The following is a 137,585-nucleotide window of genomic DNA, read 5'->3' as shown; positions in this document are numbered from 1 at the left end:
CCAGCAGGGCTTAATGCTGGAAGGGGAAGGGTGGAAAACTGCAGAACTGTAATCAAAAAAAACGTTCAGAGTTTCTTCATCATGTCATTGTCAATGCACACCGCTGCTTCCAGTGGAAAAACGTCCGTGCATATTGATGCTGCCGTTGAAAAACGCCAGTTACCTCAACCGTGTTGGCGTGATGGTGGAAGTTCCTTTTTTTTATTGTTCTAAAATCTGAGGGAATTTCTGGGAAAGATACGGAAGAGGAATTCCAATAGAAAAGTTTGGGGGTTGCATCATTTGGAGAAACCCTAGATGAATTTTGAAGCCCGATGGTAAATTCACATGATTTCATACAAAATAGGCAAAATAACTGGATGTGGAGGGGTTGCACTGGACCAGGCTGCAGTGGAAACTGCTCTGCTCAGCATCAGTGAATCGTGTGGTACCAAAAGGGGGATAGTTGGTGTTTTGTGGCCGTACTTGGGGCAGCATTTCCCCCTGCCCCAGGATTTGCAGATTGCCCAGAGCCTGTGCAGGGTACCTGGTAGCTGGCTAACTGGCTTTCAGAGTTTAAGATGTGCTGCAAGTAAGTAAAATTATTATGAGCAGCTGAGATGTGATAAATAAAAACCTTGCGGGGACATACCAAAATCCAAGGTAAAACATTGGTTTGGTAAAAGGAAAGAAAAAAAAATTAAATAAAAAATAAATAACATACCACCTTTGCTTCTGTAACCTGTAGCAGGTGCCCCTGAGTTTCATTCTGCCACGTGTATGTTGGCAGGCGGGTCAGAGGACGCCAACACTGTTGAATTTTCCCTTCCCTGCCAAATTCAAGCTAGAAAATCCTCTCCGTGTGGCTCAGTCCTCACCCCGAGCGTCTCCGCCGGGCGATCCCGAGCTGCCGATGGGGAATCCCGGTGGCAGGACGCCAGGAGGCAGCGGGTGCCCTGCCACCTGCTAACCTCCCTCCCTGCACACGGGCAGCACGCCAGGGGCAGGGGGGGCACGCAGCCAGCCTGGGGAGGCCGAGCAGCAATTTGGGTGCCTCTTCATCGGCGTTGAACCCCACGTTGGGTTAGAGGTGGTTCCACCTTCCTCCATCTCTCGCCGTGTTCCAGCAGGAGATGAGCTGTGTGGGGTACCACGGGGTGCTCTCGGGTGGCTGAGGATCTGTCCTCCATGCAGCTGGCAAAGGGCCTGTTTACGTGCTGATATTTAAACAAGAAATCAAATCGGGTCTTTAGGTTGGTTACGTTTTGGTGACCGTCTTAGAGCAGAAGTTATCGTGTCTTTGAGCCTTCAGAGCTGCTTCGTTGGCACAAGGTACTAAATAAGATGCTTTGTTCAAGCATTTTTGGCCTGATCACATTGCAGGTGGTACCTGAAATGAATTTTTTTTGCAACATTTAACTCCTTCCAGAAGTAACTTTGGGAGAAGCTTGTAAAAGTTGAGCATGGAAAGCATCCTGGGCAGCTCTGCATGAACGATGGGCTCCTTGCAAGGCTTGGGCAGTGTCCTGAGCCTTGTCAAAGCCGTTCTGCCCTCAGCCAACAGGAACATCGTGACCATGGATGGTTGGCTTCTCTGGAACCTTGAGGCACAAACCGGGTGGAATAGAAACCTAAGGAGATCCGTTTCTGCTCAAGGATCCCCAGCTCTGCGTGAGAGCAGATCCAGAACACAGCGTACGCACAGGAGGAGCCCAATTTTTGGCACGCTGGCTGCAACAGCAGCAAAGGTCGTGCTCGGTCTTTACCGTGGAGTGATGCAAGGTTTTGCGCACACTATGCACAATTCTGAGACCAAAAAAAAACCAACCCCAAAGACAGAAACCCAAGTGTCTTGAAGAAACGTTTGTACAACCGGGAGAAAACAAAGCTCTGCTTTCAGAAGTCCTTCGGATTTGGCTTCCACTTGGCACAGCAGGCGTCCCTGCTTCCCACAGCTCTGCCCTCCTCCAGATGAAGTTTCCATTGGGTTGGGAGGAACGAAGGACTTCCCTCCGTGTTCCCTGTCTCATTTGGTTGGAAGCAGTGCAAGATGGAGTTAACGCCCTCTTCTTCACCTGTTTTTGGGTTAAAATGCCGCATAGTGGGATATCCCTATCCTTGAGGTACCATATACAGCATGCGCTTCAAAAGCATCCGACCCACTGTGCTGGAAACGAGGTGTTTCAGCCTTTGCTGTTCCTGCTTGAAAAGCCAGCAGAACGGCACTTGGAAATTCACCTTTTATCTTTGCAAAGTTGTTGTTCACAGCCGTGTCCTTCCATCACGCTGCGAAGCCTCCAGCCGCGGACCTGGCTTCGGGACCCGAGTCCCCCTTCCCTGGATCTCCCAGCCCGTGGGCTTCAGGCTTTCTGCAGCAGAGACTCGTCTGGTTTACGTGCTGCTGTGGGAATGTGTAGACTAAAGGTTAAGGCGATGACTTGTGCTGCGTGGTGGCTGTCTGTGTGTAACTGAATTCTGCTGCTCGTGTGTGTTGGGATCTCAGCGGAGCGAGGAGGAGGGAGGCAGGGCAAGGAGGGTCTGCCCCATATTGTTCCCCGTACCTACACGTGCAGCGAGCTGTGATCTCCTTGCTGAGGCTCCCATGAAATCCAGCGGCTGTTTCCACGTGGCTGCCTGTGCTTGCCCCAGGAATTGGCTGCAGCCTCGCAGTACGCAGCGGGGCTGTGGTAAGGGTACCCGGTGTGTGGTTGGTACCCGTGCTGGGACACAGCCCCTGGCTATCAAGCAGGCAGCAAGATGGTGTGGTGGGAAGTCCTGGAGAGGTACAGGGATGCTGCAGCCCGCAGTTGGCAGCACGACACGTTACCAGCAGCCTGATACCACGATCTGAAGGCGTCTGAGACCACCAGAAACAGCACCCGGGATGACCGCGGGACAAGCAGCCCGAAGCTCGCCATCTGAAGGCTTTGCTGAAGAAACTGCAATCCCTTCATGTATATTCATGTGGCTGCTGAGTGCTAAGGCCTGATACCAGCAAACCACAAAGCAAAACTCCAGCAGAAAGGCGCAGACGTCCAGGAAGCACCTGCGAGGGCGGCGAGGCCGAGGCAGCGCTGCCGGCTGGACGATGCAGGGTGTCCCCGCCCGGGGCAGTGACAGAGCCTCTTTTGCCACCAGTGCTGCTGAAAACACGGCTGTTACGGCAGGACCCAGCTGCACCTGCGTTAGGTTTCCTGCTTGACACCCACGGGTGCCCTGGTGGCTGCTGAGGTGAGTGTGGCAGTGTCGTTTGCAGTGGCTGGCTACCTGTGGCGTGGTGCTCTTCTGCTCTTTCCTGCTATCTAGCAGTTTTGGAGAGGACAGAGGAAAGATGAACACAGGCTGTATGGTCTCTCTTGATCCTAAATTAGTGCCCACTCCCCTTAGAGCTTCAAGTAGCTTACGTGTTGTGGCATAGATAGTGGTGGGGCTGGCCACGTGCGTTGGATCGGGACCCCAGCTCCTGCCTCTCCCCATGAGGTTGGCACCCAAACCCCACAATGCACGGGCTGCAGCAGTACACAGCCACGTTGAGGACCTCTCATCTTGCTCCAGTTTGTAAGAAGACTCAGAAAAAGCGCTGGCTTGCGTCAGGCAGAGGCATATTCTGGGGTTTGGTGGCAGAATACGAGGGAAGACACGTCCAGAAGTCACAGCCGTACTGCGCCTCAGCGGGGTGTTCATGCAAAGTTCAGTGGATGTTCAGAGAGTGATTCAAGGGCTGGGATTTTCCTTAAAATTATGCAGATTTCCGAATACAAGGAGGAATAGTCTCGCAGTCCCTGTGTCACAATTCCGTGGTGGCGAGCTGTTTCGGATGGAATGTGGCCCCACGAAGGTCACTTTCGGCTTCTCCTCCCTCCACTCCCAGTCACATCCATGCTTGTTTCTCTGTCAAGGCTGTCCTGGGGCATACCTAGATAAGGCCCAGCATCCTCAGAAGGGGGCAAAATTTTGGGGGGCAGACCTGCCTGGCAGCCAGCAAGCTGGAAAAGTGTCCCACTGATAACCCGCGGGGCCTCCAAGAGCCGTGCCTGCTCACCGATGGGACATCACTGCCTGACGGGCTCCCGTTAATCACCAAATACTCATCAGTCACCAAATAACGAGTCCTAAGGAGACATGGGCAAGTTGCTGAAGGTGTCTAATACTTAGAAAAAACATCTGAGCTGGTGGCAGTTGTCAGTGCAGGGAGAACTGGCTGCAATGGCACGGGGAGCGCACGTCGCAGTGGAGCCAGGAGAAACTGCGGAGAGGAGTGTCGTTTCTAAGAGGAGAAACCTAAAAGCAGAAGGCAGTTGGCTTTTCTTCCACCGTGCTCTCACAAATTCCCTTCCACGGGTCCGTGGAGGTGGAGGGAGCCGCTCCCCGAGCCCCCCCGGGAGGTGGGCGCTGGCCCCGCGCTGCCCCCGCAGATAACGGGGCGAGGACAGGGGCAGATAGGCACAGATGTGCTGCTGGGAGGCTTGGCTTCGGGGTGGGGCTTCTTTTATTTCATTTTTTTAATTTTTTTTTTCCTTTTTTTGTTTGGCGGGAGCTCGGGGTGTGTGTGAAGCAGATGTTTGAGACAGCTGAGCGTGGCTGCCCCCGAGCTGATCTCGCTGGAGGACCCTGATACTTAAATGCTGTTAGAGCAGGGAGATAGGCATGTTCGCCTTCAAAGCACCTTTCCTGCCATCCAAATTCCAATTTTCCTTCGGTTTGCTTTGCCTTTCAGTGCAATAGATGTATGTGGGACCTGGAGCATCTGACTCGTTCCTTGGTTTCTTCTAACCAGCCTCTCAAACTCTTCTGGGAGACTTTTGTGTAGCCATTCCCTATCATAATTCTTCTAGGAAAATTGTAGAGTCTTGGAAAACGTATTTCCTGTCTATCTCCGATCCTCCTACTCTCAATGAATCACTTGTGCTCTCGTGTTGCTTTGGGCTGACTTCCCTATTGACTTCAGCGCTTGGGATTTAATTAGAAACCTCGGGATGTTATTGGGAGCTGTGACACCACACAGGATTCTTCTCCGTGCAGCAGCATTACAGTAACAACAACAAAAAAATATTAAGAAAATTAAATATTTGCATATTAACTGTCCTTGGTGCAAACTGAGGAGTTGCTTCATGTTTTTACGTACGCCCTTTTTGCAAACTTCCTTTTATCCCATCCTCTGTGCAAGCAGCAGCATCCTCTTCCTCTTCCAGGCCTCTGAGCAAAGCCCGGTGCTTGGGGCTGCTCCGGCTGCCTGTGGCTCTGGGTATTTATTTGTGTGCCGGGCCGAAAGTAACCCCCAGAGATAATTAATTGGTCGAAAAACATCTGGATATCCTCCCGGGGGTGAGGCCTTCCTGTGGAGTCACAGTGCTCGGGGCAGAGCTTCCAGAGAGCCCCCCCAAAAAAATCATTCAGCCTTTGCTGCTCGTGGCCTCGAGCCCTGCGGGGCTGCCCCAGCCCCGGGGTGAAACCCGCGGTTCTGCTCGGGGTGGGGCTCCCTCAGCTTCTTTTTGTTGCTCTGTGGCCGTTAAAGATAGCACCTGCAAAAAAGGGCAGTGATGGTTTTTTTTCTTTTTTTAAAAAAAGAAAAAACCCTGCCTGTAACGGGCAGGTCTTGTGCAGCTCAGGCCCACAGGACATTATCTCACCCCTCCCGTTGAACCTCCTGGCTGCAATGGGGCAGGGGAGATAAGAAAAGGGGGGCAATGCTCCTCCAGCAGCAGCTACACTGGCTAAACTTCCCCTGCCAGCATCGTGTGGATCACACCTTGTCATTTCCCATCGAAGCAGTCTCCTCCTTGGAGCTCATCTTCCCCTAAAGTGCAGCGGGGCAGCCCTAACAAGAGGGGCTGGGGCAGACTCTGGGGGTCTGGGTTAGGTTTGCCCGTGCCCACCTTTGGGTTTCAGGGCTGCCTGAGCAGCCACTGGTCTCAGCACACCTGAAAAGCCTGATGAGTCCTTGCATAGAGCAGGAGCAGTAGGTTAGTTTAAAAACCCTGTTTTCCTATTTTTTTTAAGAGTGCGTTTTGCCCGCATTTACCAAAGACAGACCTACTCCTTACAACCAAATAACTCAAGCCAGGATTAATATTTCTGACTTGGTTCCACCATTTATAGAACAATACAGAGGTGAGTGGTTGAAGCAAAGCCCGACAACCACGCTCTTGAAACGCTGCTCACCTGGCATGCTGGCAAAGTGAGGGCTCGGACCCGGGAGATAACCTCTTGCATACTTGCCAGCTTGATGGAATACCTTTCATTTCTGCCTGAGCTGTGTCGTCCTTTGCTTGGGAGTGAAATCTTTATTCCCTTTATTCACCTCTTTTTGCGTTTCTCTTTTTTTCCAGGTTAAAGAACTCGTTCTTGACAACTGCAGGTCATACGAAGGCAAAATCGAAGGCCTTACAGATGAGTTCGAAGAGCTGGAATTCTTAAGTACAATCAACGTAGGCTTAACCTCAGTTGCAAACTTACCAAAGTTAAACAAACTTAAGAAGGTAAATAAAGTGCCCTGTCTCTCCCTCTTTGCGATATGCTGCATGTAAATTAGTCGTTTGCCTGACTTAATTAATGACTGACCAACCTGCTTTGTGATGCATGCTTGCACTAAAAACTCAAGATGTTTACGTGCCTTTCAGCTCGAGCTAAGTGACAACAGAATCTCAGGAGGACTGGAAGTGTTGGCAGAAAAGTGTCCAAACCTCACGCATCTAAATCTAAGTGGCAACAAAATAAAAGATCTCGGTACAATAGAACCTCTGGTAAGTCGGTGCGGCGCGGGGCGAAATAAAAACGTAATTTTTTGATGAGAAGGGGCGATGTGATGGCTTGGTGGGGATGATATTTTGGGTTTTGAAACGCCAAATGAGCTTGCAACTGAATGCCTTCAGCCCTGGTGCTTATCTTATGGGCTGACACCCGTCCCATGGGGCTGACACCCGTCCGAGGGTGCGGTGTCCCGGTGGGGACCACGAGCTGCTGCTTCCCTCTAGCGGCCAGCCCTCTGCCAGGAGCAGCCCCGGGGACCTGTCCTGGCCCCAGGCAAAGTGGGGACAGCCCCCAGGCTGCTCACACCCAGCAGTGCCTTTTGGAAGCGCAGCAGCTTTGCACCACGATAACTCAAGGGGAGGGAATGGCCAAGAGTCGGCTCTTGGCGGCTGGCTCGTGTTGTGGGTCTGTCTCCCATAGCCAGGGTCCCTGCTTGGACTGGATGTACAATCCCTGAGATATTCAGCCTAAAATAAGCAGCACCACTTCTGCTCGGGGTGTGTGGGTGTTGGTAGGACCAGCTGCAGCACCGTGCTCAGCCTGCTGGTCCCAGCAGGGCAGCGGTCGCTGAGCCTCCAGCTCCTTCTGCAGCTTCCCACCACCTCTCCTGCTCTCTGCCATCACACTCCATTGTTTTACAATGCCATTATTCTCCTTATTTCAAGTGCACAGGTCAGGTTTATCAGGCTGGCATTCCAAAAACCTTCAACTGTCAGTTCTAGGAGTGCTTCTTAGCACTACTTCCTAATTTTTGGTTTGCGTGTCCTTGATTTTCTAGGACCAAAGAGTTTCAGCTCATGCCTACTTCCCAAATACTTGCTCCTAAGTGTCTCAAGGAGCAGTTTTCAATGAGCTCGTCTTGGCTCGCCTTTCCTCTGGCAGAAGGGGAAAAGTAGGGCTGTTAAACTGAGCGAGAGGATTGTAACTGCTCCCACTTTCAGACTTGTTTTCTTGACATCACCGTTGCTCTGCGTGCTAAACTCCAGAAGGGAGAGAGTTCATAAGACCCGAGTCAAATCCTTAACCCCTCTGCTCGTGCTTTTATTGGAAGTGCAGCTGGCAATGCAGCCCACTTCCTCCAGAAAATAAATGAATTAATTAAATATTTTTAAAATATTTATATCTAATATATTAGAATTTGTTTATTAAAAATTAATAAATTAAATATTTGCCCCTATTCTAAGCCTCTTTCTCATCTAGAATGAGAGGTACCATCATCAAAAAATTTTAGAATCTCTTCTAGTAAAAAATCTTATGTCTAAAGTATGAGCTGTTTCTTTTTCCACTGAAAATAGCACTCTGTATGTATCTGACCCCAATATTTTGCCTTGCCCTTTGGGGTAACTCACTGGACTGCTGTTCATTAGCTTGGTCCCTCACAGTACATATGATTTTGTGCCATTGCCTCTTTCCAAACCTCAGTCTCCCACATGCAAGATGCTGAATTTTAGAACATTTCCCACTCAGACAGCACAGAAGCAGTGGCCAGGCACTGCAGATTTCTGTCCCACCCCAATTTAGGAGGCAGAGAGCGAAACGACCCCTTTTGTCCTGGAAGCTCTCGAACACCTTAACTCCGTTGAATTGTCTGTTTTTTGGAGGTTTATCACGACGCTGGGCCTCAGAGGCTTTTCTTTCCTTGCAGAAAAAGTTAGAAAACCTGAAGAGTTTAGACCTTTTCAATTGCGAGGTAACCAACTTGAACGATTATAGAGAAAACGTATTCAAGCTCCTCCCGCAACTCACATACCTCGATGGCTACGACCGGGACGACAAAGAAGCGCCGGACTCTGACGCAGAGGGCTACGTGGAGGGCCTAGACGACGAGGAGGAGGATGAAGATGGTATGTGGCTTGTGCTGCTTGGTGTGCGTAAGTTAAAAGAGCGATATGCTGCCTGGTGCATTTTGCTTCCAGCTCTGACTTGTTGGCAAGAGAAGGGTGTTCTCAGCAGCTCCTGATGGTGTAAAGGAGACGTACCTCAGTGTCCTCTGAAGGAACGAGGGGAAAGGAGAGGGGCAGGGCCTGAAAGAACTACTTTCTCAGTCTTATCTCTAGTGAAAGATCGGGACGACAAAGAAGCGCCGGACTCTGACGCAGAGGGCTACGTGGAGGGCCTAGACGACGAGGAGGAGGATGAAGACGGTATGTGGCTTGTGCTGCTTGGTGTGAGGAAGTGGAAGGACTGACAGGCTGCGTTTTGTGTCCAGCTCTGGCTTGGTGTTGCCTTCAGCAGCTCCTTCCTGACCGCTGTAAAGGAGAAATAGCTCCGTGTCCTCCGGGGGAACGAGGGGAAAGGAGATGGGCACAGCTTGAGGGAGCTTCTCAGTCTTACTTCTAGTGAATGATGGGGAGAGAGAGGCTGGTAGGAGAAAGGGGCCAGGAGAAGGAGTAAGACGAGCAGTGAGATGCTGGAAATGTTCAGGGAACAGTAAATATCAGGGGACGGGTACGAAAGGGAGAAATGGGTAAGAGAAGGTGAGATGATGCTGCAGTTTTCCAGGAGCCACACGATCAAGGAAGCCACGTGTGGTTGTGTAGACCCTGATGGAGAAGGGCAGAGTGGGCATAGGACAAAGTGATTGAGTCAAGGAATGGAGCAGAGGAGCCGAGGCAATACCAGGAGGGTATAGCTTATCCGTGAAAAGAAAGGGAACTGGTTGGGATCGGGTGGAGGAGAGGACAGGGTAAGTGCTGAAGTTTTCCTGGGGCAGGCTCTGTGAAAGGCAGCAATGAACTTTTTGATGCTAGGAAAGTGAACTCTGCATCCCACTGCATGTAGGTGCCGTTCTGCCTCCCTGGCAGGCTGCACTCAGAGGCAGCCGTGTACTGGCTGGATGGGTGTCAGACTGAGTTTGGGGAATTTGCTGGACTCTTCAAACCCAGCTGCGCAGCAAAAGCAGAATAGCTGGACTTGCACTTTTCCCTCGAGCGCTGAATGCGAGCCCTGGTGAAAGGGGCGAGTGCCGCAGCGGTGCCAGGCAGAGGGGTGCTGTCATCCAGCAGCACAGAAATTCAGCAGGGACAGGTTCTCTTCCTCAGAGCACAAGTCTGAGCCTGTGTTGAAATGCATGAAAAAGCTCCAAAACGCCACTCCCGCAGCATGGAAAACGTTCCTGGTTTGTTGCTTGGGCTAGTTGCATTTAAGCACTTTTCCTCTTGATTGCAAACTCGTGTTGGATTGTGTGTGACCCCTCTGTATTGCTCTGGTAGCATAAAGGCAAGGAGCATCCCCCGGGGAGGGCTCCCAGTGCATGGCTGGCTTGTGAAGTTGTGCCCAGCCTCTGCTGGGAGCAGGTGGACGCTTGCAGACGAAGAGCTGCAAGTGTCCCACGGGCTCTAAAATGCACATCAGCAGGGGGAACTGGAGCAGCTGAGGCAGTTCTGAAGCTGCTGTGATTTTTGTCAGGGCCCTGGAGCAGCTCTGACCATGGGCACAGCTGCCACATCGCCCTGTCACTTGACTGAAGAGGCAGAGGACTTTGTCCAGCCCTGCCTGGCAGCTGGAGAGCTGCTTTTAATTCTGCGCCGCCTCGAAGCAATGCTCTCAGTTCACTCCTGGTGTTGGTTGGAGCTTCTGTGTCAGACGGCAATGTTGGGGAAAAAAATAACCTTTAAATGTCTGAGTGGTTAATCTTGTTTGTGTAGAAGAGGAGTATGATGATGACGCTCAGGTAGTAGAAGACGAAGAAGATGAGGAAGAGGAGGAGGAAGGAGAAGAGGAGGACGTAAGCGGAGAAGAAGAGGTAAGGATTTCATGCAGCTCATAACGGGCGTGGAACAAACACAAACAGGGAATAATTGGGCAAGAAATGGATCAAACACCAGAGGGTTTTGGTACGGGATGCACGTGCTTGCTTTTTTAACCTGAGAAGCATCACTGGGGGTGGCTTTGAGGAGCGCCTGTCTATGAGCCAGCTGCCATCTAGTGACCGCTGACATGAAATCATTCTGCTGCCTGGGCTGCTGTCAGTACTGACAGGAATGCCTGCAGGCCTAGCGTGGGGGCCTCTGGAGGGCTGGATTTACACACAGAGAGTGGTGCCTGAATTACTGACCCCATGCTGCGAGACCGAGCTTCCTCCTGTACCCGTATCTCGTGGTTCTGTGGGATGCTTGAATTCGTGGCGTGGTTCAGCTGCCGTGTGTGAGCTGGTCACCTTCTGCTTCAGCCTTAGCAGAACCACTGGGAACGGGGCTAAAATATCTGCTGAAGGCCAGCTGCTCAGAACCTGGAGCTTCTTGCACCTCTCCTCACCCCAGAACATGTGCCTGCTCCCACTGAGCTCACCCGTTGCAATCACCGCATTTCGCTAAGCTCAGGGCGTCGTAACAAAATTTGCAGGTTCATGGCAGCTGAAGTACGAAGCCATTTACTTGCTGAGGAGCTGAAGCTAGAAGTGGCTGCTACAGCTTTCTGCAGTGAAACATGGGCCAGAGTCCAGTTATGCTGCTGCAAAAAACTCCAGCAACTACACTTATATAAGTGTGTGGGAAGTGTCTGCCTTCTTGTTTGCTTTTTGTTTAAGATGCTTCAAGGACTTTTTCTCTCTGTTGTAAAATGCTGTTGGATATTGCCAAATTGTGAAAGGCTCTGAGCTGAAACCAACTTCTTAAATATCTTTTTTTTTTTTTTTTTAAATCCAGGAGGATGAAGAAGGCTATAACGATGGTGAGGTAGATGACGACGAAGATGAAGAAGAGCCCGGTATGGCAGTAATCTATTTTTTCCTAGAGATTAAATATATATATATATGTATATATGTATATATAAAAAGCAGGCTCATGTTTTTCTTCCTGCTCCTTTGATAGCAAGCCAGTTGCCAAAGTAGAAGCTTGTTGAACTTGTTCAGCTTCTCAGCAACATGTGGGAGCACCCGTATAACTCAAGTTGTGTTTTATTTTTCAGATGAAGAGCGGGGACAGAAGAGAAAACGAGAACCTGAAGACGAAGGGGATGAAGATGACTAAACTGAATAACCTATTTTGAAAATTTCCTATTGTGATTTGACTGTTTTTACCCTGTATTTCCCCTCCCCACACCCCCAACCTTTTTTTTCTTTTTTTTTTTTTTTTTTTTTTTTTCTGATTGTAATGTTGCTGTGGGAACGAGAGGGAGAAGCAGACTGGGTGGGCAAGGGAATAAAATACTATTTTTACTGCCACTCCTCCTCCTATTCATTTTAAATTTTTTCTTTTTGTCCCTCTCTTAGTCCCTGTAACTGCAATAGTAAGTATAAACCAAGTGGTAATTTGTTTCTTATTATTGGAGTGGATAGTTTGACATCTTTCAAAAAGAGAAAAAAAAAGTTAAGATCAGTGGATGATACCCCAAATACACATATTCTGTTCTGAGACAGCCGAATATCCTTGGTTGTTGGGATTTTCCACCGCTGCCAGTCACTAAATACGTTGTAAGCATTTTTGGGGGATGCTTCAAATCTAGGCAAAGCGTCCCTCCACAGCAACAGGTGTGAGAATGGCATATTGATAAAGTGATTTCTTTGTTGCCTGTCCGTGAATGACTGCCATTTTCAGCCAATGCTTTCCCTGCTTTTGTAGGTACCTTTTCTTTTGCTGTTTGTAAATAGTGACCAAATGTTTTTTTTTGTTGTTGTTTTTCTTTTTCTTTTTTTTTTGTTTTGTTTTCTTTTTGTTTTGTTTTGGGGTGTTCCTTTGGATCTGGTTTGTGGGGTGAATTTGCAATCCCCTCCTTCCCCGTGTGTTGTGTTTTTTCCTTTCTGTTTGTTTTGTTGCCTTTTTTTTTTTTCTTTTTTTTTGGCTAGGGTATAGCCAATACACTGAAAATGGCAGGCATTTAAATATATATATAAATATATATAAAAAGTGTTCCTAATTCCTGAGTTACTAGTGAAATGAATTTGACAATTGTAATAAAAAAATGTTTCAACCCTTTTAAATAAGGTGTGTACTATTTTGGTCTGTAATATATAACACCTAGTCAATTTTAAGTGATGAGAAACTACTTCCACTTGTGCTATATACTTTGAAAATTTTTACAAACCTAAATACAGGAGGCAGTTCAGCATGTAGGGTAGGAGGTTTCTTTTCATACACTCAAGCACGAGATACTAATACAAAATTGTATTTTCTTACCTAGTGGAAGTCAGTAAAATGACTGAAAATACCTAGTGAATGTACAGTTTTACTTTCATATCCCTCTTTAAAATAGCTTTAGAAGTGACTTGTATTTCCTAGTCAATATTTCATCTGTATAAATACATTTGCAACAGTTTTTTTTTTTTTTTTTCCCAGAAGAGCCAAACTTTGAGTTTTATGTCTGTTTGTCATTGATGAATTTCAATAAATCTTTTTATACAATTTTTTCTGTGGCTTATTTGAGTAAAATGGGCCACGGGGAATGAACTGCTTAGCTTTTTAAGGAGGCATTCAGTAAGTTATCCTGGTAAATTCCCCGATATTTTTAGTAGCTTGATCATATGTTTTGCTCTGCACGACTACCCTTAGCCACGGTTGGGTGAAACCAAGGGAGAGGTTACGGCTTTAATGTAAATAACTGCGTGCCATTTTTCTTCCAGAAGGAGCGTTTTTTTCCTGCGTTGCCACCATGAATATTACACTTGGCGTGTTCCCTTCTGCTGCCTGTTTAATCCTGTCCCTGTTTACCCAGACCCAGAAGAAAACCCTTGATTTCGGGCGAGATCCCACAGTTCCTGCGAGCCCCGGGGCGCTGTGGCTGGGACCTGGGCTTCATCACCCGCCACCATCCCGGGCAGTTGCTGCCAGGTCTAAGCTAAGTCTGAACGTTTTCCTCTTGCTGATGAGCAGCATTTTAGGGGTGAGGGGTGTAGTGGGCATTCAAGCCCTGCCACCGTGCCATGCCAGAGAGCGAGACGCTGCGGAAGGTCACGTACTGCTCCTCCATCCTTGCATCCCTTCACAAAGATTTGTCTCTTTGTAGGTGTGCTGCTGGTTTGTGGGTTGTTTTTTGTTTTTTGTTTTTTTTAATTATTATTTTTATTTATTTATTTATTTATTTATTTTGAGAACCAGGCAAACTGGTGCTCCCTCCCCAGCCGGGGTCCGCTGCTGCGAAACCGAGCCCTGAACCGGGCAGGGCAAGGTTGGGCTCCTACAGCACAAATAGCAGCGCAGAGCCAAGCCCAGGAGCCATAACCCCAAAAAAAAAAAAAAGTCCTTGGGTCAGGCTAAACCAGCTTAGACTCAAAGGCTTCGGTTCAGCTTTATTCTGGGAAACTCGACTTCTGAGTGTTTTTCCGAAGATGTACGTTTTTGCTGGAGCTGTTCAAAGGCTCCAGCAGCAGCTGGCCCTGACCTTCCCTTGCAGCATGAATGAGCTGGAGACCTGGAACTGAGCGCCCCAGGTCCGTGCCCCGGTCTGTATGCCAAAGGTGCAGCTTCACAGGGTGATGCTGAAGGGACTTTTGGTTTAGCCTGAGTCACCCGGGGCTCCAGCAAGCCACCGCTGGCTTATCTTGGAAGCATTCAGAAACCCTTAAGCTCTTCATTTTTGTAGGCACAAATGGCCCAGGTGTCACTGAAGTGACACTTCTTTGTGCTGCTAATTGTTTCGAAGCTTGCTTTGGAATTAATTAGGTTTCAAAGAAAACTGCAGCAGTAAGCCCCTTGCTGCCCAGGGGTGGAATTTGCTGCGATCCCACCGCAGCAGGGTCCCGTTCCCTGTTCAGCCCTCCCAAAAACCCACACCAATCTGGGGAGCTCAGGGGGGAGACCAGGAGCTGGAGGCCAGCAGGGCTGGGTACAGGGAGGGGGCAGCCCTCAGACTTCATGGAAAACAAAAAGGAGGTTTGCCCAACATGGATAACTTCACGTTTTTTTCTCCAAGTGCCCAGTTGTCACGCTTCAACCCCAGGGCTTGCTTCCCCAGTGCTGTGCCTGTGTGTGAATGCTGGATAAAGATATTTACCAGCTTGCAGCCTCCTCTTGGAAAACAACCAAAAACCCACAGCCATGCATACGTGTAATGTGAATCTTGCTTTACCTGGAGCACGTTAGGGGCTGCGGGAAGCCTGAAGGCAACGTGGAGCCCTCCCTTGGTTCCTATTTCAGACATCTCAAGAGTTTGCTTCTGGGGTGTTTTACTTTGCCTTGCTGTCCTCAACCTGCTCTAAAACTCAAACTGCCTAAAACGTGCTGCTGGGGCTGTGGGAATGACCCTGCTTTTCAGACTCAGCTTTCCAAAATCTGCATTTTTGCATCTGTTGGTGAAGCCAGCGGGCAGCGTGTGAAGCCACGGCTCTGAGGATTGATGCTCTGCTCAGTACGAGGCATTTCTGCCCCGTTCCCTGGGGCTGTGCAGTGCCTGCGAGGATGCGTGCCAGGCAGGGAGGAGATGCTCAGGAGGAGATGCTCTTGCTCACGCTTGCAATGCGCCCAGCTGACCGATGGGGACTGCGATCCCTGTGCTGCCTTAATAACCTAATGGCCTGGTGGTTTGCATTTCTGGCACTCGAGGACAGCTTCTCCTTGCTTGATCTGATCGTGCTGCTTGTACCTCAGCTACTTGCGGAGCTCCAAGGCAGAGCACAGGCTTCAGGTGAAGGTCGGGAAGGGTCCCCAAGGCCACAGAGCCACCAGCTGGGCAGGAGGAGGGTGGCTGCAGGTGCTGACTCTGCTTCAGTCCCCATCCCCAGGAGTTTAAATATTTTTTCTTTCAGCCTTAAGACCTTGTGGCAGCGAGGGAAGGGTTCGTCCCATTGCCCACAGCAGGGCTGCTTGTCCACATTTAGCATTCCAGGTCGCTTTGAATGGAAATTTGGATAAACACAGAGGGACATGCCCTGTTCTGGAGCCAGATGTGACATGACAATCCTTGCCCAAAGTGGATTCCTAAAGCAGCGAGTCCATAGTCCTACCCTGTGCTGTGATGTAGGGTAGGAAGCATTAAACCCCCCCCCGCTCTCTGTAGGACAGTGCCTGCTCTGACCAAGCATCTCTTAGGGTTTCCTTTAAAGATGCCTTACGTCTCAGAATGAATCATCCCGCGCTGAAATTTAGAAGTCTCATGACTGCAGGCTTCACGGTGGGAAGAAATTCAGCCCTGGGAAGGAGACGCTGTGGGTTTCCAGTCCGCAACATGAAGGGAAGAAATGTCCTAAAGATAACTTAAAATCTGAGACTTCAACCTGAACATCCTCCCTTGTGAGAAAACCACCTGCCTTTACTTCAAACACCTTCCTGGAGCCCCTTTGCTAGAACTGCTGATTCACTCTGATATTTTCCAGCTGTTCAGAAGCTCGGTGCTGCAGGGCAGTAGCACAGGGGATGGATGGGGTGTTGCCGTGCTGAGCCCTTGGGGTGTTTGAAAGCCTCCTTCCAGGAAAGGATGGGAAAATCACATTCTGGAGCTTTCCTTTTGGGGCAAAATTTTAAAACCACAATCTTTTTGCAGTGAGAAAATCGAGTTCCCAAGGTGGGGGGGGTCCCCAAGGACACAGCGGAGCTGCTGAACCCAGCAGGGCCAGGCTCTGCCAGCACGGAGCGTCCTCAGCAAGGTGATGGGAAACTCCATTTAATTAAAAAAAAACAAAACACAATCAACAACAGCAAACAAACAAACAAGCACAGTGGCTTCTTCTCTATATTTGCTTAATTTTAGCTTTCAAAAAGCAGATCTTATGTTGTCAATAAATTAACAGGGGGGTTAATCACCAGACATCCCTTCTGGTAGGCGCTCGGAAGATGCTGGGAACTGGTAACGCTGGGGATGGGCAGCACCAGGAGGCCAAGCTAAAAGTGTTCGCCTGGAGCAGAGCCAGCCCTCCAGGAAGCAGAAAGTAGGTCAGGGCGATAAGGCTGAGCACGGAGGGATGGCATTCATGGGGAGGGGGAAAGCAGAGCAGGAGGGAACCTGTCCCACGGCTGCATGGGGAAGGGGCTGTCTGCTGCGGACAGCCGAGGTCTTGAATCCTTCCTCCTTAAAACCTGCTGCCCCTAACGATGTCGGATCAAGAGGTAACTGTGGTGAGCAGCGTATGGGAAGGGGAAGACCTCAGCCTGGATCTGGGAGGGGACAGGATGGAGAATCCTAGGGGTATGTAGGATATTTGGGCATTGCTTTGGTTCTCCGGGGGGTCCTGGAGGTGCTCTGCAGCCCGGAGAGCAAGGCAGCATCCCTGTGAGCACTGCAGGGTGGGTGAGCATCTGCTGGCCTTTAGCGCCCTGTAATGCTTGTTTGTCTTCAAGAGGGATGGAAAAGAAAAGCCGGGAGGTTACAGGCTCGTGGGTCTAATTAAAACCCTGATAAAATGCTGCAAATGACCCAAAAGCATCAGAGCCCCCCGCAGCAGCGCAGGCTCACCCCGAGCAGTGGTCGGTCCCGTGGCCCCCAGCACACCCCAAGCAGCCCCAAATCACCCCAAAAGGGTGATTTGATTTGTCAGGTCTTTATGGCGAGGCTGCAGCAGCACAGGGAATTCAGGGCTAAAATTGGCCGCGTGGAGTGCCCCAAAACGGGCCTGCCGGCTTTAAATAGCACCCAGATGGCGCAGGGGGAAGCAGCAGGAAAAATCCCGAGCTGTTCCCAAGAGAGCTGGGAAAAAAAGGTGCAGGAGCCCGCCCTAAAACCCGCAGCACCGTGGCTTCTTCGGGAGGTTTTGGCAAAGCCCGAGCACAGTGGGGACATTTTGGGAGCCCCTTCTAAAATGTCCCCGCTGCGGCCACCTCCTGCAGGCACCCAGGGGTGCGCAGCCACCGGGGCTGCTGGCAGGGGTTTGGTGGAGCCGAGAGGACGAGCTGGGGAGCAGGGGATGGGGACGGGCACCCGCGTCCCCCTCACCTGCAGCACAAGCCCAGGGCTCTGGATTTGTGCTGATGCTTGCAGGTATGCTAATGGCCTCATTAATCATCACCACCCGCGGCTGTAATTGGGCTCGCTTGGTGTGGATTCCGGGAGCTTCGGAGGCAGGCTCGCTCTTCCCTCATGAAGGATAATTTGGTGAAATCAGGCCCAGCACACCACCTCTGAATAAGGCCGCGGCCATAAATAACCCCAAGCGGGACCAGGACATCGTGGCTCCGAATGTGTGGCTGAGCTCCGGGAGCAGGAGGGGCTTTGGGCAGTAACGAAGCAGCCGAGACATTAATAATCCTCAAATGGAGTTAATTTCCTAGGGACGCACCTCCTTCTAAATATGAGGAGTGATAAAAGCAGGAAACTCCATCCCTGTCACCAAATTATAACACATTTCTCAACACCAGGAAAAAATAAATAAAAATAAAATGAAATTAAATTTAAAAAAAATGAAAATAAAATAAAATAAAATAAAATAAAATAAAATAAAATAAAATAAAATAAATAAATAAAGCTTAAAACTCTCTTTTCAATCAAACGTTTTTACCACTGAGACTTCTGGAGTTGGTACAAGGCCAGGGGAAGGGGTACATGGGGAAACACGGCCCCGGTGGTGCAGCATCCCTGCACTGCCCTCTTGCTCGCACGTGCAAGGAGCCCAGGGGAGCCAGGCAGTCTGGGGCCACTGTCTGGGGCATGCTACCTGCAAATCTGGGGCTGGTCCCAAAAACACTGCCCCAGCCGGGGGAGAGCTGCGGTGCCGGTAAAGAGCAGCCTCACGCAGACCCAAAAATGCCCTTTGGGGCCCTCCAGGGCGCCCAAAGCTTTTGGTGGCTTTAAATTTGAAGAAAGAAAAGACAAGCAAGGGGTTGGTATCTTGAAAACCTTTTATTTTGTCACTATTCCGTAGTAGCATAAATAATAGGCAATGACAGCACATGTAACGGAGAGACAGGGAAGCGTCGGGTACGGGGCACAAGGGAACGAACAGGGAGGAGAAACCGTCGCACTGGCAGTGCTGGGCAGCTCAGCCACTGGACTCCGTGAAAAGAGAGAGAAAAACGAGCAGTATTTGGTTCTTTCCCTGTGCTAGAGGCCTAGTTCACAACCACGGTGACTGTACACATGTGCTGCGCCCGTCGAGCCCCTCCCCGGGGCACTGGCACGAGTCCCGGGGGGAAAGGAGGAGGTGAAGTCCCACTTTGCAGAGGGTTAAGGAGCAAAAAATCCCTCTCTGTCTAGGAAACCCAGCCTCTGTTTTCTTTTTTTTTATTATTATTATTTTCTCTCTTTTTTTTTTTTTATATTTTTTTTCCTTTTATCTTTTTTTTCTTTTATATTTTTTTTCCTTTTATCTTTTTTTTTCTTTTATATTTTTTTTTCTTTTATCTTTTTTTTTTTTATCTTTTTTTTTCTTTTATCTTTTTTTTTCTTTTCTCCTTTTTTTTCTTTTCTCCTTTTTTTTTTTTTTTTCCTTTTTCCTTTTTTAAAATTTTTATAGGCTTCAGAGAGGCGAGGTCTGCGTGTAGCCGGGCGGGTGCGCAGCCGAGGGCTGGGGACGCAGCCCTGCCCGCCCCACGCCACCCCCACAGACCCCATCCCAGCCCCTGCAGCGACGGGCATCGCTGTCACACCTTGCATAGGAGAAAATCAACGGCGAGGCACCCGGGGTGCTTTCCTAGGGACCCTCGTGCTCAGCCCGGCCCCGACGAAGACGACGCTGCTCGCCTACCGACTCCGAGAAGCGAGGGGGTGCGAGCACTGCCCGGCTTCCCTTCATGCAGTGGCTGTCGCTCAGAGCGTGGAGGCTGTTTTTTTAGTGCTAGACGAGGCTACGAGGACGTTTTTTCCAGTTAGCATCTGGGCTCTTGGCAGGTCACTCGGCTTCTGGCTCATATTCTGTGTAAGTGGATACAATAAAATTAAAGAGCGAGTATAAACAAAGAAAGTTTATTTATAAAACGTCCCTGGAAGTTAATTATTCTTCGGGCTGTTGCGTAAGTTTTTCAGTTCCAGCTGTAGCTGTCGGATCCGGATGTCTTTCTGCGAGAGCTCGTCCTTCAGCCGCCGGATCTCGTCCTGCTGCCGGAAGAACATCCGAAGGAGCTGGAAGGAGAAAGGGGCAGGAGCTGGAGGGACGGATCCGGCTCCGTGCCCCCGCGGCGTATCCGAGGTGCTGCAGAGGAATTTTCCCCTCCCAGCTCGGTGACAGCCTCACACAGGAGGTTTGCAGGCACGAGAAGAGCGGAGCCCTCCAGGGATGCGCCCAGCCACGCTCCCCCAGCTCCTCCCCGTGATTTTTCCAGGGGAGGATTTCGGGAAAAGCTTTCAGGAGCGTAACGCCGCTCCGCCGGGGCGCCCTGTGGGTAAAGCGGGCTGCCCCGAGCTGCAGGCACCGTGCTGCAATGGGGGTAAAATGCTCAAAATGGGGGTAAAAATGGGGGAAACCCCAAACACAACCATCCCTGTGGCTGGGTGAAGAGCAATGGGGCTGCTCCTGGGCTGGATGGGGCCGCGCGGTGCTGCCCTACCTCGTTCTCGGTGCGGGGCGGCACGTTCTCCAGCAGGTCGATGCCGTTCACCACAACGCCCTTCTTCTCTCTCACTGGCGCCTTAAAGACGATTTTGGACGTCCTCTTGTAGCCCTCCTTCAGCGACATCAGGATGGGATCTGGGGGGCAGAGCGGGGGTGAGCGGGGGCTGCTTTTGGGGCTCCCTCCCCGGATGATTGCTCACAACCCCGGCGCATCCCCACGCAGACAGACCCACGGACACCCCCGGCACCTTTAGGGTTTTACCTCTGTTCACCCCGCTCAGCCACTCGTCCGGTGTCAGGGCCGGCTCCGTGCCCGGGGTCATGGGGTAGATGTCCTCTTGGTACGTCTCCGACTACAGACACGGGGAAATAAAAGCAGCAGCTTCCATAAACCTGCTCCCAAACCCATCCAAAGTGCTGCGAGCAGCAGCTCCCTCCCTCAGCACGCAGGCACGCAGCTGCACAGGCTGGTTACAAATCCCGAGCTGGTGTTTACCCCATTAAGTCAAATCAGAAATAAAGCCTCTGAGTGATGCCCATTTAGCTCACGCTTTGCAAGAAAATGATACGAGGGCTGCACGGGGCCATACGGGACTTTCAAGGCCTTTTTCCCTGTTCCCTCTGGCTGGGAACTGAAGCTGCAAGGCAGGGAGAGGCAGCGGGGGTCCATACAGGCAGCCACAGGGAGAAGCTGCACCAATTTTGGGCACCCAGGAGTGCTGCTCAGCCCCAGCCGTGTCCTCACACCCTCCCCGCACGCTCCCCGGGGACTCACCCTCCTTGGCACGATCATGGAGATGGGCTCGATGAGCCCCTTGAGGGTGACGAGCTTGTAGAAGCGGAAGACCTCGCAGGCCGACACGTCCAGCCCGTGCTTTGGCATCACCCCTGTGGACGAGGCGTGGAAGATGACCCCCCCCTGGGCAAAATCCCCCAAGTGCTGGAAACACTAGGACCCGGCCAGCTCCATGGCATGCAGGACCCCAAAAGTCACGGTTCTTCATCAAAATACCCAAAACCCTCACCAAAGGCACCCTGGGGACCCGGGGTGCAGGCAGGGCCACACCGGGGGAATTTGGAGGGGAAAATGGGAAAGGGACGAGCACCAAAAGTGAGGAAAAATCCCAGGAATCAGCAGCTGAGGTCACAATTACCTACACAGTTTAATTAGGCACTTTCTGCCAGCCACCTTTGGCACGTTCGGGTTCGGCAGCGGAGGGCGAGCGGCGCGGCAATCCTTACCCAGTCCTTTCTGCGGGGCCGGGGAGCGAAACTCCATGAGATAGCTCAGGTAGGGCTTCTCCGAGCCGATCTCGTAGTACCGAATGTTGCCGTCACCCTGGAGGGAGCGCAGGAGGAGGGCAGGGTTAGGGTTTGGTTGGGGACGGGGCTGGACAAAGACCCCAATACCAGCCCCAAGCCCCCGGCCTCGCCGGGCGCACCTTGCCAGCCAGGTACAGCATGTGGGTGTCCGCGTCGTAGAAGGGGAAGAGAAGCCCCGAGAGCCCGTCGATCTCCTCCTCGATGAGGGGCATGGACAGATCCTCCTGAGCAAGGGGAAAATCCCAATTAACAGCCTGGCAATGAAGGTGTCCGGGGACAAACCCAGCGCCTTGCCCCACGGCACCATGGCAGGAGATGTCCCAGTCCCCAGCCTGGGGGTCTCCAGTGAGGCTTTGTCATGGATGGGGCCCTCCCAGCCCCTCAGTATGGGATTTTTGGGGTTTAAACACCCCAAAGGGCTGGAGGATGCGGGGCTGGGATGGGGCCTGGCACCAACCTGGTCCCACAGGGCGATCTGCCGCGTGTTCCAGCGCGAGACCCCGGTGGTGAGCAGCCGCTTCGTGCTGCCCAGGAACACCACGCGGTTGACGCGGTGGTTCTTGCAGCTCGCTTCCTGCAGGACAGGGCAGGACAGGGGTCGGACATCCCCAAGAAACCACCGCTTTCCCCTAAACAACCCACATTTCTCCCCCTTTGATTTCCATCGCATCCCACCACGAGCACCCCGCGGCCGTCGCCGTGTCTCGGTGGGGATTCCTCCCCGTGCCCCCATCCCCAAACCCTTCCCCGGGGACCCCGCACCTGCAGCACCCTCCCGGAGCGCGGCTCCACCACCCGCAGCTTCTTGTCCTTGCAGGTGGTGGCCAGCAGGCTGCCGTCCGTGTTGAAGGACATGCAGAGGATGACGTCCGTATGGCAGTCGATCATCTTGACGGGCTCCCCGATGTCCAGGTTCCAGATGAGGACCTGCGTGGGGGGGGCGAGGCTGCATTTTGGCCATCCCAAGATCTATTTTGGAGCTCAAACAGCTTGCTCGGCCCCTCCAAAGCTCCTCACCCGCCCTTTTGGGGCTGCTGCTTGTGCCAAACCCACCCACCCCCAGCCAGCGGGCACCAAGCACCGCGCACACGGGCACTTGGCCACCACCAAGGGGGGATTTTGGACACCGGGGTCCAGCTCCAGCTGCTCACAGGTGCTCCCCACTGGTGCCACGGCATCCTACGTGGTCTGGGGCTCACCTTATAGTCGTAGCCCGCGCTGAAGAGGATGTTGTTGGTGGTGGGGTGCCACTCCACCAGGCCGACGCGCCGGCTGTGCCCGTACAGCTCCAGGACAGCCTCTGTCATGTTCCTCTTCAGGCCGCCCTCGGGGATCTCCCATATCCGCACCTGCGGGATGGGGTGAGTGTATGGGGGGATTTGGAGACCCCCCCGAGACCCCCGTCCCCCACCCGGAGGGACATCAGAGGTTTTCAAACAGGGAAACACGAGGAGAAGCCCACCCCGGTGGCTGGCTGCTGGAGGGGCTGCTTGTGACAGCGGCCAGTTACAAACCGGGTGTCAGGGAATGGATAAAACTGGGTGCATTTTGCCCCAAAATGCCCCTTTCTGCAGGGAGACGTGTGCTGCAAAAATGGCACCGCGCTGCAGCCCCCAGCATTTCAGCAGTACCGCAGAGGGAACCAGGGGCTGGAGGCTCCGCCGTGCTGCTAATTGTCCCCTGGTAATTAATTAACGAGCCTTGTCCCCATGGGGGAGCCGTTACCGAGCAGGGACCTCGAGGTATTTGTGGACGGGGGGTTGACAGCGTGCCCGTCACAGCACCCCAAGCGTGGGGTGGCATCAGGAGCAGGGAGCCCGTGGGGACCGTCCCCTCCAGCACATCCCCAGCAGGGGACAGCCCCAGGGACAATTAATTTGATTTCCCAGGTTAATGACACAGCGGTGAAGGCTCAGGAGGCCTTCCCAGCACCTCCTCTTCCCCCACAGCTCTGTGTAGATGTAATCAAAGGTGGGAGAAAGCTCTCCGTGATTCACGGCCGCGCTCTGATTTTTTTTCCCCCACTCAAAATCTTCCTCGACAGGCTTTGGGCTAAGAAAAAACGCTGATACACTGAGCTGAAGGGGACACCCGAGAGGTTTTTGCCTGTTTTTTGCACGATTTGCCCATTTCTCTGTGCCCAGGATGCGCGGAGCCAGCCCCGGGTGTCCCCGCTCACCGAGGTGTCCTCGGAGCAGGACGCGATGATGTTCTCGATGAAGGGGTTCCACTTGATGTCCAGCACATTGCCCTGGTGACCGCACACTTTGGGGTAGTTTGGCTCGATCCGGCCTGTCTGTAAATCAAAATAAAATGTAAGGAATTTAGCGATGAAGGTTTTTGCAAACACGACTGCTCCACGTGAGCCCCCATGCATCTGCGGGGGGAGACAGCACTGAGTGGGGATTTCAGGAAGAAATCTCTGTATGACCACCCAAAAAGACAGGAAAAAAGGGCTGGAAGAGACTCGAGAGGCACCGAACCCATCCCTGGGAGGATCAGCCATTAGGTCAATTAGGAATTATTGGGTACTTTCCTCCTGAACGTCACAAGCAATGTTGAATAAGGCTGCACTTAACAAATCCCCCGTGACTTTGGAACCACAAAAATCCTTGCTTAACGATGCCAATAACACACCAGCTACACCAGGCCGTTTGAGGTGATCCTTTCACATGGATGGAAACCCTGGCAAGGCTTTTAGGATGGTCCAGCCTCACCGGCTGGGCAAGGGCAGCAGCAGCAGACAAGGGCACCCGGCACAGCCCAACGCTCAGCATCCTGCTGTACCAGCACAAAAGCTCCTCCTGACGCAGCCGGGACCCCACAACCCCCCCCCCGTTTCCTTCCCCTGGTCCTTTCTGCATCCCTGGGTACCCACCAGGAGGGGGTGGCAAGCTTCGGAGCGTGCAGACAAAGTAGGTCAGCGCGACACAGCCGCTGAATATTTCATAGCCCTTCCAGCTCTGACCTTTCGGAGTATCGAGCTCCTGGCTTCATTTAACACCAGCAAAGCAGTGCAGGGAGGACACCGAGCTGCACTTTATGTGTCCGCAGCCAAGGGCAATGGCCAGGAGTGCTCTGCGCAGCCGGATCGGGCCCAGCAGCTCGCCCTTGCACCATCGCTGCTGGGAGGATTTATCCGAATTAATTTGCTCCCAGGGAGACGCAGCTTGCTAATTGCACGATGAAGCGGGGACGGTCGCAGATCCCGGAGCCTGCTTTCCATCAAGCAGTGATGCCGCTTTTGGACGGCTCGCTTGTAGCATGACAGTGCAGAAAACCATCACGCGAGGCACTGGGAAGCACAAGGAGAAATGGCCCGCGGCCAGCAGGCGCTTCCCCAAATGCCCCCAGAGCAAAACCCAGCCCCGCAGCTTCCCTTGGCACGCCCAGAAATGAGCATTTCAGCTGGAAGTGCAAAGCGAACCGGAGAAGAAAAGCAGCGGGCTTTGCCCAGAGAAATCCCTGCGCTCTGCAGTTTTTGTGTAGGATCCACCCTGCGAAACGCCGGCAGCTCCAGGCGGCCGCACGCTCAGGGATGCGCACCAGGCTGCTGCTGCTGCTGTGCCCGGGGAAATCTCCCCCCCCCGGGGGCTGCTTGCCTCGTAAATTGGGGTTATTTGTACAGCGAGGAGCCAGTTCTTGCTCAGATTGATGGAGCGGCTCTAAGTCATCCCTCGGACACGGCTCAGGTGTGAGATGAGAACCAGCCCAGCCTTACGGCACCGGGGATGTGGTTATGTGGGCAGCTCAGTTCTTGGGGAAAAGGGAAAAATCAGGTGCCTGCTGCTGTTCCCTTCAATTCTAACACATCCACACATTTTCCATGCCCATGGCAGGGTCATCGCACCACTGCCTCTGCCCCTTTGGTGAGGTCCCTTCCCAATATCCATCAATGCCAGGCTGGGTTAGGGTGGCCCCGTGACGAGCACCTAAGGATGCGCCGCATCCTCCTCTAGATGCTGAAAGCATCATTTGGGCGTGCTCCAAGCACCTAAATGTTCATAATTCTGTCCGTCTGCCACAACACGGCAGCGAGCACTGCTCCTCGCCTGGGGAGAGCTGCAGAGCCCCGGGGTCAGCCGCTCCCGTCATCATGGTCTTCGTGTTTTAATAATAATAATAATAATAATAATAATAATAATAATAATAATAATAATAATAATAATAATAATAATAATAATAATAACAACAACAACAACACATTATAGTAAATATAATAAATAATAATAAGAAGAATAGAATAGAACTCTGCACAGCCAGGGAGGAGCTGTGGAGAGCTCAGTCCTGCGCCCCCAGCCCTGGAGGTGGTGCGCTCAGGGCCTCATCCTGCACATGAGCATCGCCTGCAGCAAGGCCCAGCATGTGCAAGCTGCAGGGATGGAGCTCAGAGGCCAGTAGGCCAAGTTGGGAAGGGAAACACCGGTGTGAACCCCAAAGGTGGAGAGGAACGCAGCAGCCACCGTGCTGCATTAGTGCCGAGCTCGGCCGCCTGGTCGCAGCCAGCATCCCCCTCCCTCCTGCCACCTCCCGGGAATTAATGGGATGCCAGCACGGCTTTACAGGCTATTATATTAAGTATGACAGCAGCCATCACCTCCCCGAACAGCGCAGATTATCTGGCTTTCACCCCCCCCTTTTCCCATTTGCATTAGCACATCGCTACACCCTGTCTGGAGCAGGGATGCGCGCAGCAGCTGCCGAATTCCGGGAGGACAGACCTTTTAACTGCACGAGTTAATGGGCAATCACTTTAATTCTGGGCAACCAGCTGAGTAATTTTCTTTGCGAAGTAGATTTGATGTTTTTTGTCAAAATTCATTAGGCTTTCCGGAGGACAAAGCGGGGTTTGGTTACGAGTCGTAGTTTCTATCCAAGAAGCCAGGAGTTCCGATTAAATCGAGGCAAACACAGCCCGGGGCAGCAGTGGGCTTGGTTCCCATGCCCAGGTTCACCTCCGAGAGGAGAAGGAGCCTCAGGCTGAGTGAAAGCAGTGAGAATAGTGGCCAAAAGGAAAGAATTTTTTTTTTTTTTTTTAAAAAAGGAAAAAAAGCAGGGGTTCAGGTCACAGTTTCCCAGGCTGCCATTCCCGGAGGCACCTTGGCAGCAGCACGGCGAGCTGCAGTGAATCCCAATCCTAAACCAAAACTGGGTCCCTGCCTCAGGCTGCCCGGAGCTCTGTGACCCAAATAGCAGCTCCTGAGGGGGACAGACGGGCTTTGCCCCCGGGCTCTGGCATTTTCAGGGCAGGGGCTGGCAGGAGCGATGCTTCCTGCAACCACAGCCGCCCAGAGCCTGCCCTCGCCCGGCCGCTGCAGCATTTTGGGCAGGAGGGCTGTGGATTGAGAAGGGGTTTGTGCTGTGCCTGCGGGGAGAAGGGGAAATAAAGGGCAGGGAATTGTGCAGGTGGCTTCATTCAGTCACCTTGCTGCATTACGGGGGTGGCTCAGAGACACCAGCAGCATGCCGAGCCCCAGGATGGGCAGACACATGGCCCCAGGGCAGGGACCACCACCCCTGGGATGGGAAAAGCCTTTCTCCTCCTTCAGGCTTTCCTTGCAAGCCCTGTGAATTGTCCAGGCCCTGCTGCGAGTAATTCTGATGCCCGAGTCCATCCCCAGGTGTAGCCCCAGGGTCCCTTCCAGGTCCTTCTCCTCCTCGCTTCCCCCTGCAGCTCCCCGACCCCTTGCTGGTTGTGCAGGGATCAGGGGAGGTCTGCCCAAGCTGCCCGGGATTTGCAGGGTTTCCTTGGAAATCCTTGAGTACACACAGGTCTCTAGCGGCCGAGATTAAGAGTAAATACATTTGTGGCTGTCTCCTTTAAACGAGGTCTCTCTTCCTCAAGAACCAAAAGAGAAGAAAATCACTTGGATTTGGCTGGCCTGGGGGAGGCCCCCGCTGATTTGGGCGCACACAGAGGTCACCGCAGGTGACTCGGTTTTCATTAGGAGCTAATTTCAACTGAACCAGCACAGGCAGGAGGGAAATTGGAGAAATCCTTGGAAGGGACCCAAAAAAGCCATGGCAAGCCATGCAATGCCAGCACCAGACCCGGGGGTTCGGAGAGCTGCAGGCACAGCGGAGCACCACGTCTGCACGGGGAGTTGTTTGAGCAAGGAGGGGGCAAGATCCTGGGCAGCTCAGCCAGGGGAGGCGGTGCACTGAGAGACGGCAAAAAATATATATTTTGGGGGGAAAACCCCAAAGGAAATTCCCAATTGCAGATGGAAGGAGATTGTTCCTGCCCAACAGCTGAATGAAGAGATGCCCCAAGCCTCTCCCCACCTCCTTTCCGCCAGGATGCATGTGGCCAGAGCCAGCAGAGGAGGAAGAGGAGGAGGAGGAGGAGAAAGAGGAGGAGGTTGCATGGAGAATATGCACGCTGCTACCTCCCACTGCGCTCAGCAGGCACATGGCTGGAGAGCAGCAGCCATGCCATCGCAGAGAGCTGTGAGAGAGCCTCCTCCAGCATCCTGCAGCCTTCTCCAGCCTCCTCCATCCTCCTCCAGCATCCTCCAGCATCCTCCAGCCTCCACCAGCCTCCTCCATCCTCCTCCAGCCCCCTCCATCCTCCTCCAGCCTCCTCCAGCCCCCTCCAGCCTCCGCAGCCCCCAGACTCCAGCGGACACTCCCCAGCACTGCACGAGGACCCCATCTCCTTTAGGCACAAGGCAACCATGCGAGGCAGAGCAGGGAAAGCAACCCACATCGCTGCTTTGCCTGGACGGAGGCTGAAACAGCAGCCGCTCCCCTCGTGTGATATAAATACTCCGGTGGGCTAAAAACGTCCGTCTCCTGCCCAGCCACACTGCGGCACACTCGTTATCCAAATTTTGGGTACCAGAAACTCCTCCAGCCACGCCAGAGCCGAACACCGGACAGCAGAGCCAGGCACTTTGCTCCAACGAGGAGCCGCAGCCTGGCTGCAGAGGTATTTATCCGCACCATAAAAGCAGCAGCTGGGATCAAGCTTGTTAATTAAAAAGACAAAAGCCCGCGTAATGCTGCCGTTAAATGGGATTATGGACACTAAAAATACCCCCCCCTGCCTGCTGGGAATGGCGAGCCCGGGACTTTTCTCTCCGCTTTAGCCGGCAGAGGGTGCAGGCAGAGCCCGCAGGGCTGCACCGAGCGCCTCCAGCGGGGCCCCCCCTCGCTGCCCCCGGTCCATGGGGGGCATCTCAGGGCCAGATGGGGCTGCAGGGGGGCAGCACCCGGCCTGACCCCCCCACTGCTCCCCAGCACCCCCCTGGGACCTGCTGGGACGTCTGCGCCCCAGGGCAGAGCACGGCGAAGAGGTGACTTTATTCTGTAAACCTCGGGGGTTTTTTTATTTATTATTATTATTTTTCCCTGCTCATCTCTTGGTTAAAAGGAGATGTCTCCCTCCATCCAAAATCAGGCACAGAAAAACCCGCAGAAGCATCCCGGGGCGCTACGGGGCCAGGCACACCGCGCAGATTTGGGGACCCCCAGGTTTTGGGGCTTGGTCCCTGACACCAAACAAAGTCTTTTTGTGCCAGCCCTGGTTAACGAAGGGACGAGCACTAATTGTGGGCAGCTCCTTGTTGCAGGGTTCAGGCTTTACTCTCCCCCAAGGACTTTGGGGACATGGCGGGGGTGTCCCCATGCCCACCCCGCGGGCACAGCGGCTCAGCCCCATATGAGCCCAGCTCCACGAGCAGCCCGGGACGGGCACCAGCCCTGGCCTGCAGCTCCCTGCGGGTAAACAATGCCTCCTCCTCCTGCCTCTCCCCTTCCTCCCGGCACAGCCAGACAACATTGTCCAGCCTCGGACAATAAGCTGCTTTTTTTTTACCCCTGCAGAAGCAGAAATCTGCGGCGCCAGGAGCCAGGATTCTGCAGAGGCTGCCCCATGTTCCCCCCCCCCGCAGCATCCCACAGCTCGCTGCGTGCCCGGGGGCTGCCCCCAGCCCTGCCCCATTAATTTGGGGCTGCCCAAAGCCCCAGCACCCCGACACCTCCAGGGCCTGGGCAGCTGTGGTCCAGAAACCCGAAGATGCAAAGGCTCCGCTCTGTGACTTGCACAGCACAATTAAGCCCATTCTGTGCCAATTAATCAACCAATTAATAAAGTATTTACAACGTGGACACAGCGCTTCTGTTTTTTCCAGGATTTTTGTGAGGATATTTAAAAAAATGGGCCAAAACCTGGCTTTCCCATAACCCCACGGCTCCTCCTTGCTCAGCGCCTTTGCCCTCACATTCTCACTCCTAGGGTGCTGCAAAAGGGGGTTTCTTCCCCCAAAACAGAGCCGGGTATCCCCAGGTTCCTGCTCGGGGACGTCCCGGGCCTCCTGCATGAGGTTTTTCTTCCCAAGGAGCCAGGTTTGGCTCCTGCTGAGCACCCGAAGGCAGGCTCGCGGCTGAGGGCCCAGCGCCTCTGATGTGCCGAGGAACATATGGCCCGCCGTATGCAAATGCATTGTCACTCCCCGCACAAAGCAGAGGGGTTTTCTGGGGAAGATTTCTGGCGAGAACAGAGGGCAGAGATGCAGAAAGGGGAAAAAAAAAAAAAAAGAAAAAAAAAAAAAAAAAAAAAAGGAAAGATGGCAGCAAATCAAACCCTGAGCAGATCCACGGTATCTAGGTTACCTTAATTACGTTCGGCTAAATATGGATGCCAATTAATTAGATGGCTGCCGATTTCCAAAGAAAATTAGTTTACTCTTAATGAGCTAATCAGTTCCTATTTTAAAAAAAATAAATAATGAAATGATTAGGTTGTACCAAGGAGCGTGCAGCCACTTGACACGGAGAGCCAAGGTCTGCTCCGACGGTCCCGTGCGAACAGGTTGCGAGCGGCACCGCGCTCCCTCTGCTCCCATCCTGCTGGGATTGCTCTCCGTTTGCCAGGAAAAAAATGGTGATTTTCTGGCAATCCCGGGTTAACAGCTCGGGATTTGGGGCCTCGAACAAGCAGAGCGTGCATGGGCGCATTCAGCGCCTGGGGCTCGGTGCCTGCAACGCCGCAGCACGGGGCAGGAGGCAGAGATGCAGGCGGCAGCGCCCCGACGGCTGAGGGAAAGCTCCTTGTTTGCAGAATATTAATAAGAGTCAAGCTGTGCGCTGCAATTAAAACGCTGATTATAATTTCTTCCATCTGTAGCCGGTGCTACTCGAGAAATTAAATAAAAATGCAGAAGAGGCACGGACTTTACGTGGGGAGAAGCGGCCGCGCCCGACAGGGCGGCTTCTGCAGAGCCGGCTGAATTATTTCGGGGGGGTTAAAGCTGATCAAGGAGAGATGCACAGATCCATGCGGACACTTCTGCAAAGAGCTGAGGGAAGCTTTAGTGGGGAAGTGAAAGCCCCATGCTGCAGGGGGAAGGAGTAAGTGCTGCAAAGAGCACTAATGGCACCAAAATGTGCTGGGTGCCTGTGTGCAGTGCTCCGGGCAGCTTCAGCTGCAAACCGACCCCCAGCACGGCACGGGACGTGGCTCCCAAGCATCAGCTGCTCGTGAGGGACTGCAGCTTGGTGATGAAGTTCTAAAAATAAATCCTGCTGGGGGTGGCACTGCTGCAGCGCACGGAGCAAACGCCCTGCTAGAAAGGCTTCGGGGACAGCGACGTCCCCGGGGCCAGGCGTTCCCTCGCCGCAGGACAGAGAGCTGATGGAAATGAAAGAGATGGGTCGGGTGTGGTTTTGTTTCTCCTTATCTTCCTCTCCTTGGCTCTCTCCATATCACTGGAACGTCACAAGTGGCATTTCTGGAGCTGCTGCGGATGAGTCAGAGCTGGGACCTGGGCAGCCGCAGGCTGTGCCGAGCTGAGCTGAGCTGAGCTGTGCCGAGCTGAGCTGTGCCAGATGAGGATGTGGAGCTCATCTGGACCACGGTGGGCACAGCCCGGCTTTAAAGGGGCTGGAATGGTGATTTTGCAATGGAAAATTTGGTTGCAGAGCTGTGCAGCACCACGTCTGATGGCTGAGCCATACAGGACAGGGACCTGCGAGCTGCTGGGCAGGATGGGGGTTCCTGGGGACCCCCGGCTTTTTGGAAGCCGTGCTGCTGAAACACAGGGATGGAAAACCTGCGGGGCCTCTGCTGCCGTCAGCCTGCAGGCATGTGCTCGTGGAGAGGCCAAAAAGAGGAGAAGCCTTTCAGAACCAGAAAGGATGGGATAGGATGGGATATGGATAGGATAGGGTAGGGTAGGAAATGGAAATAGATAATGGATAGGGTGGGATGGGATGGGATGGGATGGGATGGGATGGGATGGGATGGGGATGGGATGGGGATGGGATGGGATGGGATGGGATGGGATGGGATGGGATGGGATGGGATGGGATGGGGTGGGATAGAACAGAACATTTCCATTTGGAAAATTTGTTGCCCTACAAAGATCTTGGAGTCCAAACCTTGCATTTTCTTCGTAAAGGATAAACCCAACTCCCCCAAGTCATGGTCCCAGCACGAGGACACCACAATAAGGGAGAGCAGAGGGGGCCACACTGCCCTGCAGTGGGGTTCCTGGGGCGCTCCGAGCGGGGTCCGTGCCACTCACCTGCTCGAGCGGGATGACGAGGAAGGAGCCGCCGCCGGCGCTCTCGGTGACGATGGCGAGGAAGCGGGCGTTGACGGCGCAGAAGTGGTTGTCGTGCACGTTCTTGGTGATGGGGATGCCGTCAAAGCAGTGCTCCCGGCTCGCCACCTTCCCGTAGACGTTGCGGAACTTGGAGCTGCGGTACTGCGGGCGCCATGACATCTGCGGGGCAAACAGCGCGCTCAGCATCCCCCTCGCCCACCACCAGCACGTCCCTCCCCGGGGGTTTTCCAACCCAAATCTGTTCAGGACGGCCCCGGCTCTAGCATGTCTCCTGCCCGAGGAAGCATGGCAGGGCAGATCTGCAAGCACACCACCCCCAAAAAGGCACCAGAGGTGTCCCCGGTGCAAGATGCAACCCACAGAAGGCATTAAGAGCCTCGGTGCTGTTGCAAAATTGAAGCTGATGGCCTTTTCAGCAGGCACCGCTCATCTAGAACACCCAGCACCGCTACTTCATGCGCGTATGACAAAGGAATTAAGGCTTTTAATGCGATGACTTGGAAATGGATTAGTCTGAGCCGCATGAAAGCATGCACCGGCGCAGAATAAGAGCACTCCGACAGCGAGCAGGCATCAGCTCGTGGTTGCTCTGCGCCCAGCTGGCCCGGCTCCTTTTGCACAGGTCTCCCCTTGTGGCTGGGCACTGCTCACGGGGGCTGCACCAGCCCCTCCTGCTTCCCCACAGCAAGCTGAGGCCCCCCGTGCATGCACAGAGATGAGGGCACTGTTGCTTGTACTGCCTACTTTGCTTTCTCTTAGTAAAAGGAAGGCTTTTAGGTCCTTTTTTTTTTTTTTTTTTTTTTTTGAACAGTCCTTAGGGTAGCGTTCGTGTTCCGGATAAACCCTATAAAGATTTAATGCACGTTGAGTGTGCGGAAGAGCAGAAACGTCCCAGCCACCTCAGAGCAACACAAGCACTCAGCTCCGTCCAAACCCTGCTAATTGCCTGCTGGAGGGCTCGGCGCAGCTCCTGTCCTCACAGCCGCTGACAGAAGCACGGCAGCGTGCACCCGAGCGCTGGGCCAGCTGCTGAGAGCAGCTCTCAGCAAGTTGCACCACCAGGGGAGCATCCCCGCGGGCTGCTCTGATGGCAAGGAACCCAGCGACTCCTCCAAACCCCAGGGCACAGGCACAAGGTCTGAGCACCTCCCTGAGAGGAAAGAGGACTGCAAACGGTGCCGTTTCCATCCCCAACTCCTACGAGCAGCTCATCAGCAGGCTCAGCTCTGGGTTCAAGGCGCCAGCCTTCTCCTCGTGCGAAGGCACCAAGGGGAGGTGGGCGCACGGCCCCTGCTCTGCCCGGGGCGCTGGGTTTGCACCCCCTGGATCAGAGGCTGTCCCCTGGCCACAAGAAAAGAGGAGGCGGATCCTTGAGGATTTAACCCGAAAGGAGAGCAGACAGACGTTTTTTGCATGGAAACAATTCTGCTCTGAAAAATGCAGACTCACATCCAACAAAGCGCTGCGAGCCTTTGCCAAACCTACCCGAGCGGTCAGAGCGAGGGAGGGCAAGAAAAAGCCCCGACCACATCCCAGGCTGCTTCTTTCAAGAGTTTCACTGCTTTTTGCATTTTCCCTTTGCTGAACAGATCACTTTTTATTACGAAATTAACTTATTTATGAAGTTAAAAAAGCACAAAAATATCTTTTCGTATTTTTTAAGCTCTCTCTTTGCTCCCCTGCCCCCGGGTGAAGCTTTGCTGCCATTCCTGCTGCCCGTGCCGCTCTGCTCCACACCTATCGTAAGAAAACGCCCCACATTTACCAGGAGGGCCGTTCTCTCCATATTTCCACACTAAATTCAGGTGACTCGCAGTGTGTCCCCACGCAGGGGGGTGCCCCATGCGGAAAAAGGGGCTCCCGATATTTCGTGCGTTCAGAAACGGAGCCTGATCAGCCTCTGCCCAACGAAGCATCTGCCCAACGAAGCATCAAAGCAAACGAGCCCCGAGGAGCCTGCAGAAACCCTTCACCCCTAGCACAGGGCCCTGCAGGCGAGCTGTGGATGCGCCCTCCAGGCCGCCCGCCCTCCCCGTGCTGCTCTGGGGATTGCAGCAGCTCTCCATTTCTCTCCTCCCTTTGTTCTTTCACCAAAAGCTGGGCAAGCCTCCATCCCACCCCCGCCGCAGCCAGCGGAAGGAAGCAATAGGCTCGAGTGTGGGTTTGGCTGGAGAGCTCCCCCAGTTTCTTTCCTTTGCCCTCCGGGAGTGTTTCCTGCAAACAGGGGCCGGCAGCCCCGGGGCCGCAGGCAGCACGGAAACGCCAGCAGAATCTCGGGAAACGTCTGGGGGCTGCCCACAGCCCCCCAGTTTCCTGCAGATTTATTGTTCTGGCAGCCGGCAAGGCTTTCCCGGGGTAGGAATAGCTCCTGGTGCCACGGGGGAGATCCCGAGGTCCCCCCGCTGCTGATTTGGGGACGTGGATGGATGGCAGGGAGCACCCAGGGGAAGCTGCCTCTGGCCTTGGTGCGTGGAGGTGCTCCTGGCACTGGTGGGATCTGACTTTTGGGGGTCCCTGAACCCCTTCCCCAGGGAGCACGCGGCCATGCAAGAGGATTTTCATGCAGAAATAAATGGGCAAGGTCTCCCGGCTGAGCAAAAAGAGCTGGTTTCCCATCGCGCCGTCCCATTTGGGTGTTTTTGTGAGCGATGCGTCAGTTCTGGAGGGATGAAAACGCCGAGCCTTCACACAGCCACCCGCTTTATTCTCCCGTTTCATTCCATTATTTATTCCTCCGTTTGTTCCTCCCCAGGACACGCGTTCAGACCTTCTCTGTGAGGCCCCTGTCTGCAGGTCGGTGCATTTTTGGGGTGTAGAGGCAAAGCCCACCGAGGCCTTTTGGTCTCACACCTCCTGCTGTGGGCACGGCTGCTGAGAGTTTGCAAGCAGGGAAGTCAAAATGTGTGATTTCACCAGAAACACCCTTTTACTACGGAAAACGGCTGCAAACACGTCCAGGTTTCTAGCCAGGGCTGTGCAATCCAGCCGGGGAGGAAAGCAGCCCTTGCCCCGAAGGAATTCAGCTCGGTGGAGACAAAAGGGAGAGGAAATGCTGGGAAAACCTCGCAGGCATGCTGCTGTCCCACGCCGCAGCCCCCAGCCCCTCTGTCCTCTGCTTCCTCCCAGGGGCTTTGCTCAGGATTGTGCCTGGGGGGAGCGAAGCACCTCGTGTCCCCTGGGGCGTGTGGACAACACGGACATGCTGGCATCAGTGTAGTGAGCCCTCCTTGTGCCAGGGGATGGGGAAATTCCCCCCAAAACTGAGATTGAGACACGGCGTTTGCTGCCTTCCCCCTGAATTTAAGCCCTTGCTTGATCTCATTTCAGGCAGCCGACGGGAGCGCTGCTGCCGGCTGCTCTCCAGGCGACGGAGGATGCCGGGAACCAGAAAAGCCCTGCTAAATTTAGCTCCCACGTGCAGCAAGCCCCGGCCATCCACCTGCACGCTCACTGTAAGCCGCAGGCAGCCCCAGAGCCCCCGGTCGGCTCCTGCTCAGCCCTGGCCACAAGCGAGCAGCTCCCGTCACCGCGCAGCACCAAGCAAGGGGCAACACCAGCCACCCTACGAGGCACATTTTTTATGAAGCTTGCCCTCTGAGCACTTCTCTACGTTCTGCTGATGCTAATGGCAGTTTGTTTTTCCATCACCTCCTGGCTCGGAGACGTTAAAATACAAGACTATTGATTTATTGGAGCCGTTTCCATCCATCCCCCAGACTCAGACTGATGCGCTGCCGCTTCCAGTGCTCGCTGCAGCCCCGCGTTATTCTTGGACCCGGATTCTTCCTGTAATTGCAAAACTCCTCCCTTGTTTTAGGTCGAGCAGTGCTTACAAGAAAAACGAGAATGCCATAAAGCACTTTGAGGCACGGCAATAAAATAAACCACGTCCCCAACCACGGCGTTCAGCATCAACACTGCACCCCACGGAACGCGCGGCGGCACAGAAACTCGCCTCTCTGCCCCAGCGTTTTTGGGATGGTTGCAACGTTTTTCTTCTTTAAGTGCTTGAGGGGAAGAGCGTGTCCCCAAATCCCTCACTGGAAGGGGAAAACCTATTTCCCAGCAAGAGATATAGCAGAAAATAGGCGTGCTGGGGAGCTCCCGGCAGCGACACGGAGCTGTTTCAGACTCAGGGCACGGCATCCGCAGCACGGGGCGTTTGCGCCAGCCCAGCTCAGTTTTTTCCCTGCAGCCACGGAGCTGCAATGAGGGCAGCCTCCATCCCAGAGCTGCCTCCCGGGGGAAGCTGCCCAGGCCAGGCTGGAGCAGATTTGGGGAGGTTTTTGCTCACGGTGCCCAGCAAAGAGGCGGCTCCTCGCTGCGCCAAGGGAAACTGTTCCGCACATCCTTCCTCCAGCAAAAAGGATGTCACTGGAGATGCCTTTAGAAGAAAACCAGAGGAGAGCTGGCTTGTTTCAGGGCGTGTGTCAGTGCATCACTTTTGTGCTGTTCTTCAAAAGCAGAGAAAAAGCAGAGGGTCAGGAAAGACACCCAGGGCAATCCTGCGGGCAGGGAGCCCCATGTTCGCAGCCTCGGGGGAAGCCTACAACATTCCCTGGCACCTCTGCAGGCTCCCCTGAATTCCTCACCCTGACACTGCCCCACAGCAACAGCAGCTACGTGCAGCAGATGAATGGGAGCATGAAATGTAGGTCGGTTAGCGAGAGATTTTCCATACGGGGCGGTGCTGGATGAAGGCACAGGACACCGGGGAGCTGTCGGTGGCTGCAGCCCCTGCCAGCACACGGCTCTGGTGAAGGACAGGCAGTTTTTCCTCTCAGACTGCATCGTCTGCTCCTCATATTTTAAGTTTAAGGAGCGGCCCTGCCTCTCCCCACATCTATCCCAGGAGTGGTATCACATACAGCAGGGCTGGCAGGGGAGCAAGGGACGGCTGCAGCCACCCGGGTGGTGAGGGGCGCAGGGGGCTCCCTGGGGCACAGAGCCTAAAGAAATCCTGTGGCTGCAGGGGGGCGAATGCCAGGGTTGGAAACGGGCATTTATTCGGGTGCTGGTCCCAGGCCCTCCTCCAGTTTGATGGAAGAGAGCGGCTTCAGAAGCAGTTGCATTGAAAAGAAAAAAAAAAAGAAAAAGAAAAACCAACACACAAAGAGCTATTTTTCCCCCCCCCCTGTTTTCCAGGCTTTTCTCTAGGATGAAAAGCCATTCTGGAGGTGATGTGCCAGGGGTGCCCCCTCCAGCCCCACGTCAGCTGGCAGAGCCGATCCAAGCCGTGGGCGCCGCACAAAACCCCTCGGTCACCCTGGGAACGGCGACTGCGGCTGGCGGGGGGAAAAGGAACCAAGCAGCAAAGCCCAGCCCCTGCTTGGCCGCCTCTCTGATCTCCTGGCAGCTCCAGCCTTTGCCTACCAGCAGCGGCAGGACACAGCCCTTGTCTCAATGTGTTTATTTTTAAATGCATCTTTTCAAGCATCGGGAGTCTTGGCAACAGCAGGCGGGGAGGAGAGCTTGCGCAAAGAGCCCCTGACGCGGCACTAGGCAGCCACCCAGCAAAGGGTGCTGTAATCCCTTAAAAATCTCCGCGTCCTTTATATAGGGCTGCCTAATCGGCCTCCGTGGTTGGAGCTTTCAGGGAAATGAAGCTCTGCTTTCACCTGCAGGGAGCGGGGGCTGCCCCCTCTCCCCGAGCCCCTGCCCTCTGGCTGCTGCGGGTGGGAAGGGGCCGGGGGGCTCGGAGCAGCCACGAGGGTTGGTGCAATGGCACGCAGCGTGCCCGTGAGCTCAAAGAGGTTTCTGAAGGGAGAGGGCTGCTTTCAGCTCCCGAGAAAAAGCCTTTTCAGTCCCCAAGAAAACCGTCGCATGAAGGAATTGTGCTGGGAAAAGGAAAGCCTGGCAACCGCCCTGTGCCGAGAGTATCCGGGGCTTTCACCAGGGGCTTTGTGGTGCTCCAGGAGACTTTGCCTTTCCAAAAGCTCATTAATCCCACTTTCCGTGCCTCCTTCCAGTGCTCCTGTGTCCCCGCTGTGTTCCCCAGGGGACGGAGAGCAACCTGGGGCTTGCCTTAAACCCAGCTACCGGGGAGAGCTCCGGCAGGAGAGGGCTCCCCGGGGGCTGCTTTTCTCCCCTGCTCTCCCAGGCAGCTTGGACCCGCTGCCTGCACATCCCTGTAGCCACAGGGCAGGGTTGTTTTCCATCGGGAAGGTCGGCGGAGCTGGGGTTTGACATTTGGAGCATCGATCGGCCGCTGCAGCAATGAAGTGTTACCAGGCAAGAAAAGAGCTGCTTGCTGGCAGCTCGCAGCCGAGGAGATGGCTTCATTTCCAGGCAGCACGCAGCCACCGTGTCCCCGTCCCCTGCCCAGGGAGATGGGGAGCAGGGGGGAAAATAGCAAAACTGCTCATCGGGGCTTAATTCGGAGGGGAAAGACCCCGTGTCAGCGCCCAGGCACATCAGCACATGCCGTTGGGACACAGCCATCATCCCCCTACACCCTGTGGGTTGGGCACGACCCTGCCCAGGTCCTAAGAACAATAAAACAGTGGTGGCAAATGGAAAAATAAAAAATAAAAAATGGTACTTTTACCATTTGGGAAGGGAGAAATGCACAAGCAGGAGGAGCCTGGGCACAGTGAGGATCAGGGCAGGGCAGGCACGGGCCCAGGCTCCTCTGGACCCAGAGGATGGGACCTGCTGGGCGCACGAGCAGCGTGATGGCAAAGCATACAGGTGGGATCTGCGGTGCTGGAATCCACTCCCTAAGGAAAAGCTGGAAATTAAGCAGCACTATTTCGATAAGATCCCCGGCACTGCCAAAATTAGTCATCAAACGCTGCTTGTTCCATGCACATGAGATTAGAGCCAAACAAACGCCGGGTTTAATCTCCTCGGTGCTGCCGACGCTGCTCAGTTCAACCTTGAGAGCAGCTTTTGTTCACGTTAATGGCTTTCATGCTAACGAGGCTCAGCCAGATTTAAGGTTGAGGCACATCCCGCTCCTCGCTGCGGTAACGCCTCCGCCACCGAGGGCACCACGGGTCCAGGGGGGCTGCCCCATCACGGCCCAAAATCCGGGCTCGGGATCACCACGCTTGGACCTTTAGGCACATCTGCAGCCCCAGCCTGGTGTAAAATGAGCCGTGCTGAGCGCTGCCGAGCCTCGGGTGTGAATGAAATGATTTCTCTTTTGTACCAAGGGCCCAGGGCTCGGTTTGGCCTCGCTGCGTCCGTCACAGCCTTATCCAAATGCCCCGCGGGGACACTCACCAGGCTGCCGTGCTTGCTTCCCAGCACGCTAGACTTGTGGAGGTCTCTCATTGACTCGACAAGAGCTCTGTGCAGAGAGGGAAAGCAAAAACATTCAATTCACCGTCCCAGGGGGGCGCAGACAAGCAAACACACAAACCCTGCCCGCCCCTGGGGGCAGAGCCGGGGGGGGTATTTGGGTGTCCCAGACGCCCCCCAGCTGCTCACCCATGGGCAAAGCCACCCTGCACAGGGGCCCAGCACGTGGCAGGATCCGGCCCCTTTGCCCCAGGGGGATGCTCTCGGGCAATTTGTGCCCAGCACCGGTGCTGTGCTGACCCCCCCCCGGGGCCGGCAGCCCCCCACAACCTTTGAGGAGAAGCGCACGGTGCCGCCTACGCTCCCCTGGAGCACAAAGAGATGCCAGCACAAGGAGCTGCCACATGCACGTAGGTAGGTGCGCTCCCTGACTCACAGCCCGTCAAGGTGCTCATTAACCTGCCCAAAAACCCCGCTACACAGCCAGCTGCTCGTTCCCCTGGAGCACTGCCAGCCCCAAACCCTGCACTACGACATGTCCATTAACGGGGAAAAAATGCAAAAGGGGGAGTGTTTGGGGGTGCATGCAAAAATCCGGTGCAGCAGGCACCAGAAAAGGCAGGTCTCACCAAGGGAAAAGCTGGTTAGCGTGCTGCCACGAAGCAAATTCCTAAAACTGCACAATTTTAAAGGTCCTGGTCTCAGGATTTGGGCTGGGAATACTCAGTACAAGAAGCACTGGCCTTTGGCTGAAGGCGGGTTGCAGGAAGGCCAGCACGGGGTGGTGGCCACAGCCACCGAGCCCCCACCAGGCCGTTATTTGTGTCCCTAATTAGTAATAAATATTCAAGGAAGGAGCCTCCTCCTTGGGAAAAAGCTGTCCCAGTTGTGCACGCTTGTCCCACTGAGGCCAGGTCCCATTTTCCCTGTCCCCCCACACACACAGTCCACGGAGCAGGGGACGGCCCGACAACCCATTTGTGACACTTTGGAGACCCCAAATCCTGCAGGAGCCAGCACGGCTCCTTGTTTCCTCCTCATGGACACATCTGGCTGCCAGCACGAGCACCTGGAGCAGCTGGGGGGGATTTTGCTCCACGTCCAGCCTCAGGAAACACCTGGGGGCTCCGAGAAACACCGGGATCAATGCACCGAGCAGCACCTCGAGGAAGAGCAGTCTCCTCTACAACAGGCTCGCGGCAGCAGCTGCATCCACAGAGCACGGCTTGGCTTAAGGTCGCATTAAAATAAATAAATAAAAACGGGGTTTGATGCTGAATTTGCAGAGTTTTGCATTTGCTGTAGCCAAAGATGAGGTTATGGATGGAATTGGCTTGTGAAGCACAAGTGCCAGAGTGGATGTGGCCTGGCTGCCCCATTCCCAAGCGGGCTGGCACCACGGGTACCAAGTTCCCGTGCACATCAGCATCCCCCTGCACAGCCCCACACCCATCAGCAGCCCCACATCCCATTTCTAGGTGCTGCCGCGATACCCCTACAGGCAGAGGGGAGGCTGGGGAGGCCCATCTGAGAAATATTCAGGATTTGTCCCATGAACAAATGTCCCCATCCCTCCTCGGGGCTGGATGATGTTTGGTGCTGTGCACTCAATCCCAGACCAAGCCCTGCTGGTCCCCCTTGGCACCCCATCTCCCCCGAGGTCCCCACATCACAAGCACGAGCCCAAGGATGCCACAGGGGGGGCAACAAGACAAAGGGACATTCCACGGGACGGGATCAGCCCCAAAGCATCCTGGTGGCAACAGGGCTGCAAAGCTCGGGTCCCCCCCACGTCCCAAACCACAAAAAGCTCAGTGCCGAGGCTCATGGCAGCAGCTGCAGCTGCTTCCCTATCAGCAGGGGCCCCGTTTGGGGCTGTTTTTCCCCCAGGAAGCTTTCTGGGGGAGGCAAAACAAACCTCCCGGGCCCACGTGCTGAGAAGAAATGCAAGGCTCACGCTGGCCGATAAATCACGTAAACAAGCCCGCTTTTCCTCCCACTCTGTTTCCCAACTCCTTCCCACCCTGCGAAGCCAGCGGAAATATTTTGATGGAGAACAAAGGGCCGGGGGGGGGGGGGCTGAGCTCCCAGGCCAGCACCTCTGGGCCCCCGGAGCTGCCCCGGGTCAGCCGCGCCGAGCATGGGATTTTGCCCTCCTTCTGCAGAGCTTGCAGCTTCTCGGAGCAGCGTTTCCTTCGGGCAAGGATACTGCACGCTCGTTCTCAGCTTGAGAGGCTTTTAAGAAACTTGGAGGGTCTGAAATCTCCTTTTCAGGTGTTTCGATGAGCGGGTAACGAAGCAGATTTCACAGCGGCGTCAGCAAACCGTGCCACACGTCCCCAGGAGGACCGAGGCAGGGACTCGGTCACAACAGGCTTCCCAGATGGATTTAGGAAGAGTTAAGTGGGGTTACCGATGTGCCAAGAGAAAGCCTCCGATGGGAGGATGCCATAAATCCAACCTCCCTAAACTCACCAGATTTTTGTTATAAAGAGCTGAAGAACCACACGCATGGGTATGAAACACCGGGAAGGTGGGAGAAGGGCGGCTGCTGCGCCCTGCGGGGTCTGGGAAGATGCTGAGGGACTGGGGTGGAAAAAGGACCACAGGAAGCGCTGACATTTCTATTTAGGTGGCATCCTGACAAAATCCTCGCTAAGTCCCAGCTTTGTATGGGAAACGAACCACAGAAACTCATTCATGAAGGGAAACGATGGTTTTCTAAGGCAGGAAGATGCTGCGGCGGCGAGCAGGTCGGGCACGTCGCTGCCCCGTGGTGTTTCCTGCCTGAGGACACCAAAGGGTTCCCCACACAGCCCCCCGGATCCCCTCGTGTGCCCAGGTATTTGAGCCGTGGTCCTGGGCAGCTTGTAAGGCTGGAAGAGTTTATTGGAAGTTTATCCCAGAGAGGGGCCAAAAGTTTTCCAGAAAAGGATTAAAAAAGAAGAAGAAAAGAAAAAAAAAAAAAAAAAAAGAAGGAAAAAAAAAAAGAAAAAAGAAAAAAAGAAAGGAAAACAAACGCTATCTTCTAAATATTTCAGGCCTCAGAAATTTCCTGGCCAGCTGGGAAGTGCCGGGGCAGGGACGTGGGAGGCACCAAGGCCGAGTCCCGCGGCCCCCCCGCTGCCAGCCCGTGCCGAGGGCGAGTGCGCTGCTCACAGACCCGGCCTTGTGCACGGCCGGGGGGGGGAACCAGCCATGGGAGCCACACGGAGCCTCCTTGTTCGGGCAGGAGCAAGCCCTCAGCAGGGTTTTTTTAACAAAATCGAGCTGTTTCCATCCTCAGCGCCCCCCCAACCGGGGCCTGGCTCGGCGTGGGCACAGCGAGGGCTCCTGACCTGAGCTCTGCTCCGTGGGCTCACCGGGCACCTTCTGACACCCAGCTTCTGGCTCGGGGCTCAGGGAGAGGCTCCTGGGCCCTAAAGGAAAGGGACAGCCCCATTAGAGCAGCGCCCACCACCCCCAGCCCCCTCAGAGCTTCCCACCAGCAGCTCAGTTGCTGCCAACACGGGGCTGGAGCCTGCAGCACTTCCCCATCTGATGGCAGAAGCTGGTTTAAATATTGCCTTCTGCCCCTGCTACAGAGCTAAAACCACCCGGATTGCCTGGCGTGGGCAACCCCACAAACACCGTGGGTACCACCAGATGTGTAAACCCAAATCAGCAAATCCAAACCGCATCCACGCCGCAGTGCCCAGCGTTGCCGTCCCCGTCCCCAGCAGGGACAAGAGCCACAGCAGAGCGGGTTGAAGGGGTTTCCATAGGGTCCAACAGCTCTGCTGAGGGACCAGGACAGTGGGATGTCAGGGAAAAACCACTATATGCAAAGGGAGAAAGCCACATCCTCATGGGATGAGGCTGGGAGCACACTACAGGGCAGCCTGGGGGCTCATGTCCTGGGGATGAGCCTGTCCCCATCCTCCAGCATTGTCCCTGCCCTGCTCATCACTTGTGCTCCACAGTAATACCCAAATCCAGGCTCAGACCCGCAGGTTTTTGCCCTATTTCCCCATTTTTAGCAATACGAGTGGTGTCGGAGCCACTCCACCCTCTGCCCGAGGTTTTGCTGCTCGAGGCCCTGCAGAGCGAGCCCGAGTGGCTTTGCTCACAGCTTGGTGAGGAACAAAGGAGAGAAAGATTTCTGGGAGCCGAGCTCCGCGCTGGTTCCCTTCCAGACGGTGAAGGATTCGATTCACAGATTTGTGGGGGACTCTAGCAGCTGGCCCCGTCACGTAGGTTTTGCCTGCTGCCAGCTTTCGGTAATTACACACTGACTTGGGAGATAGGAATCCGGGATCCGACTCCTTCGAGCTCTCCGCTAGCTGGCTAATGAATTGAACTATTCATCATTTGATAAAATTTCCATGAAAAGGAGAAGGGGGGCGGGGGTGACCCCGCGTCGCATTCTGCATGGTATGGGTTACAGCGAGCGAGCCTGCTGGCCGCAGCCGGGCAGTCGTAAAGCTCCCGATTAATGCTGCATTGAAGCACAATTAAAACTCATTAAAAAGCCCCGGGGCCAGATAAGTTGCCTTTGATGAGCGTAATGCTTCTGGAAATGGGGAGCTTCCATTTTTAGACTCAAAGCGGGCCGTTATGCTCGCTCCCCACCCCCAGAAATCCCGGCAAAGCCGAAGATTAGCGAACATTGTTTGAGGGCTCCTTATTATTTGTGCTTTATTAGCAGTCCCGGACCCACAGCCCTCTTCTGCTCCCGCCCCAGCTGTTCCCTTCTTCCAGCCGTGGCCCCAGGCACCGTTATGGGATCTCCGCCACCCACATGTTACAGAACAGCTCCTCCACGGCTCCCAGCACCGTGCCTGCCCCTATTTCCGAGCAAAACCTGGGCAGCACAAAGACACGAGGGTTTTCCAGCCGTCACATCGCTGAATCTCAACTAAAAATATTCTCCAGCCTTGATTCCGGGACAGCAAGAGGCAGAGAGCTCTGCCCTGAAAGCCATTAGCGAAACCCCATGCAATGACAAATCCCATTAATCTGCTTGCTGTGTATGTTGGTTAGCCTGCACCCACTCCCTTTAACATGAGGCTTATTAAATATGATCTGGCACCGATCCCCAAGCACCATCACCCACAGCACACCCAGCACTGCCCTAAATTTGGGTTTCGTGGCCATCCAGAGAAGATGTCCCCAGCCAGTTCTCCAGAAACCAAGTCGAGCTGTGCTTCCCAAAGCCCATTTTCCACAAAGCCATTTTGCTCAATAACACGACCCTGTGTCTTCAATCGAGCTTCGTATCGATCGAACCAGCAATCAGCTTTTCCACGGGCTCAGCACTTGCCCCAGACACTAAACCTGCCCTCGGTGGCACAGCAGAGGACGGGGCCACCAGGGCCAGCACCTCCGTGGTGCTGTAGCCACAGCCTCCCTCGGGCCCTGGGGTAATAATCACGGCTTGACCACGTCGCTTCTTTACCATCTTTGACCACCACAGGCCATGGATGCAATTTCCTCCCTGCGTTTTTGGCTTCATCGACTCAGTGAACTAAGAGGATGAGCTGTTATCCAAGCAGCGTAGCTTGATGACTAATACCAATTAATAGATAATAAACCAGGGGAGCCCATCGGATAATTCCGCCTAACGCATGCCACAGGACCTCCCGAACTGCCTCCTGGCTAAACCCTGCCCTTTAGAAAAGCCTCCAGTCATTTCAAAACTATATTTCCCGAATTAAGACTCCCTTGGGCCCCCGTTAATTTGTGTTCATGGTTAATTATTCTTTGGGAACAGCCCCTGGCAATGGGCAGAGCTGGAAGCACAGCACCACACCAGCCCCAGTCATGCAGGGCGCAAAATTGTTCACCCAGCCCCAGCAAAGCCCAGCAAAGCCAGCAAAGCTCCACTTGCTGCAGAACCCATGCCCAGCAGACAGCATTTTGCTGCTCCCACAGCTAACTTCTCGCTTCTTTTTACACAAACTTTGCCCCTTAATGAACATGGGGCTCAGTGCTAGCAGCTTTATCAAGCGAGCACGCAGCTGCGGGCAAAATACCAGGCAAGTCTGGCAAAATCTGCTCCCCAAGTACCCCTCCCCTTCATTTTTCTGCCAGGGGGGTCCCAGCAGCCTGGTGAGTGCCTTTGTCCCTCGCACCCGGTGGAGCACAGCCGTGTCCCGAGGGCACAGCAGGTCCCCGAAGTGGAGACAGATGTCGGGCTGGGGGAGAGGCGCTCTCCGTGTGTTTGCTGCTGGCAGATTTGTTTGGCTTTGTGGCGTGGGCCCTGCTCTCCGTACAGAATGGGTTTGGCCTGCTTGCACGCAACGGATCCCAAACCTGTGCCCCAGGCGCCCCTAAGCCAGCTGAGCTGCAGCAGGGATGAATTTGCCCCAGCTCCTAGAGCGAGTCTCAGCTGAAGGCCATCGCTTTGCTGGATCTGATTGCAGGGTGTGGAGAAAGCAGAGCTGGTGCCGGGGAGCACGGCACGGCACGGAGCACAATGCAATAACTCAGTGATGCACAGGAGGCCTCGCAGCATTCGGGCAGATCCCCGAGGAGGAGTGGGCTCCTTTCGCCTTGCAATCTGCCCTTCTCCATCCTATTTATAACCTGCCTCAACTCTCCTGGGTAGGAAACTCCCACGGCAGAGCGAGGTCTGGGGATGCGCCGCGCTCGCTCGCATTCCTCGCCGTGGGAGGGGAGGGGGCGGCTCAGGATGCGAAGGAAACCAGCTCGCTTCGCATCCTGACAGCGCTTCTCAGCCCCCTCCTCGCCTTTCCCCAGCCCCCCCATGCTCCAAGAAAAGCTTTTTGTGTCCCCACACCTCGGGCGTGCGCTCAGCTGGCTCTACCTGGCGCTGGGCACCTGGGTCTGCCTATCCTATCGGTTTTCCTCGCGATGCGAATTGCTCAGGAATGTTTGCCAAGGTTATAAAACCTTTCCCACCGCCACTGTTTGCTGCAGCTGCTGGGAAGTGGCCCCAGCGTGGGAGTTGTTGTAGGAACACGGCGTGGGACTGTCCTCGCCGTGCTGGGGCTCAGGCACCTGCCCCTGGGCGGCTGTGGGGAGCCCTGAGGCTCTCCTCCCATGGGGACAGGCACAATTCCCAGTTCCCAAACGCTCCAGAGCCATCCTCCAGAGCACCTTGGCTGCCAGCTGCCTGCAAGCAGCCAAAACCACACCGAAAAGGCATCTCCTGTCCCACAGGTGCCCCTCACCTGTCAAAATCACACCCAGTCCACGTCTGCGCTCCAGCCTCGTGCCTGGGGTGTGCCATGGGCTCAGGACACTTTCTGTCACCGCAGAGCTGGGGCCTGGGTCCCAACCTGCCCCTTCAGGACCCTGCTCATAGCCTGCAAAGACAGTCCACATTGCAGGGAATAAAACCCACGGGGTGTGTTAGGGCTTTAAAGGGATTTGGTAGAAGTGTACTCAGCGCACCCAGTACAGATCACCCCAGCACACCTCTGGTCCCTGAAAATCACGGCAGCTTCCTTCCCCGTACTCCTGAACACGCTCTCCTCACAGCCTGGCCTTTTCTCAATGTAGCTCTGAATAAATCTGTTTACACTCAGGAGAAAAAAAATAAAAAAATAAAAAAATAAAAAAATCACAACCATTAACAAGCGCTCCGAATGAACCAGCCTGGCTGGGAGCCGTGACACTTTCACATCAGCAGGCTCGCGGTTCTTTTAACCCGAGCCACCTTTTGGGCCAGCCCATCGATCCCCCTTCTCAGCACCCAGAAGGGCTGGGAGTGTTTTTTATCCACAAGAGCTGCTGGGTTTGTCCGGCCGGCGGGGACCTCGGGGCAGCACTGCAAAGAGCCAACAACAGACGCAACCACCACCGGTGACCGCCCTGCAAGAGCACAGCAGGCAAAAATGCAAGTTGTCTGCTAAGGAACGAGAAGCAGGGGAGAAATAATTCCTCTTTTTTTTTTTTCACCTGCACCGCACATCGCCAGCATCCATCGCAGCGGGCAGAGGCTTTGTCTGGGCCCTGAGCAGAGCGTGGTGCAGAGAGCAGCTCCAGCCTCGGTGCTCAGCGAGGGTTGCCCGGGGCTGGTGGCGTTGTTTTGGCCCAAAATTACCCCGTGCCCAGCCCCTTGGGCCACTCCAGAGCCCCAAACAGTGCTGTGGACCCAGGGGGCTCCTTGCTTGGGCATCCCCTTGAACCTGGGAGCCCCCCAGCCTCGTTACACGGCCACCTCCTGCCAGGGGGGCTTGGGCCACGAGGGTCCAGCTTGGACCACTCCGCTCCCCGCTGGGCCAGCCGCTGCCCCCACAGCCCCAGCAATGCCAGGAGATGCTCTGTGCCCCCCCAGCAACACCAGGGGATGCTCTGTGCCCCCCCAGTAATGCCTCTGGATGCTCTGTGCCCAACCAGCAACACCAGGGGATGCTCTGTGCCCCCCCAGTAATGCCTCTGGATGCCCTGTGTCCCCCCCAGCAATGCCCAATATGCCCTGTGCCCCCCAGCACCACCACCCCCCAGCACTCTGAGCCTGCACCGGGCCGGGGGAGGAGGGGGACACCGGGGGACACTTGCTGCTCCCCAGCACCGTGAGCAGGGCCAGAACCGGGGGGGCAGCCCCCAGACACCCCAACCCTTCCCCTCAGCAGGGCTTGGGGGGGGGGGGGGGGCAGCCCCCAGGCTGCTGCAGGGGCAATTTGAGGACCTGGACCCCCCCACCTCACCCCCAGGGCTGGGATGCTCCGATGGGGGGGCTCTCCCCCACCTCCCCCATCCCCTTCCAACACGAATCCCCCCCCCCCCATCCCCATCCCCATCCCCATCCCCTCCCTGCCCCCAAATCCGCTCCCACAGCCACCTGTAGGGCTCCGAGCGTTATGGGGTGCCCACAACCCCCCCCATTATCCCCCCCCCCCCATCCTACGGGCGTTGCTCCAAGGGTTAAAAATGCAGCAGAGCCGCCCGGGGCCGAGCTCCGGGAGCCCCCCCCCCGTACCCCCGGTGCCCGGTCCGCGATCCCCGGTGCCGGCACCTGGCGGCCGGAGGGGCGTGGGAACGGGCTCAGCATCCCCCCGGGGTGTGTGGGGGGGTGTGTAAAGAGGGGGGGGGGACACACACACACGCACACATACACACACCCAGCTCCTTACCTCGGTGACAGTCATGCAGGGCGAGCGGGCTGTCGATGGTGGGGGGGGGGGGGGGGGGGGAGGGGACCAAAAGAAAAAAAAAAAAAAAAAAGGAAAAAAAGAGAAAAAAAAAAAACAAACAAACAGGAAGGTGGAGGATTTCTTTTTTTTTTTTTTTTTCTCCTTTTTTTTTTTTTTTTTCCCTTTTTTTTCCCCCGCCCCGAGCCGCCGCTGCTGTCTCCCCGCGGAGCTCGGCTGCAGGCAGCGGCCGGGGCCAGCCCCCGCCCCCGGGCTGACGGCGCTGGCAGCGGGGGGGGGGCCACGGGGAGGGATGTGGGGAAGGGGGGGGGGGGAGAGAGAGAAAGAGCAAACGAGGAGGGGAAGGCCCCCGGGGGTTAACTCCTTGACAGCCAAACTTCCCCTTGATATTTTTTTTTGGGGGGGGGTGAGCACCTGCTACGCCCCCCCCCACTCCCATCCCTGCACCCCCCCCCCCACCAGCGCAGAGCATCCCCCCGAGGGATCCCCGAGGGATGGGGGAGGCAGGTTGTGCCCCCCTACTCCCCCCCCAGGTGCTGTCTTTGGGGTTTGCACCTTGCTGCTTGGTGTGTGTGCCCCCCCCCAAAAAAAAAAAAAAATCAAAAATGAGCATTTGCGGCTCCTGCAGGGGAAATTGCTCCTGTTCCGTGTGCCAGGGTGAAGCAGCCCCCCCAACCTTTGGGTTTCTCCCCAAAGAAGGGCACCGTGGGGCACCCCGTGCACTGAGTCTGTTTTGGAGGCTCAGGGAATTTAGGGGGGGGGGTCTTACAGCATCCCTGACCTCGGGTGCAAAACCTGCCCGGTCGTCGAGCTGCATTGCTGAGGTTTGGTGAGACCCCAAAACCCAGGGGGGTGCCTGCACGTGCCTCAAACCAAAGAAATCCTGACCACGAGTCACTGCCAGACCCTAGGGCTCTTCCCCAGAGCTCCCCATCCTATTTCCTAGCTGAAGGGCACTCGGATGCGCAGGGCGATTCGGGAGGGGGGTGTCCCCTAAATCCCATGGGGCTGAGTGCCCGGGACCCCCACGGGCTGGGGACAAACGGCTGCTAAGAGGCCACAGATGCAGGAAGAAATTTGGGTAGTTTGACCCCATTTCTTCTTCCCAGCACGGAGCAAAGCGACCTGGCCGTGCTGCCCAAAAGCCAGGCCCTGCACCCTTGCACCCCCTTGCTAACACGGGGTTTGCCCCAGCAGCATTTGGTCACATTTCGAAGGTTCCCCACCGCTGGAGAGGAGAAAAAAGGAGCCTTTTAGCCATTTTAGCTCATCGTCTCCCGGCGAGGTGGGAATGAAAGCAGCAGGCAGGGAATTACCCAGGCAGCAGGTTGGACATTGCACCCACTTATTTTGTTGTTGCTGAATCCAAAATCCTCGAGCCCCAAACCGAACGCGTTTCCAGTTCCCCTCACGGAGAAGTACTCCGCCAATAAACAAAGGATTTCCTTTTCGTAAGGAGATTAGACAGCCAAGAGTCTGATGGAAGATTATGGAGTCTCGTTCTTGTGCCGAGCTCCCCCAGAAGATACCAGCGGATCCGATAACGGGCGAGTACCAAAAAACAACTGCCCGTCCCCTCTGGTCTTCTTCTGAAAAGCAGCTCTGTGTGCAGAGATAAACCATGTGCTGGGAACTGTGGGGAAGGTTAATGCAGTTAATGTGGAGCTCAGGACGTTGGCCAGCAGAACGAGCCACCTCTAATTCCCCAGCCACCTAGCAGTGACCTCTCCCAACAAAATCCCTATTTTTTTCCCCAAATGGGGACCGAAGCGGGAGGCTCGGTGCAGATGGAGGAGGCTTAAAACCGAGCAGCACCTGGGAATTGACACCAAGGCCTGCGTAAAGCCAAACGGGGAGGGGACGGGAAAAAGGATCCTGCAAAGCCCTGGGGATGCTGTGGGGAAACTCGCTGCTGTCCCAAAGACTTCCAAAATCCACCGCTTTGAGAGTGGCCTCGTGCCTGCTGTGGAAGCAGCAGCGCCTCTCGAGCTCAGCTGGAGCTGCTGGGATTAATTAGCACCAATTAGCTGATGGAAGCAACCCATGAACCGGGACAGCTGATAAAGGTAGGGCAAGAGGGAAGGGTGCGTGGCTGGGGGGCTGTGAGCTGGGGTCACATCCTGCAGCCCCATAGGCACCCGTTTTGGGGTCTCTGCGTGATTCCCAGCAGGAATGGCATCGATGGGTGCGTGGGGCACTGCTGACAGCAAACGGGCCCTGGGCTTTGCCCCCCAGCCTGGAAAATAGCAGCTCCAAGCCCAAATCATCAGGCTTTTGGCAGGCTGGAAAGGATTTTATTATATTTTGGACTAAAATCTAGGTGGTAATAGGCTGCATGGGCTTTGCTGCTGCTTTTTTGTTGATTTTTTTTTTTTTTTTTCCATGGTGCTTGCTCCCCTCCCACACCATGCGTGGGTGCTGCAGGCAATCCTGGCACAGCCCCCGGGGCCAGGAGGTGCTGAGCGCCTGCAGAATTAACACCTCCTGCTGGTGTGGAGTGGGTCCCCTCCTGGCCTCCTCTGGGGAGCCCCCAGAAAAAAAAAATTGAGGTCCTGTGCTGCGTGCAAGGCTCGTGGAAATGTGTCTAGGAGGGTCTGGGATGGTCACCAGGGGGGCTGCGTGGGGCTGGGCTGGACCACACAGCCCAAACCCTGCCTGTGCTGCCCAGCAGAGCCCTTGCTGGGAGGGAACCCACGTACAGCATGGATGATGCTCAGAGAGGAGCTGGCGCAGAAACCTGCGGTGCCACGAAGTCCCTTGAGCCCCTCTAAGCCAGCCCTGGCGTTATCTGCAGGTGAAATTTGGGGCAGGATGAGGGTTGGGGTCCCACAGCCCCCCAGATGGGGCCATCCTGCCCCAGGGGAAGGATGCTGGGCAATGGCCTTGCAGGTCTGTGAGCACACAGCTGCCTCAACGGGTGGCACAGGGGTGGAAAAGGGTGGGAAGGGGGGGTCCTTGTGCACCAGGGGTCCCTGGGGACATTGTGGGAAGGGGACAAATCCCTTAGGGCGAGCCAAGTCCCCAGGCATTGCTCTAGCAAAGCAAGCCCACCTTGCGCAGACGGGTGCTCAGGGCTCTGAGCTGGGCTAATTAAACAAAAGATTTTTGAAAATCGGGCTGGGAGGGTGTGTGTGTGTGTTTGAGCCCCCCCCTTCCCGTCTCGCTGCATCTGGCCCCCAAGCGCGGAGCTCTGCTGCGTTTCCGCCCTTCCTGCCGCGCCGCTCATCCCACCCCTTTATTTACCCGTGCCTTCAAGTCCCTGCCGCTGCTGAGCGGCGGAAAGGAGATGCTGCCTGGCTGGATGCGAGCAATTAAAGCGAGAACGGGGAAGGCTGGAGCCTGCCTGGCTGGCTGGCCGCACGGCGTGGGCATGGTGGTGGTGCGAGGAGTACGGCCCCGGTGCCCGCGGCCAAGCCGCTCACATCCATGCCCAGCGCAATGCATCACCTTGCTCAAGGGAAGCTCCGGGGAGAAATATTGCTGAGCCCATCCCGAATCGTAAGTCTGCAGACTCCACCAGCCCGTTACTCAATATTTGGCAAGCCTGAGCTGGGCTCAGCTCCGGGGCGAGCTCCAAGGCTGACCCGGTTACCCCAGGGACGAGTTTGGCTCTTGGTTTGATGAAGCCCGTGGAAAGACACAACTCCTTTGCACGGGTCTGTGCTCGCGGATGTCTGAGGCTAACGGGGAGGCAGCACCAAATTCCTGTGCCCCCAGAGAGCCCCGATCATGAGACGATTCATGAATGGCACGGGGTGAGTTGCTCGCTGCCAGCCCATGATGGCTTTGCTGCGGTGCCACCAGCCAGGTCCCCGTCCCTGTGCCAGGCGTGCTGAGCTGCAGGGAAGCAAGTCCTCGACTTCCCAGGTCCGTGCTGGGTCTCAGCAGCACCAATCCCCTTTAAACAAGGAAAGTCTGCTCCTCCATCAGTGATTCTTCAGGAAAAATCCTAATTGTTGGTTCCTTGCCCTGCTGGAAACGAAGCGCAGCGCCCAGTGATGCTCCCACCTGGTGGGGTGGCCAAAAACCAGCGCATTGTTCGTGCTGGCCAAAATCGCACTGAAATAAATACAGCGTCGATACCACATGCAGCCTGTGCGTGGCAAATTATCCCGGATTATCCCCAGAGTTAGCGCAGCTGTGAGTGATATGGAGGTTAATGTTTGGGTTTCATACCAGATAATTTATGGCGAAGTCCGGGGACGGGCTTTTATCTGCTTTGATGAGAGTTCATCTGGAATAACAGCACTGGGTAGAACCTAGTGCTTGGATCGCACTGCAAGCCCAGGCCCTTGTGCCTGAAAGCAAGATGTTTGTTCTTGCTAACAGTGTTTTTAAATGGAAACATCTCCCCACTGCTGCCTCTCGCTGCTCTTCTCCGCTGCAGGCATCTGGTTCGGATTAGGACTGGATAAGGTCCCGCTCTGCTCAAGGAACGAGGAGGGGAGCTTGGAGCTCGTTCTGCTCGTCGCAAATACGAACTGAACGCGGCGCCCAAACGCAGACAAAACGAGGGGAATCCAAGAGATGTCGCAGCTCCTCCCGCTGGAAGACCCCTTCCAGCAGCACCCGAGGTGGGTGGTGGGAGCTCGTCCACCTCGGAGCAGCCCCAGATCGCAGAAAACCACCAGGACTGGCAGCAGCGACCCTTGGCAAGGGGATGCTGCAGGCGAGGTGCAGGTTTGGGGGTTCCCTGCTCTCCCCTGGGAGGCTCCCAACCCGCACCCCTGGCTCCCATCACCTCCTCACCCCACAAAGCTCACGGCAAGGTGCTGCCCCTCAAAGGGCAGGGTCCAGGAGCAGCCCCACAGCCCCCTCCTCACCCACCTCTGCGGCTGCTTGGGGACAGAGCCTCGGGGAAATGCTGCTCCCAAGAGAAGCCAAGGGGAGAGGGAGCCTCGAACAGCTCCGGCAGCTTCTTGTGGCTTGTTGTTTACATAGCGCCTGCTCCCAGCCGGCTCTTGCCATAGCTGCTAATTTGATAGCATGTGATGAATGGGAAAGGCTGTGCAGAAACAGGGAAAACTGCCACCGCCTCGCGGGCTGGAGTGCAACGAGAGGGCACAAAGAAATGCGTGGATTTGGGGGAGATGCAGCACTTGCTGCAAATGAAGACCTGAAGTCCTCGAGCCCCGCAGGAGCAATTCACTCACGCCAGCGCTCCTGAACGCGGCAGAAATAGGGACCTGCTTGGGGTCTGCGTGTCCTGCCTCAGGTCGCTGCCTGGATGTGGGTCTGAAGAGGCCCCAGCTCCCTGCAGAGCAGCCACGGGGTGTGCGTTAGCTGCAGGGCAGCCGCTGTGCTTTTGGTTTTTCACTCTGACCAAAGACAAGGGCAGGTGTTTGGGTGCCATTTGCAGCAGGCAAAGCGCACTGAGCTCAGCTGCATCAGGTCCCGATTGGCAAAGAAAACTCGTCCTGTTGGCGGTGACTTTTGACAAATATCTTGCAGAGAGAGATTTCTCCAGCAATGCAAGCTGGTCTCCACCTTTGGACCTGCTTCACCCTGTCCCCGTGGTCATAAGAGGTCCCCACCCACATTTTCTGGTTTGGCAGAGCCACTGGTTTGCATGAGCACCCATGGGTGGCCCTGGTGGTGGCTCCTCACCCTCTCCAGGTGCCACACAGAGCATCCCCTGCTCTCAGGCAGTCCTTCCCCGTGGGTTTTTGGGAGGAGGCTGGGCTCTGCCTGCTGAACCGGGGCTTTGTGGCTGGCGGCACACAAGGACCTCACCATTCTTTCCCCAAAGCAGCCCTCTGACAGCTCTCGCCCTCTTTTGATGCGCTGGGCGTGTTGTGGGTTTTGTGGCTCGTGTCCCAACAAGGCAACACGCTGTGTTCCCGCTGACCTCCCCGACACGCCGCCCGGGGATGGATTTACGGCTCCTCCCGTGCACAATCGCTGTTGCTGCCGGCAGCTCTGCTCACAGACAAAGGACGAGGCAGCCTTCCCCCTGCACCACCCACCCTCGCCGTGCTTTGGGGAGGTTTGGTGCCCTTCGGAAAGGAGAGGGCTGCTGGGCGTTTGGTGGGAAGAGCTTTTTTTTTTTCTTTTTCCAATACGTGTAATGCCCAGTGCTGGAATCGGATCTCACCTCTGGGTGCCTGTCAGTGGGTGCTGGATCCCGAGCCTTGGGAAGATGCTGCTGCCCTGGGAGGTGTGAAGGCAGAGCCCCTCTCCTCCTAGAAAATCCTGCCTGAGGTGCAGCAATGCCCCTCCTGCTCCTGTGCTCTCCTGCTGGAGATGCTCCTGGCCACCAGCTGGGATGGATGGGCTCCCCGGGAGCACAGGCAAATGAGTAAATGAATAACGAGTGGGAAAACCCAAAGCATTTAAAAAGATCCTTTGGGAACCAGCTTCTCCCCAGCCCAAGGTGGGCAGCCCTCCTTGCACTGGTGGCTGTGCTTGGTGGTACCCCCGGTATTTTCCTTCCATTTCTCCTCTCTGCTTCCAGCGCCCACGGCTGAAGCACAGGAGAAAAGGGGGAAAACATCAGGTTAAAACCATGCCCCGAGCTCCAGCCTCAGCCTCTCAGCTCTTACAGGGGCTGTGCCCTGCCCAGCACCGTTTGGGTGACGTGGCACCCACGGGCTGTGGATGCATCCCAAAAATTTCTCAGGGTCTTAATGCTGTCTGTGAAGAACATGCAGAAGTGTCAGGCAGGTGCAAGGTGAAGTCTCGTAGCAGGGCACAGCCTGAGTCCCCCGAGCCAATTTTCTGCCCCTCATCAGCCTCATCCCCCTGGCTGAGCTGTGTTGGCTCAGACAGTCGCATGCCTGAGGGTGATTTATATTTAAGCAGCGGCCAGATTCAAGGCTGCGCTGAGCCGCGTCTCCTGCTGGGGAGAGGCACGGGTTGGATTTGGAAACGTGGAGGATCCAGTGGCAGATCAGAAAGTGGCAGGACTCAGGAGCTCTCCCTGCAGGGAGGAGGATGTGGAAATAGGACTCCATTTTAAGCAGAGAGCCCTGGCAGGAGTCCTGGGCTGTGGGAAGCCAGCCCGGGCAATTTAAGAAGGGTTTTCCATAGCTCGTGTCTGTTGTTTGGTGAGCGCGTTTGGCACTTGCATCCAACGCGCATTTTAAAGGGAAACACGAAACGCCTGGCCCACTTGCTCTTTTTCCCTTTGCAGCACGAGCAGCCCCAAAACCCCCAGGCTCAGGGGCAACAGGGAGTGGTGGCACCGTTGACAATTGTCCACCACGTCCCTGCCAGCCCCTGGGGTGGGCGAAACGGCCAGGCCCCCTCCATCGCTCCAGCTGGTGCCCACGGGCTGCTCACCAGGGATCCTTGGGGCCATCACAGAGCCACATCCAGCACTCAGGGACCCCCCACTGAAGCTCCTCATCCCCCTCAGCTCCCCCAACCTCTGCAGCATCCTCACAACTCCCCATGAGGTGGGGTGGGATGGAGACGGGGATGGCACGGGGAGGGCACCTCCCGGCCAGGGGTGCTCAGGGCTGGGGACCCGGTCCTCCCTGGGGAATCCCGGCTGCCCCAGCCCCCCTGGGTGCTGAGCACAGCCCCAAATCCAGCCCTTTTCCCGGTGGTTTTGTGTGCCACCCCCTCGGTGGGGCAGAGCAGCCCTCGGGGCCGATGCCTCCCCGCGCTGCAGCACCTCTGGGTCCCATGGGACAGCTCCGGGGTGCGCAGCACCGTGCTTACGGGGCTGATCGGGGGGCTCAGCAGCGTTTTGGGGGGGCCGAGCCCAAGGCACAGCAGTGTAATAATAGGGCCGAGCCCAAGCTCCGCAGCAGCAGCGGCCGCGTTTGCCCTCTAGCGCCCGCAGCCGCCCTGCGCAGCGCCGCACCCGCACCGCCGGGGATGGGGGGGGGCTCGCTGGGGCGTCCTCCAGCCACCACAGGGCTCACCGAGGCTATGAAAGGGGTGTGTATTTTTAAGGAAATTCTACGGTTCTAGGGGAAAATGCATCGCTTTTCCCCCGCCGGCAGGTATTTTAGCGCAGGGAGGGGAGGGCTGGAGGCAGCCGGGGATAATTGTGCGTGGGGAGGTGGGGATGGGATGGGATGGGGATGGGATGGGATGGGGATGGGATGGGATGGGATGGGATGGGATGGGGATTAGGATGGGATGGGATGGGGATGAGGATGGGGATTAGGATAGGATGGGAATAGAGATGGGGATGGGATTGGGATGGGGATGGGGATGGGGATGGGGATGGGACGGTATGAGACACTCCAGGAGAGTCCTGGCAATGCCACAACCTGACATCAAATACCATCCACCGCATTCCCAGCACACCTGACCCCATGGCTTTATGGCCTTTTGCATTTCCAAAGCTTTTTGCCAATACTTCCAAGCAAAATAAAAGCAAACAAGGCTCCTCCCGGGAAAACCACGAAACATGAGCAAGGAGCTGTGATGCTGAGGTGTGTTTCCAGCAGCCCTGCCAGCCCTGCCAGAGCTCAGACGTGCTTCCCACAAGGTAATTGCTGACCCCGTGGCTCTGTGAGCCCCCCTGTGCCTCAGTTTACCCCAACAGCCCCCAGGACCCTTGAGGCACTGACTGTGCAGGCGCGGGGTTTCTGCAGTGCCTGGGGCACGTCGGCTGGAGAATCCTTCACACACACACACACGAAAAACGTTCTGAGCATCATTGCTAGCAGATGTGTTTATTTGCTAAATGATTTATTTAAACACATGCTTTTGCTGCCCGGGAGAGGCGAGTTTTGTTCCTACTGTCTGCAGTCCCCAGGCCAAGCCAGGCAGCGAGGGCAGACGTTTGGTGCCTAACACGTGGAGAAAGCACATCAGCTCCTGCCTCTCCCAGCATCTCTAAGGCTCTTTGACCCCTCTCCTCCACCAGGAGTGCTCCCAGCCCACCCACACATACCTCACATGCTTTGTGCAGCCCCTGGGTTAATTTTCTGGAAAAAGGCAGCAGGGTCCTGCTGGAAACGTGGTTTGGGGGCCGGCAACGCAGAGCCCGCTTCCGTGGGGTGATTCACACTGGAAGCACATCCGCGTGCAGCTCGCAGCTCTGCCAAGTACTGCTGAGAAAAGTCTCCCTGCTGCTGCTCTCTACCAGTTTTTTTTCCTATGATTCCCACTTTTTGCTTATTTTCATCACCTTTTATTGCCACTGATGTAGGAAGGAGCCCACCTAAGGGCTCAAATGGGGAGTTTAGGGGTGTTTTTGCCCAAGTGCTCTTGCAGTCTGTCCCTTCTGGCTTGGGGACCTCGGGCTGTTTCACCTCCCTCTGTTCCCCTGTCCTTGTCCAGAGGGCTGCACCTCGATGCTCCACTTCAGGGTGTAAGAGGAGAGTGCTGCCAGCTGCAAGCCCAAAGGCAAATGGGCTCATTAAGCTGAAAGTGCTAATTGGCAGCCTCTGCTTAAAAGGGTTGGAGGCAGGATGGTGCTTTGGAGCTGTGGTGGGTACTGGGGTCTTCCTGAGTATGTGAAGTGCTGAGCAGCGCTCTCTGGATTCATCCCAGTTGCTCTGGGGCTGTTTATTGAAGCCTGCTGGGCCCCTCTGGGTGCTGCAGCACCCATGGGTGCCTGGCAGCTCTGAGCACTGTGCTGCTGGAGCCCTGGGGGCCCAGCCTGGTGCTGGTTACCTGCCTGGCTGCTGCAGAGGTGGCTTCTCCTCTCGGTAACGCTTTGGGGTCCTGCTGCTCTGTGAAGGGGAGGAGAAAGCAGCAGGGAACTGCTGCTGCTCGCCCTGGGTGCGTTTTCTTCTCAGCCACCTGCTGGAGATTCCCTTTCCCCTCTCAAATCTGACGTCTGTGTAGAGTGAGATGTCTTGATCCCTGTTCTTGACTTGCTTTGAGCTAACATAAACCACGGCTTGGGGCACCCTGGGGCCAGCACCCCCTTCTTCCAGCTCGATCAGCCCTGAAGGGCTCTGTGGTAGGAGAGGCTGCCTGCTACAGCCCAGCTGCTGCTCAGAGGGTGGCTCCGAGCAATTTCCCTTCCTGTGAGCAAGAGAGAGCTGGGGAGAGCTGCCTGCAGGCAGCAGGGGAGCCAGCACTTTCATTTTTTAGGTATTATGCACTTTCCTGTGAATAAACTTGGGAGTTTCAACAGCAAAATTGCTCACACGAGTCTGCGGATGTGCAGATGGAGGAGATGGGAGGGAATGGAAATGACCAAACAAACACGGGGATCTCTGGTCTCCCCAGGTGCTTTGGGGCCAGTTGTGCTGATAACTGGGTTTGTTCTCCCTGTAGGTTGCTGCTGAGGAGGGTGCTGGTGTGGGGACGTGAACCTGCCCCCCTGTCCTCCCCAGCAGGGCAGCAAGCAGGAGCACAGCCCTCCCCACCCTGCCCAGCGAGCGAAAAAAAAATAAAATGGGGCTTTAATCCCTCTCCTGTCCCACCCTTGGAGAAGAGGTGATGCAAATTCTGGTTCATTCAGATGTTGCTGCTGCTGTCCTCACGCAGCAGGAGGTTCTGCAAGCAAAAGAAAAACCCCTCGGGCACGGGGCAGCCCTGCTGCAGGTCCAGCCGTGGTGCTGGGGAGGTCAGCACAGCCTCCAAAACACCAGGAATAGCTGCAAAGCTTCATCTTGGGGGTGTTTCCTGCTTCAATTTAAATTTTCCCTTTGCAGGGGCTTTGGAAACTCCCCTTGCCCTGGGATCAAAGGTGCTCACATTCGGTACAGGCCCACTTACCACTTGGAAGGGCGATTAAAGGGGGCTGCGTGCCTCAGTGAAAAATGCCATAAAAGATTCCTCTGCAGCTTCACCCAGCTGAAACGGGCCTGGGACGGGCTGCCAAGTGCTGCAGAGGAGACACCACTCTGCTCACTCTGATTTTTCTAACAGACCCTGGCTAGCACGGCAGCAGCACACGATAATTTAGAGCTCCCCTAAATGGCTTTCAGGTGTGACTCGGTAGCGTAACAGGGGCTGTAATGCCAAATGAAAGGCACGGCTCTGCTTCCATAGCCGTGTTACCAATACATCATGCTTAAGAGTAATAGAGAGCTGGACACATAAAATGAGATACTTTTTTTTACATGATAGGAGTACGGAAAAAAAAGTTGCAGTAATTTTACACTTGAGAGGCGCTGCGGTGATGGATGTAGCAGGGCACCTCCGGCTGAGCCTGGATGGTCCCACTGAAGGCATCTGCTGCAGGAAGGTCTCTGGCTGTCCCCAGCTGGCTCTGTGGGTGCTGTGGGATCACACCAAGGGCTGGATGACACAGCAGGACCATGGTGGGCTTGGGGTGAAGCTCTTATTGACCTGCTGGGGAGGATGCGCTTTGGGCAAAGGGCGGTGCTGTGCCTGGTCCCCATCGCCGTGCCCTGGTGCTTGGCCTCTGGCTGTGGTATCCAGCCCCTTCCCCTCCCTGCCTGTTCTTGCTCTTGTTGCACATCTAAAACAGAGCTGATCCACGAGGACCTGCTCTCCTGGGGCTGTGTCTGTGCCCGGTGAGCAGCGACTTACACAGCCAGGTGGTGCCTGCACCTGGGCGCGCTGAATTCCTGTGGTCTCCTTCCTGCAAAACTCCAGTGGTGCTAGGGAGAAAAAAAAAATAATCACCTTTAAAGGCTTTGGCAAGTCCCACCTCACTTCTTTAGAACTGCGAGCGTGATGTCCAGAGGTTTCCTGACATCATTTGCGGCTGCTCCCCTCCCCAAACAACAAGCAGGGCTGCCTGCCAGGGGGCTGGCTCCCCCCGAGCCGACCACCTGCACGAGCTGCCGCAGCTCATGGAGCACATGTTTTCCCAGCAGTCTGGCCTGGAGGAAAACGTCTGCAGAATGACATGCTCTTCTAGTTACAGTTTGCAAAACTGTATTTTTATTTTTATTTTTTCGCAAAGTGCTAAATATAGCTTTTTTTTTGAGTCAGGAGTGGGACGGCTTCTGCCCACTCAGGAGTAAGGAGAAAAGCGCGCGCCCCGCGGGAGCAGCGGGTGGATGTGCTGCACGTTGGGCAGGAGGGAGAAAGGCTGAAATCTGCTTTAGTATGGGGAGTGTTTGCAGCGGGTGGATGCTGTCCTGCTGTATGTGCTTAATTAAAAAGGAAGCAAGTGAGGTGCTCGTGAACCCCCACGCCGAGCGAGGGTCAGCTCTGCGCTGGCGTGCTGGAGAAGGCTGGCTTTAAAATAAAAGTGGGAGCAATTAAACCCTCAGGTTTACAAGATGGTTTCAAGCCTTTTAAATCTGTAACCACCAAAAGGTGTTGAGTGCCTAAATCAGAAAATAGAGCTTTTTACTAACAAGGAGCTGAAAGCAAAGGCAGAGAAGGTGGGGACATGTCACAAGCCGTCGGCGCCGCTTTGCCCCAAGCACGGCTCTGCATGGGTGTGGGTTCTGACTCCTGCTCGGAGAGCTGTGCAAAACGAGCTCTGCTGGAGCTGCCGTTCAGTTGCAACACCCTTTTCTGATCTGAAACCCAAGCCATCTTCCTCTGTTAGAGGAATTTTCCTCCGTGTACCCAGCCAGGCTGCTCGTGGGCTGGCTCTGGAGCCCCCAGCGGCTCCTGGTGCAGCGAGCGGGGCCTCTGCACGCGCTGTGCTCAACTCCACCTCAAATGTGGCCCGCAGATGGCACGTCAAAATCTGCTTGTCTGCTGAAAGGAAGATCTTAAAACCTGTTTCCGGACAGATTTCATTTGGGAAGGTGCTCGTATCTTGCAGCGCTGCACTTGGTATAAATATCTCCTGTGAATGGAGCTGTTTTTCGTGTCATAACTTGGAAGATGGAGTGGGCAGCCTGCTTTCTGTGCTCTTATTTCATTTGGGTGCACGAATCAGTGACTTTATCAGTGGTGTGCAGTGTTACAAGCGCTGGAGATGTTTGTGTGAGCTCCTCTGCACCGTCCCCAGGTGGGGACATTGGGGTGTCCCCTGCTTCGGGAAAGGCTTGCGAAGCAGGAGCGTGGCACAGCTGCAGGGAGATGCCGTGGGTGACGTGCAGCACCGTCTGCTGGAGGAGAGGCTGGAGCCTGGGTTAAAAGAGCAAGAATGAGCTAATCCCTGCTCTGTGCTCCCCGGCCAACACGAGCCAGCACCAGCCCACTGCAGCCACCGGCAATCCCTCGTGTGCTCCGGCCAGGAGCTTCCTCTGCTCCTCACCCGCTGCCAGCCCGTGGGCTGGGTTGGGCAGCACAACATCTTTTTCTCGTTACAAGCCAGGGCAGGTTTCTTGCTGATGCTGCACCCTCCCCTGTGAGCCGGCATTTCCGTGCCACTGAGTCATCCCATCCCGCTCCTCGCAGGCAGTCGCTTCCACGCCGCCCGCCCGGCCCCACGCTCCTCCTGCACATGCCCAGCGACCGGGGAGCGCAGTGGAAAATAACAGAGCTAAAATCAGACGTGGGAAGAGGTGGGGGAAGCCGGAGGGAAATGTAGTTTGGGAGCTTCTGCTGGTAGGCAGAAAGGGAATGTGAGCGCAGCCCCCACGGCTGGGGGATTTGTGTACCCTGCAGCCGCTGTAGCACAAGGGTGACCCTTTCCCCTGACCCCATTTTGTGGTAAATGCCAAGGAGAAAGCCCAAATCCAAGCAAATGACAAGGGAAAGACTTAGCAAAGCTGTTACACGACTTTGGGCAAGTGGCAGAGTCAAACTTGCAGTGCATTGGTGGGCAGAGCGAGCAGCTCTGGGGTGTCAGCATACTGGGAGGTTTCAGAGCAGCCTCGTACCGGGACGGCTCGGGGCTGGTTTTGGGGACTGGGTGAGGGGAAGCCACCTGCTTGGCAAGGCAGCGAGCTCTGAAATACTCCCGGGGTGTTATCTCCAGCATCCGCGAGGCATTTGTTTAGATACGGAGGCTGTTTGGGGGAGAGCCGGTCTGATGGCTGCGGTGCTAAACGCGCTCACATTTTCCTTTTTCCGTCCTTTTTGGTTCCTTTAATTGGATGCCTTGGGCTGGTATTTCCTGGTCTGCAGACAACGCCGCATGGCAGAGCGGCTGCTGTGGCCAGGGCAGGCAGCCAGGAGACAGCTCAGCATCTCGGGGAGGGGGGAAAAGTGGGGTCAGCATTCCCTAAAAAGAACTCCCTTTCTTTTTAATGCCTTCAACCTTTTTTTTTCCAAAATAAAATATACATTAAAAAAAAAAAAAAAAAAAAAAAAAAAAAAAGCAAGCTGAGAATGTGCTGGCATTTAGCTTTGTAATAAAACCTCAAGTTTCATTAACAAAGCAAGCACCTTCCCTTGGCTGCTCCTGACTTAAAAATCCAGCTTGCAAATTCCTCTTTGGCAGGAGCAGGGAGCTTCGCACTGACTCGGTCCCTGGTTAGAGCTGTGGGGCTGGGGGTGCCACCACCACCGTGTTTGTCCCCTGCCGTGCTCACACCTTGCATCTCTGCCATCCCCAGCGCCTGCCTGGCAGCGGTGCCACCCCTGTGCTCTCACAGGACGTGGGTCTGGGGGTGCCTCTCTTGTTTTTGGCACTCCTGCGTTTTCAGTATTGGGCACAGTTTGTGTTGTGACTTGGAAATCACAAGTTTGGAGGGATCAAAGCCTATTGGTTTCAAAGACATCAGCCAAAGGGCCAGCACATGCAGCAGAAGGGGCTTGTCCGTGCTTCAAACTTCCTGCAGCAGAAAGGTTTTGGATGCCTGGACATCCCCAAAAGGGTGCGAAGCTGCAAAGCCACCTGCAAGCACCCGGCAGGTGAAACGAATGGGAGGGGGAAGCTTTGGAAACCCCACAGCACTGCATGCAGGAGCACTTGGAAGAGCAGAGTGCTTCTTCAGGAGCACGGCGGGGACACGAAGGCCAGCAGGATGCGCTCCTGGCAGCGAGCTGCTGACAGCAGGGCTCCCTGCCTGCACCAACCGCTCCCTCCAGGCTTTTTTCCCCAACGCAGGGGCAAACCATGGCACGACCAAGGTCCACCACAGCATCGCAATGTCCCCAGTGCCACCTGGGCACAGGATGCGGCCCCGGCTCCTGGCCATCAGTGTCTGAGGGAGAGGGACTGCGGTGCTCGCCCTCCCCGGAGCACCAGGCCAGTAATGGCCTTAGCAGAGCGCCGCTGGCACAGCCCAGAGCTCTCCAGACGCCTGGAATGTGTCACCTCCATCTCCAGGGTCTAAAAACGGCTCATCCTCCTCTTTTTATAGAGGAATGGGTGAGGAAGGCCAGCACCGGGCGCCCTTGGGGTCAGGTGAACGGGGAGCTGTGGATGTGGTGCTGGCCCGCTCGCTCCTGCTTTGGAAGGAGGAACTTGGAGGAAGAATTGTGAAGGCAGAGGGCAGTTTGTAGCAGCCAGGCTGTGCCCTGGAGCAGGCAACACGCTTGTTTCCTGCTACAGACTGCTCTGGAGAGGTGACCAAAGCTCTTCAGCCCCTAACCTGAATCAGGAGAAGCGATAAATCCCATAAAAGCGAGGAGAGGGGTGGGTCCCCACCTCACCAGCCGTGGTTTGGATGTGCTTGAAAGGGAGCAGAGGGGGAGAATCCGGGGTGGTGGAGATGTGATGATGCTCCTGGCCCTGTCATGAACATCGTCCCCGTGTTGGCAGAGCTGGGATGGGAAGGCACGGAGCTGCGTGGGTGCAAGCAGTGCCCCTTGTCTGATCCCTGGGGAAATATGGGTGCGTGGGAGATGTCCACAGCACCCTGCTCCCTGCCCTACCTCCCCACTTCACACAACAGAAAGGAAAAAGCGAGTTTGAAACACTTTTTTTTTTCTTCTTTACGAATGAGTGTGCCCAGAGTTTCTTCTACTGTTGCATATTTTCCCCTCCATTATGTTCAGCAGCGTATTAATCAAGTTCTCCTCTGAAGTTGTGATTTTTACAGGCTGCCAACTGCACACGGCCAGTTTGGCACCCTCTCTAACAAATCCCGGCTCGAATGGCTTTACCATTTGTACGTGGGGCTTAGCTGCGTGTGTCACTTCAGTAGAATTAACCTGGAAAAAAAAAAAATAGCCAGGACTCGTATTGCACAGCAATCCTCTCCAGACGGAGAGGAATCTCTGTATGTGGGCAAATGGAGACAGCAGAAACGCGCGGCTGTAAATAGCGCTTCTGTGGAGCAGGAGATAAAGGAATATTAATAATAGTTTGGGGGAGTTACGCAAGAGGTTTGTTTTTTTTTTTTTCCTACCGTGGAAAGCTTCCCAGGGGAAATATTCTGGTTTTATTGGTGAGGTATTTAATTTCTTTTTTTAATTAAAAGTAGACGAGGAGGTGGCGGAGCGTGATGAGCCCCTGGGCAGCAGGGCCGCGCGGTGCTGTGCCCTGTCCTGGCTCCACGCGGGTGCCCTGAGCCTCATCCAGGTTAGTGCAAAAGCCCCAAACTTCACATCCGACTTGGCTTGCAGCAGATTAAGTGCTTGGGATGCTTGGGAGCTTGAATTTCATCAGAAGTAAGAAATAAACAGGGAGAGACTAAATAAATGGGAAAAATAATGCTGGATGAGCAAACAAAGAAATTCCTCAGTAGCAAACGCTGCTTTTAAGGTTAGAGCTCGGTGAGGGCGATGCTGGGGAAGCTGCTTGAAGGGTGAAGTCACCGAGCAGCGGCAGGCACCTGGGGAGGGATGGAGCCAAGCCCCAGCTCCTCCAGCGAGGCTTAACCTGCTCGGGAAGTGGCTTTCTGAGTGCGAAGTGATCTGTCGGGAGGTGGATGTTCACAGCTGGGTGCCGACCACCAAGCCAGCTAGGGAACAACCGACAGCAAACGCCTGGGTTACTGGGATTCTGTGTGTTTTTTTGCAGAAATGTCACCTGGGGGGGCTTTGCTGGGTCAATCAGCCTGGCACCCTCCTAAACCCACGGGTGAAAGCTCACGTGAGCTGGCGAGAGCCCCGTGGGAGGGCTCACAGCTCGGGGCCAGAGTTCCTGCAAACACTGCACCCGTTCCAAGGCTCTGCTTTCCAGGGGGTGAAACTATTTCCCTGCACTGCTCTGCTCTTGCTTTGTACACCGAGAGCTTTGGGGGCTCCCCTTCGCCACCCTGGGGTCCCTTTTCCCTCCCCAAACCTCACCCAGCTGTGCCTTTGGTGCCGCCCTGGGGTAGCACGAGCTGTGGGGAGACCCCAGGGCACGCAGAGCCCTGCAGCATCCCTGAGTGGGGATGCTCGAGGTGGCTCCCACACGGTGCTGCAGGCAGCAAAGGAGGCAGAGAAGGGGCTGAGCTCCTGCGCTGGGACATTTTTTGATTGCGCCCTGGGGCTTTTCAGCCCCTTTTGCCTGCAATCTTCCTGCTCGGGTTTAATGCTTTCACTTCCAGCCTTGTGATCCTGAAAGACGTAACGTTTCCTGGCGTCGCGTGGAGCTGGTAATCTTGGAAGAGCGTGGCTTTCTGTTTACATCAGCTTTTGTTTTGGACAACCGAGTCTCCAGAGCTCTTAGCTCAGCGGGGCCGCGTGACGGCCAGGCGGGGCGGCACCACGCGCCCCCTCGGCAGCCAGCTTCGGGCTGCTCCCCGCCACCCTAAGGTGACAATCGCCTGCCCACCCGGGGCTCCGAGTGTGGCCAGACCCCAGGGGGCTGCTGCCGGTCCCTCTTTGTGCTGAGCACCCCCCCTGCACTGATCCTGCCCCCGGATTTTGGGAGAAGCAGCCCTGGCGGCACCCGGTACCGCAGCACCATCGTGCTGGGGCAGCTCCCCATGAAATACCCCATGCAACACCGTCAGCCTTTCCTCTGCTTATTTTAGGGAATTGGGGATTTTGTTTTCATTCCTGGGCTCTGTTTACATTCCTTGTATCCTAGCTTAATTCTTCTGAAACTCACAGAGCGGTAGCGTCCAGCGCATGACACCCTCCCAAAGGTCAGGCTCAAGGAGGCATCTGCTGTAGGGAAAGGCTGGATTTAGGAAAAGATGACCACGTGTGGGGAAAACGCACCAGCAATGTGTAGGTTGACTTCCAAACACAGGGGAAGTAAGGTCAGGTCATCAGTAGGTCAGCTGGGCTTTGCTTTTGGCGCTGGAGTCACTGGGGCAAAAAAAAAAACCCTCGAGCTGGGGCTCGGCTGGGATGCGGGGATGGATGCTGATGTCTGGTGCGTGTAGGATTTTCTTTGTAAGAGGTGAACAAAGCTTTGCTTGATTCAGGAGGGGACTCGGGGTCATCTGGTGCTGCCTCCTGGCTCCAAGCAAGGGCCCGGTCAGCGCACTTTCCTCCTCTCCAGCTTTTTTAGGAAGCCCATCCAAAGCTCTTCGTTTGGGGAAGACACGAGACCTTCCCTTTGGGAATGGCTGAGAAACAGCTTGTGTAATTCCCTGAGCAGCCCCGCAGCCAAGTGAACTTGCTGCCTGGGTCGAAGCTGTCCCTGCCTGCTCTCCCCTTGCTTTTTACCAGCTTTCAGGGGCTCTCAGAGAGGCAGTGGCACTTGGAAACGCCGACGGTCCCGATGCGAAACCCTGCCCGGGGCTCAGGTGCAGGGCTCAGCTCGGGGGTTTTGTTTCCCCTGCTAAGGGGAGGGGGTGGCTTCATCCCAGCGGTGTCTGGCCGCAGAGCACTGACTGTGCCAGTGTCCGTGAGTCTTTTTTTGTGCCTTGGCACTTTTCTTGGCAGGTGCCTGCCTTACAGAGATGATTTGAGGGTTTCGGTCACAAACTTCTGGCACCTGGGACGGAATTTTGGGGGGGCTGAAACCAGGGGCTGCTGTCACCACCGAGAGCTGTCACTTTCCTCTGTTTTCAAGGGAAAGTTTCTCCTTCTTTTGCTTTCTCCACCGACTTATTCCTGGCTGCTGAGGGCCCTGAGGGCTCGATGTGTCTCACTGAGTTGCAACCCAGTGGGATGCCCGGGTCACCAGCGGGACTGATCCTGCACGCACCTGCGGAGCAAACATCCCCGCCCCAAGGACCCCCTGCCCCTTCTTCACCCCCAGCAAACCCCAAACTGAAGAAACCCGTCACAAGGGCTCGCTGAGAGCCAGGCAGAGATCTCAGCACATCTTTTCCTAGCTCTCTTCCAAGCGGCTGTGCGGGGCTGGGGCCGGCTGTTTGTTTCCAGCCCCGCCGCTCTCTGCTGGAGCTGGCTGCTGCGCTGCCAGCAGCTGGGATGTGGGCAAGGGGAAAAACCAAATAAAACTGAAGAAAGTCACCAAATTGCCCCCAAAAGCTTCCGTGGTGCTGTGTTTCTTGCTGGGGGAGGGTTTGGGTCCCCCCCCCTGCCCCCGTGCTGCTGCAGGCGAGGCTTTTTGGAAGGCGCTGCCTGGGCTGGCCAAAACAGCGCTCGAATCGCAGCGGGATCCAAAATGAAATGGGAAGGAGGCTTTTAATGCGAGCCCAGCTTTTTCCTTTTTGCAGGATTAATATCATATGATGAATACATGAGAATTATCTTCTGTAGGCTTTTTGGATGTTAAAGAGCCCCGCTGCTGCATTTTCTGCTGGAATATCATGGGACGCCCTGGAACAACTTGGCTTTCCTCAAATAACATTTTTATTTTATTTTATTTTATTTTATTTTTGCAAGGGGATGAAATACTATTATTTCCTTGTTTTCCCCTATATCACTTCCAGTGACAGCTGCGTGCATTTTGGAAGCATTACATCAATGGTATTGCAGCACAGCTCCTCTCCCCTCGCCCCGTGGTGTCTCTCCCCGAGCGAAGCAGCGTGGCTGGAGGCAGAGGAGGGGGATGCTGATATCCCATCTCGTGGCACCACAGCCCTGTCAGTGGCTGCAGTTTCTGCCAGTTCTGTAAAAGATCAGGCCAGCAGGATCCCAAACCCCTGCTACCCAAAAGTGTCCAGGCTAATGAGAGACCCTGGGTGGTTTGCAAGCTGCTGGGGGACGGCTGGCAAAACAAAGTGGAACCCTATCGGATAATGATAGGAGACAAAAAGAGCAAAAACCTCTCTGCTTTTCCCAAACTTGGGGTCAGCATTTGGTAGTGGTCCTGTTTTGGGGACAGGCAGAGGTGCTGGCATGTCCTCGAGTGCTGCCTGCTCCAGGCACCAGGTCCAGGCACAAGGGGCCCCGTAAATCCCACCTGGAGCTGGTTTCCAGGTCAGGGAGTTCAAGGCAGGAGCTCTGCTCTCCATGGAGCTTTTTAACTCCTGAATTATTGTGCTTGGGACCCCTCAGCTCCGCGTGGGGAGGGGTGGGTGGTGTCAGGCCCCCGTCCCTTTCTCAGCCCTTCCTTTTCCTGCCCTACCTCGGCCGCCCTCGAGCTGCTGCTCCCAGGGGGCTGCCTCCAAGCCACCGCTCCGAAAACTGCCCCAAGATGCAAATCTCGAGATCACGTGGGCATTTTGTATTTTCTATTTTTCCCCATGGGAAAAAAAAATGGTTTTGCTTTCAGTGGAATGGAAGGCTGTAGTTCCCAGCAGGACGTTTCTCCAGCTGCTCGGAAGCGCTCACGTGCCCCGAGCGAAGCCGCAAGGGCAGGGGTCCCCCTGGCACCCCGGGTGCTGCAGGAAACTCAAGGCTCAGGAGCAAGGGAAAGGTCCCGGGATGCTCCCTACGTCCTGAGGGATTGTTTGTGCTCAGGAGAAGCAGCAATCGCTCCCCCTGTGCTCTGGTTACACCGTGTTGTAAATCTCCTCTGTGCTTACTGCTGGAGCTTTTTAATATTCCCTTCTAGTCCCTAAAAAAAAAACTTTTAACTTTCACCAAAACCAAAAAATAACAACAAAAAGCCCTTCAGCTCCTGCTACCTCCTGAAATTCTGATTTTTGTTCCAGGGTAAGGCATGGGCGAGACAGCTGGAAAACGTAGTTAGGACTGAAAATCTCCAATTTTGTCAAAACGTTTTGCTGGGGGAAGGGGTGCTATACAAACAAGCGGCGGAGCATCCGCATCTCCAAGACGCTTTGGATCCTACTGCTGCTTTGATCTCTGTTCCAGACATGTGTCCTCTCCCGCCTGGAGACCCAAAACGTATCGACTCAGGAGGGAAGGGGGGGAATTTAACTTTCCCACTGGGAAAAGGGAGGGCACGTAGCAAGGTGTTGGCTGCTCCTGCCTCCCCAGAGGAGCCCCCCAGGCTGCTTCCACCCCAGCTAGGAGCAAGGTTTGGGTGTGCTGGGGCTCTGGGGTCCGGTCCACAGGTGCTCAGGGTTGTGTCCCAGCCCCAAAACCCTGCCATGGGGCAGCTGAGCTCCTGCTGGAGCTGCCCTGGGTTTGCCTCCTCCAAAGGGTGTCCCCATATCAGAGAGGAATAGGATGGAGGGAGAAAATCCTGCCCTGGGGATGCTGTTGTGCATCAGAGGTTTTGGGTTGGAGGTGACGGGGCCCTAAATGACATCTCATGGCTGTCGGGGGGGGCATTAGGAACCTGGTCCAAGGGCTGTGGGTATTTGGAGCACCCCATTGTGCATGGGGCCAGCCCTGGCAGTGGGGAAGAAAGCACTCATTAGCACCCTAAATTTCGGTGGCACTGGGGCAGAGGTGGCACCCACCCAGCACTGGCACCCGCCACCACCAGTGGCATCACGCAGACTTCCCACCACCACCCTCCCATCATGGTGAGGGCACCCAAGGGACCCCAGCGGGTGCTGTGGGGCCGGCACGGCCACGGGGCCACGTGTCCGAGCCAGCAGAGCCCCAGCACGGAGCTGATCCCTAAAGGGTGCCACGGCTGCACGCGGGCTGTCCCCTCTGCCGTCCTCTCCTGCTGTACCTCCTACAAGTCCCGCTCGTCCCTCCCACTCCCTCCCAATGCTCGCCTTCTGTCAGGGAGCCGGGGAAGGCTGGGGATAAGGAAAAGGTTTTCTGAGCAGGGCTACCAGTCTGGCTGGGTGCCTTCGGCGGATGCTCGGGGCCGGGGAGCGGGGCCCCCCGTGCTCCCATGGACCTTCCCAGTGGGCTGCTCCTCGCCTGCTCCCTCTGCCTCCTGCCCGGTAAGCTCCCGTTCCCTTCCCCACGGCTGCTGCCAGCAACGGGGAAATACCTTCTGCTTTTTTTTAGGCGAGGAGGGAAAGGTGCCTGGGAATGCCCAGGCTTAATGAGAAAAGTCGGGAGCAGGAGGGAGGGAGAGAGCCGGGCGCCTTCAAGGCAGGCAAAGAGGAGTTGAAGGGGATGAAGGGCTTTGATGGGCTCCTGGGACGGAGTGGGGAGTGCTGCCTTCCTCCCAGCGCTGGGCTGCAGGCACGAGCAAATTAGTTGGAAGTGTTCTGGAGCATCGGACGGAGGGGAAAAAAGCCCCCCAGACAGCCCGACCCTCTTAGGCAGGGTTAATTTTCGCATCCCTCAGGTGGTTTGTCCTGCCGCACGTGAGGGGTCAGCGCAAAAGAGAAGTGCTTGGCTTTAAACAACCCACGAGGGGCTTTCTTTGGGTCAATATTTGGCTTAAGGATGTGCTCCTGCAGCCTCCCCCTGCTCGGCTCGGTGCGCGGCGGGACGAGCACGACCAGGGGTGGGAGCAGAGCTCGGCGTCTCGCTGGCCCCTCGCCGGCCGGGTGCTGGGAGCAGGAGGCTCCGTTTGGGCTCTGACCACGGCTGACATCCTCCCAGGCTGGCAGCAGCGAGGCTGGGACCTCTCTTAGCTTTAAAATGAAAAAAAAAAAAAGAGCTGCTTACCGCTACCAGGAGCGCCGCCGCCCGCTAACGCACCCCCGGCAGCCAGCAGCGCCGAGCACTAATGCCACTGTAAACATTTCTAAACATCCTGGTGGAAAAGCACGCCAGAATTTTCTTTTTTTTTCTTTTTTTTTTTTCCCCTTTTCTAATTGCACTGTTGCTCGATCGTCTGAAGCCAGCCGCGGCGGAGCTGCCTTTCTTTGCCTAATGGGGAACATGTGTGCATGCCTCGCATGGCGGCGGGCGAGCGGGGCTGCCCGCGGGGGGCTGCGGGGCTGCCGGGGCCGTGCTTACGTGGGCAGCAGCCCCTCCGAGAGCTCCCCTGCAAGAACAAAACTCCTCCGGGTGAATGTTTTTGCCCACGGGGTTTTGCCATGCCCGCGGGCGACGGCGCTGCCCCACAAGCCCTGTGCCGGTGGCAAGGGTTAGGGCGCAGCTTCCAGCGCGCCGTGGTGGTCCCCATGCTCTGGGATGCTTTGTGGCTGTGGGGTAGTATATTTTGTGGTATATTTTGTTTCACCAGCTGAACTCAAAGCAAATTTGGGACACGCGTGGGAGGCCCTGGCACCGGGATGGGACATGTGGCCTCGGGGACGGTCCCTTTGCTGTGTGGGCAGCCCCCGCGTGTCCTGGAGCGTGCCATGGTCTGCAAGCCATTTTCCCAGGCTGGGAGTCCCCGGAGGCACTGCGATGTCTGGGCACAATTGGGGGACAAACCGAGCTGTCCCTAAGGTCCAGGCCAGCTCCTCTCCCCCGGGGCTTTGGGGTGCAGCTCTGAATTAGGAGAGCCCAGCCAAGGACTTGCTGAAACAAACGCCTCCCAGCAGCAGCCGTCAGGGGTCAGATCGCAGGGAAGATGTGACCCACGGCCATGGGGACAGGGTGTCTGCCCTGGGATGACTTCCCTTGTCCCACTCCATGCAGCTCTTTTCCTTCCTTAGCTGCTTTGTCCAGACAAGGGGGTCTGTTGGTCCCTCACCAGAGGGTCACTGAGCATTAAAGGCGCTCTGCTTGCTCCACGGGGGGGCTTGGGCTGGCCCAGGTGGGTTCACAAGGGACCCCCCCAGTTCTATCTGGGGCTGGGAACTAAATTCTGGATGGCCCAAAGAGCAGTGCAGGGACATCCCACACCTAACGTCCTCCATCCCTAGCTGAGATTTGGCCAGGGAGGGTCCATGGTATCCAAACCCCCAAGCGCCGTGGTGCTTTTGGCTGCAGGACACGCTGCAAACGAGCAATCAACGCATTCCTTAACGTGCCCGGCTGCTATTTAAGCACTCAGGCACCTCCTCCCTGGCTTTTTGGGGGCCAGAGAGCTGGGACGGTGGAAGCACAAGGTACTTGTGTAGCTGCTGCCCCAGGGCTGTTTGGTCGGGACTCTGTGGGTAACCAGGAATGTTACAGCACACGCAGCCACGATGACTGATCTCCTGGTCATCTCCACTATTTCCCTGGCTCTCCGTCCGCAGCCTCGGCAGCCACCAAACCCCATTTGTTTCCTAATAGCTGATGACAAATGCTGGCTTCGAGATAGCGACCTGGGGAGGAATTTGATGCTTTTTCAGCATTTCGGTCTGCAAAGAGAGCGCGGTAGGGGCTGAGGCTAGAGGGATGCCTGGGAACATCTGGTCCGCCCTGCTCCTCCTTGGGGCCTGCTAGCTTTTGCCCAAATACCCTATATCAAGCTCAAAGGCTTTTCTAAGGCAATCCTAGATATAAAAATAAACAATGTGTGTGACAGATGGGTTGCAGAGGAGCATCCCAAGCCGCCAAAGCCCACATGGCAATGGGGACCCATCCCAGGAGCCTGGCTGAACATGGCCAGCAGCCCTGGGGACATGGGGTGGCGTGGGTCACCCCTGTGTGGTGGCTCTCGGTGGTGATGGTGGGATCTTGGATGCACTGTCCCACCACAGGGATTGCATCTCCCATGTGGGTGTGAGTGGTGAACAAGGGAGGGTTGCAAGGACAGCTCTTGGGCACCAGAGCCACAGCCTTCACCCCACGATGCCTCCGTCTCGAGCCATGAAAACACCAGGTTTGGGTTTAGGGTCACATCATGCTGTCCTGCCTGCAGTCAGATATAAAATAAAACTAAATTAAAATGAAATTCTTCCGGCAGCTCTGCTGCCCTGCTCAGGTCTCCTCAAATCACCAAGGGTTGGAGCAAAGCAACCAGCTAAAGCCACCAGCCTCTTATGGCAGCAGAACCGACCTCAAGGTACAGAGAGGACTTGTTTTTATTCTTTTTGGCAGGGAAGGTGCCTTGAACTCCCAGTATTGTTCCCCAATTGTGTTGGTTTTTGTTTTTCCTTTTCAATATTTGACCTGACAGGAATCAAAGGTTTGGCCTCGGCCGAAGTTCCACTTCGGAGAGGAGGTATTTGAGGCTTCCTGCCTTGGCACGATCGCAAGCAAAACATGTGGGTTTTGGTCACTTATTTATGACAGTGATGTCACTCCTGACAAGAAAACGAGACTGAGTTCTCCGGGTTGCTAAGTCTCCTTGACAGCCTTTCAAAAAGATCCCATTAATTTAAGACGGTTTAAATTCTGTCCGATTTTTTTGTCTTCCTGCCTCAAATGCACCCACGCCAATTCCTTCCCTCCTATGCCCAAAATCCAGGGGCTTTACCATCCTTTGTCTGCAAACTTTCCTTCCGACCTCTTCATTTCTCTGCCTGCTACCTGCCACCAGCACGGGGCATTGCAGCCCTCAGAGCCCCCTCTCTGCAATTTCGGGATCCAATGGATTTCTGCTATGGGATCGGGCCAAGGATGGCTGCAGCCCCTTATGCCCACATGGGCTTTATTTCTGGTTAAAAACGAGCATTTGGGTACTTTTAAAGAAAAGGACCAGCAGGTTGGAGCCCACGCCTGGCCCCTCAATTTGCATTGTGCTGTCCTTTGGGGAGGCAGCCAAGCCAAAAGGGGTGGGAAATTGCTTTTTTCTTTACATTTTCCACCTGCATTAATGTGCTTATCTCATGCTTATCCCTGCTTCTCCTGGTTTAGAGACCTTTGCATTGAATAAGCTACTAGTTCTCTTGTGTGTGCTTTTTTTGCCCCTCTAAGATGCCTTTTGCAAGCAATTTGGTTGCATTTTACTGCTCCAGGAGGCAAGGAGCCGTGGGATGGGCATCCCCAACTTGCCAAAGACATCTGCTTTCCCGTCAGCTAGGCTTACCTAGGAAAATGTCTTCTGGGGGCAAATTCAGAGAAACTCTGCAAAAATCAGGGGAAAACCTGTGATATTCTCTGTGACACTTGTTCCGCTCGCTGCAGATGCCTCTGCATCACCTGGAATTGAGCCTTGCTGGCTGGTGCTTGAAATGCCCCCGAGCACCCTCCTCTAGGAAGTCCCCTGTGCCCTTCCATGTCCCCCCATGTCCCCCCATGTCCCCCCATGTCCCCCCATGTCCCCCCATGTCCCCCCATGTCCCCTGTGCCCCCCGGGATGCCCCATCTGCCCTGTCCCCCCCTGTACCCTCTTTGCCCATCGCCTCTCCCCGTGGCCAGAACGCAATTTTGCGATGCTGCCACTGGGTAATGGTTGACTCAGAGGACGTTTTAATTTGTTTTGCAATGTTAAATAAGGTCAATCTACCACAAAATGTGCTGGCTCTGATCTCCCCCGTCTCCTTTTTTCCCCTTGCTTTCTAGAATTTCTTTTTGTAGGACTTTAAAGCTTCTTACCTCAGCTCTCCTTGGCGAGACTCTACTTCTCTCTGTTTACCAAGCCAACGTCGCCAATCTGTTTCTATGACTGCAAAAAAAAAAAAAAAACCCTCAGGTTTATTCCTAACATTCCTACCTACAAAAGCACTTTCCACCCTGAACTTTCTGCCTGGGAAGCGGCATTCCCAGCCTCTCCTGTTGACATCCCCTTTATACCCACACAAATACCAAACGTGAGGCTTCTGCTGCCTTTAAAGCCGTCCTTGCCGTGATGCCAGGACTGTTATTTGCAGAGGGATGAGCCAGCCAGCACCTGTTTGCTGCCCGAGGGCGAGCAAAGAGCAGGGACACGCTGGCCATCCCGCATCCCTCCCTGCATCAGATCCGCCTTGTCTCCTTGCTGGGCCCTGGCACAAACCAGCAGGGAAAATAATATTGTATAGAAAAAAACAAAACAAAACAAAACAAACTCTTCTTAGAAGCCGTGCAGCATCTGTACCCATGGAGGGTTTGAGAGCATCCCTAAGGCAAACCTAAAACCACCCCGTCCAGCTGGTGAGGTGCCCCAGAGCTGCTGTGATGGAGTCAAACCTCCCCCGTGTCTCTCAGGGCCCTCCTGGGACCCGATAGGCACTGTGGGGAGCAGCATTCAGGGAAAGGTTGGGGCTGGAGGCTCCTTTGGAGACTTTTGGGCCCAAAACAGCTCTGGCAGACCAGCATGAACGGCCCCGTGGATGGAGGCTCCGCACCCCTCAGGATGACCCCTGTGGGGTCTGGCCTCCCGCACCATAAAAGCGCTTTCCCTCAGCACCCTGCCTGATGGGATCCTTCTCCTCTCTCCCCAGGGTTCAGCGACACCTTCAACATCGACACCAAGAGGCCCAAAATCATAGCCGGCTCTAAGGACGCTTATTTCGGCTACACGGTGCAGCAGCACGACATCGGGGGCAAGAAATGGTGAGTGAACCCCAAAAAGGGGGGGTTTACAGCAACCTACAGGAATGCTGAGTATCTCCTGCTCTTCCCAACCACCTTTTTGGGGCTGGCAGAGCCCAAGCCTGGCAGGAAAGTGAGATTTGGTGCTGATGGTGCTGGGGCCAAGCTGATGTGCTTGGAGCAGGGCTCGCAGGTGCTGCGAGGAGCCGCCCCGGGCAGGTTCATGGCTCCCTGGCTCCAGCACTTGCTGGAAACCCGTCGGGGTTTTGGGCTGAGGCCATCCCTTTTTATAGAGTTTCCAAGAAGTCAGGTCTGCAGAAGCGATCAGAGCCGCCTGTGGCTGTCGGCGGTGTGGGGAGAAGCTGGTTTTGCTCAGGGTTTTGCTCGGGGTTTGGGGCTTCTGGGGCATTGTGCTGCTAACTAAGGTGCTGGGGGGGTGAAGTGGCCACCCAGTGAGGCTGGGGGGACACTGGGTGCTCTCCAAGGTCACAGCCAGGTACTACAGCCAAAAGCAGACAAAACACCCCAAAACTCTATCACCACCGAGCTGAAAGGTCTGCCCCACGGGTGCCGTACAGCCAGGCTTAGGGCAAAAAGTGAGCCTGGCATTAATGCTGGTCAAGTTTTCGTTTGTGGTCTCATTCCGTGTGATGCTGGAGCAGGTGCCCCCGTAGGTACAGCTGCTTTGAGCCCAAAGGAATCGTTTCTTAGCCCATTTTCTAGCCCCAAACCCTCATGGTCTTTCTTTACCGCAACCCAAATGCAAGCTGTGCTGGCGCGCAGAGGTGCAGCGGATGGCTGTCAGCGTGCTGGTAGGGCCAAAAAAGGAGGCAGAACTTTGTCAAAAATCACAGGGTGGCTTCTCAGGGCACACCAGCACAGCCTACTGTCTCCATCCTCATCCTCCTGCCCACAAAGGGTGGGGACCACCTCTCCAAAAGCGCTCGTGTATGCAGCTCCGGCATACACGAGCCTCCCGTTTGCACCAGGTTCTGCTGTGAAATATCTCCTCCCAGGAGCAGATCCCAAACCCCAGCTCAGTGGGTTTTGAGCTGCCCCCACAAGAGGCTCTGGCCCTGTGCTACCCAGGTTAGGCTGAGCCTGGGAAATGCAGATGGGAGCCCGCAGTTCTCCAAAGGAGAGAAGGAACAGGAACCATCTGTCCCTGCCATCACATTCCTACCACTTCGGCTGCTAGAAAACATCATTTCCGTATCACATTTCATCCATCCAATGCCAAAAAACCTTGGCGGAGAGCAGCATAACCCAACGAGGATGGCACATGGTTGTGCTACTGCTTGGTGTTCCTTGAGCAATGAGCCAGCATCCGTCTGCGCAGGACATCGGTGTCACAGAGGAAGACAGCAGGGCTCTGGCACGACCAGGTGCCACCACACTGCTGTGAGCAGCAGGGGGTGATGAGATCTGGCTTTGGCATCTCCTGCATCTCCCCAGCCAACGTTGGCCAGGGCAGAGCTGGAGCTTTTCTCCTCTCTTGGTTCCTCTGCATGCAAAAATGGATGCTCACCGCCCTGAGTAAGCGTAGGTATCTCCATAAATACAGTGTGCACTATAGCATGCAATTACACAGTATAGGATGTCTGTTAAATGTGTACATAGTTAAAAACTGCAGCCACCATGACTCACTCTGGTTAAAGGATAAATGACTGAACAAACAAAACGTCTGTAGTATAAACCGAGGACGTAGAGAAGGAGCAGCTCCGCCACATGATGGTAATTGTGCAGAGCCTCGGCCAGGCTCAGGAGCTGCCAGAAAACAGAAGAAAAGGGGATGAAAAGATGAAACCCCAGCTGCTAGTAAGGCAGAAGCCAGGCAAGCATCATCGAATATTGGCCCCGAGGAGTTCAGCAAAACCCCCCAAAGTACAGCAGAGCTCGGAGGAGCTGAATGGCCATCCCAGAAACGTGGCTGCTGCAGGAGGGATTGCTCCAACAACACGCGGGGAGCCGGCTGCCAAATACCAAGTGTGGAATCCGAGGACTTTGGCACCTCTGCTCCGGTCTGAACCGTTTAATGCTGCTTTTGGCCAGCGTGGAGGGCTTCAGAAGGATTTCAAAGCAGCTTCTATATGTGTGTGTGTGAGTGTACGGGCTATTTGTGTGTACGGACGTACACACACACATAAAACATTCTGCAGGCGTATTTTTCGCTGTGGCTATTTCTCTTGCTCCAGCCTTTCAGGAGGGAGCCAGATAGCTTGCACGTGGGGGCTATAACTGCAGCCCTGATAGTGGAAAACCTGGGAGGAAAGAATTCGGATTATTAAACTCCAGGGGAAAAAAAGCACTTGGAAATTTACTGCTCTAACAGCTCGCCGCTTCGGGGGGTCGCTTCTCCTGCTGGCAGTCAGCGGCTGACTTTCAGACCTCCCTCTCGCCGCTTTCTCTCCCTTTTTCATCGAGCAGGAGGTGCAATCTGTGATTTTTCCAAGTATGTGAATGGAAAAAAAAGGGCAGCTGGCTACCGAAACTCACCCAGACGTGCAACACAGTGGCAACAACCCAGTGCTCCTGCTGCACCTGGGGCCAAATTCTGCCTGGATTGCGTGGTCTGAGCATCCCAGTGCCCCGGTGCTGACTCCCTTAGGTGACACCATGAAGCTGAGGGCATTGGCACTCCCAGAAGTTCGGGTTGAAGGAGAGAGAGGTGTTTTAAGGGTAGAAGTGGTGGTGGTATCCCAAAGGGCCTGGAGCTGCTCCTCTGCTCCACTCTGGTCTGTTTAGGTTTGGGGAGTTGAGGGGGTCAAATACCTGGAATCACCTGGAGCTCAGGTTGAAACGTTCTTAGAGGTCCAAGATCAGGGGGAAAAGAGGGAAAAAGGGGAAAATTTTCTCTCCTTCTTTCACCTCCCCTCTCCTGTTGGCTTCTTTCAAATCCCCACCATCCCGGCCTTAGTGTCACTCCCCAGGGAAGGAGAACTCCCTGCTCTGCTCACGTGCTGACTCTCGTGCTGACCTGGAAGCTTTTCCAGCCCTTTTCTTGCAGGCTCTGCCACCAGGTATCTCAGATTAGCCCCCTGCTTGCTCTGTGCCCCAGCTGGAGTGGGGATGGGTCCCCAAGCTGGCAGGACAAGGGCTGGGGAGGGCACAGGTTTTTTGGGGAGCAGTCCAAGTAGTAGCGGTGCACTTCACCACCTGAGCTGGATCGCTGACAGCGAGTCCAATGCCAGGCAGAAAGCCCAGCCATCACCCCCAGCTTTCCATCCCCACCTTTCCCATCTAAATCAAAAATTCAGGAATAGGAGGCAGAGGCTGGGCTGTGCCAGAGCATCACCAGGGCCCTGCACCAGCTTGTGGCTGCGGGCTGCACGTTTCCAGCTATGCAAAGAAAAAATAAAGATGCTTGAGGAAAACTGGCTGTGGAAGGAAAGCCCTGGGAATAAACATCCATTAGCCTTCAGAAGCCATAAAAATAATAAATACAGCGTTCCCGAGCTGGCTGGGGCCAGGGTTTCTCTGATGCTGCTGGCAAGATGGCATCGCCCAGGAGAGCATCCCCAGCTGCTGGAGCTCGTGCAGCCCCATCCTCGCTGTGCAGCAGCACCAGGGGGGTGCTGCGAAGCCTGGGTGCAGGATTTGGCCCCTCAACCACAGCAGGGGACCCCCGTGGTTAAACCCCCCCTGGGTGCCCGGCAGCTCCAGGCACAGACGTGACGTTTCCAGACCGAGCACGACCGAAGGGAGCAGGAGGAGGGAGAGGAGCGAAAAGTCTGCTCGGTGGATTTCGAGCTGTAATTGTGCTGATCTGGAAAAACAGTTAAAGGGTTTGCTATTTCCCTACTACTGCGAGGCTTTCTTGGCTGCAGTTCTCCTGTGGTTTGGCCGGTACCCGAGCGCTGGGATTATTTTGGTGAAAGGGTACATAGCTGCAGAGCATTCCTTCGGCGCGGGGACCGTGTCTGCTCCCGGCTCTCCCTCCCACCACGCCAGGGCTGCGGGACACGCCGCGGCCCCGCTCTTCCCTTTTCCCATCTCCCATGCTCCGTGGTCATCCCCTCTTTGGTGTTATTGTGGGTGTAATTCCGGGGGATTTAGCAGGGGCTTTGTTACCAGCATCACGGGGTTTTTGGGGCCGTTCCCCACTGCCTGGCACCGAGGAGGACAGGGGACATCTGACATCCTCAGGGCACGTTTTCCTTGCCATGAAGCAGCACGGTTGTCATCAGCTCCAGGGCTGGTGAGCATCAGCTATAAGGTTAGGCTCTTCAGCTTTCATTTGTTTTTTTTTTTAGAAAGATTTTGGCCTAAGCAGGAAAATAGACATCATTTCCCACCCCACAGCTGCAGCGCTCCGCATGCTCTCACAGCCCTACAGGAATCAGGATGGAGAAAAAGTGAGGCTGGAGGTATTTTGCAGCAGATCTTCATGAATTAGAGGGGTGTTGCTCCTTCCCATCTCATATCGCTCGACCATGAGAAGGTTTCTGTGGCCACATCTTTGTTATTTAGGGTTGGGTGGTCGCAGAGCACCGCAGGTTAGCGGGATGGAGCCGGTGACCTGTTGGGGTGTGAGAATCCCCACGAACACCATCAGCTGGTGATGATGGGCAATTTGGGAAAGCAAGAGGTACCTAGCAAGGTTGGAGATTGGGGTTTGCTTCGGAAACCTCCAGCAGAAAGTCAAAAATCACAAGGGTCCGGATGAACAGAGTGCCTGATGCTGACAAAAAGCATCAACCAGTGCTGGAAACCCACAGCCCAGGCAAGAACCACCGAGGGGCCTCGCCTGTAAACACCTCTGGGTTACGATATCCCTAAGTAAAAGGGAAAAAATGACACCGAGAAAAATAAAGTATCATTATTTCTAACCACACTATTCTGCGAGCTCCTCGGCCGTGTTCTGCAGCACGCCCGTCATGTGCTATTTTAAGGAGAGCTCCGGGAGCTGCGCTTACTGAGACAGCTACGGGGTTCCTATGGCAGGATTGGTGCATCCCTCACCTCAGCCACTGCTTGTCTTGGGCTCTGGTCCCTTGGTCCCGTGTCCTGGTGGTGTCCCCTTCTCATTTTGTGGGTGCTGGATGGATGGAGGCAGCCCCCTGGGTCCGTGGGGAGCGTTCAGAGCCGTGGGATGGGGCTGTGCGATTCGGAGCCTCCTGGCTCGACCTGAGCAGCTGGTTAAATTACAGCTGTGTTTATGTTTTGTTTTGCAATGAGAGGGTTTGTTGTACAGCAGGGAAAACACCGATCGGCCCGTAGGAAAACAACCACCAAGGGTGTCTGTGCCCATCGGTGGCAGGACGGCTTCCCACAGGCTGTCCCCAAGCAGGAGGTGGCCAGGAGGGGACAGGGACAAAGCTCATGTCCAGGAGCAGGTCTGGGTCTGGTCTCTGTTGGGCTGGTGTGTCCCAAACCCCAAACCTCAGAGCAAGGAAGCACCGTGTCTTGGGAGAGAAACCCCTTGAAACCCTCAAACCGTGGGGACAGAGCTCTGCAACTGCTCTGCTGTCTGCTAACTGGGGGCTCTGAAGCCAGGAATGCTTCTGAGGGATGATTCAGCAGGCGTTCAATGGACAGAGGAGTCTTGCAAAGGGTGCGACATTCCCCTGCGGCCACTGCTAGCTCAGCCCTGAGCTGGTGGTGGCCATCCTTACCCTCCACCTCCCTGCCACGCACCCAGCCTTGGGCGGAGGCTGGATGAGCCCTCTCGCTGCCATCACGCAGGAAAGCAAAGGCCTGCCTCGCTCCTGGCCTTGTGCACCATCCTTTCTCAAACCTGCTTTCCAAAATTAACCCATTAACTTGGACACAGAAATGCACTCGGTCACCTCCTGGCCCTGCTGCACCTCGCCAGGCGTTGGCTGTGCCTCAGGGCGTGCTGAGGATGGCTCTGGGTCTGAAAACAAACCAGGCACCGACTCCAGCTCCATCAGAGCGTGGTGGAGCTCAGCCACAGCCGTTTGTCCCAGGTGTGGTTTTGTAGAAGCACTTGGTCCCCAGCACAAGGGCTTTGGCTGCTCGAGGTGAGCAGGAGCAGCTGGGAGCCCCCTGCTCCTGCCCACGCCGTGCGATGGGACGGTCACCGAGCGAGGGGCTGGATGGCATCACTGGTGTCCCAAAATCAAGGCTGTGGCCACGGGCTGGCAGCACGCTTTGCTAGAGCCAGGTCTAGGACTTGGTTCCAGGTCCCGCGTCCTCCCATGCCGTGATCCCTCTGCCGGCTCTGCCTCCCCCTGGACTCCCACCAGGTCTTTATTTTTTTTTTTTTTCTTCCACCCTTGCCAATGTAGAGAAAAACATCTCAAAGTCCATTCCCCTGCCACGTCCTGTCCAAGGAGCCACAAAGCAATTTAAACTTTTCCACAGCTGAGCTCTCCTTTTCCTGAACCTCCTTAATCACTTCTTCATCCAGGCCCATCTTGAATAAATTAACTACAAGCGAATTTGCCTTGCAGGAGATTAAGTGTCCCATTGATTGAAAAATCCTGTGAAAAGCATAGTTTCTTCTCCATTCCTCCCTAATCCCTGCATTCCCGGATCACCAGCTAGACATACCTTCTTTTCCTGACTCCTTTCCATTTAATCAAAACATTTTGGGTCTCCAAATGAGCTTTGCAACCTCTCCGCTGTGTGCGCAGAGAGCCTGGTGAGCAAGGGGATTGCTGCCTGAAGAAGCCAGGAGCTGGTGGGGTGAAGAAAGTCTCGAGGGCGTCTCAGGCATCCCTAATTCGGGGTGCACAGCACCAGTGGTGACTGCACCTCTCTGCTGCCTGGAGGTGACCTGAGCCTGGGTGAAGGTGCTGGGGGGCACAGCTGGGGGCAGGATGGCCCGCGGTACGAGCAGGAGGGCAGGCAAGGCAGGGACCAGCAGCACATTAGGGGTAACAGGCAGAAATTAAAAAGTTATGAACTAGAGACTGATAAATGAAGAGAAATAGAGACCATGCAGGTCAAGCAGAACCATGGAGGTGAGATCTGGGGGTGTCACAAGGTGACCTGGTGGCGGTGGTGCCCCCTCTTTGGGAGATGACGTGGCCACACGTGGTGCCTTCAGCTCGGTGCTGGAGCCTGGGGCTGAGGGATGGGGCTGAAGGTTGAGAGGATGAGGCTGAAGGGATGAGGCTGAAGGCTGAGGCTGAAGATTTGCAACAAATTCCCTGGGGAAAGGATGGATTCTCCAGCGCTTGACGCCTTCAAAGCACGGATGGATGGTTTTGGGGAAGATGTGCTCCAGCCAAGCATCCTTTGCTGGGTTCACTACTGAGACAGCAGGAGTGAATTAATGCCCGTGGCACAGGGAATTTCACCAGATAATTGGGCTAAAGGGAAAAAAAAAGAAAAAAAAAAAGCACAATGACTCGGTACCAGGTTTTCTAGACACCGAAGTGCTGCAGCCTCCCAGGGTCTGTGCTGCTCCGCTGGCCTAGAAGCAGGGCACTGTACAAGCCACTGACATTCACGTGAGACAAAACCATTTAAAACAGTGCAAAAAAAACCCTGAAAATTCCCAATTCGTCTTTGAGGCTTCGTTTTGGTGCTTGAGGTGAGCCTCGCACAGCCTGCAGCCCCAGCCCCAGCCGCCCCAGCGCGCAGCTCCTGCAGGACCAGCAGGAGCTCAGCCCCTGCTCCCCTTCCTGCACTGGCAGAGCAGATGCTCCTCAGGCATTTCCACTGACATCTTGGTTTTCCATTTTTTTTCCCAGGATAAAAGTTAAAAATATGTCCTCAGACATGTTGCTCTGAGCGGTCTGCGCGCTTCACATTTAATCCCTTTTTTTTTTTTTGCTTTTGTTTTCCCCATAAGGAGCGCATGAAAAAGGAAGGCGAGGGAGGGCTTGTTTGGTTCTTATTTTCTTTTAAATCTTCCTCCATTAGCCAAACCATGATGCAAGGCCTGCTGCTCGGGTCTCTGCAAGGACCAGGGGCTGCAACCCTCGAGGGAGGACAAGGGGGAAGATTTCGGGTGCATACAGGGAGGGGGCCGGCTCCCTGCGGATGCTCAGGATGCTCTCATTAGATTTGGGTCATTTATGATGAAACCAACCAAACAAACAAAAAAAAAGAGCAAACCAAACAAGCAAAAAAAAAATAAAATATTTAGACCACAAGTTTCTAAACCACAAAATGAAGGAGGGGGTCTGTAACCTGCGAGCTGGTGCAATCAGCAGCAGCAGCACTGCCAGCCAGCTTTGGGGAACCTTTTCCCAGCCCTGTGGCCAGCACCGTCACCTTCCCAACAGCTGGAAAAATCTTCCCCTGAGCTGCCAACTTTCCATGGGAATTTGACAGCTTCAGCTACTTAATCATTTCAATTTAACCCAAAAGGGAAAACAATGCCATTGTCTTGGGGAGACAAAAAATTCTGCGAGCTTCACAGCCCCTTCATGCATTTCTGCTGCGTTTGTGGCAGCGGCTGTAAATATTTGGGCTTTCTTTGAGCCTCGAGGCCTGACGTAGGGCTGGGGAATGGGTGGAATGGGCTGCTGTGCAGTCGTCATCGTCTCGTGTTTTACAGAGCTGCTTCGTCCTCGTAAATGCTGCAGTTGGGTGTTGCTGAGCGAATTAATGGGTGGTGTGACACTGTTAATGAGGGAGGGAGAATTACTGGGGGATTCCCAGCTCGGCGTTTCTTATGGTGGGGTAATCTGGGGGCATGGGAGCACAAATCCTGCTTGTGTTAAATCCTTGGGAAACGAAGAGTGGAAAACACCATCCTTTGAGGTACCTCAACCTTTTTTCCTTCCCACCTTCAAGGTTTTTTTTCCCTCCTCGCCCCCAATATCTTTTCACGTCTGCTGCCAATCCCCCTTTCTGACCGTGAGCATCAATCGTGTGGCAACGGCAGGGACACACGAGCAACCTCCTCGTCCAGGTCCAGGGGCAGGCACCGGATCTGCCTGAGCCTCTGAATGCTACTGGGGACGGTTCCAGATGGTTGTTATTTTACTCTAATTAGTCTCCTCGTTAGCAGCGAAGCTGTAAGACAGGAAGTATTTCCATGAGAATCCTTAAATGCTTCTTAGATTCTGGAGGTTTTCAGTTGGCGAGCAATCCCATTTTATAGTGATGGGATAAAAGAACGAGTGTTTAGTGTCTTTGTAGAAGCAGTGCTTAAAAAAAGAAAAAAGAAAAAAGAAAAAAAGGCCGTTTCTGGCCTAACAGGGAACATCTGTGCTGGGAGCGGTCGCTTCGCCAGCTGTTGTGTAGGGCAACCCAGAACAAAAGAGGTCCTGTTTGTTCAGCAATCCGGACAGGGACGGCTGCATCCACCAATCGGGCTGTAAAATCAAAAAGCAGTGGACTGGGTTTATTTTGGGCTAACACGTCGGGAGCAGGAGATGCCAGAAACCCGCGGTTCGGGGTATTTTTGAACTAGCCTGGAAGGGACGGCCAAATTCCTCGGGTCCTGCTCTCCTCCGCCTTCGGTTTGCTGCTTTCGACTGGTCTGGTCAAGTCCACAGGAAAAAGTGAGAAAAATGCTTGCAATGTCCCAGATACATCCCACACCCTCGCTGGCTCTTTGTGCTTTTATCAGCTGATAAACCTCTGCTTATTTTGAAGTGCAGATGGGTGCCAGCTCCTCGCCTGCAGACTGCTGACCCCACCACCAGCTCCGGGCTGTTTGCTAGCGAGCAACCCCAGCTCGGTGCAAAAGTCCTAAAAATTCACATTTTTAGCTTTTTAGTGGGGAAAATTCCCTACGGACCCCAGCGTGAGCTACAACTGCTTATTACTTTGGGTATCTCAGCAGGAACTAGGACTCCTTGGCACACACACATGCCCAGAAGGTGATCCCAGCAGTGGGAAGTGCCACCTTGGGGACCTCAGGTGGATGCTGAGGGCATCGGTGCTGGTCCTGCTGCCTGTGCCAGCCGTGAAAATGCATCGAGAGGAGGGGACAAGGGGGTCCTCTGCTCCTCCCCATGCTGCAGATGGGTTTGCAGACCTCATAACCCCATAACCTGATGGGTTTTGCTTCCAAGCGAGTCATCTGGGGTCGAGGGTTGGAGCTAGGTGATCTTTAAGGTCCCTTCCAACCCAATCCACTCTACGATTCCATGATTCATCTGGCCGGCTTGGAGGGTCCCCTGGGGCTGGTGGGGACCGGGTTTCACCCTGCAAGAGGCAAGAGATGAGAGGGTCGGGACCCCATCCCTGCAGGAACACGCTCTGTTTTCTGAAGGCCACTGATGGGCACCTCTTTCCTGCAGGCTGGTGGTGGGGGCCCCCTACGAGACCAACGGGCAGCAGAAGACAGGAGATGTCTACAAGTGCCCGGTGACCAGCGACAACCCCAGCAACTGCACCAAGCTCAACCTAGGTACGGGGCACGGGGTGCGGGGCGAGCAGGGTGTTTCTAATGAGCTTCTGCTCGTTGTCACGGCTTTATTCTTTAAAATTCGCCTTGGTGCCTTGCCCAGATTGCTCCCAAAAGCATGGGGACCACATTTCAGGAGGATTTTTTAACGAGGTCATTAGCTCAGGTGTTCGTATGACTCCTGGTGCTGGGCTTTAAGCATCGACAGAGTAAAATGAAGCAAATCAGGCAAGAGTAAAAAAAGTGATTTATTTAAAGGAGCTTAAAATGTTCAGTTTATTCGATCAGGACAGAGTTAGCAGAGTTACCCCACTGTCAAACGCCTGATAATGTGTCACGGAGTTTGTGGTCCCACTAGGGGATGCTCAGGGAGGCAAGTTTCGCCTCCAGCACCATCCTGCCCAGCTACTGGGGGAACTGGTGCCCAGCTCCACCACCCCCAGGGCCCTGTCATGGCAGGAGGAGAGATCTGGGGGGTCTCACACATCCCCAGCCAGCCCCGAGGAGGGGGAAATGCCTGGCCCTTTGTCAGGGTTCCTCTGTCTCTGTCTGACAGCGAGGCCAAAGGGGACAAAGCCCCACACCCCATGTCAATGGGGGACGTGGGAGCCAGGGACTTTCCCAGGGTCTCGAGGAGCACTGATGGGGCTCGGGGGCAAAGTCTGGGGAGGTTTCCCGCTGGAGCAGCAGTTCCCACTTTATTTGTCATCATCATTAATCCAAACTCTTCTGGGTTTCTACCAGAGCTGATAAGAGAGGAGGAGCTTTGGCTCATCTGCAGCATTTGATTGATTGGAACCAAATACGTCTTTGTTTGAAAGCATTGTGGGTTTGTTGGGCATTTTTTTGTTTTGCTTTGGCTTTTGTTTTGTTTTGTTTTGCAGTGGTGTTTGTTGTTGTTGTTGTTGTTGGTTTTTTTTTGTGTTTGATTGGTTGGTTTTTGCTGTGAGAACACCAAGATTTTTCCAGGGAATAAATCTCTTTTGTGTGCATATTTGAGTCTTGCTAAAAAGCAATCTTTTCCCATTGGAAACCAGTTTCAGATGAAAAGATCGGTTCCGTGAGCACACTCTATTTTATTTTGGTTTTGATTATCTTGTCTTGTTGGCACAATCCCTTGAGGTCACCTGAGTAAAAGCAGGCACAGGGCTGCCCTGTGGGGATGCCAGGTGCCTGTGTGGCCGAGGTGACCATCGTGGCTCTGTCCTGTGCTGCTTGTGCAGAGCAGCTCCAAGAGCCAGAAAGGCTGGCAGGAGCCTCATCCCCATTGTCCCCATTGTCCCCATCGTCCCCATTGTCCCCATCATTCCTGTCACCCCCACGGTCCCCACCTGGCCATCACCGAGGGTTAAGCATCACCAGCCAGGGCGGAGGAAGCTTGGGTGCCCTCACGAAGCTGTGCTGGGGGAACGGATGGTTAGAAAGTGTTTTTGCCAGGGCTAAATGCTATTCCTGTTAACCTAAATAAAGGGTGGCCCCGTGGGCCATTTCTGGTTTCTGGACTGTGACATGGGAAATGAGAGAAAGGCACAAACATAAATCAGCCACTAAGTGTGTGCTGGCCTGACAATAAAGGATGAGATGCTAGAGCTGCTCAGAAGGGTTTCTTTCCTAAGGATTTACTACGTAAGACTCGGTGACTCACAGTCTAATTTCCAGAAGAAATTTCTCTTTTGTTGGCTGTGGCAAGAGAAAAAAAAAAAAAAAGTCTTATCTTGACAACTGCTGCAAAAACAAAAGGGAAAGCAAAAAAACCCCACGGCACCGAGGCGTGCTGCGCCCCGCTAACCAGCTCCTCTCTCCGAAGGAAGAGTCACGCTGTCCAACGTGTCCGAGAGGAAGGACAACATGCGCCTGGGGCTCAGCCTGGCCACCAACCCCAAGGACAGCAGCTTCCTGGTGAGGGCCGAGGGTCCGTGTAGAGGTGCACGCAGAGAGTGTGCCTTGATGTGCATGTTTGGATGTCTGCATGCGGGCACGTCTTTTTCCAGGTCTTTGCCACCCCTCTCTGCTCTTTCGGGGTTTAGCTCTGCCTGGCGGTGATGCTCCGAGCCCCTGCTCTCCCCACCTCATCCTGCCCAGCCTCTCAGCATCCAGGCAGTGAAAAAGTGGCATTTTCAGGCCCACCCCTGATGCTTTCTTTTTGTTTTTCCCCAGGCCTGCAGCCCGCTCTGGTCCCACGAGTGCGGCAGCTCCTACTACACCACGGGGATGTGCTCCCGCGTCAACGCCAACTTCAGATTCGCCAAGACCGTGGCCCCGGCTCTGCAGAGTAGGAGAAAATCTTATATAGCCTCTAGCCCTCACCCTGAGCTCAAAACTAGCACAAATTTCTGTGCCCTGAGCACTTCGGTACCGTTGAGCAAACAAAGCTCCGTCGGTGCTTGCCAGAAGGCGAGATAGCGGAGGAAATTATTGCAGGGAAGTGATTCAAAGGGGGTCACAAACGCAGACATCTGGTAAACATTTTCCTTCTGACTGACACCCGGGGAAGACAAAAAATACCTTCTTCTCCCCAAAACAGAACAAAAAGCATCCAGAATATTTTATCAGCGCGGCTCGGGAGGAAAAATAGGGGAAGAATTCAGAGCTTGGCCGCACAAAACAAAGAGCTCATTGACTGGATGCTAAATGTTCTGGCCCAAATTTGTAGATTTGGGGACACGATTAGATTTTGAGGCAATAAAATGAGCTTCCTGGCTTTCCCATGGGTGGTAGGAAACTACAGAGGGCTGCCCTGCACCAGCTTCTGCAAGTGCTCCTTCTCCCCATCCTGGCTTGGGGGAGAATTGGGATTTTTGGGTGGCAGAGGCAGAAAAGGCTCGGGATCACCACACGGCGCTGAGGGGGGAGCAGGGGCCGGATCCTGCCCGCAGGGGGATGCCCTTTGATGTACGTAGCTTATGAGGCAGGATAGAGGCCCAAATCTGAATCAGAGACAGGACCGCGGGGCGTTATTCTTAGAAAGTTATCCAGACTTCTCTTGGCAGAGAGGATGCACGTGGCTTCTGTCTGCCCTATTGCAGCGAATATTGGAGTGAAGGGCTTTAGGAGCGATTGAAGTAAGATTTCTTTTTTTTCCCAACAAATCACAAGAGCAAGTACCTGCCTGCGAGGAATGAGGCCATAAATCCCCCCTTCACAAGTGCTGCCAAGGCCGTTCAATAACGCGCCGCGTATTTTTCACAGGGTGCCAGACGTACATGGACATAATCATAGTCCTGGACGGATCAAACAGCATCTATCCTTGGGTTGAAGTTCAGCACTTCCTGATAAACATCTTGAAAAAATTTTACATCGGCCCCGGCCAGATACAAGTAAGCCCATGCACGGCTCGTGCGTTCCCGTGTCACGTAGATTCCTCCGGCTTTTCTCAAAGTCTCTTTTCTGCCAAAAAGCACCGTAATTTAGCCCTGTGCTTTCTCAAAAGGAACTTCCAACGTATGTGTTGCAAAGCTGAGCCCATGGAAATAATGCTCACATTAATGTCCGTAGATGAGCTACGGGGAGAGCAGCAACCCACACCCCGGCCAGGCATGGGGAGGATGAAATCATATGGAAATATCGGAGTATTGCCCTGCAGTCGTGTGCTTGGTTGCGCAGGGATTGTGCTCAGCTCCATGACAAGCAAAGAAAGGGAGGGCAGATGTGTTCTGGCTGCTCCTGAGTCCTCAGTGTTTTGCACAAATAACCTTGTCCTGTCTTTTTGGGGGCTGCTGTGGGGCCACAACACAGCACGGACGCTTTGTCCTGCACCTGTGTAGCAGGGGGCAGCAGCAGGCAGAAAATGGAAACAGAATTGAGTATTGGTCCCATAGATTGGTCCCAATCAGTGGTCCCATAGAGGGAAAACTGGAGCAAATCGAGATTTTATGGGTGGCCATGGACAGCTGGGGGGGTCGGATCCCAGTAGTGGCAGGAACACAGTGAGAGATGCTCAGCTGCTGGCTCCGCTAACCTGGAGCAAAACTGGCTGAGAAACTGCCGAGTCCCTGTTCCCAGTGGCTTCCTCTTCCATGGGTGAACACAACTGCAGACACTCTTGGGCCTTGATATTTATTGTCACTGCTAGCCCCAAATGCTGGCAAAATATCATCCAGTTCCTGCTGCACTTTTCCTTCTTTTATTTTATCCTTTTGCCTGGCCCAATTTTAGGAGGCATCTGTGGCAAACCCCCCTGCAGCAGCTTGTGCACAATCAAACGGATACTCAGTCATGCAACGTCGTGGTGCATTTTTTGGGTCGTGGAGCAGGCACCAGGCCAGCAGCGTGCTGCTGCCCATAGTTCCCAGGCAGCTCACAGCGCCGGGGTGCCCAAAATGCAGACCCGGTGCTCCTGGGAGCAGGAGCCCTCTGTGCTCTTGGTGTGACCTGTCTGTAACCCCTAGGTCGGCGTGGTTCAGTACGGAGAAGACGTGGTCCACGAGTTTCACTTAAATGACTACAGGTCTGTAAAAGACGTGGTGGCGGCTGCCAGTCACATAGAGCAAAGAGGAGGCACAGAAACCAGGACTGCCTATGGGATAGAGTTTGCTCGGTAAAAATCTCTCACGTTCACCCCAACGAGTTTGCAGTGACTGTTTTAATTCCCTTCTCCCCCCACCACCACGCTCCATCCCTCCTTGCTGTTCGCGAGGCAGGGGCTCAGCATGCTTCTCCAAAAATGCCCAGTCCTCATCTGATGCTTTTCAAGCTGCAGAGGGACCGGGGTTGGGCACAGGAGCAGATCCTGAACGGGTCTCCTCTTTCTGAAAGCACCCAGAGCTCAGCCCCCAGTGCTGCCCTGCAGCTGCCCTGCTCTTCTGCTCACCCAGTGGGTACTGGGGTGCCCAGCACAGCCCCGACCCACAGCTCCATCTCCTCATTTACCCAGGACTAACTCTGTCCCTGCGTATTTTTACCGCAGCCTGACCCATATTCCAGATTTAGTGCATCCTGCCGAGTTAAAGGATGCTCTCTGCAAAAAGCCGGCTCCACTAGAGGAAAAAACCCTTTTACAAAGTCCTAAAGCATTCCCTGAGCATCCCGCACCCCACTGCAGCTCCCTGTGTGCCAGCAGCCCTTTAATTCCTCCCCTGTGCTTTGTGACCTGGCCACTGGGGCTCGTGTCCCACCGCAGGGCATGCAGGGCGCTGTGTGACACCTCGGGGACACGGGCAAGCGCGCGGGGGCTGCCACGACCCCGCCGGCGACGCTGAGCAGCCCAGGGCATCTCTTCAATTGCAGCTCGGAAGCGTTTCAGAAAGGTGGCCGGAAAGGGGCAAAGAGAGTAATGATTGTAATCACAGATGGAGAGTCGCACGACAGCCCAGACCTGGAGAAGGTGATCGAGGACAGCGAGAAGGACAACGTCACCCGATACGCGGTGGCGGTGAGTGCTGGGGGTGGGCACCCGAATCACATCCATCCTTACAGCCCCCCAGTCTGCTCCCATCGCGGGGTGCCAGGCACAAAGATTTGGGGTGCTTTAGGGCAGCTTTATCCATCGCGTGGAAACGCCTGACACCTTCCTCTCCCAACCCCAGGTACTGGGTTATTATAACAGAAGAGGGATCAATCCCGAAGCCTTTCTGAACGAGATAAAATTCATAGCGAGCGACCCGGATGACAAGCACTTCTTCAACGTCACCGACGAGGCAGCGCTCAAAGACATCGTGGACGCGCTGGGGGAAAGGATTTTTAGCCTGGAAGGTGAGCGGGGCTCCTCCCCTGCCCTCCCCGGGGACACGCTGCTCAGCACCACGCATCCCAGCCAGATTTATTGTGCTGGGTCATTTTGGGAATGGTTTGTGCTGGGGGGGGCAGGAATATGGAGCCTCCAGTTGATGCATGCACCCCAGCACGCACGTTTTGTCTAATAAAAAGCTTTTTTTTTCCTTTTTCCTTCCACGCTTGTTTGTCTTTAAAAGGACATTTCTCTAAATTTCGTAAGAAAATGGCATATTGGGACAAAGCCTTGAAACAAAAGGTGGAGGGTTTTCACTGAACGTTTGTGTTTGGGGGGGGGAATTTGGGTCAAACCAGCCCATAAACTCCCCACCAGTGATCTCAGCCAGCCCAGCACTTCTGTGGAAGAACATTTCGCTGGGTGAGGAATTTCAGCCAGTTGCAATAATTAAGTGAGATCCTCTGAATCCGCACGTTTATGAGCTCCTGCAGTCTGCAGCTAGGACACGAGGCAGCACTCCCGCTATTTATTTATTCTGCATTTATTCAGTGGCTCATTAGCAGCACGAGCGTGTGTAGCTGGGGGTATTTAGGGGGGGCACGGGCACCTTTGTGCTCCAGCAGGGTGGAGGTGGCCCTGCAGCCCAGCCAGACCCAGGGATCATCTCCTGGAAAGCTTCCCCTTAACGACAGCGTCTTTGTTTGTTTGTATTGAAGGAACCAACAAGAATGAAATCTCCTTTGGACTGGAGATGTCCCAGACGGGCTTCTCATCTCACATCGTGGAAGTAAGAGAGTGACCCCGCTGCTTTGCTCCCGCCTGCGTGTTTGCTGTGGGCGGCTGACCGGTGGAAAACGGGTGGGGAGGGAGTGCAGTGGTTTTTATTTTATTTTATTTTATTTTATTTTATTTTATTTTATTTTATTTTATTTTATTTTATTTTATTTTATTTTATTTTATTTTATTTTATTTTATTTTATTTAAATATTTTACTTTCTGATAAGGGATCCTTCCTGCAAAACCCATGATTTCTGGGAGGGACCATTCACTGTTTTCCCTCCTCGCACCCTGCAGCCCCCAGTGGGACCCCCATGAGCATTCCCCCACAAAACCCAGCCCACTGGGTCCTCACCCATTTCATCCTCAGCACGCATCAGCTTCACCTCTACGGGCGGTGAGGGCAAGAATTGCTTCCAATAGGAGAAAAATAGCACGAAAAGAGGCCCCAAAACCCATCCCAAAGGCCACCTGCAGAGCTTTGGCACGGGATTTTTGGTGCTCTGGGTCTGTGCCGACGGCTGCTGTCCCCCCCCCAGGATGGGATCCTGCTGGGGGCTGTGGGTGCCTACGACTGGAACGGGGCCGTGCTGAAGGAGACCAGCAGCGGGAAGGTGATCCCACTGCGCGAGTCCTACCTCCAGGAGTTCCCCGAGGAGCTGAAGAACCACGGCGCCTACCTGGGTGAGGGAGCCCCGCCGGGCACAATCGCTGGGGTGCGGTCGTGGTTGGGTGCTTAATGTTTGGGTGCTTCATATTAGGGCGCTTAATATTTGGGTGCTTAATATTTGCTTTATATTTAGGTGCTTAATATTTGGGCACTTAATATTTCGGTGCTTAATATTTGCTTTATATTTGGGCTCTTAATATTTGGGTGCGTAATATTCGGATGCTTAATATTTGGGTACTTAATATTTGCTTAATATTTGGGTGCTTCATAATTGGGTGCTTGATATTTGGTTGCTTAATATTTGCTTAATATTTGGGCTCTTAAAATTTGGGCACTTAATATTTGAGTGCTTAATGTTTGATTAATATTTGGGTTCTTACTATTTGGGTGCTTAATATTTGCTTAATATTTGGGTGCTTGATATTTGGTTGCTTAATATTTGCTTAATATTTGGGGGCTTAGTATTTGGGGGCTTAATATTTGGACTCTTAATATTTGGGCTCTTAATATTTGGGCTCTTAATATTTGGGCTCAATATTTGAGTGCTTAAAAATTGCTTTATATTTGGGCTCCTCATATTTGGGTGTTTAATATTTGGGTGCTTAATATTTGCTTAATATTTGGACCTGCCCTGCCCCTGGCACCCGGGGAGGGCCCCGCGGTGCCTGCTTCGTGCCGCACAAACACGACTCGAGTTCAGAAGCAGCTCAGACCCCGTCCAGCCCGGGTCATTCGCAGTGCTTACTGGAACAGTTTAAGAAACACTGATGAAATTTCATGCCCGGGGAGGAAATACCTGCTGTGCTAATCCGTTCCATGTGTGGGAGCCCCGCGGTGAGGATCCCAAGCTGGTTGCAAAACGCAGCCTCTGCCCGGGCTGTGCGTGCCCAGCTGGGCACGGAGCAGGGTTTGGGGGCTGTGGGGTCACCCCCCGGCACGTGGAGGCTCTTCCCCCTGTGGATGGGGACACAAACAGCCCCAGGTGCTGTTTTGCTTACTGGAAGCAATGGGAAAGACAGGAATGTTAAGAAAGCCCTGGTGCATCCTACGGCACGGCAGCCCAGCTCCGGGAGGACCTGGGTGCTTCAGGGCTGATGCTCTGCTTAGAAATCTCCTCCCAGGAGGGGAATATATGGGAAGGCAGAGACTAAGGGACGGTCAGTGCCCAGGGAAAGGGCTCTGGAAGCCCCACCAGCCCCTCTCTTACTGAAAACTGAGCTTGGTGTGACCCTGAGGGATCTGATCCAGCTTCAGTGTTGGCCGTGCTTTGCGTGTCTGATAATTTAAGCAGCATTTAAAACCAGCTGCGAATGTGCAGAAGCCTGGAGCTGCCTGCAAGTCTGAAAAAGGGGATTTTGCAACCCCAGCATTATATTCCTGTGTAAGCCCACCGTGAGCAAGTGTGTGACACGCAGCGCTGCTGGTGCCAGCACAGAAAATAATCCTGCGGGGTCAGAAATTGGGATGGCTGGAGGTCGTTAGCTTGGCATAAGTATTTATGAGCGATGGTTGGGACGGATGCACACAGCTTTTATTGCACCCTGAATTTTCACACCCAGCATCAGCAAAACCTTCCGTGCGTGATGACAGGGGTTTACCTGCATCACTGCATCGCTGGCAAAGCCACGTTCAGGGCTGTGCCGGCAGCACGGAGGTGACCCCAGGCAGGCTGTGGGATGGGGGGCGAGCAGGGGGACAGATCCTGCTCACCCCCACCCCCGAAATGCAGGTTACACCGTCTCCTCCGTCGTGTCCACCGCGCGCGAGCGGCTCTACGTCGCGGGAGCGCCGCGCTTCAACCACACGGGGAAGGTCATCATCTTCACCATGCACAACAACCGCAACCTCACCATCCACCAGGCGCTGAAGGGAGAGCAGGTAACGCCGGGGCACGGCGCTCAGAGTGTTTAAGAGGCTCAGCAGCACAACCTGCCCGTGGTCAGGGATCTCCTGCATCCACGGCTCCAAAGCTCGAGGAAGGAAGGGGTTTGAGCCGTCCTCTCCTATCTTCCCCCAGATCGGCTCCTACTACGGAAGCGAGATCAACTCCCTGGATGTGAATGGTGATGGTGTCACGGACGTGCTGCTGGTGGGAGCCCCCATGTACTTCAGCGAGGGCAGGGAGAGGGGCAAGGTCTACGTCTACGCCCTGCGAGAGGTACGGGCACACCCGGGCACCACCGTGGGGCTGGGTCCCTGGGGTCCCCTCGCCCATAGCCCCCAGGCGATGTTGTCCCTTTCACGAGCACTTTGGGGCACAGGTGGGACGTATCATACTGGTTTTCCTGCCTGCTGCTTTGCCGCCCTAAAATCCTGGTAAAACAAAAAATGCAGTTTCTGACCCAAATCTGATGGGCCCTGGGGATTCAGGAGCAGCAAGAAGACGGTGCTCAGAATTCAAGGCTGCGCAGGCTGCCCAGCACAGCAGGGATCCCCATATCTAAAGCAAAAATTTCGTGCAATTATTTATGTTGCTTTAAAAGGGAGGCAAAGCAGCCATCAGCATGGGGCTCACCCACACCTCGGCTGAAGGCTCAGCCCATTTCCTTCTCATGTCAACTCAGCACCCCTCTTCCCAGGCTCCTCTTTGCAAGCTCCTGGCTCTCCCCAAGCTTGTGCATGCACCGGGCTTTGCAGAGGAGCAGCAGAGCATCCCCGGAGCTGCCCCCACTGCCAGGGGCACGTTTCCACCCCACAGCACCTCCATTCATCCCAGCAACCCAGGGGATGAAAGGCTCCGTGGATAGGTGTCGGGCTCTTTATTTTACAGGACTCCAAGGGGTTGCTTCTTGTCTCTTTGCCTTTGGGGGTTTTCCTGGCTTTCCAAGCTTGCTGCTGAGTTATTTTTTCCCCTTTTATCCCCACAGAACCGCTTTGTTTCCAGCGGGGCCCTGGGGGACCTGCAGAGCTACCAGAACTCCCGCTTCGGCTCCTGCATCGCCGCCGTGCCTGACCTCAACCAGGACTCCTACAACGACGTTGTGGTTGGGGCGCCCTTGGAGGACGACCACCAAGGAGCAATATACATCTTCCTCGGCTTCCAGGAGACCGTCCTGAAGAAGTACAAGCAGGTACAGCTCCCGGGGCTTTGCTTGGCCCCATCCTTCACCAACCAAACCCAGCGTGAAGTCGATGTCCATGGGCGCCAGCACAGTCGGAGGGTGTTTGGTCACAGACTTCCACGGGCCAGGAATTCCTGCTCAGTATTTCCTCCTTGCACAGTCACTAGCTAGCTTCTGTTTTGGTGGGCCTGAGGCAAAACAAGTGTACGGTATGGAAAACATGTTAAAAATTAGGGGAAATGCTTAGTGCTCGGTGCAGGGACTTGCCTTGGAGAAAATATTAGAAACACTTGTGAGAAACAGTAAACGTCAGCAGAAATCTTTGGATGGTGTCTCCGAGGGGAAACTGCTCTCAGTCCCAAAATTAAGTTTGGTGTAATTACTGGGGAAGGGGAACCCAGTAACGTGGCAGGGACTGGCACAGCGACCCTCGGTGTGCCCCTGCTCATGTGTGAAGCCCCCTCCGTGCAACTGCGGCTGGAGGCCAGCTTCGCAGGCAGAGGTGCTCCTGATGGAAACCAGGCTGGATTATTTTTTTTTTCCCCCTTTTTGCTTTTTCAGCGGATAGCAGCTGCAGACCTCGGACCAGGCCTGATGTATTTTGGATGCAGCATCCACGGACAGCTGGACATGAACGAAGATGGGCTCGTGGACTTAGCTGTCGGCTCTCTTGGGAACGCCGTGCTGCTCTGGTTAGCTGCGTCTCATTTGGCACTGCCCCTGCCCCAATTTCGTTGCAATTCGCTCACGTTTCCAGGGGAGAAGTAACCTCCCAAAAATCTGACCCGTCTTTCCAGAATAACAACCCCTCTCCAAGCAGGGCCAGGGGATTTCAGATGTAGCAGAGCCCTAGCAGGACATTGGGGTTGTTTTGTGCGCAATTTCCTTGTTAGTTCCCCAGGAGCTACATAGCAGTGATTTCATCTGTGATGATTCGCTCAGATTCCCTCTCTCCTTATTTAACAAAGCAACTCGGTATTTTCCAATCTGATTAACATTTTTAAGGCCCCTTGAGGCTGTTAGGACGGAGGGAGCTGCCCCAGCAGAGTTGTGCCACCTGCACCCACCCCGGGGCTGGCTTCAGACACGCTGATGTGGGTGCAAGGGGCCGAATCCTGCCCTCAGTGCTGAGCCTCTTCACTGCCATAAGCAGGAGGCCAACGCATGCTGGAGATCTTATTCCTCCAACATTACACAGCTGAGCTGAGGGCAGGTCAGCACCTCGTGGTGGCCTTTGGGAACGGTGTGGAAAGGGCTCCCCTGGAGACGTGGGAGCCTCCCGGGGGCTGCTGAGCCGCGCGTGGGTGCCCCGTGCTGCAGCGACCTCCCGGCCCTCGCTCACCCCCCCAGGTCCCGCAGCGTCGTCCAGATCAACGCCAGCATCCGCTTCGAGCCCTCCAAAATCAACATCTTCACCAAGGACTGCAAGCGGAACGGGAAGGATGCCACCTGCATGTCAGCCTTCATCTGCTTCACCGCCGTCTTCCTCTCGGCCCACTTCCAGACAGCCAGCGTGGGTAAGCAGCGGGGCTGCTGGTGCTGCAAAACCCCCAAATCACTCATTACGGGGCTCTCCAGCCCCGAGGGAGATCCCAGCTCGGGGAACCAGCCAGGAGCTTGGTGTGTTTGGGGTGTGCACAGCACCAGCAGCCTCAAACCCTTTTTGCTCCTGGCTAGCGTAGCGGGGACCCCGCTCCGCCGCTGCGCCGTGCCAAGGAGCTCCCCAGGGACAAACCCTTGGCAGGGCTCAGCCTCCTCTCACCTCTGTCCCAGGCTTGCCTGGCCATGATGTATGTGACAGCGGTGTTCTCAGCACCTCGCAGCCCCCGGGGCAGGGCAGGAGGGGATGTGGCTGTCCCGCAGACCTCCTCCATCCTTCCCCTGCCGCGGGACACATCTGCGGACCAGATGTGTGCCCTGCTGAACGGCTCAGGGGATCTTTACGGCTGGGTTGGCCGGCTCTGCTTTGAAAGCCCCGCGCGTAGCCGTGACCCCGCGCCCACCCAGGGGGTGCCCGTGGCTCAGCAGGAGGGGACGAGGGCGGCTCAGCCCCCGGGACCCGGCAGCAATCGCTCTCGCAGGGCGTTCCGGCACGGGAAAAAGCAGGTCACGAGCAGAGCCAAATGTATTCATTTTCACGTGATTTCTACCCAGAAATGCCTCCCTGTGGGCAGCGCTGCTGCCAGCTCTTTGCTTCCCTGCACGTTTTGTGTCATGGTGCTGTGGTGGGTGCAGATTCCTCCTGCTCAGCACCGGCTGGGGACCCTCGGCTGCTGCCCCTGCGCTGCAGGAAGCAAACATCTGCAGCAAAGCCGCGGGGAGAGCACAGCAGTACCTCCAGAAGGGTTACAGGCCAGCACGTGGATATATGAGCCAAATATTTATATATCCTGCACTAATTTTACTCGGTCTTGAAGTTCCTGGTTTGACCTGGAAAGTGGATGCTTATTCCAAAGAAACTTGGGTTAAAGGCAACAGCAGCCAAGTCGAATTTCCCCGCGGCGCGCCCCTGCCCTCCACCCCCAGAGGCATCTCAGCGCCAGCAGAGTGGCAGGACTGGAGTACACAAAAGCCCAATTTTTAACCCCGGGGTCGGTGCACAGGAGATGTGAGGACGGGGAGAGCCCTGAGCCGCCCTGCTCTCGTTGCAGCGCTGCACTACAATGCCACCATCGACGAGCGGCGGTACACGCCGAGGGCTCTCCTGGACGAGAGCGGGGAGCGGCACGCTCACCAGGCACTGGTGCTGCTGGCGGGGCAGGAGCACTGCGACAGGCTCCACTTCCACGTGCTGGTAAGTGGGGATGGGATGGGACGGGATGGGATGGGACAGGAGCCTCTGCTGCGGGGCTGTCTCTGCCCCAGCGAAGCCGCTCTGCTCGCGCAAAGCAGAGATGCAGTGGGGATGCATCAACAGGGTGATGGTGGTGTCGATGGCCTCACATGGCTGGAAACAAGCCTGGGCCACGAGCCCGGATTTATTCACACCGGGTTTGATGTGGTCGGGGGTGGACCGGGGCCACGGAGCTGCAGCACGGGCTGCATCACACCCCAGCTTGCTCCGTGCGCTCCTCTACAAGCCACTAACCATGCACCAGGGACAGCATGCACTCAGCGCCTGGATCAGGCTGGTCTTCCTGCTCCAAAATCAATGAAAATTCATTTTTATTTTCCGTCGGGAGCCATTGCATCCCCGTGCCAGCCCCCGCTGCTCTCATCCTCTGCAGCCCAGACCATCAGGTTCATCTCCCTAGGCGCAGGAGCCAGCAAAACCCTCGGCATGGCTCGTGGGGAACAGCTGATGCACAAACCTGGCCAAAATCAAACATTCCCAGAGAATGATGAGAATTCTTCGGAAGCCAGCGAGGGCTGAGCTGCCAGACTGGCCCGGCCCCAAGCCCCAGCCTGAACTGCCATGAACTTCTGGGAAACTCGGTTCTGGAGCCGGAGCTGGGGATTGAGCTCCAGAAGGAGCTCGGTGCAGAGCGGCCCGGCGCACCTCGTGCGTGAGGGGCAAGGCACGGGGAGAGCTGGGAGAGGTCCTGCCCCTTTCAGCCGTGCTCTCTGCCTGTCCCAGGACACGGCTGACTACGTGAAGCCGGTGACGTTCTCCGTCGACTACGAGCTGGAGCACCCCGAGAGCGGCCCCATGCTGGACGACGGCTGGCCCACCTCGCTCAAGGTCTCGGTACGTGCAAATCCCTCCCCTGGGGGCCTTACCAGGGGCTTTGCAAGGAATCCTTGCTGTCAGCTGGAGCTGAGCAAAATCCACCCAGCAAGGGCAATCCTGCAAAGCTCTTCCAGAGGCTGAGCATCTCCGTTTCTTGTTTCCCTGCTGGGTGGTTTTGCTGTGGGATTTCTTAAGAGGAGCTTAACTGTTGAAGGCTGGGTGCATATCAGGAGTGATTAGTGTCCCACACGGGGTGCTAGAAGCTGGAGGGGCTCCGGGACTGTAGAGGACACCGGTGTCCGGAGCTGGAGCTGAAAAGCCAATCTGGGGCTAAGCTTGGTCAGTGGGCTTATCTCTGGGGGAACCATCTGCTGCTTTGTCTTGGGGCTGTGACCCCCCGTCCCTCCTGTGATCACAAGATGTCCGGGACCCCCTGCAGCCTGCGGCTCACAGCCAGGGGCACAGAGCATCACCCCGCTGTCTTGTCGTCCCCACCAGGTCCCGTTCTGGAATGGATGCAACGAGGATGAGCACTGCGTCCCTGACCTGGTCCTCGATGCCCGAAGCGATGTGCCCAGTGCCATGTGAGTGGGTTTCACCGAGCATCCTCCCCCCCTGGGCTCCCTAAATCTGGGGCTCTGCAGCCCCAGTGACCACCAGCAGCTGGGACCCGGTCCCTGGGGACAATTCTGCTCCTGCTGCTGGTGGAACAAACTGGTGTCTGGTCAGGGAGCCCACAAAGCTCCTGATATCTGGTGCCGTGGTGATGGGCCCCAAAGAGAAATCAGTAAATAACAGGGGACGAAATGCGAGGCTGGCGTTACCCGCCTGGCAGTCGCAGGCTTGACTCACGCAGCAGAAGTAATTACACGCTGTGTCTGATCCCTTAAGGAGCTTTTAAAAGTCATCCCTCAGGAGCACAGGAGCCCGAACCCCTGCTCAGAGCTGGTACGATGGTGATTTCTGCTGAGAAAATCACTTTTGGGGTTACTTGTTGGAATAGATACGTTCCCTCAGAACGGTGCCCTGGCTGCTCTGCTCTTAAAGGGAGGAGGCAGCCCTGATGTGAAACCTTTTATAATTTCCTTTCCCCGTATTTTTTTATAAAGAAAATGAAGGCCCAAGCACTCACCAAGTCTGCAAAATCACTCCGTGTTCTGCCTCTGCAGTCTGTTGGTGAACTTCCCTGGACGGCGACCTCAGCCTGGCCGGAGCTAAACGCCGTCCTCACCCTTTGTCGGTGGCATCAGATCTATTTTATTTTTACTCCTCGGCTGCATTAAGGGTGGATAACTGGGTCCCAGACAGCCGGACACCATTATTCAAAAAATCAGAAGGAAAATAGCGTTCCTCTCTGGTCCACACGAGGAAGCCGTGATTCCTAAACCCACCCTGGGCAGGGGCAGGGTCCGAGGGGCAGGGTCTGTGCCCGAGTCCCGTGGGATTCATGGCCACCTCCTCCCGCAGGGAGTACTGCAGGAGGGCTCTGCGCCGGGCTGCGCCCGCCTGCTCCTCCTTCAGCCTCTCCTTCGACGCCTCCGTCTTCGTCATCGAGAGCACCAGGAGGAGGGTGGCCGTGGAGGCGACGCTGGAGAACCGCGGCGAGAACGCCTACAGCACCGTGCTCAACATCTCCTTCTCCAGGAACCTCCAGTTCGCCAGCCTCATCCCCAAGGTGCCGCACCGGGGTTGCATGGGGAGCCCCTGCCCGGCTGGGGAGCCCAAAACCAGAGCCCAAAATTTCTCTGCCCCTCGTAAATTTGGCATGCGTACGGGCTTGGCTCCTGAGCGTCCGTGGCCTCTTTATTTTGGAAACACAGAAACGTTTTCATCTTCCGAGCCTGAACTAAGGTCGGATGCAGATGAACCGATTTTCCCCTCTTTATTTTCCTTCTCCAACGGTTTAAAAATACTCGCTGCACGTGGCCAAGTTCCCGTCAGGGCTGCATTGCTGCCGCTGAGGTCCACCTCCTGCACACAGGGGCCAGTAGCCACATGGCCAGTGCTGCTCCGTGCCACAGGCACCCTGCCTGGGCACCGCTCCTGCCCCTCGTCCACCCAGCCCTATGCAAAACCCTCTCTCAGCGAGGTCTGGGAAAGCTGCTGATGGTGCTGAGCCCCCTCTGGTCCCCCCCCCAGTGACTTCATACCCTCCAGCGGGTGGCGTGGCCCACGGTTTGTTTTCCTAAGCCCTGTGCCAACAGAAAATTGTGGGGCACGCCGCCCGCAGAGCAAGAGGAGTGCGTTTGGTGATGGGTTCCTCCCAATTAACAGAGGAAGAAAAGCCCACGGTGCTAGGTAACAGGGAGAGCAACGCAGCAGTGGTTACCGAAAACATTTTCATCTGGTTGCAGAAGCCTCGTGCTGCCATCAAGCAGCTCGCCAAGGAGATGGAGACGGTCGGGAGCAATGGGCAAAAGCTCCCCAGCCCCGCTGGCGAGCTGGAGGGCGTTCCAGCAGCAGGCACCCAATTATTGAGACGAGCTAATTAATTATTACCCCTTAGCCAGTGGCCCTGCAGAATAACATCTGCAGTTATCTCATGCTTCCCTGTGAGCCGTGATCACAGACAAATCGTCTTCCTGACCACGGTGCCAAGAATAATCAGATTTATTCGTTCATCTCCGTAGCTGAATTTTGGCAGAGGATTTCACTGGGGAAGCTGGAAGGTGCGGGTTAGAGGTGCTGCTCTCCAGGAATGGCCCTGCCAGCCTGCAGGGAGGCTTTTGCTTGCTTGTTTGTGTTCCTTGAAAGTTACTGCCCCTCTCCCGAGGCACGTTGGCTGGCTTCGTGAAGTGTGTGGCTGTGGGGCTGGTGCCCGTGGCCAAACCCCATGTCGTGAACGCCCCGCATCCCGTTTCAGGATGACACGGACATCAACATCGACTGCATGAGCGACGAGAAGCACCCCAACAAGCGAGTCTGCAACGTGAGCTACCCCTTCTTCCGAGCGAAAGCCAAGGTAAGGCAGTTCCCCCGAAAACAGCTTCGCTTTGGGAGCCCCGGGTGTGCAGGGTGAGGGGGTTGCCACTTCATTTTCACGAGCAGGACCCAAATTTTCCACTCTGCCTTTCCACCGTGCCTTTTCCTGACTCGGATTAACAAACACGAAGCCCCCACGCTCCCCGTGAGATGCCACCTGCCCTCCCCACGTGCCTGCAGGCATCCGACCGAGCCCCTCGTGATGAAATCTTTCCAACCACCACGTCCGGCCAGAGCCTTCGCCTGTCAGGAGCTCAAAAATGACAGAGGAGCTCCAGGCACCTCTCTGGGCTTTAAAGCTCCCAAAAAAATAAAATAAAAAAAAAAATAAAGCCCTCTTGGATGCCTGTGGCCATGTGCGAGGAGGGAGCAGCCCGACTCCCCATGACCTACGGGGGCTGGGAATGCATCTGCGTGGCATCAGGTAGGCCAGGTCCTGCCAAGACAAAGACAAGCTGGAAATGGAAATTTGGCCGGCCAGCAGCAGGAGCGCTAATATTATAATCAGCTGTGCCGTCCCAGACAGTTTGAGGTCATTGCCACGGCTCGCGCAGATGTGACATTTATCACATTTTATTGTTGTTGGCCCCCGTCCCCCGCCAGCGGACCCCGTGCTGCAGATGTGCGGTGCCGGCCCCTCGCTGCCGGTCCCCCGGAGATTTCCCTCTTTTAAGGGGATGCTTTTTTTTTTTTTTTGTTCTCCAGCCTCAGAGCAAAAAATGCAGCACGGCGTAGGCAGAGAGCAAATCCTGCAAATCCCCGGCACGGCCTCGCTTCCCACGGGGAAGGCAAGGCTCTGCCCAAAGCCCAGCAGCACTCCCCCGGGCTGGCACTTGGGGTTTTTTTCCCCCTTAATATTTTCTCCCCTCTGTTTCCAACCCCCGCAGGTAGCTTTTCGCCTGGATTTTGAATTCAGCAAGGCAATTTTCCTGCAGAGCATGGAGATCTACCTGACTGCCAACAGGTTCACGCTTGCTTCTTCCCTCTGCTGCCTTCGCACGGGTCTGCAATGTCAGTGGGACATCACCTGCCCTGATCCTGCCACATTTCCCACTGCAGCCAAGCTGCTGCTGCCTTCTCCCCCTCTCCATTTGCATCTGGAGCTGTTTTTCTGAGGGGGGCCAGACCCTGAGGTGCTTTGCTTGGTGCTGGGCTTGCTGCTTCCATAGCTGTAGGTGGTGCTGGAGGCATCCAGAAACCCTCCTCGGGGAGTAACCGCATGGAAACCCAATTTCTATAGGTTATTGCAGAGCCCTGCGTTTTTATTTTAGGCTATTTTTATTTACCTAGAGATTATAATCCTCATTTTCCCCTGTGTGGGAGGCCCGGGCAGTGGCTGCCAGGTCCTGCGCTGAGCACAAAGGGTCTCTGGCCACCGCTGCTCCCCGCAGCCACTCACTCAGCTGCAAATATTCCCAGGAAAAACCACTCCTAGCAGCCTCGCCAAACCCTCCTCGCTCACTCGCCCCACGCAGGTAAATTTTTCTGACAGCCAAGTGAAACCTCGTTAGGGTTTGTTTCTCGTTTCCATCAATCACCGTGGCAGAGAGCAGCCAAGGGTTTTCTCTGCCGGGGCTGGTGCGCTCGGGACCGCTTTGCTGCTGCTGCTGCGTGTGAAACCTTCCTCCAAAAGCTTGGCTTTTATGGCCTTGGGCTCATAAAAGGGAGTAAGATTGCTTCTCTTTGAGCCTTTTGCCATAAAGCAGAAGTTGAGCCCTTCTCCATGTGCTTCCTGCACCCCCCAAAAAAAAAAATACCCCCCCGGGAGGTGCTCACCCTGTGCTCCGCTGGTGTTTCAGTGACAGCGAAGAGAAGGAGAGCACCAAGGAGGACAATGTCGCCCACCTCAATTTCCACCTCAAGTACGAAGCCGACCTGCTCTTCACCAGGTGAGCGGGTGGACAGGGCTTGGGGGGGGTGAAGAAAGCACAAAATTGGGGGCAAAAAAAGAAAAACTGACAGCCAGAAGCAGGGAGGTGCCGTGCGCGCTTCACGGCACTTAGACACAGGGGTGTTATTAAATAAGGTGTGAGTGCGATTTCTTTTTAAGGGGGAAAATCGACTTTTTGTAGGTATTAATGTTCATAGCATGTGTTAGCAGCCCGTGCCGGGGCTGTAAAGCTGTGTCTGGGCCGGTAGCCACGCCACTTAAAATCACCTCACCAAAAGGATGCAGGAAGGGTGCGCATGGAAGGGGTTTGGGCATCGGCATCAACTAGAGCAGTGTCTGTCCGCTGTCCAGAGCAAGAAGGGAGCTCAGGCACAGACGATAATTTATTAACCCGATTACAAGGAAAAATACGGGCCCAAGCAGCACATTCCCTGGCACTGCTCGCTGTAATTCTTAGCAGGTTTTGGAGACCTTCAGCCACTCTTTTTTTATGCGCGAGGCAGCGGGGCACAGAAAATAAAGGCACTTCACTCCATAAATTTTCCATGGGGGGAGGGATTCTCAATTTAATAAATGCCAAAATCACCTTTATGGGAGAAGGGAGAACTTGGAGGAAAGGTAATAGCACAAAAGCCTCAAGTTTGGGCATCCTGGAGAGGAAAAGGGGGAATCATTTCAAGGAGCCCTGGGGCCCTGTGCCGGGGCAGCTCGCCCATCGGGTGCTCCTGGCTCCTCTCCCTGCTCTCCAGCCTCCAGATATAAATGTGATTTGCCTCCTCTGATTTATGTGAGATTCAAAGCACTGAGCAGGGCCTTGGATGTCTCCGTTATAATAAAAAAAAATCTACAAAGAAGGGGAAAATTCTGCAGAAGAGCATGAAAATCCTCTGTCCTTTTTATGTGAGGCAGAGGCAGGCGATGGTTTCCAGCCCAGAAGCAGCCAGTCAGACCCAAGGTCCTCTCCTTGGGGCACTGGCTCTGGGTTGTTTTGGTGGTTTTCAGCTGCTTATCAAGGTGCTGGAGGTGCTGGGGGTGGTGCAAAGGGGCTTCTTCATGCTCTGCTTGCTCTGAGCCCCCATCACGACTTCTCCTCCTCGGTCACGACAGGGCGTCCAGCCTGGACTACTACGAAATCAAATCCAACAGCTCCCTGGAGAGATACGACAGCATCGGCCCCCCCTTCCACTGCACCTTCAAGGTAAAGCAGGGCGATGTCCCGGCCTGGGACGTGGTCACCCTGCCCGTCCCCTGTCCCCCATCCCCGTCCTTTGTCCTCGCAGCTGCAGAACCTGGGCTTCTTCCCCGTGGAGGGGGTGACCATCAAGCTCACCGTCCCCGTGGCCACCAGGGCGGGCAACCGCCTCCTGCTCCTGACCGAATTCGTGGTGGACCAGGTAGGAAGGGGGGGTTTCGGCCCCCAAAAATCCAGGTGGGTCCCTCGGCAGCGGGTGTGGAGGTGGGGATGGGGGTGCCCCATTCTCTGTAAGCTCCCCTCCCGTGCTCGCAGCGGTGCGGACGCCCCTATTAAAGTCTTGGCTCATGCCCTGAGCTTCTCCACTCTGCGTTCACTTGGCTGGAGACGTGGAAAATGGCAGCAGCCAACGGGTTTGGTCCAAGTAGCTCTCCCTGCTGGACCTCCCTCCGGTATGGAATGAATTCGTGAGGGTCTTGAAGGAGCCGGCTGTGCCTGGGGCGCACCGGGGGCTTGAGCGGCTGCAGAAGCAGCGACAGAGCTCGGAGCAGACCCCGAGGAGGAGAGCTGTGTGAGGGACGGGCATCGAGGGCAGCTCAGGCTCCTTTGGGGTATTTTGTGTGCTCCAGTGACAGCAGCACCGCAGCCTGATGAGAGCAGTTGGGAGAGCCCCGTGTGTTGCCCCACACCGTGGTCACCCCAATGTCCCCCCTGCGGGGCCGCGGTGCAGCGATGAGATCCCCAAACATCAGCAAAGCCCCCCGGGAGGTCCGAGTCCCCCCATCCCACCAGGATGGGTGTGGGACACGGGGAGGTGGCACCAGCGTGTCCTTGTCCCCATCCCTGCCTGCTCCTCCCCAGGAGAACACAACCTGCAACGTTTGGGGGAACACCACCGACTACCGCAGCACGCCCACCGAGGAGGACCTGTCCCGCACCCCGCTCCTGGTACGTGTCCCCATGGGCTGATCCCAGCCCCGTGCTGAGCCCTGCCTCCCCAAACCACAGAGAAACCCCATGGAAGGGGTGCCCCACGGGTTGTCCCCTTCTCAGTGGCACAGCGGGGACGCGGGGACGGCACGGAGCCCGCAGGGGTGCTGCTCCAACCCTCACCACCTTCCCCCCTTGCAGAACCACAGCAACTCCGACGTCGTTTCCATCGACTGCAATGTGAAACTAGCCCCCAACGAGGAGATGAACTTGCACTTGCGTGGCAATCTGTGGATGAAGTCACTGAAAGCAGTAAGTCCTCCCAGAGCAGACGCGTGGCTTTTGAGAAATACGCCCGAGGAGCCCTCACTTGGTGCAAACATCTTTGTTTTTATTTTCTCCTGCAATTGTTCTCCCTCCCAGGAAGTCTGGGTATGCGTGGGGTGATTTCTTTCAAATCTGATTTATTCCAACACAGGGAATTTAATCCCAAGCAATCCTTCTTGCTGCAATTAACCACCCTCACTCACTGACCTGCACGATCAACTGGGGCAAAGCCATGGGGGCAGCAGGGGGCACCCAGCCGGGGTTGCTGGGCCCTGTGCCACGCCTGGTGCTCAGCTCCAGCCTCTCTTTGTGCAGCTGAAGTTCAAGTCACTGAAGCTCACCACGAACGCCGCCCTCCAGCGACGCTTCGGGAGCCCCTTCGTCTTCCGCGAGGAGGACCCCAGCCGCCAGGTGAGCCAGGACCAGCTCCCAGGCTGGGAAACCCAAAAAAAACGTGGGGCAGGACGGTGCCATGAAGCCCCAGCAGCTCTGGGGAGGCTGCAGCACCGAGCCCTGACCCCGCAGGGCAAAGCCCCGAGGATGGCAGAAGGGCTGGAGCTGGGCACCAGCAGCTCCCCAAAATTTAGAGCACCCTCAGCATCCCCACCATCACGCTTCTGTGCTCTTTGCAGGTAACATTTGAAATCTCCAAGCCGGAGGAGTCGCAGATCCCCATCTGGATCATCCTGGGGAGCACGTTAGGGGGGCTCCTGCTCCTGGCGCTGCTCGTGCTCGCGCTCTGGAAGGTGAGCAGCCCCTTGGGCCATGTATTTTGGGTGGCTGCAGCTCGGCAGAGCCCCCATCTGTGGTGTCCCACGCTGGAGGGACCCCTTGCCCCCAGCTCCACACCCACAGCCCCCCAGCACCACCTCGTCCTCCTCTCACGGGGGTCCTGGCAAGAAAACAGCTTTGAACCCTCCAGTCCCAGCTCCAGGAATGCTCCATTGGGCATCAAAACCTTCTCCAGCCTCTTTCCACCTCCCCTGTATTTATATCTGGGGTCTGAACTGCCTGACAACACCCCTTGAAAAGCAAGGCACCCCCACACAGCCAGCTGAAGTAACAGCGGGGTTTTCTCTTCTCTCTGATCCCTACAGCTCGGATTTTTTAAAAGCGGCAGCCGCAGGAGAGAGGCGGAGGAGGAGCAGAGCGCCAAGGTGCTGGAGTGATGCTCCCGGCGGGGCCGGGGGGCTCGGCCCCCTCTCGCCGCCTTCCTCGGCACTCGCTGCTCACCGGGAGATGCTCGTCTCGATGCCGAGGGACTTGGGGGGCTGAGAGACGAGACGAGAACGCACCCCTTTGTGTGAAATCGCCTAAACAGGTCCAAAACAGACAAACACCAAAAAAGAAAAAAAAAAAAAAAAAGACCAATGACACCAAAAAAAAAAAAAAAAGCATGCCAAAAAAAAAAAAGCAAGAAGCAGACAAACCCAGCCCCTGTTTGGTGGCCCTATGCCATGGGTTCAAACTGCTTTTAGGACAGCCCTGCCCTAGCAGGGCTGGCAGTGGTGCAGAAGGGACGGGGCAAGCGCGCACCCCATAACCTGGGGTGAACCTGGTGCAGCATCCCCAGAGGAATAATCTTTAGCAATTTCCATTTTTTCATGATTTTTTTTTTTTTTAATTTTCATAGTGGGGCTGTGTCAAACCCCAGGGCTCCCCTGCCCCAAGGAAGGGGAATCTCTCGGCTGGGTTGAAAAAGAGCAAACTTGGGTGGAAATAATGAATCCGTCCCGAGGGGCTGCGGGGTCTGGGGGGCTCCCACAGGGCACAGCGAAGCTGCAGCTCTCGGACTGCTCAGCTACATGGAGCAATCAGCTGGAGGTTTTAATTTGCCTTCTTGATGCACTGAATACGAATAATAGCAAATTAAAGCACCTTAACGCATATCTCCAGCGTCCAGCTGTACATACTTATTCTAGAAATATTTGCCTGTTTAAGCAAAGGAGAAAAAAAAAAATCAAGAAATCTTTTTAAAAATCTGTTTTAAAAAATCAAAAAAAAAAAGAAATGTTCAAAGTGTTTTCTACAAACTGAGCAGTTTCGAAGAGCTTGCGTCCAGCAAGGGTCCGCACGTGTACTATAAGTGTATATATTTGGTGTCACGCCAAGCCAGATGGTCAGTGCTGTTCGACAAAAATCTTTCTTTTTGCATAACAGAATTATTTATGCTAATATTAATTTTATGAAGGAGAAGAAAGCATATGTCCACCTGATGTGTAATGAAGTGTGTTAAATACTGTCCTAGTATTTTTTAAGGATTAAAAATACGGTATTTAAAAAAAAAACAAAGAGCCTCTGCTCCCATTCTGTGCTACCCCAACGCACTCAGGGCATTGCTCCTACCCCTGGGATGAGGACCACGGGGCTGAGGTTTGCCACTGATTTATTATGGGCTGCAAGGTGTTTGCAGCCTTCTTTTAAAGGGATGCTGTCAGGTGGGACATGTGGCCAGGGGATGCGGGTTTGGGGCCAGCGTGCTGCAGAATCAGCCCCACTGATGCTATAAAATGGGGTGGGATAAGGTTTTCATTGCTGGCATCCTCACCTGGGGTGGAAATCCTAAATGTCACAGCTGCTGGCTGTCCCTGGGACCGGCTGGGGTGCAGGGCTGCCCCGGAGAGCCAAAATCTGGTGTGGTGCTGGCACCCGCTGCCGTCATCAAAGTGCTTGAGTTTTGCAGCTTAATTTTTCTCCTTTCTTAGGATCCCCCCAATTTTCCTACTGAAATCAGTCTAGAGCTTGATTCCTGGGGAAAAAGTCTCACTGCTTTTCAAGGCTTTGCCCAGAAGCATCCCAGACCTTGGTGCCGTGAAAATAGCAGCCACGTTAATTACAATGCAGTCTGAAAACAACAACAACAACAACAAAATAGCTCAAGATCAGCAATGGCAGGGCCGTATCTTTCAGCAGGCAATGGGCAAGGAAAGCTCCCATGAGAGAAACCCAAGCTCATGGCACCCATGGGTGCTCTGTGACAGGATGGGCGCTGAATTGGGGGTTTTATTCCAGGGTGTGTGGCTGATGTGCAAGCTGTATGCTTGTGCACAGGGTGTGCAAATGTGCTTAGCTATTTCCCTTGACTTTGTCAACACTGAACTATAACGTTAAGCTTCATCCACATGGCCTGCATGTCCAGCTCAGAACAGCTATTTCTGGGTTGTTTTCAAGATGTCTTACACCAGGGTGGCTCTGCAATGCCACAAAATAAGCGTGGCAGCAGCAGGGATTTCCTCCCAGGGCTGGAAAAAGCAGGGCCCAGCCCATGCCCTGCCCACGGCCTCGCTGCCCCACACACGGCCACCCAGCAGCAAGGGCGAGCATGTGGGGGGGCTCTGGGGAGGGAGGGGGTGTACGTACACATGGGGGGCACACACACGTACAGAAATACACAGACACCCCTCGGGATCTCCTGATCACAGGAGAGAATGTGCATCACTGAGGGGTGAAGGGGGGGAGAGAGAGTGTGTATCTGAAATCTGAGTGTATTTTATATACATATATATGTATATATATAAATAAAGCTGTGGGATAGACACGCATGGATACAGACACCCACATCATCTACAATACGGAACACAGCCTCCCCCGTGAATAAGACTGCCCGGAGCTGAAAGCTGTGGAAAATAGAGAGATCTAGATATAGCAGTACATGTAGCTATAGATAGCTATAGCTACAGGAGATACAGCTATAGATATTCATATAGATAGATACAGATAGATATAGATAGATATAGATACATGTGTATATGTAAACATGTACTATTATATATTATAATACAATATATGCGTGTACATACATGTATGTATACTAACATATTATATGTGTCTATACAAATATGTACATACATAATGTATATACTTCTCTGTGTGTATATATAGTATGTGTTTGTAGAGCTCTACATATGCATATATATATATGCCTGTGTGTATGTACATACACCTGTGTGTGTGTTTGGGGGTGTATTTGAATGTATGTGTGCACACGCAGCTAAATATACGTATTTTTATGTGTATGCATATATGTGTATATATGTATATATATGTATGTATATGTATATATATGTATGTATATGTATCTATACATATATATACATCTAAAGGGTGTGTGTATATAAAAATAGGTCTGTAATGTGTGCATCTACATGTGTATACACAGAGGTGTGTCTGTACGTGCCTGTGACTCTGCCTGTACGTGTGCACCCCCCCTTACACATCCACACATTTACACCCCCGTTGTCCCCTGCCCAGCAGCCGATGCCCCTGGGCCTCACTGGGCACCGCCTGCCCACTGCGAGAACAAAGTCCCTGTGCAGGCCCAAAATGAGGCATTTTGGTAAAATTTGTGCACCCATTTACACCACTGGGGTCTGTCACCGCGCCTCAGGCAGCGCAGGATGGCAGACAAGCTGCTCTATGCAGTTACCTTGGGTCACCAGGTGTTTCCCCACCCCGTGACACCTGGGGAAGGCATAACAAAATGAAATGAGCCCTGCTAAGCCCGTCGGAAAGAAACACGTCACCTCTTTCTCTTCAGTAACCTCCTTAGCTCTGCAAACTGGCACAGCCCGAGGCAGGGCCTGGTCCTGCACCTCCCTCCCTCTGCAAGAATTTGGGCTGGGTGTGGGGAAGGCCTGGCCCCATGTGGTGTCCCTGCAGCACTGGGGCTGAGACACAGACCCTGCCGACCCCAAAACCTGGGGCTCTCCTTTTGGGGAAAAAAATTAAAAGTGAGGCACCCACCCAGCCATCGCTGCCGGAGGAGACAGCACACGGCTCCTTTTTCCTGTGCGTCTCACACAGAGCTTTATAAAGAGCTTTAAATAACTTCCACAAAGACAGCAAGGGCACTTTTTCAGCTTTTAATGCTCAATAAAAGCGATTTCCAGACAAAGGAGTGGGAAGGTCCCAGGCTGGGGGAGCAGGGCCGGGCTGTGCCGCACCCCGAGGCGTGCACGAAATCTTTAACGCCACGCAGCCTCCTGCCTAGCACAGGGACTCAGGCTCTTCCCCTCCCCATAACATGCTTTCCAACCCCCTGAAAAGCTTTATCACTGCTCCTGGTAACGGCACACTCTCTCTTCAGGTCTTCACATACTGAAATCATCCCAGGAATGGCACGAACAAAGCAGAACCTCTGAAAATACCCTGCAACGCAGCCCAGGCAGGAAAGGATCAGACCAAAGCTACGGGAAGGGAGGAAGAAGCAGCCTGTCCACAAGATTGTTTGGTGTAACTTGTTCTTTTTCTTATTAAAAAGCAGAGCTGTGGGAGGAGCAGCTTCCTCGACCTTACTGTTACCTATTGACATTCAGCATGCGTGCTTGTTCCAGGAGTGGTTTTACACAGGTATTTCACAAGAACACAACACTGAGATTATTCCATGTCAGAAACAGGTCCTGAGAAAAACAGTGCAAGGAAATACTGTCTTAATCAACAGCACAGCAACTCGTGGTGGTTTCCAGTATAGCAACCCAGACTGTTTTGTTACACAGCGAGCAGCATCAGCCCCTAAAAGCTTTCAGCCCTCTCCCCACCTCCCACCCCCTTCCCCAGGTCGAATCCGTTCAAGGACCACGGGCTCTCATTTTATCTGTATGCACGTTATCAATTATACATGTGCAAACACAGAAAGGCAGAGCACGGCATCAAAGCTGGCTTCCAAGCACGTGGCACGGGTTAACAGAAGACTTTTTGTGTAGCACACAAATGCTGATTCAGGTGTTGGTTCATTTTAACCAAGCCAGCCACCAGCAGCATTGCCAAGAGCCAGCTGGTGCCTGCTTGCAAGGTGCTCGAGGCACAGGGGCAAAGTTTCAGCAGCAGCGGACACGGTCCTCAAGCAGGAGATAAAAGCACTCCCCGTGTCTCGAGGAGCCCCAGCGAGTTAAATATGCTTTATATTTCCACCTGTAAGGCTAAAAATCACCATGGTAAATTAAAGCAAAACACAAACTGCAGGTTTCCTGACGCATCTCAGCTTGGGGAGGACATTTGGGGCAGCCCCCTGCAGGAACACGAACCCCTTCCTAACTATTTGGGAACACCTGCTTATGCTGTAAGGCCCCAGGTGGCTGAGCGTGGCTTTGCCATTTTGCCTGACCTTCAGCTGCAAGTCGTGTCTTTTAAACTTCCAACCTACCTGAGATGTAAGTGACAGCCACATTTTCGCTTTAGGAGGCAGCTTCCAGCAGAATAAAGTTTGCAGCTTGGAAGCCGGCGTGTTTTTTAAGCACTTCCCATTCAGGAGACACAACAGCCAAGGCTGACAGCATCGCACAGTCTACGCGACACTATTCTTGGCACCAGGCAAAAATTAGAGCTACAGACTAATTCCACATTCAATGTTTATTTATTTGTAATACAAATAGAAACGTGTGCCCAAATCCTGCCTTAAAGTTCTACCCGGATAGTTTAAAAAAAACCTACAGAACATTCTTTCATCTTCTGACAGTTAAAAAGCTGCGTTTAAAATAAACAGAGTTCTCAGTAGCCTGTCAAAACAAGTGACATTTTACTGTTGGAGCATCTGCAACTTCTACCAAGGAGAAGTACTTTCTCAAGCAACGGTTTTAATATACAATCAGTTGCTTATCATAAAAGATCTTATGATAGGACAATTTTTTAAAAATCAGTTTTAATAGAGATTTTCATAATGAAAGGAGTAAAAATCATGAAAAATTCTCCAGTCCAATTCGGGGAGGCACAGACTCCACGCTTGTTGGAAAAACCAGCTTCAAGCAGTATCACGCTCCAAAGGAAGACTCTCTTTGGCGACAGACTACTCCATTAGGAAGATACAGCATTTGGAATCCAGAGTGCACTTTTACATACTTTGAGTCAAAAAAAAGGTGCGTGTTGATCATTGGAACAACAAAAACAAGTTAAAAGCGTTTTGAAATGTTGGGACACACACAAACACAAATACCCTATAAAATTTCTAGGTATCCATGCATGTTCTTTATATATGAGCAACTTAGCTACGTAAAAAGAAACCATGGTTCTGGTTCGTTTAGATCAATGTGCAAGTTCATTTTTCCAAAGTTATTCCGTATTTACTGTAGCATTGGAAGCGGAGAGCTTGATGTTTCAACTTTTATTAGATGAATACACCACAGCTGAATTTAAACCTGTATTTCCTAACAGAGCATTCCTTACTTCTGTAGCTGTTGATAACTGCTGTTCAAAATTTAATTTAAAAAATAAAATAAAACTCAGATGTTACCAACATCTTCAGCATTAACTGAAAGGCATAAAAAGACGGTGAGGTATGAGAGCAGCGGACTGCTCTGTATGTTGAGACTTCATTTTTAACTACCACGTAATTTCCATATTTTTTTTTTTAATCCTACCTCACTTCAGGAAGTTTTAAAATTTGTAAAGCCACTGCCTCAGCAGCAGCATGACAAGGGCTTTCAGAAGTGCCTTTGTGTATAACTACTTAAAGCAATCTTCAGCAGAGACGTGTGTTTGAAACAAAACATTCTGCACCAGTTATATCGGGAATCTTTTCCTTTTGTTTATAAAAACAAGAGATAACAAAACAGTTATTACTTTTTTTAATTAAAAGAAATGACCAAAACCTCCAACACCAGATTTGACTACAGGAAAATTTTGTGGCTTTTTTTTTTTCCCCCCCCCGAGATCTGCATGAGAACTGAGGCTGCAGACTGAATCCAAAGGAACCAAAGTGACAGAAGAGAGAAACACAACTCCATGTACACACATATATTCTGTGGTCTGCAACGGATGTCGTGATGGGATAGCACCACCATGAAAGATCTTATGTGGCCTAGTGAAACTTGACAAATTCTTCCAGAGTTCTGGGGATCTGGTTTTGGTAGCTGATGTTATAGATCCGTACTGCTCGGGCAGCCAGGCACTTGAGACTCAGCTTCATTTGAGTTTTAAGGAGTATTTCAGACACCCCCGTTGTACTTTTATCCAGGGGGGTTTTCTTCTGCTTATTCGTCATGTCTGTGTGAGCACCAGCCTCCACCAGGCTAATGATGATGGAATGCAACGTCAAGAAGTCGCTGATGGGCCGGTGGTACTGGACGATGATGTGGAGCGGGCTGTTTCCTTCGTTGTCCACAGCGTTCACGTCGGCACCACAATCCAGCAAGAGCTTTGTGACGAGCGCGTTCGGAAAGCTGCAGACATCATTCGTGTGGAAGTCGTCCACGGGCGTGCTGGAATTGACGGCGTGATGCAGCAAGCTGGAGCCGTCCCGCGTCCTGGGATCGAGATGAATCAGGTTGTAAATCTGCTTGTTGATCCGCGACTGATCCTCCTCGCTGCACTGGGTCTTGGTGGAGATGCAGACCAAGTAGAGGAAGGTAAAAATGTTGCATTCGTAGTTGTCCATGGCTGTGTGGATGTCGGCGTCCTGGGTGGTTTTGATCCGGGACATGCCCTGCTCTATTTCCAAGACGCTGCACCTCAGGACACTCTCGATGTCCTTGGCTTTAACGGGCTCGTTTAAGTGAATCATCTGAGAAAAGACTTGGGCAAACCTCAGGAGGTCCTTATGCGTGTTCCTGTTGCCTTTTTGCCTCAGATGCAAGGCATGGAGCCACAGCTTGATACACTGCTCAAACTCCATGTTGTCTGCGTACACAGCCCCCCGGTAAATAATGGGGTGAGACACATCGATATTGTCCGAGCCCAGGATTCTCTCCCGCACAATGAGGCCTTCCATGTGAAGGGCATCTCTGTCCTGCCTTATCAACTCTAATTCCTGAGGAGTTCTGCATTCAGTCCTGTTTCCGTAGGCCTCGATTTGCGGAAGAACCTCCTTCTCGATGATGTTCTCGCTGTCTCTGTACCTCTCCAGCATGGCCAGGTACAGGTAGTGGTAGGTCTTCATGATGTCGTAGTTTTCCCTGTCGTTCGCAAACGAGGCGCCCAGCAGCTCCAGCGCCTCGATCCGGCTCCTCCGGTCGCAGTCGGCGTGAGCCAGCAGCAGCTCCACCACGTCGGCCTTGCAGCTCTCGGCGGCCACCTTCAGCGGGGTCATGCCGTGCCCGTTGACCATCATCGCCGCCTTCCACTTGACCAGCTCCCTGACGATCTCCAGGTGGCCGGCCTCGGCCGCGAAGTGCAAGGCCGTGGCGCCGCAGTGGGCCTTGGCGTTGGGGTCCGCGTGCTGCTCCAGCAGGTACCTCACCACGTCCGTGTGGCCTTTGTAGGCCGCGATCATGAGGCAGGTGTTGTCGTACTTGTTGGCGATGCTGATGTTGGCGTTGTTCTCCACCAGGTACTTGACGATGTCCAGCCTGCCGTCGAAACACGCGGCCCTCAGGGGAGTGGAGTTGGTCACCGTGGTGTGGTTGACGTTGGCGCCGTGGCTCACCAGCAGCTTGACCACCTCGAAGTGCCCGGCCCCCGCTGCGCACCACAGAGCTGTCGCTCCATCGATGACAAAGCTGAGAAGGGAAGGGCAGAGAGAAGCCGTCAGAGGGCTGCGCTTTGAGAAGAGCGAGGGATCTCTAAAAAAGGGCCGAGCGCCGTGCTGCAGGCAGGCACCCAGCCACCAGGAGGTATTTTACAGCTACCCTGAATCTAAAAGCGAGGGGACATGGTGGATTAGCCAACAGGAGCCTTACCCAGCACAGGGACCTCCTCAAGGAAGGAGAGATGGGAGCTGAACTTCAAAGCAGCCCAGGGATTTAGCCACAGCTTGCACTAGTACTTCCAGGGCTGCTTTGAAGATCCTACCTGCGAGCTCCAGCCCCCAGCCTACAGCAAATTACCACGCCTTTGATCCCCTGTGCCAGAAGCTGGCACGTTCGAGGAACGGATAAAGCTTAAATTCAGCTATTGACAAAGAGACTCCGAACTCGGGCACGGGTAACAGCACAGCTGGGCAATACGCCGGCTGTGGCAGCAAGCCTGGCCCTGGGGATTTCAAATCACTTCTCTGGGTCTCTGCAATTGCCACCCCTTCCGCTGTGCCGACACTTTTTGGTGTGAGGGAGCACGCTGCAAACAGGCCGGTGAGCGGGTTAAAAAAGCAGAACTCGAGGAATAAAGTAAAATTCACAAAAGCAGAAGCTATGCGAAGCTGGACGGCCTCGCAGATCTGTTTTACATTACGGCCTTGCAGACAGCTCGCTGGCACTGGTGAACGTGGGGACAGCTAACTTCAGCGAAACCTCACGGCTTCCTGAGCTGGTCTCATTCCCAATCGCAGCGCTGTTACCTACACAGATAAGGCTGATGGCCTTTCCATTCCCCCCAGCCCTTTGAAGTAGCCCTTAAACGCAGAAGCAGGCGGTGCAGCTAATATACATTCAAGGCACATCCCAAGGCGCAGAGGAGGGACAAATATCCGATTTCCTGATGTCCAGAGAGTCACATTTTCCAAAATTAAAATATCACGGGAACACCGACTCAACGTGAAGCTGGGCTGCAATTTTTATCATTTTCCAAAGCCCTCGCGTGGCTGCACAGGAGCAGCTGCCTGGCCGTCTGGAAGCCCAGCACCTCCAGACAACACTTGAGAGGCCGTTTAAGAGCTCTGGCAGGCAGAGATGTCTGCGTAACCAACGTGGCTACCTTTGTTCACAGCAAGAAGTGCCTTATTTTGCACCAATATAACCACATTAAAGTACTTTTGTGCTGAAGCAGTAAGGCAGGATCTAAGGCTCGCTAGCGAACAGAGGGTAATTTATCGGTGTGCTGCAGGTCCGGTTACAAGTCGAAAGCCCGGAGCCCAACCCAGTGGGGTTTCTGTGCCACCTTATCACAAAAATGAAAATCATGCCAAGCATGAGCTGGGATCATGTGCTGCCTTTCTTCTCAGCAGGCTGTGACTCCTACTGAGGCCAGGGAAGAGGTAACGGCACACTGCGCCCATTGTATCCCAAACAACACCTCCTTTAAGCTGTGTCTCTGTCAGGCAGAGGCTCCGGCAAGCGGATCGCCACCCCATCGATGCTCAGCAGGCAAGAAAATTCAGCAGCAGAGGGGGAAACAGCTCTCCCTGCCTGCTCTGCAAAGAGAAGAACTTCCCTTATCTGACATCAGGGCAGGCACAACCCTAGGGAGTCTCAGCCACTTGTGAAAAGAGGGCTGGAAGAGGGAACAGAAAGCCAGAGGGAAGCCAGTTCCTGCCCCTCATTCAGCAAGCAAGAACCAAATCGGTCTCTCCCTGCGTTGGGCGGAGCTGTGCAGACACAGCTACAGCCCGTAAAGCTGGAGCCAGATGAAAGATATCAGGAGGGGGGGCAGTGTGATCCCGCCCCGTATCTGATGGGAGCTGCACGCAGTCAGCTACCTGCAAAACCTGACGCTGTTCAGAGGGCCAACAACGTACCTGCGGGCTTAGTCAGCCGTATTTTTAAGCATGACGTAGGGACGACTACTTGGTGAGCGTTGTGGGAGATTTTATAAACAGGAGAGGTAAGGAAGGTCATGGCAGCACAGCTCAGGGAGGTGTGAGCATGACTCCGTGCAGATTTAATGGGAGGATGAGCAGCATTACTCCAAAAATGTGACAGAACAGTGACCATGCTCGCTTAGTGATGTGCCAAAAAGTTCACACTGGCGCTGTGAGGAGACCCAGAAGTGTTTACAACCAGGCTTTATGCAACGACCTGGCTGCATCTCCCCAAACCAACCCATTCAGAGGGCTCGGCAGCAGTGTCTGTGGCAGAGCAGTGCTCGTTTCTCTTGCCTTTCACCACCGCTGTTCACCAGAGCTGGGCTTGGGGTTTGTACCAGTGTACCCAGCTCCCTGCATAGCTCCTGCCCTAAAATGCCATGTGTGCCTCCTGGTCACCACCTTTCCCTTCTGGTCACCACCTTTCCCTCCTGGTCACCACTTTTCCCTCTTGGATGCCACTTTTTCCTCCTGGTCACCACTTTTCCCTCCTGGCTGCCACCTTCCCCTCCTGCCTATCCCCACAGTGACGGGTGGCGATGAAGAATTGCCTCCCCTCACCTCGTGCCCTTCCCTGACCCTCACTTAGTGCCTCCAGAGGCGCACCACACCACACCACACCGCGTGATGTCACAGAAAAACCCTTTTGGCCACCAGCCTCACCCCCGCGGCCCCCACACCTCCTCACCCAGCCTCATCCCCTACATATGCGACGCTCAGGGACGAGGCCGGGCGAGGCGTGACGCCCCCCAAAACCCCTCCACCTACCCGTCGAAGCGCACCGTGCCCGTCTGCTGGGTCTGCACGCGGTAGTGCTCGAGGAGCAGCCTCACCACCTTGGCGTGGCCGTTGCGGGCGGCGATGATGAGCGGCGTGGAGCGCTGCCCGCCGTGCTGGCTGACGTAGCCCAGCAGGTACTTGATGTCGCTCTCGGAGCGGTTCAGCAGCAGGGCGGCCAAGGTCAGCACCCTGCCCTCGCTCGCTGCCTTGTAGACGTAGCCTGCCAGCCCCTCCATCGCCGCCTCCTTCTCCTCCTCCTCCTCCTTCTCCTTCTTCGCCTCCTCAGCCGCCACCACCCCGGCTCCCGGCTCGGGCTGCGGCTCCGTGCCGCCTCGGGGCACATGCGGCCCGGCCAGCCCCACGCTGAGGGCCGGGAGCCCGGCGGGGCCCGCACCCGCCGCCCGCCGCCTCACCCCAGGCCCATCCCCGTGGGCCGATGTCCCCGCCGGGATTCGAACCCGCGGCCCCCGCCTCCGCCTCTGCCTCTGCTGCTGCTGCTGCTGCCGCCCCCGGGGGGATTCGAACCCGCGACCCCCGGGATATGGGAAGGGGGTGGGGGGGGGCACCGGGGGGCAGCGCCGGGAGCGCGGCGGGCACCGGGCGTCCGCGGCCGCTCCGCCCCCGCCGCCGACTCCGGAAGGGGGAAAGCGGAAGGGCCGCGGCGGGCACGGGTGTTCCGCGGTCCCTCCCGGCAACGGGAGGCAGCGAACGGGAGTTCCGGGGGCTGCAAGGGCCTAGGGGGGGGTTTGGGGTTGTGCCTCCCCCCCCCCGGGTCCATGCCCAGCCTCTGCGGGGCTCCTCCTGCCCTCCTCAGGCCTGGGATTGGGTTTGGGTTGGATTTGTTTGCAGTTGGGTTCAGGCTGAATTTATTTTTTTATTATTATTTTTTGTGTGTGTGTGTTTATTTTTACAGAACAAAGCAGCAGTTTTTACCCACCCGCCTGTGGGCTGCCTGTGCCCGGCCTCAGAGCCTCCTCCCCAGATCCAAGTCCTTGCTGTGCAGCCCATCAGTGGTGTGCCCCCGCCATTCCCCTCAGCACATCGTGGCCACCAAGTCAAGACCCCCCAAGCAGCCGCCACCACAAAATCAAGACCCTCAGGCAGCCCCCACCACCAAACTGGGACCCCCAGGCAGCCTCCACCACCAAATTGGGGCTCCCCACCACTGTACTGGGACCCCCTGGCAGCCCCCACCACCAAACCAGGACCTCCTGGCAGCCCCCACCACCAAACTGGGGCTCTCCACCACTGTACTGGGACCCCCTAGCAGTCCCCACCACCCACCACACCCCAAGGTGCTGCTGAGGGCACGTCAAGTAAAGCTATAGGTAACCCCAAGGCAGCCCCAACCACCAAAACAGGGCTCTCCACCACTACTGGGACCCCCTAGCAGTCCCCACCACCAACAGCACCCCAAGGTGCTGCCGAGGGCACGTTGAGTAAAGCGATAGGCAACCCCCAGCCTGCGCTGCCACCTGCCACGAGCCATTGTGCTGAAGGGGATACGGTGTCGGCCGTATGAATAGTTAATTTAACGCCGTGCAACCAGAGCCCGGTGGAAAGTCGCGAGGCAGCTGGGCCCCCTGCATTATGCATGGCAGCGCTGGCCAGGCCGCACATCGCCAAAACGAGTGATGAGGAGATTGGGGGCGATGCCGGGCTGGAGGCGGTCAGCGCCGCGGTGTTCAGTCAACGGGGATCAGCTCCTGACAGGCACACGCGCCCCCGAGCTGCAGCCCGACAAGCAGGGTTCACGCTCAGTGTCAGCGGAGCCTGTCTCCATTACATCAATGATCTCCTCCACTTTGAAGGCTTTTTTTTTTTTAACCAACCAAAGCCACGGCTGCCCAAGTGTACAAGAAGGTGCCTGTGATGGAGCACTGCCACCATCCCTCGTGTCCTGCAGCCTCATCGCCTTCAGCAGGAATCCCCTCGCTCCAAGCTGGTTGCAGTCAGGACCACAGTTTGTCAGCGTGGCACCATCTGAAGTTATTATTCTGCAATTACCCTCTCATCTACGCAGATTTACACCAACAAAGAAATAAAAATATGAGTGTTTCAGTGGAATTACTGCAGTGCAGCCAGCAAGGGGCTGATCCTGAGGGTGTGTGAGTCTATGGAGGTACTCTGTGAGCACACGGAGGTACTTCAGGGCCAGTAGTTTTTGTTTCTTTATCTGAGGAGCCCTGAAAGAGTTAAACATTGTGCTTCTCCCCTTCCTCTACTTTAAAAATAGCAAAGATTATCTGAGTGTGCTTTGGACGGGAAAGCGAGTAAACTGCCCGGCTTTTCCCTGTGGAACAGAGGGACAGACCGCCAAAGGGAAGGCCGTGGGCCTGGCCGATTCCCTGAGCACTGCCCCTCCGAAAAGCTGGGCTCACGGCTCCTCTCCAACACCACGGCAGCTCCTTTCTGCGCCCACCCAGCCCTGGGTGTCGTGGGTCCCTGTGGTCTGCAGGGTGTGGGTGAAAGCTGGAGCAAACACCGTGGGAGCGTTGTGAATTATTGTGCTCAGATCCAGGAAATAACAGTACTCGGGGCTTTTCCTCCACACCGCCCAGCCCCAGCACGAGGCTGCCAAGGAGGAAGAGGCAGCAGGGCGGCACTGGGCCCACACGGTGATGCGCAGCCGGGCTGCTCCCCGTTTTGGGGCTAAACCGTGGGGATTTCAGCCCCGGCGCTGATCCTTTTGGGGCAGCGCTGCGTGCAAACGCAGGACAAGTGTCAGTGTGTGTGTGCTTGGTGCTTACAGTAATAGTGTTAATAAAAACGATAAAAATACAGGAATGGAATAATAAATAAATAAATAAATAAATAAATAAATAAATAAATAAATAAATAAATAAATAAATAAATAAAGGAATGGCACCAAAAATAATAAAACGACGAGAAGAGGACTAAAGAGAATAAAAACACAAATAATGAAAAAAAAAAAAAAAGAAATTAAAATAAAATAGTGAAAAATAAAATTTCGACCCTCCAAATCGTTTCCAGGAGCGGTAACGAAGCCCCTAAAGGCCCCCCTTTTGTGTCCCCCCCCCCCCACCTCCCAAGGCCGCGCAGCCGCCGCCCGCCCCCGGCGCCGAGGCGGGGCCCGGGCGGAGCCGCTCCGAGCCGAGCCGGGCCGGGCCGGGCCGGGCCGGGCTCCCCGGGCTCATGCAGGGCTCGGCGAGGCGGAGGCCGTTCCCGGCGGCTGCCCCGGGCTCCCCGCAGCCCCCCGGGCCGCTCTACCCCGGCAGGTGAGCGGCGGGGACCGGGGGGGGGACGGGGATAGAGGCGGGGATGGGACCGGGGCTGTTTTAGGGACGCCGCAGCCCCGCACCCCAGCAGCATCCCCCCGCAGCGTGCCCCAACCCCATCCAGCAGCCTCTGGGGGATCCTGAACCCCCCCCCCCAAGCTCCCCCAGGACACCCCAGTGTTATCCTGACCCCACACCCGGGTTGGGGTCCCCCCAGCTTCATGCATCTCCCCCTTGCACCCCAAGCCGGGTTAGGGGACCCCATCTCCCCCCTGCACCCCTCTGGGATCATTATGGGCTCCCCTCCGATACCCCAGCCCCATCCAGCACCCCCATCCCAGCTCATCCTGGGCTACCTGGGCTCTTATCCAGGGTCCTGCCACCTTATCCTGGGTCCCCCCACCTTATCCTGGGTCCCCCCACGTTGTCCTGGGTCCCCCCACCTTGTCCCGGGTCCCACCGCCTTCCCCAAGATGCTGCGGTGCCCCAGGGTGTCCCACATCAATGGGGTCTCCAGCCTCGTGCAGGCTCAGCCACGGCTTGCAGAGGGAACCCCAACTTCTCAAGGCTTTGACAGCTTCTCCCCAGCTCCCTGGGGCCGTCCTGGCTCACCCAGGACATCCCAAATTTTACGGGACGCCACCACCCTGCCCACCCCTCGCTGCAGACCCCATGCTCTCATAGCACAGCTCCTGGCTGCCTGCTCCCCCTCCGCTCTCAGCACCAGGGAAGAGCCGAGGGAGCTGGAGGGCTGCTCGATGGAAAAACTTCCTTGGGCTTGGAGCAGCCCCTGCTCTGCAGAGGTAGAGGACAGAAGGATCTCCAGAGAGGAGGATGAAGGTGACAGCGCATCCTGAGCATCCCCGGGCCCCAGCACCAGTGGGCACGGATACTTTTTTAAGCGTTTGGCAGAAGTGCCCCGGGAGTTTAATTTTGCTTTGTCATGCAAAAGTTAAAAATAGGTGCACTTAATTCAGCACTTAAGCTTCTCATCCTGCCTTTATGCTCCCTTCTCAGCTGGGGAGAGCCTTCTTACTGGGATGCGCCAGCTTTTACTCGTGCTGCTTTGTCTCCTCCTCTCTTTGGAGCCTCAGCTTCGTAAATGTGCCACAGATCTCCGACCATCTGCCAGGACAGCGCAGGTTTTGGGTGGGGACGCAGACCTGGAGCCTGCTCCCTGCCTCCTCAGGGACCTGTTGCATGACCCCAGGTATTTGGGCTGTTTCCCCATCCCTTATCTGCCGCACGTCCGCAGCAGGCAGCGGCAGTGCTGCTGCACAGAGCCAGCAGGGCTCTGATACACCCAAACAGCTCACCCAAAACACTCACTCTTGACAAAAATCTTGAGGAGAGGGAGAAATAATCTTAGTGGTGCAAAACCGGAGCGATCCCCATCCAGAAAGCGGCGCTGCTGGGCTGACACTGTGACTTTTGTCCCCCTCCAGGCATGGAGCTGGCAAGAATGAGGACAACTTCAAGACCTCCCAGTTTCACCTCGATCTCTGGTTCTACTTCACGCTGCAGAACTGGGTGCTGGACTTCGGCCGTCCCATTGCTATGGTGAGCACAGCAGGCTCGCTGCTTTGCTGGCCTCACACTCATTTGGGGTGGCCCAGAACTTCCCCTGCAGAGGGGTGAGCTGATTTCTGCACCCAGGGGACACCCTGGAGGAGCTGTCCTTGAAACGAGGACCACCACGAGGTGTTGGTGGGGGGTTCCAGGCACAGGGAAGGTATCTGGATAACGCAGTTCTGCAGCGCCTGTCCCACAAATTCACATTTTCATGACATAAATATTACCTGGAGAGGTTTCTGCTGCTCTTCCCTGTACCTGGACATCCTGAGCCTGGGGCTGCTGCTGTCCAACTGGTGCATGGCAGGACAAAAGTGGTCTCTGCCCTCAGAAACGTGAGGTTGTTTTTTCCTGCTGATACCTGAACATGACAGCACCTTAGCAGAGATCCGCTGCTGTCGGATTCCCCGCTGCTTTCTCACTCCCTGGGCCACACAACGTCACCGCCTCGGCTTTTGGCAGCGCTGCAGGAGCAAGGGGTTTAAGTCCAGAGCAAAGGTCTTCTCCTTCCCTGTCCTGGAGCTGGTTACGGGGCTCCAGGTGCTTCGAAAACCAAGCACGGTAACTGGGAGCTGGGTCACGGGGATGTCCTGATGTGCCTTTTTCCCCTCTCCTCAGATAATCCTGCCTTTGGAGTGGTTTCCTCTAAACAAACCGAGTGCTGGAGATTATTTTCACATGGCTTACAACGTTATCACACCCTTTCTTCTGCTAAAGGTAAACCTCAAGGCTTTGGTGGTAACTTTAAAATATCACTAGTTGTAAAAGCAGGGCAAGTACCACTGCTTTGTAAAGGCTAAGAATTTCTTAGGAACTTACTGAACAAAGGAGAAGTTACTCACACACTCCTGCTAGTGATTGGTCCTACTGTATACTCGAGGTTTTCTACTCCAGCAAGAATTTATGATGCCAGTTAAGGACTGAAGCAGTGCCCACCTTCATACAGCTCACAGACCATCTCCCCACCTCTCTGCATGCTAGAAAAAACATTTTTAACAATTGTCCAGTAGCCAGCCATAGGCAATAGGTGAGACAAATCACGCAGTCTCTTACTTTTGTGCAGTTTGTTGGCGATGAAGCAGTAGGAGACCAGGCTGGCTGCTCTGCCTGTGTTTTATGGGCTGGAACAAACCTGCTCAGACTGGGTTCTGCACGTTCCCCTGGCAGCTCAGCCTCCTGCCTTTGACAGCAGCACAGATTCGAGGAGAAGGCTGTAGAAATTCAAGCCCAGCAGAAAGCCTTTTGCTCATTACTCCTGCTCCCTGAATATACAAAGCAAGGCACGTGGCTCGGAAACTCCAGATTCAGGAGAATTCAGAGCCCTTCACCTTGGCTGACCTAACGTGTGTCTGTGATGACGTGTGCCCACAACTTAAAAACCTTCCCAGACAGCTGGAGCTGTAGTAGATTTTCTAAATTGCTCAGTGCTTAATTACACTTGCTCTTTGACATCAGAATCATATCTTTAGCTTGACTTTATCTAGCTTCATCTGCCAGCCACCGGATCGTGCAGACCGCTTATGAGGTTAGACTCCAGTATCATTAGAAATCTTTTCATATTAAATACTTAGCAGCCAGAAGATAGGAGAAAGCAATTATAAATGTATTTTAACCTTCATTAGCTGGAAAGTAAATTATGTCCCAAGATGTAAATGCTTCTCTCTCTCTCTCCTGAGTCTGCCTGGGAGGTTTTAAACACCACTGTGGCCGGAAAGAAATACTCAGTACCTGGTCCTCTGGGGGAACCTAACGCTATGAAACTTGGTCAGACCTGTCCGAGCCTGACACAGCTGATTTCTGCAGGCTCAGTACTCTGTCAGGTTAAAACCTGCTGCCTTTGGTGCATTTCTGTTACCTGCTGTCCCCCCGAAGGACACCTCCAGCCTTCTCTCTCCATCAGAGCAGAGCTTCCCCGAGCCTTTTGTTCTCCTCCCCTCTCCCTGAATCCTCTGACGTTCACGCAGCAGTTACAGAGAAAGGGAAAGCTAAGCCTCAAAATTAATTACAAATAAGGAGCTTTTCCCTGTTTATGCAGACAAAGGGCTGCAAAGCTGCTTTGGCAGCACGGGGAGGCAGAGGATGCTCCAGCAGATGCTCGGAGAGGGGCTGGGTCCCACAGGCTGAAGCACCTTAGCGATGTATTTGGAGACCTTCCCCGCTCTGCAAGCTGAGCAGGGAGCTCCATGCGGGTTAAGCCACCCTTGTTTCTCTTCCCCAACCGGGCTTGCAAGATCTCGCCGCAGGCTCCCCGGGCTCCACGTCAGCCTCACGTGCCTGCCTCCACCCAGACCCGGGCAGACCACAAGATGGGACAGGGAGAGCTCGTCATTAAATCCGCCGCTGGTATTCCCAGGGCTGCCTCACCCACAGCCCCGGTGTGTCAGCAGGCAGAGTTTTCTTACGTAGCAGATTGGTTGAAGCCTCTTCTTTAGAGCCAAACACACGGGGAGGGTTGAGTCCAATTCCATTAGGAAGAAAATAAAAAAAAAAAACAACACCACCAATTCACCAAGAGGCCTCTGAAAGCGATCCAGCAGAGGTACAAAGGAACAAGTGTCTGTGCCGAGCGCCGTGGGAGTGCTGCTGGAGGTTCTGCTCGCCACTGGAGGGCACAGGGAGGCTTCCAAAGAGGCAAGGAGCTCTAGAAAGCAGCTGCCTTTTTGTTTCTTATTAATCATGGTTTGATCACATCTGGTGGCTGAGCTGCTTTGAGTGCTGCAGTAGAAGTGCCGGGACAGTGCTGCAGCCGAAGCCTTGGCTCAGGTGAGGGTGCTGCTTTGCAGAAAGCTTCAGCAAGGCCAAAAATGTGGTTGGTTTGTTGCAAAAAGGAAGAGGAGTGTGTACTGGAAACTGAAAACCACCCAGGCTGGTAGAAACATGTCTGAGATGTTTGTAGGGAAAGCAGCTGTGGTCAGGGAAGCGCATTCCCTTGGGGTCGGTCACACTGATCTGCCTGGGGTGGACACATCCAGGCAGGGTGCTGGCAGCTGTGGGCAGCAGCTCACCTCTGCTATGGCAGCGAAACATCTCTGCAGGTCTCAAGGTGACGTTTCCAAGCCCTTGTAAAAGTGGGAGAGGGCTGAGTTCGTCACGGCCTCGCCCCTCTCTGCTCGTGCCTCCTGACTGTTCACCATCTCTGCGCTTTCAGCTCATCGAGCGCTCCCCTAAGACCTTGCCACGCTCCATGGTGTACGTCAGCATCATCATGTTCGTCATGGGCGCGAGCATCCACCTGGTTGGGGACTCCGTAAACCATCGCCTGATTTTCAGCGGCTACCAGCACCATCTGTCTGTAAGGGAGAACCCCATCATCAAGAACCTGAAGCCGGAGACACTGGTAAAGAGGGCGTTTTAGACAAGCACTTAAAACAAGTATTAATTGCTTGTTCTCGTTTCGCGGTGCTCTGTTCCCTTTTTGCCCTTTTAAATCTGTTTCGTTGCATTGCAGATTGATTCCTTTGAGCTGCTGTACTACTATGATGAATATTTAGGTCACTCGATGTGGTAAGCAATTTCCAGCCTATCTGGTAGCCCCAGCACAATGCAAGGAAAGGCAGGCCAGGGCTCTTTGTAGGTTAATACGTAAAAAATAAAGCACAGCTGATGAGAGCCGGCTAGGGATAATATTCTCACAGCTAGTGTAATTACAGTGGCTCTCTCCCTTGGAAAATTGCCCATTCCTGCTAGGGTTTTTTTTTTCTGCCCCTGTCATTCTCACTGATATTTCGAGGATGTGCAGCTTGTTTGACAGCTGTGGGGAGCAGCAGGAGCAGCTCTGCTCTTCTCTTCCCTCAGCCACCTTTCCCAGGCCAGCTACAGTGCCAGGCTGAGGCCGCTGAAGACTTGTTGAGGGTTTTGCTCTGCTGGAGAACAGCTGAAACAGCCTGATTTTGCCCGGTCTCACTGGCCCTGTGCTTGTTCTCCTCCTCCACCACGCAGCCATTTGGTGACCCTGCGGCCAGAGGGCAGGCGCCCTTGTGTCTGCAGTGGCAGAGGCTGCTTGGCCACGCTGCTCCCGTGGTAATTCAGGGACAGATTTCACCACCACAGCAGCAGTGCTGCCCCAGGCTGGTCCTACAAGCACCGTGTGCCTGGTTCTGTGTGACTGCGTGCTGCCTCACCCCCAGTGCAAGCACACCCCGTGCTCAAGCCTCTGCAGCCCCAGAGCTCTGCCCTTTATCCGCTGCTGGTTATCCTTACACATCCCAGGCAGGGGACAGGGAGATCTCTCCCCTTTTCAGGTTGCTTTGCTGTTCCTCAGGCAGCACCAAGCAAATCCCAAAATTAAAAACAAAACTTCTAGCTTGTTCAGATCCTGGTCTGCATCCTGCTTGCCTGCCGTTCAGCTTTTGGCACATCACAGCTCACCCCACTGCCCTCACGCAACCTTCTGAGCCCACGAGGGCAACAACCACAAGTGTTGGGCTGAGCACTTGAGCCCAGCACTTGAGCTAAACAGCAAATTCTGGCCTTTCCCATGAGGGTCCCACAAGTCTTGTTACCTTCAGCAGCCCCACACCAGGCTGTTTTCAGCAGCTGTGACGCTGGTTGCAGCTTTGCAGCCACCATGGCACAGGAGGGGAGGTAAACCAGGGCTCGGCGCACCGCGGTGCCGCTTTGTGGGGTCACACCACCCACGGGAGCTCTGTCTCTGCTCACAGGTACATCCCTTTCTTTCTGATCCTGTTCATATATTTCACCGGCTGCTTCACTCCTGTTGAAGATGAGAGCAGGATGCCGGTGGCTGCCTTGCTGCTGATGGGGCCGAGCAGCCTTTATTACTGGTAAGTGGCTTCTGTCGTCTCGGAGAGGTGCGGGATGAAGGGAGCAGCACAGGAGGCTCTGCAGGGTGCTGCAGGAGCTCTCCCAGAGCAGAAGTTGCTGTAGCTCCTCCTATGCAAGCCTGGAAAAATCAAATCTCATTTCAATGGGCAGCCTGTGTAGCCTTTACCAGCTGGGAGAGCTTCAGCACAGATTTTGGGGTGATCTCCTGGTGCCCACAGCACATCCACCTGGTCTCAGGCCATTTGTGGTAACGGGGATGCTCTCACCAGTGGTACAGAGACTTTATGTAGAGCCCAGGCTGCCTGCCTGATGCTGTTACGCTGCCTCCTTGGCTTGCCCTGCGGGTCCAAATAGCCTTTTGAGAGAGGTCTTATTTATTTCTCATTTTCAGTAGCCTCATCTTCCCAAACTGTTTCCCTGATGGCAGCCAAACAACTTCCCATTCATCTTCAGAGATGATGCTCTCTCTTGCTTGTGGCTTTGCCCCCCCTGCTGAGCCTGTTCTTATACAGTAAATTAATTTTTGATAGTCAAAATCATCAGGATGATTTGGTCAGTTCCCAGTTACCCCACTGCACTTCCTTTAAATACATCAGCGTGAGTCTCTGCAATTTGTGTGCTGGTGATTTAAGACGCATTGAGTGCAGTTCCTCTCCTTCCTCCTGGCAGCCCAGCAGCTCTTCAGCAAGGTCTCTGCAAGGAGGCACCCGTTTGCTAACCCCACCTGCCCCTCCACCCACGTGGGCTCTCCCAGGAGCTGTCATCCCAAACATCTGGTTTATTCCACTCCCGATGAGTTTGCTGCCTCTCCCCCAGTTCCTGCTTTAATAAAGGAAAAATATGTAGGATACTTACTGCTAGGAGCTCTTACTGTCAACTACAAACAGCCTGGACAACTACTCGTGGAAAATGTGAATTTTAGGGCTGCCCAAGGCAGCAGCACAGCTCGGCCCACCTGGCTGCAGAGCTCAGCTCCCCACAAAGAGCACTGACGGCTCCTTTTGCTTTGCAGGTATCTCGTGACAGAGGGGCAGATCTTCATCCTCTACATCTTCACTTTCTTTGCCATGATGGCTTTGGTGATGCACCAGAAACGCAAAGGACTCGTCCTGGACAGCAATGGGCTTTTCCTCTTCTACTCGTTCATCATAACGCTGGTCCTCATTGCTGTCTGGGTGATTTGGCTGTGGAACGACAAAATCCTCAGGAAGAAGTACCCTGGCGTGATCTATATCCCCGAGCCATGGGCTTTTTACACCCTGCACATGAACAACCTCCACGCAGGAAAGGAAAGTTTCTAAGTTTTGATATTTCTGAGTGATTCAAAGGAAAAAAAAATAGTTTTTCTAATGTAGAGGCATTTCAAATAAATTCCTTGACTGACGTAGGCGCAAGGCATGTCCTGTGTTACCCAGACCCAGCTAAGGAGGGGAGGTTTCGTACGAGCCCCCAAGCACAAAGGGCTGATCCTGCAGGTCCCCTACGCCCCCCTGGTAGCATTATTTTCTGTACCCGCTCACTACTCAGGTGATGGAGCTGAGCTCCTCCAACCCCGGCTGAATCCCTGTCATGGTTTATGTCCACAAAGTCTGTATCAAACCCCGGTGTGACAGAACCCACGTGGTTAAAAAATAAAGTTAATAGCAAAACAGACTGAATAAAAACGTTTGATAAAAGCCGAGTGACTTGCCGTACTTGAAGCAGTTGTTCCCTGAGGGGAGAATCTTCATCCCAAGGACTCAAGGACCCGGTGCCTCGGGGTGTAGCAGGCTGGGAAGGATGCGGCCGTGCTGCAGCGCTCATTGAAGGCGTTATTTAGGGGCTGCCGGTGGATCCAGCAGGGCACAGCAGCACCCAGCTGAGCTGCTGGCTCAGTTTTTATTATTTTGGGACAAGACAGTGAGTTCTGCTCAGCATTTTTATACATAATCCTTGCTTTTTAATACCCTGCATGTCAACCGAGTGCCAGAAGCCTGGCACCACAAGGGGCCATAAGACACAGCGCAGCTACCCGAGCCAGGCCCCACAAGCCGGAGGCTGCTGCCTCCCCCCAAAAAAAAGGTTTTAAACCCAACCACCTCCTGCAGACCCCCCTCTGCTTCGGCATCTGGGCTCAAATCCTCCTCTCTCGGCCCCGTGTAAGAGCTCGGGGCCCTGCGGGATGCGGCCGGGCAGGGATCAGGCCCGGTAGCCATGGCAGCGGGGTATTTATTACAGCCCTGCCTCGCCACCCAGGGCTGGCGGACTTTAGCCCTTCTGACACCGAAGGCAGCAGCCGCCCGTCCCCACAGCCTGAAACACACGGAAAGACCCAAAATAATGGTGAGCGAGGGTTTGGGCTGGTACAAACCGCACCCCCCTGTGCCCCCCCTTCCAGATTTTAAAGTTGTGGTGCTGTTCTCTCCCTTTTTTCCCCCCTTTTTCGCTGCAGGCAAAATTTCTGTCGCAGGATCAAATTAATGGTAAGTACTTTTTTGTTTTTTTTTCACCTACAACCATTTCGCCTCCGATCAGAGCAAAGGGGGGTGAGGGGACAAACCCTCGCTGCCAGCCCGGGGCAGCGGGGGCTCGGGGCAAGAAATGGGGGCTGGCTGTGGGAAGCGGGCCCCTGCCTCGAGCAGGAAGGGTTTGCTACGAGAAACACGGAAGAGAGCTGGAGTAAGAGTATTACTGCAAGTATTACTGCAAAGCTGTTAAGCTGCGGCTCAGCAGCATGGGAGGGGGCAGCCGGGGCCACAGCCCCCATGGGCACCCGGCCCCCACACGGGCACCGAGGATGGGGGTGATGGGGGGGTGTGGAAGAGGCTGGTTTTGGGGTTTTGGGTTCTCCCAGCTCCTCTGCAAACCCCGCTGTGCTTTGCATTACCCCTTCCTTCACCTGGCATTTGAAGGTCCAGCTGTCCACCTGCAGGGCAGCACCGGCAGGGACCGATCCCTGCCTCCAGCTCCCCTCCAGCCCCCAGGAATGGGGAGAAAAACGCTTCCTAATGGTCCTGAACTCGGTTGCAGACCAGCCTCCGCTTTCAGACTTCCCTCATTAGATCGAAGGACCCTAATCAGCTCAGTTAGTTGTAAGCCTGGACTTTTAATTACCCTTGGCAGTATATTCTGGGTCCTTTCCCCCCTCCCTTCAACCTTCCCATCCTCTATCTCTGTGAAAGGAGACACCGGAGGCAGACACAATATCCCCGCTGGAACCCGACCAACGCCGCCCCGCAGGCAGCAGGAGCAGGGCTGCAGCTCGAGGTAACCTTACATGGCATAACGGCGAGTTTTGGTTTTTAATTAGAGTTCAAGGAATGCTTCTCCCTGTACGACAAGAAACAGAAAGGCAAGATCAAAGCCAGCGACCTGATGGCCGTGATGCGGTGCCTGGGAGCCAGCCCCACGCCAGGGGAGGTGCAGAGGCACCTTCACCTGCACAAAATCGGTGAGTGCAGGGCAGCCAAGGGAACCGAGCTGGGCTATGGCCAGAAAAAAAAAAAAATGATGAGCACATTGAAGTTAAGCTATCTGGTTCTGGCAGGGGTTTTTGGTTGGTTGGTTGGTTTTTTTTGGGAGGAGGACAGAGGAGGGTGTTAGGGCTGGGTGGGGACTGCAGCACTGAGCCCCTCGTAAAGAATCTGCTCTTTTTTCTTTTCTTTTTTTTTTTCCCCAGAGCGAAATGCTGAACTGGATTTCTCCACTTTCCTGAACATAATGTACAGGCAAACGAAGCAGGAGGAGCCCGAGAAGGAAATCCTCACGGCCTTGTCCATGATAGACAGGCAGAAGAGAGGGGTCATCACTGTCTCGGAGCTGAGGGCCAAGCTGACAAACTTGGGAGAAAAACTCTCCGAGGAAGAAGGTATTTCACCAGAGAGAGACGTAGCAGAGACGTAGTGTGTGCTCCTGAGCTGAGAAAAAGAGTCCTGCCTGTCTGAAAGCTGCTCCCCTCTGCCAAAATTGGGGCACCAGAAACCCCTACTAGCGGTTTGAGGCAGGCAAGGGGGGAGTTTTACCACGGTTTTACCAAGGTGCTGGGGTTGTGCAGCCCCCATCAAGCTCCTTGAGGGCCTTCCTCATGGTAAGGGAGATTTGGATTTCATCAGGACAAGGTCTGTCCATCCTGGTGCACTCATCAGCTGAGGCAGCCTTACGGGTGATGTGCCAGCAAGGCACAATGTTGAGCGTTTTCCTCAATTGTTTAACTGGAATAATAGTTTATGCAGCTATTTACATCTGAAAACACTTTCAGAGCTATTATGAGAGCTGAACAAACAGTGAAGACACGGAGGCATTAACCCTAATTAAAGGCATCCCAGCAAGAACCACTATTACACAGAGAAGCTTCGGGAGGCGCGGGGGGGATTTCCCATTACTCTGGGAGTAAATGTGCAGCCCATCCGCCAGCTCCTAACGCAGCACCATAGATCCCACGAAGCAAGCGATGCTTCTTCTCAACAAGAAATTCCCCCTTTGGCTTGACACGCTGAACTCCAGCTTGCTAAGCTGCCATAAATATTTGATGCCAGAGCAGACTCAATTTCATTAGCATCTGCGGCTGTTCAGTAACTACTGGCACATACCTTCATTTACAGGGCTTCCAGAAAAGCTCGCGCTTCGTTTTCCTCTAATGTACTCGTACCAAATGAGAACCGACACGTTTTTCTTCTGTGTTATTTCTCAGTGTTCTGGGAATAATTATTTCCGAATTTATGCTGTTAGAAGCATTCGATTTCCATCAGGATATTCTCTTTGAGAGGATTAGATCTGGAAGCAAGGGATCGTTCCTTACCTTCTGTGTCTGCAGCTCCCCGGAGCGCCTTGCTGGTCCCATATCCCTTTATCCATACACCGATACCTGCCTGCAAGTATTTTCTATGCATAATTCCTCATGTGCTTCTTATTTTACTGACGTTTTACTATTTTATGGGAAAATACCTCTTAGTGGTTTAGTTGTTGCAGAAAGGAACGTTTTAAGTCCAATAACTGACATCACCCCCGAGGCATTCCCAACGCCAGCCCGAGGAGCATCGCTGCTGCCAGGCGGTGACCGCAGTTACCGCTTCTCCAGGAATGGGTTTCAGCTGGAGCCACAGCCAAGAGGGGGATGCTTTGCTTTCAAACACAAAGCTGATATTAGAAGTGGCACACAAATCTACTTAAAGCCGGGCATGTAATCTACATGAGCACTTAGTTCAGCTAAACTGAATAGGAACAATTTTGTTACTCAAACCCAACAACCCGACCTACCAAGAGTGGTTATACGCTGATTTGGATTCAATCTGTGGATCTTTTCCATGGGGAAGCCTCAGGAACCGATCTTCAGCTGGTGTGACCCAGCAAGAGCTTCATTACCAGCACCACACTTCACAGGAACTCAGATGAAAATGTCTGCTCCAAATTTTTATTAAAAAGTTAGACACTGACACCAAGATCAAATCAAAATCAATTTGAGCTTAAAACTGGCTGGCACCTGCGAGTGATCCTGGAAACTCACTTTGAAAACCTCTTATTTTGAATATTGAAACATCCATTATATGTACCAAATCTGATCTTTGTATTTTCTTTTGTGCTTTCTTTCAGTTGATGACCTGCTAAAAGAGGCTAAGATTGGACCAAATGGAACAATAAGATATGAAGAATTTGCCCACGCCATTTGTATTCCTACAGTCGACTACTGAAATTCAGGAGATTTGATAAGGGCAGGACCTGAAACTTTTTTCATTTTTTCCTCCTTACTGCTTGGACTCGGGAATCAGCATTTGCCTTTAAGGATCCCCATTCTGCCTTGCGACTGCACTTACACAGGTTCCCACCCCATTTCCAGAGAAGCTCTGCTGCGAAGTGTGAGCTGATATTTAAATAAACGGGATGTAACATTTCCTTGTGTCAAATGTGTCGTGCTTAAAAAAACAACTCTTACTTCAACAAGTGCACTTACGCCCATGGTGTGCCATACAGCTTGGGATTCCCTAGAACAGGAGCAGGTTCCAGCTAACAGCAGGGACACCGTTTCCCTGTAACTGTCCCCACTATGCCCCGTTCATCTCAACACTTGGCCAAAACCTCACCTACCTTGGTGCAGAGCCTCTGGGCACCCCGAGTCCGCCCGCAGGCTGCAGCCTCCTGCCCACCGGAGCTGCTCCAGAGCTTTGGTGCTTCATAGCAGGGCAAGGGAGCAAGACCCTGGCTCGCTTTGAGTGAATACAATTAGCTTATGAAACAAGGAGTTCATTCAGGATGATTTGTTTCCAATATGCATCAAGAGCTAAATTAGAAATGATCCAGCACCGTGCTTAATACTTCTCTATTAACCAGAACAGCTGATTAACAAATCTGTTCATCTGCAGACAAAATAAAAGCTCGGATGTCCCGGGGATTGATCAGCTCAGAATCGCTTCGGATCACCCCAGAACACACCCGTATGGCAGCAGGCTGGTGCTGCCCTCTCAGGCTGGGTAAACACTACCCAAATAAAAGCAGAAAAGCTAGCAAAAGGGAACGGCACTTCACGTGTACTCACAAAACAAAGCAGCATTGTCAGAGCTGGGAGAGCCAAGCCTGAACCACTCCATGCCACAAAACATCTCCAAGCAAAGCATTCCTGCTCAAGAGGCTCCTCTGCAACTCTGAGCTCACAGAAAGCACCCTGCAAACCCCCCCCCCCTTTTTTTTTTTTTTAGAGAACACAACATAGCTGAATGCTTTTTATTACATCTAAAGATTTCTACATAAACAGGTAACATTCAATAGGTAAACCATTTTTTCCAATGCATATAATAAATATTTTCACTTGGTACTTTTATACAAACTGACATTGGTCTACTATACATTTTTAAAAGCCATTTACTGGTTTGGCATGCCGTATGGAAACTAAGAGAAAGTTTTAAGGCAATGAATGACAGATTTAAATTCATGGAATTAATGGTAATTTTAATATTCTGCTTATATACATTTTTCCCTTTGTTAATTAAAACAATTAACAGCAGCACTTTCGGGGACCACCAGCAATTTTCCCTTGTTAGAAATCTAAGCTCTGGTTAAAAGAAAAAAAAAAAAAAAACAAAAAAAAGAAAAACAGTTACACTGACGAAACAAAACCCTTTCTGAAAATATTTAAAGTGTGCTTAAAACCCTGAAATGTTGAACTGCAGCAAAGAATTAACTTCCAGCTTGTTCTCCTCCCAGTCCTTTGCTCTGCGTTAGGAGGCAGCTCCAAGACAGTCCAAGGAAAACCTATCATGCAGCCCGTCCTTGGAAGGCTTACTCAATCCTTGCCTTACTGAATCCTTGCCGTGGAGAGGGATGGGCAAGCCCAAATCGCTATCTCGCCTTTAACTGTGGACGTACCACGGTGTTTGCAATGCACGCTCTAGGTTATAGCTCAGTGTGTTCTGTTCTTCCCAAAGACACACCAATAATGCCCACGAGAGTGATTGAGAGCTGCTTCCACCCTGCTCTTGGAGCAGCAGCATTTCCCCATGCCACGTGTGGATGTACCTACACACATCAGGCATGCGTGTGCGCACCCCAAACCCTTCTAGTGAAGAATTTGAGGACACGAAGCCACCAGCCCAAGGATTACAGGAGCTTTGAAAGCTACAGCAAAGCCAGCAGTACCACGAGCCAGGCACGTGCTGGGTCACCTCGCTGCATCTTCAGTTACTGCAAACTAACAGGGATTAACCTCTGGAGATACATTTGCAGGGAACTTCGAGAACTCAGACTGAGACTTCTACCAAGTAATGTTAACTGTGGTCAGAGGCACAGAGAATTATCAACTATAAAGAACACCTTAGCATGAAATAGGAAAACTCACAAAGCATACGGGATTAATACCACAAAGGAGGACTTGGGAACACTTCTCCCCCTTCTCTGTAGAGCGATGAGGTTAGAAAATGAGTTCGCAGAGAACTGAGCAGCCTTCCTTCCCTTCGGGGGAACTTGTGAGGAAGTGGAAGACATCATCAGTTGACCTCACTTTCCAAAAACTAACACAGGCAGAAAGGTGCCAGGTTCTGTGTTACCATACGCTTGCCACGATTAATTTTATACGTGAATTAACAGGATTTTAATACCATCGTCAAAACTGACGCAAGCTGTTTTTCAGCTCACCTTGAACAATACAGGCAACGGAAACGTTGTGCAATCATCAGCAAAAGCTCTCCAGAATTTCTCTTAGGTGCTCCAGCAGCTGGGGACACGCACGCTCCCAGTTACCCGGATGGCAGTGGGGAAGGACCGGAGTTACTCCAGATTTACAAAAGGTATCATAGCAAAGCATATGCTCTGAAGTTACCAGGTTAGGATTCATGACTAAAATGTATGAGACATATTCCTAATGTAGGTTTAATCACTTCAAAATCAGACTGAGTTTAAAAAATAAGTATTTCCCATTTTCTATCCTTTTATTTATTTTTTAACTGACATTTAATAAATTATAAAACTGGTGTATGGTGAAATATATATATATATATCAGCCAGATATGTATGAAATACACATGCATGGGAAAAACTATTTAACTCACTTTTAACTCACACACACAGATCTATAAATACATATATACACACACATATACATATAAACACAAACATTTGTTTTCAAAATTCAAGTCAACTATTTAGTGGCAGAGGGATGCTGTAAAAACACTAAAAACAATTTTGATGCCACATAATCATGTGAACCTTTCAAATAACCATACAACTGATCATACAGCAATACCTAATGCTACTTGGATTAAAGTTTTTTTTCTTTTTTTTTTTCTTTTTTTCTTTTTTTTTCTTTTTTAAGTAATGCAAGATTTTGAGACAACTTCATAGGCAAAAGGTGGCCCTTGTCAATGCTCAAAGCAACTAGCTGCAGTTTTGGACATTAAAAATTCAGACAACAATCTGCTATTTTTAGTATTCCTTACTCTCTTTCCTGATAAACTTGTTACCTGCACTTTCAACCAGTTAAAAAAATATTTTTCACACCAGAGGAAATATTTACTCTCTCTGACGTGGACTTTGGGACGCAAGAGAATCACCTCCTTCCCTC

General features: G+C 54.3%; 6 protein-coding genes across 8 annotated transcripts in view; 4 read left to right on the top strand and 2 right to left on the bottom strand.

Moving 5' to 3' along the window:
* The window catches only part of ANP32A (acidic nuclear phosphoprotein 32 family member A), a 19,908-nt gene extending 6,860 nt beyond the window's left edge, over nucleotides 1-13,048 (top strand). Inside the window, exons 2-8 of one of the 2 annotated variants that reach the window (XM_082769392.1) lie at nucleotides 6,309-6,458; nucleotides 6,600-6,722; nucleotides 8,375-8,573; nucleotides 8,787-8,873; nucleotides 10,377-10,474; nucleotides 11,376-11,436; nucleotides 11,638-13,048. In XM_082769392.1, coding sequence (XP_082625518.1) covers nucleotides 6,309-6,458; nucleotides 6,600-6,722; nucleotides 8,375-8,573; nucleotides 8,787-8,873; nucleotides 10,377-10,474; nucleotides 11,376-11,436; nucleotides 11,638-11,699 — 780 coding nt within the window. In that variant the 3' untranslated portion in view covers nucleotides 11,700-13,048. Of the gene's footprint in view, nucleotides 1-6,308; nucleotides 6,459-6,599; nucleotides 6,723-8,374; nucleotides 8,574-8,774; nucleotides 8,874-10,376; nucleotides 10,475-11,375; nucleotides 11,437-11,637 lie in introns of both variants that reach the window. The other variant, XM_082769391.1, reaches the window with a different exon arrangement.
* A 6,124-nt stretch (nucleotides 13,049-19,172) lies between these two features.
* On the bottom strand, nucleotides 19,173-48,382 carry CORO2B (coronin 2B). Of its 2 annotated transcripts, XM_082768758.1 has the most exons (13): nucleotides 48,303-48,331; nucleotides 39,202-39,268; nucleotides 31,933-32,133; nucleotides 23,583-23,699; nucleotides 22,603-22,752; nucleotides 22,166-22,330; nucleotides 21,861-21,977; nucleotides 21,523-21,627; nucleotides 21,323-21,419; nucleotides 20,856-20,968; nucleotides 20,343-20,433; nucleotides 20,076-20,215; nucleotides 19,173-19,650 (listed from the first exon to the last, which is right to left on the bottom strand). In XM_082768758.1, the coding sequence occupies exons 2-13, from the start codon at nucleotides 39,250-39,252 to the stop codon at nucleotides 19,519-19,521; spliced, it is 1,479 nt and encodes a 492-aa protein (XP_082624884.1). In that variant the 5' UTR covers nucleotides 39,253-39,268; nucleotides 48,303-48,331; the 3' UTR covers nucleotides 19,173-19,518. The 2 variants fall into 2 exon arrangements, with proteins under 2 accessions (XP_082624884.1, XP_082624885.1); XM_082768759.1 differs by lacking the exon at nucleotides 39,202-39,268 and having other exon boundaries at nucleotides 48,303-48,382.
* Nucleotides 48,383-69,935: 21,553 nt separating this feature from the next.
* On the top strand, nucleotides 69,936-108,122 carry ITGA11 (integrin subunit alpha 11). The gene is made up of 30 exons (XM_082769566.1): nucleotides 69,936-70,057; nucleotides 75,260-75,371; nucleotides 85,523-85,632; nucleotides 87,437-87,528; nucleotides 87,787-87,901; nucleotides 88,819-88,946; nucleotides 90,018-90,166; nucleotides 90,856-91,000; nucleotides 91,155-91,320; nucleotides 92,014-92,084; nucleotides 92,614-92,758; nucleotides 94,474-94,622; nucleotides 94,762-94,902; nucleotides 95,612-95,815; nucleotides 96,368-96,498; nucleotides 97,157-97,323; nucleotides 98,458-98,600; nucleotides 99,384-99,494; nucleotides 99,975-100,060; nucleotides 100,944-101,151; nucleotides 102,340-102,438; nucleotides 103,346-103,422; nucleotides 104,258-104,347; nucleotides 105,457-105,547; nucleotides 105,630-105,743; nucleotides 106,403-106,489; nucleotides 106,673-106,783; nucleotides 107,114-107,209; nucleotides 107,431-107,544; nucleotides 107,896-108,122. Exons 1-30 carry the CDS (start codon nucleotides 70,006-70,008, stop codon nucleotides 107,965-107,967), a joined length of 3,576 nt encoding a protein of 1,191 aa, XP_082625692.1. The 5' UTR covers nucleotides 69,936-70,005; the 3' UTR covers nucleotides 107,968-108,122.
* Nucleotides 108,123-113,115: 4,993 nt separating this feature from the next.
* Nucleotides 113,116-119,597, bottom strand: FEM1B (fem-1 homolog B). The gene is made up of 2 exons (XM_082769464.1): nucleotides 118,953-119,597; nucleotides 113,116-116,226 (listed from the first exon to the last, which is right to left on the bottom strand). Exons 1-2 carry the CDS (start codon nucleotides 119,198-119,200, stop codon nucleotides 114,591-114,593), a joined length of 1,884 nt encoding a protein of 627 aa, XP_082625590.1. The 5' UTR covers nucleotides 119,201-119,597; the 3' UTR covers nucleotides 113,116-114,590.
* A 2,468-nt stretch (nucleotides 119,598-122,065) lies between these two features.
* CLN6 (CLN6 transmembrane ER protein) lies at nucleotides 122,066-130,241 on the top strand. Its single transcript, XM_082768660.1, has 7 exons — nucleotides 122,066-122,203; nucleotides 123,649-123,763; nucleotides 124,394-124,492; nucleotides 126,924-127,112; nucleotides 127,224-127,279; nucleotides 128,437-128,559; nucleotides 129,573-130,241. The coding sequence occupies exons 1-7, from the start codon at nucleotides 122,121-122,123 to the stop codon at nucleotides 129,859-129,861; spliced, it is 954 nt and encodes a 317-aa protein (XP_082624786.1). The 5' UTR covers nucleotides 122,066-122,120; the 3' UTR covers nucleotides 129,862-130,241.
* Nucleotides 130,242-130,659: 418 nt separating this feature from the next.
* Nucleotides 130,660-134,420, top strand: CALML4 (calmodulin like 4). Its single transcript, XM_082769565.1, has 5 exons — nucleotides 130,660-130,882; nucleotides 130,992-131,022; nucleotides 131,850-131,990; nucleotides 132,219-132,407; nucleotides 134,129-134,420. The coding sequence occupies exons 1-5, from the start codon at nucleotides 130,754-130,756 to the stop codon at nucleotides 134,224-134,226; spliced, it is 588 nt and encodes a 195-aa protein (XP_082625691.1). The 5' UTR covers nucleotides 130,660-130,753; the 3' UTR covers nucleotides 134,227-134,420.
* The last annotated feature ends 3,165 nt before the right edge of the window (nucleotides 134,421-137,585 follow it).

The sequence above is a fragment of the Aythya marila genome (genome assembly GCF_965140915.1).
Source record: "Aythya marila genome assembly, chromosome: 11".
Classification (NCBI taxonomy): Eukaryota; Metazoa; Chordata; class Aves; order Anseriformes; family Anatidae; genus Aythya; species Aythya marila.
Note: the sequence above shows the minus strand (reverse complement) of the source record. Positions and strands in the feature narration are given on the sequence as shown.

Bases quoted from the DNA above. Each gene is read 5' to 3' on its own strand.
- CORO2B (XM_082768758.1), bottom strand. From the start codon at position 39,252: ATGAGAGACCTCCACAAGTCTAGCGTGCTGGGAAGCAAGCACGGCAGC. The intron at 23,700-31,932 runs GTGAGTGGCACG...TTTGATTTACAG, and splicing joins TCGTCATCCCGCTCGAGCAG to ACAGGCCGGATCGAGCCAAA. The intron at 21,420-21,522 runs GTGCGCCCGGCG...CGCTCCCTCCAG, and splicing joins TGCTGTACCTGGCTGGCAAG to GGTGACGGCAACATTCGGTA.
- ITGA11 (XM_082769566.1), top strand. From the start codon at position 70,006: ATGGACCTTCCCAGTGGGCTGCTCCTCGCCTGCTCCCTCTGCCTCCTG. The intron at 98,601-99,383 runs GTAAGTGGGGAT...TGCCTGTCCCAG, and splicing joins GGCTCCACTTCCACGTGCTG to GACACGGCTGACTACGTGAA. The intron at 106,784-107,113 runs GTAAGTCCTCCC...CTCTTTGTGCAG, and splicing joins GGATGAAGTCACTGAAAGCA to CTGAAGTTCAAGTCACTGAA.
- FEM1B (XM_082769464.1), bottom strand. From the start codon at position 119,200: ATGGAGGGGCTGGCAGGCTACGTCTACAAGGCAGCGAGCGAGGGCAGG. The intron at 116,227-118,952 runs GTAGGTGGAGGG...TTCCCTTCTCAG, and splicing joins GGCACGGTGCGCTTCGACGG to CTTTGTCATCGATGGAGCGA.
- CLN6 (XM_082768660.1), top strand. From the start codon at position 122,121: ATGCAGGGCTCGGCGAGGCGGAGGCCGTTCCCGGCGGCTGCCCCGGGC. The intron at 127,280-128,436 runs GTAAGCAATTTC...CTCTGCTCACAG, and splicing joins TATTTAGGTCACTCGATGTG to GTACATCCCTTTCTTTCTGA. The intron at 128,560-129,572 runs GTAAGTGGCTTC...TTTGCTTTGCAG, and splicing joins CCGAGCAGCCTTTATTACTG to GTATCTCGTGACAGAGGGGC.
- CALML4 (XM_082769565.1), top strand. From the start codon at position 130,754: ATGGCAGCGGGGTATTTATTACAGCCCTGCCTCGCCACCCAGGGCTGG. The intron at 131,023-131,849 runs GTAAGTACTTTT...GTTTTTAATTAG, and splicing joins GTCGCAGGATCAAATTAATG to AGTTCAAGGAATGCTTCTCC. The intron at 132,408-134,128 runs GTATTTCACCAG...GCTTTCTTTCAG, and splicing joins AAAACTCTCCGAGGAAGAAG to TTGATGACCTGCTAAAAGAG.